At 42.9% G+C, this 144,179-nt stretch overlaps 2 protein-coding genes and 1 long non-coding RNA gene across 6 annotated transcripts; all 3 read left to right on the top strand.

Annotated features, from left to right (window-relative positions):
- Nucleotides 1-38,314: 38,314 nt before the first annotated feature.
- Nucleotides 38,315-87,885, top strand: P4HA2 (prolyl 4-hydroxylase subunit alpha 2). 4 transcript variants are annotated; one of them, XM_039485904.1, is made up of 17 exons: nt 38,315-38,560; nt 38,812-38,868; nt 51,032-51,131; nt 53,654-53,750; nt 56,307-56,458; nt 58,474-58,611; nt 61,944-62,183; nt 65,342-65,541; nt 68,232-68,408; nt 72,574-72,644; nt 76,383-76,482; nt 78,351-78,404; nt 80,739-80,798; nt 80,868-80,933; nt 84,937-85,005; nt 85,905-86,001; nt 87,392-87,885. In XM_039485904.1, the coding sequence occupies exons 3-17, from the start codon at nt 51,050-51,052 to the stop codon at nt 87,460-87,462; spliced, it is 1,674 nt and encodes a 557-aa protein (XP_039341838.1). In that variant the 5' UTR covers nt 38,315-38,560; nt 38,812-38,868; nt 51,032-51,049; the 3' UTR covers nt 87,463-87,885. The 4 variants fall into 4 exon arrangements, with proteins under 4 accessions (XP_039341838.1, XP_039341835.1, XP_039341836.1 ...); XM_039485901.1 differs by lacking the exon at nt 80,739-80,798 and having other exon boundaries at nt 38,316-38,560; XM_039485903.1 differs by lacking the exon at nt 80,868-80,933 and having other exon boundaries at nt 38,317-38,560.
- A 2,891-nt stretch (nt 87,886-90,776) lies between these two features.
- Nucleotides 90,777-101,158, top strand: LOC120370209 (exocyst complex component 1-like). The gene is made up of 4 exons (XM_039484569.1): nt 90,777-90,891; nt 94,232-94,362; nt 97,094-97,270; nt 100,982-101,158. Exons 1-4 carry the CDS (start codon nt 90,777-90,779, stop codon nt 101,156-101,158), a joined length of 600 nt encoding a protein of 199 aa, XP_039340503.1.
- A 13,638-nt stretch (nt 101,159-114,796) lies between these two features.
- On the top strand, nt 114,797-129,782 carry LOC120370788. Its single transcript, XR_005583940.1, has 3 exons — nt 114,797-114,864; nt 125,643-125,721; nt 129,717-129,782. It is a non-coding gene; the product is annotated as an uncharacterized LOC120370788 (long non-coding RNA).
- The last annotated feature ends 14,397 nt before the right edge of the window (nt 129,783-144,179 follow it).

Below are 144,179 nucleotides of genomic sequence, written 5' to 3'. Positions count from 1 at the left end.
AGTCCAGGCAAATCTGAACCCTGTGGCAGATTTAACTACAGATTTGAAAAAGTTTCCATAATGTATAGGCTTTGCAGTGCCTCTCAGGCCTGAGTTATTTTGGCTTTTGAAAGGTCTTTGGAACATCCCACCCTGTTGGAAGTCATCACTGTAAATTTTATTTAATTCATTTCTTTGTCTAAGTAGTGTATGAAATGCTTATCATAAGGCATCCAAGCATGACACAGCAAAAGCCAAGATACAGTACAAAACATTAAATCAATCAAAAAGTGCTAGCTGGCCAATTAGCATTTCTTGCTCTGTAAACAGTCATCTACAGGTGGTAAAACTGGTTACTAAATTTGAGTGCCAAGGAACTTTGTAGTATAATTATTATATTAGTGAAAGCTTTACCTTGTGTTCAGCTTTAGCTTAGATTCCGATATAGACAATGTTGCAGAAACCAGTTAATTCACACTAATGACTAGGAAACTCATTGTGCATTGTGAATGTTGTCAATAAGTGACCAGAACAAGGCTTAAAACAGAACAAGATGAACTTTGTTCATTTTGACTATTATAAATTCTGTTTTAACTTTTTATAATGTCCCAGAAAATGTATTGTAGATTTTTTTTGTAAAAATAAGTAGGTTTTTTTTAATTTTGAAGCCTCCTTTCAGCCCTCTACTATTCAATCTTTGCTGACGTGTGAGGTGCAGCCACAGTCTCCCCATTTCTCTATCCCACCCATCTCGAATTATACAGTGTGTGGATTAGCTGATATAGTTTATTAGCCAAATTCTACTACATGGGATAAAACCTACTTTCCTTACTCAGATGGAAAGATCAATGAATGGATCAAACCCTGCTCTCATTTTATTCCATAGCAAAACTTCCAGTGACTTTAAAGGAACCGGGGTAGAACATGTATTGAAGCCAATAGTCCAGATCCTGGGTTACGATGTGGGCTACTTTGTATTCATCACTGGTGCAAAGCAGGCCAACAGCCAGTATAACCCATCACGAGAGCTCCATCCCAGCAGGAGAGGGATCTTCCAAAGTGTGGATCCAGCCTACCAGCTCCTTCACTACCCCACCATTACAGGTGGTGTTGCCGGGGAAAAGGAGAACAGCCAGAGGGTTCCTGCACTTGAGCAATCCTTGGCTGCTGTAATAGTCCTTAGCAGCCCTCTCTGTATATAGTATCACGAGAGAGAAAGGGAGCTAAAACTTCTAGAATAAAGGGGGGAGGGCCAAATGGTAAATGAGCCAGATGGCACCAAAGCAGCACAAACAGGCATAATGGGAGTCCAAGAATCTGGCGCAAGTAGCCAGAAAGCTAGCCAAAGTGGCCAGCTTGGGATTCCCTTGGTGAAGGAGATTCTCCAGCTACTTTAGAGCCACCATAGCCAGCCCTACATCACTGACCAGCTAGTGCAAGCAAGTAGGTGGCTTTGTCACCTTTGACCTGCCCCACCAGGTTCTGTGTCCAACGTCGCTTGGCCAGATGCAAGGACCAGACCCATTGTATCCGGTGATCGATGACTTTGTACTAAAATCAATTTGAATGGTTCTGGTGTGAAGAGCAACACTAAAATTAGCTATTGCTTTCTTTTTATAGAAAAAATAATTTCCTTGGAATGCACTGTTACAGCTGCCTGTGTGATTGATGAACCATTGCTGGAAAATACCAAGGAGAATATTGGCACAATACTGAAAGCAGAAGATGCGATTATACCAATGATCTGTTTTTTCCTGTAATTCTAATTGTTCTCATTATTGGATTTAAATGTTCAGTTTCCCGTCAAAAGCAGCAGCAGGGAGAACAAAGTAATGTCCCTACCTCCTCGCCCCCGCCTGATATGAGTCATTTGTTTGTAGACTACTGAACTATTAAACTCTGGTCTTGTTTACTGATATTTTTTCCTTTTGAGATCCATGGCTGTTGTCAGTATATTCTGCAAACAAGTGTGTTGCATTTTTTATTATTTAATCCAGGAAGAAGTCAATAGTGTACATACTCCATTTAGAATGTTCTGAGCTGTGCTTTGAGATCTTAATCTTTTTGGCCATATTTTATCATCTTAAATATGGACCCAGTTGATAGCAGTGCTTCCTTTTTGGGGTTCTGTACAAGTACAGAATGCAGACAACTGGAGGAAATTAACCCAAATGTTCCTAATTTATGCAGGTCCAGGAAAGTTTACCTTTTGTCATTCAGAGATAAGTGCAGCAAACTGTTTTTAAAAGGCTGACTTCCACATATGCCATTAGTTAAATCCCAGTAATCTCAAAAGGTCTACTAAGTGTATTTCACAGGATTCATTTCAGAATTTTCATCAGTCTTATTTTGATAGGGTCTTATGTCCCCTAAAGGAGTTCAGTCTCTTGGGCAGCCAAATCACAGCAGTGAAACTCCCCTTCCCAAAATGTAATTTTTCAGGTTGGCAATTTATCTGTAATGTAGTGTATTAATATATCCATGGTTTAACTTTCTGGCATATCTCTGTTAGTCTTCCCTGACTTAATTTTGAACCTGAAGAAATCTTATAAGGCACAAATGGATCCTGAAAACAACTATGTGGTTAACCTAGGCAAGGTGAGAATTGTTGAAATTTGTAGGCATGTTAGAACATATAGTGTTCTCTCCATGTAACTGTAAATGAACAACCTAAGCTTTGGAGATTTGTCTAAGATGTTTATATTATTTCTCATGGGAGGCAACAGAGGAAAAGCTTGGGTTTATTCAGCTGTAGCTCTATTCCCTGGTGTTCTATACAAGTCCTAATATTTTAAGCATTTTATATTTTGCATTTGTGAATGCAGGTTTTCTAAAACTGGAACACCAAATTTAATGTTTTTAGAACAACACTGTAAATCCAGAAACCCTAAAATATAAGTAGTATTTTTTTTGTTGATCACAGCATTATAAAGCCATTAGCTATGCTCATACTTAATACTCTCCCAAGCAACAGATGAGCATAATTTCATAAAGGCTTGTTGGAATTTAATAGATCAACTTCCTTAAACAGACATGTCCTGTTTCTTTTGTTTCCTTTTCTGTCTTTGTGGAGACTGTTGCTACAACACTCCATTGATGGTCTCTGCATTTAGTTATTGGTTTCCATTCTAGCATGGAATGCTTCCCCTCTAGCACCTGATCCTTTACAGTATCGTCCTGTTTGGACTGCATCCCGCCTTTCCCCCTATGTTGTAAAGTGCTAGGCACATTTACGAAGCTATAGAAATATGAACTACATTCCTATTCAGATTAGTTCATATGCATCCATATGCATTCCTATAACACCATCCGGTTCTTATTGCCTACAATAATAATATAATCTACAGACTTTGTCAATGCACAGCATTTGGTCCTCATGTCTTGCTCTGTTTCATTGCTCTACAATGCCCAGTATAACATACCCCTCGAATTAACGTGTTCAGCACAGATATGAAGTCTGTTCTCTCTTTCTCTGGTTCCAAATGTATAGTTGTTAAAACTTGAAAAATTGAACCCGAAACAAAAAGTTTAAATGTGCTTAAAGATTTTTCCATTACTCACAGAAATGTATAGAACGCTTCTTAACACTAGTTTAAAATAGAAATCATTGTACTAGGATGATACTGTACTTGATGACAAGTTTGCTGAAAAGACCCATTTTGAGAAAACACTAACTTGGAAAAGACACTAAAGGGATTTCACTGAAACAAATGCATTTCATATTTCTAAAATATGATATGGTAGCATTTGATTGACAAGGAATATGGTGGTTTTTATGGTGTTTTAGGAATGCAAGGTAAGGTGTTAAAAGATCAAGAAATAATAGTAATTTGGTCTCATAAAACGCCAATTCAGATTTTTAATTCCTGTCTGATGCTTTGAAGATTTAATGTTTTGTCTAGGCTTTAAATATTAACATTGATCTAAAGATTCTCACACTGACATGAATGTTCTTATCACTGGCTTCTCTGACTATTGCCATGTAAGTGTTGCTCGGGTTAATTGACCCTACTATATTACTGTAGTGCCTGTGTTGCACTGCAGCATCAAATTGCTTTGCAATTTCCTGTTTTTTCTGGAGGCCCAGAAGTCTGCTTGCTTTCTTTTTTGTCAACCAAGTAAACTACCTTTCTTTCTCTCAGCAGCTTTAGTTTCATAACTGTTTTCATAGTAATCGGTGTTGCTGCACAGAAAGAGAATGCAAATATTTAGCATGGGTTCATGTTTACTTCTTTGCTTTAATGATTTGCAGGAGATTGTGCCTCTTCAGAATGTCTCGGGAGAAGAATGAATAGCTTAAAAATGTATGTTCAAGGAAGCTTTTTTATTGATCCCAAGATACTTTTCTAAGCTTGCTTTTATAGAACTTTGTAAATAGAAATAATAGTGTTGCTTTAAAAGAGATGGAAAAAATAATCAATACCATATATATCTTTTAGATTGTAATTTGCAAAGAATATGAATCGATGGGAGTTATGCATGTGAATCAAGGGTAGTATAAAGCTCACATGCCAAACCTACCTGGGTTTTTCAGCATAAGAGCGTAAGAAACTCTGCTGCAGAGTTCTTCCTCAATTGTCCCGTAGAAAGGCATAGTTTGGCTCCTAAACCCACTGTTCCATGTGACTGTGGGACACTCTCAAGGGAGAGAAGTTCCATATGGAGGCCTCATCAACTCCATGCTACACAGTCCCCCACTGGCAGGTACACCAAATCCCCCTCCCTAGCATGGATTTTCAGCCATGTAGCAAGTGAGGACTTGCAATAACCTCCTGGTGGATTTATGCTTAGATATTCACCCATGTCTGTGAGTGGCTATTCCCTTCTGCCACTCCTGTTCCCTCTACAACCTGGACTTTGAGGCTTATCTAGACTAGGATTTAAAGGGTTGGTATCATGAGGGCTGATGACCTGCTCACGGGGAGAGGCTAGCCTCCGACCCCACCCCTTGTGCCTGAGGCTCCGCCCCTCCACCTTGCCATCTGTCCTCCCTCCCCCAAAGGAGCCCAGAGTTCTCCTCCCCAATGCCTCCAGCCCCGGCAGCACCCCCAGCTCCAGTGCCAGCCAGTCCCTGCAGGAGGCAGGCAAGCCAGCCCCAGCCAGCCTGGGCCAGGGCAGAGCACCGGGAACAGCAGGAGGGGGCCTGGGAGTGGATCATGTGCGGGGCCACACCAGCCTGTTTGGGGAGGCACAGCCTCCCCCAGCCTATGATACCAGCCACTCATGGTTGGTATTAACATGTTTGCTAATACATTCTAAAAGTCTAGTGTAGACAAAGCAGTATAGACCTAGCACATACGCAGCTGGTGGAGTTCAAGTCTAGTTTCCCTTGCTGCCATGTGCTAGATCTATATTGGTTCGTCTACACTTGACTTTTAGAACATGTTATCAAACAGGCTAACAACACACCTTTAAATCCTAGTCAAGACAGGCTTCAGGGGCAGGGGAAAATGGAGCAGAGCCAGTGCTCTCCAAGCACTGTGGGTTTAAGGGACTCTGTGCCTCTCTGATGACAACATAGGCCACGTCTACACTACAAACTGTGGGTGAGACAAGTTAAGTCGGTGTATGCCATCAAAGTCCGTATATCGCTCAGGCACATGCATACCTGGCTGCTTGCATCAGCACTGTGCATACTCACTAGGAGTACTTGTGTCAACGTTAAGTGCAGTGCACCACGGATGGGTCTCTGGTGTCTGGGCAGTGCCTTTGGGGAAATTTTCACCATGTGTTGTGAGATAGAAATGAGTCACCCAGGGATCTTTGGAAGCTAAGAGTCAAATCCCCAGCATGTGACGTTCTCCATCCCATAATGCCATCCATATCCCATAATTTTTGTGCTTCACAAAAAAAAAATTCCCTTAAACCTTTTCAGCACTTTAGGTCTCTGCCCTCTCTAATGGAAGCAGAGCTCTGACTATTCTCATGAATGTTGCAAATTCAGGGCACATGATTCTTCTGTATTTGCAGACCTGCTGGAAGTTCTGCAACAACGGGGAACATGAGGATTTCTTTGAGGACAGTTTGGTGAGGGACATAGCAAAAAACAATTAAAGGTTGTTTGTGGTGTTCACAGAGCATCTGCAAAGGGTGGAACTCTGCTTTTGGGTATGAGAAAAGTGCGCTGACTGGTGGGGTCCCATCCTAATGCAGGTATGGGGAGGATGAGCAGTGGCTGCAGAACTTTTGAATGTAAAAGGCCACATTCTTGGATCCATGTGCTGAGCTCACTCCAACACAGGGACACCAGAATGAGAGCTGCAGGGATCACACTCTGGAAGCTTGCAATGCTGGATGGCTACCAGGCAGTGGGAAATCATTTTGGAGTTAGAAAATCCATTGGGGAAGGGGGGAGGGCTTTGTGATGCAAGTGTGTAAGGCCATTACTTGTCTCCTTCTACACAGGACACTGAATCTCAGCAATGTACAGGACATAGTGGATAGATTTATAGCAATGGGGTTCCTGAACTGTCGTGGGACAACGGAGAGAGTGCGGGGGCTCTGGGCTGGGGGCGGGGTGGGGAAGAGTCATGTGGGGAGGTCACGTGCTCCCCCCCTTTAGCTGGTGCCACCCATTTGTGTCCCTCCCATCAGTGCAGCATACCAGTAAGAAATGAATTCTACTCACCACTGAACACATCTTACCTCTTCTTCTTTCTCCTCCTCGTTAGGGTCAGGTGTTCGAGTAGTGTGGAGCGGGGGGATCCCTCAGGTCTGCCACTCCAGAAGATGCTGATTAAAAACAGACAGATGTGCCCCTGGACTTACAGTCACAAGGGAAAGATAAGTGTCAAAATTCCCTTCCATTATTCCCATAAACACTTTCCATACGACATGCTTATTGACACTTCAGCTGTGGAGTGCCTCGGCACACCATTGCTCTCTGGCCCCAGCCGTGGTGAGAATGGCCCGCCAGGGACAAGGGGAGAAGTATTTTATATTGCATTAAGCTATAACATTACAGTCCCTGTTCCATGGGTGAGAGGGCAGGGCAATGGCAGTGAGTATTGGCACTATTTTCCACAGGCTGCGGTGATCTTACCTAATACCTCACGCCTGAGAGGCACAGAGAACAGAGCTGCTACTTATGTCCCAAAGCCACCTGGACCTGTAGGCTGCTAGCCTCTTTATACACGATCAATATACGTGCTAAGTTCATCCTTTGCCCTACAGCACAAAGACAACCTGCCAACAGTAGATAAAAAGGAATCGTCTTGGGGGAAAAAAATCTCATGGTCTATGGTACTGTGAAGTAAATTTACAAGGGAAGTGGTAGAAGCCCCACTGCTTAACCATACAGAACTGATGTGGGCAAAGAACTGGAGAATATAATATAGGGGAAAATCCTTCATTGACGGTGGAGTGGGCTAGGTGACTTAAGTCTTTTCTATGACTGTATGAATATAGACCTAAGGAGCGATCAGAACTTCTGGCCTGCTTCCAAGTGAATACTTACAATACGTTCAGGGAGACATATGTTTTTGTAAGGACAATCATGCATGTGGTGGTATTAACCAATGAACACAACTGTCCAGGTTTCTGTCTAGCTCAGGGGTCGGCAACCTTTCAGAAGTGTTGTGCCGAATCTTCATTTATTCACTCTAATTTAAGGTTTCGCGTGCCAGTCATACATCGTAGCGTTTTTAGAAGGTCTCTTTCTATAAGTCCATAATATATAACTAAACTATTATTGTATGTAAAGTAAATAAGGCTTTTAAAATGTTTAAGAAGCTTCATTTAAAATTAAATTAAAATGCAGAGCCCCCTGGACTGGTGGCCAGGACCTGGGCAGCGTGAGTGCCACAGAAAATCAGCTCGCGTGCCACCTTTGGCACCCGTGCCATAGGTTGCCTACCCCTGGTCTAGCTCATCATACTGAGTCACCTTCCCTAATTTGGCATGAAAAAGACATGACTGTGTGTGCAGCACTAGTGGAGTGGGGATGCCAAAGGTCTGGGCACAAGTCCCAAGGAGCGTTGTGGAGAGAGGTGTTCTGCTGCTGAATCACACCCAAGCTCTGAAGCAGTCAGGATACAGAAGCCCAGACAAACTGTCAAAGCCCGATTCTGGTCTATATTGAACCCTGGTTAATTTATCTCCATTTATGGAGTTATTTTCTGTCAGGCTGAATATTGCATTACTTTTTGGCTGCTTCAGTGGAGACAAAATATTTAAGATGATTTAAACAAGTAACAAAATCCATTTTAAACCAAAAATTACCCCCAAGTGGTGAGCTTATTGTTTTTGGTTTTTTTTAAAGCTTTTTATGTAACCTTCCTGCTGGGAGAATAATCAAAGGGCGAGATCCTCAGCTGGCGTAAGTCAATGTAGCTCTGTTGAAGTCTGTGGAGCTCCGCTGGTTTGTGCGAGCTGAGAATCTGGCCCCAAATGTTTTTAATGTTGCACTAGGAAAACTTGAAACATTTTTGTTTTAATGCCGACGTTCACTCCCTTTCTGAAAGCAAAGTTATGAAATTCTTAAGATGATAAAGAAGTGCTTTGATTTCACAGACACACACATTCCTTAGAGGACTGGATGGCTCGGGGTTTTGGCAGTGGGATACAGAGACTGTGGCCAGTTTAACTCTGGTCGAAGTCAGCGGTAACTGGAAAGTCAGTCCCCTCTAAGGCTCTTGAATAACAAAGGAAATTCACACTCCTTGAATTATTAAAACTATGGAAAAACAAAGTTCTGGATCAACACATTCCAGCATTTAGATATATTGTGGTATGGGAGACAGAGATGCCCAGTGGGTAGAGCACTGGCCTGGGACTTGGGAGGCTGGATTCTACTCCTACCTCTGCCGCTGGCCTACTGGATGTCTTTGGGCAAGTCTGTTCCTCTCCTAGTACCTCAGTTTCCCCCACTATAAAGTGGGGATGGTGACACTGACTTCTGTGTAAAGTGCTTTGAAATCTACTGTAAAAAGTGCTATATAGAAGCAGAGGTTGCACTATTATCTTTGATCTAGGTTAAATGAGTTGGTGTTCTTATTTCTTACAGGACCACATCACATCACTGGAATTGACACTCTTGGGGACAATCTCAGCAGGCAGGGTAAGAAATAAAAATAACTGCAGAGTGTAGAGCAGGAGTAGGCAACCTATGGCACATGTGCCGAAGGCGGCACGCAAGCTGATTTTCAGTGGCACTCACGCTGCCTAGGTCCTGGGCACTGGTCCGGGGGGCTCAGCATTTTAATTTAATTTTAAATGAAGCTTCTTAAACATTTTTAAAACCTCATTTACTTTACGTACAACAATAGTTTAGTTATATATTATAGACTTATAGAAAGAGACCGTGTTAAAATGTATTACTGGCACGCGAAACCTTAAATTAGAGTGAATAAATGAAGATTCAGCACATCACTTCTGAAAGGTTGCCGACCCCTGGTGTAGAGGGAGTCAGCGTGGAGGAGCAATCTTCTCTCCTCTGCTCTGGAGATAACCGGCACACAGCCTGTGCTGCTCCCAGAATTTGGCCCTAAAGAAATACGTTCTGTTAGTTAAATCAGTTATAAATATACTCTGCAGTACAATTTTTAAACAGATACTTATTTTCCCTCCTGGTTTTTCTCTCAGAAAAGAGCAAAGGGACATTACCCTGGGACGAGTGCTGGGCAAGAGCTGCTCTACCAGCACTCTGGTCACTGTATCAATTAAATCGCCCTGGAGTAAACTCAGGGGACAAAACTGCTTAGCTGATGGTTAGAATGGTCTGGGGAGAGTTAAAGCACTAATTAGCCTGTTAACTCAGGGAGCAGAAGCAGGTGGGCAGACTGACTGGCTTTGAGAGTCAGACCTAAGGGTCTAAGGGGCTGAAGATTAGTATGTTGTTGTAGCAGTGCTGGACAGGTGATGGGACACTGAAAATAAACCACCCATGATGTTTACAGGCAGAGAGTCTCTAACCAGTCTTGTGCATGGAGGAAGACAGGAGTGGAGGGGACACCCCTTTACATACCCTGAACGTTTTTTATGTAGTAAACTAAAGTGAACCCTCCCCTGTACACGAACTTGTTACTTGTGAGACTTGCAAAGAAATATGAGTCGACGCAATTATTCTTCCCATTTACTTCCTCTAGTGTCTTGAATCTATTTAGTATCCTAAGTGACTTATGTTATGTCTACACAGGGATAAAAACCTGCAGCTGGACCAAGTCAGCTGACTCCAGCTCACAGGGCTTGAGCTATGGGGCTGAAAGATCACTGTGCAGACTAGACCTTAGGTTGGAGCCTGAGCTGTGGAACCCTGCAAGGGTGGAGGGTCCCAGAGCTGGGGATCCAGCCTGAGCCCAAACGTCTACACCAATTTTTAGCTCCACAGCCTGAGCCTCCTGAGCCCAAGTCAGCTAAACCAGGCCAGGTGTGGCTGTGCTGTGGATCTTTTATCCCTGTAGCCTCAGGAGCTTTTGAGACCGTTACCCACAGGGTCCAATCCAAAGCCCATTGAAGTCAATATGAGTCTTCCCACTTGAAGGGCTTTGGGTCAGGCCGACAGAAAGTGAGACTGTTATGTCCTAGATATTTGCATTGCAAACACTGCGGTGAAAAATAGCTGGGTCCCTATTGAAGGTTTTTAAATATAGTGAAAATTAATGTAAATGGTTTTGTTTTGCTAGTACAAGGTATGTGGATTTAATAATAATCCATAACATGACTTACAAAAGCCGTCTCCTGTTGTCACTTGCCTTTAAAAAAAATTCTCTTATGAGACCGCTGCAGGGCAGATATGAACAAGGAATTCAGCCATCCTCATTCCCATATCCTGGGTTCACTGGGCATCTGTCCCAGGCTCACTTGGCCAGCTGGAATGGTTTATATTAAAGCAGTGTGTTACCGTGTGGGTGGCGTGCAGTACTTTTACACACGTTCACTCTGGAACTTTCTCCAGTGTGTAAAGGTAGCCTGGACTTCCTAAACCATAGTATCACCGTATCCCATCACTCTCATCAGAACTTTGCTGTTATGTAACAGGCCCCTTTTGGACTATCCTTGGTTTATTTGTTTCATATTTTTTTAGACAGATCTCATCAGTTCCTCACCTTGAAGTGAGATTAGAGTAATAATACATTTAACACTGCCAGCTTTAAACATGCGCCAAAAGCATTACAAGGTAGATTGTTGTTGTTGTTGTTAGAGAATTTAATACTTCCTTCAAAACCCTGCGGGCAAAATATGATGTTACCACATAAAAGTGGATGTCTATACAATAATGTGGTTTGGCCTTCTTCTGGTGTAAAGAAATACTTAATGGCAATAAGTCACACTTCTATAACACTGTCCATCTGACGATCTGAAAGTGCTTCACAAATGCTAAAGAATTTATCCTTGGAAGGCTGTGAAATAAGTAAATACAACCCCCTTTTTACCGGTACAGAGACATTCAAGTGATTTGACCAAGGTCACTGCAGAACAGGGAGTTTTGAATTCCAGTCCTGTGACTTAACTATGAAACAATCCTTTCTGTGTCCTCCCTAAAATAATATTAAGCTCTGTTCCAATCATTAGGGAATTTGATGCTCTTTTTGAAAGATCTCCAAAGAATGTCTGTAGGAAAATAGCAAAGGACACAGTAGCATAAGCTGTTCTCAGGAAGGACATTAATTATGTATGTATGTATGTAACATTACAATAGTGCCTAGGATTTTCTCTATATTTCATTTAAAGAATCCTCTTTTTGGCAATGCTGGGTTCTCTATAGTTTATTTAAAATATGCTTGGAGACTCAAGCATTATGCTACTGGATCTTTTCCACTTGATGCCTACTTGCCAGAGGTAGGGTAGGGTGCTGAGTCTGTGTTTCCTTTTGTCCTGTGCAATTCATGTTAGTAACACCCGCTTCACTTTCTGGGGTATAAAAAATGTGTGGCTCTATATTTGTGTTGCATTTAATGAAAAATTTATTCCATAAAGATTTCAGTACAATAACCTGGGTGCTTAGAATGCAGTAGTTAACGAGGTGCCAGTATTATTTTTGCAAGCCCCATGTAAGGACCTGATCTGACTCCCACTGAAGTCAGCGGAAAGATGCCCAGGAACTTCAATATAGCTTGATTTCGCACTGTATGTTCATAGTTCCACGGCTGCCCAGAGGATTGAGGGGGCCTGGGGCAAAGCAATTTCGGGGGCCCCTTCCATTAAAAAAAGTTGCAATACTATAGACTACTATATTCCTGTGGGGGCCCCTGTGGGGCCTGGGGCAAATTGCCCTCCTTCCCCCCCCCCCTTCTGGGCGGCCCTGCATAGTTCACTTCAGGATGAAATCTGGGGACCCTGTTTCTTTCTAAAATGTGAAGGAAAACATGTGTTCCTCCTGTTGCTAGATCTAAGAAAGAAATATACAGAGGACCATTATAGCTTCAGGGCCAGCTACTCAGCTGGTGTAAATCACAGCACTTCAGTTAAATCACTGCAGCTATGTTCATTTTATACCAGTTTAGGACCTGGCCCCATATTCTGAAGGCTAGTCCTTAACAAGGACTGGTACATGTTAATATTTGAACAAATGTATGTTCATACAAGGGGAAACCAGTGTTTCAGAAGATATATATGGTCATAGTCTTCCCACAGTTACACTAGTGTAAATCCAGAGTAATTCTAAGATTTACACAAGTGTACCTGAAAGAAGAATTTGATTCCTTTAACAGTTAATGCATTAAAGGCTGTAGAACTTTATCTGAGATTTTTAGTGGGAAGTCAATGGACCTGACACTTAGATTAATTGGAAACACTGAAACAAAGTGCTTTGCTCATTGAGATGTAGGTTTGTTAGTAATGCTCTGCAGAATCTGCATTTCTAATGAATCTAGATTCCAACAAATGCTTCATTAAAATGAATGGTGATGACCTTTCTACGTATTACAACTCCTCTGCGATATAGTGCTTGTCGATTTTTCAATGAAGCTGAAGAAAAATCTGTTTGAAATCCAACATATTTTAGCAATTCATTCCAAGGGGTTATTTCTAACGAGTGTGAGATTACAGTGGAATCATACAAAGCAATCAGTTACAAAGCCTTTCTAATAAATCCAGTCCAGAGGTCAGAATCAGGGATTAGGGATTTCTAATAAATACAAATTTCCTATATACTGTACTTGGAACTGATCCATTACCAATGTAGGGAAAAAATCAAATTCCCCTATCCCTGAATAACATAGGAAACTCTCATTCCTTGAAGTACTAAAACTACAGAAACTCAAAGTTCTGAATCAACCTTCCAGTATCTAGGTAGATTGTGGTATGGGAGGCAGTGTTGTCCAGTGGATAGAGCACTGGCGTGGGACTTGGATTCCATTCCTGGCTTTGTCACTGGCCTACTGTGTGCTCATGCGGGAGGGATAGCTCAGTGGTTTGTGCATTGGCCTGCTAAATCCAGTGTTGTGAGTTCAATCCTTGAGGGGGCCATTTAGGGATGTGGGGAAAAATGTGTCCGGGGATTGGTCCTGCTTTGAGCAGCAGGTTGGACTAGGTGACCTCCTGAGGTCTCTTCCAACCCTGGCATTTTATGATTCTAAGTCATTTCACCTCCCTGCTTCTCAGTTTCCACAGCTGTAAAATGGGGATAAAGATACTTCCTCTGTAAAGTGCTTGCAGATCAAGCTACCATATAATGTTACTATATAACATGATTGCCTGGTGGCATAAACACGCTCTCGGAGATACTGCTTGCTTTCTGAATGTCTTCACCCAAAATATCACTGATATTCAGAATTACTAACTCATTTAGAAACTCTATCTGGTAGCCTAGGTAACAAGGTAAGCTTTGTCCTAGTTTTTACATCTTGAGATTTTTCAGGACCCTTATTTATGATTATTATTATTTATGTATTTACTATTCAAGCACAACTTGCAGTTTTCCACCATTTGTCCGTGTGCATGTGGCTAAGAAAGCCATTACAGATCTTGGATAGCCTCTTTTGTGAGTTAATGTCTGATTTTTATAGCAAAATACGGCATAGAGTTGTTTATATAAAATTGTATTAATCACTGAAGATATGCTTCAGGCATACATCACTTCATTGTTATTAGGCTATATTCACACTGTCTAAACACAGTTTATTTTCAGCTGCTACGCTCTAGTTCTTCCCCAGCTGTTCAGTTGTTCTGGCCTGCTGTCTTGGCTTCCAGGTTAATTTAGCTCTGTCGCAGAACTAAATAAGAATAGGCCTTTCAAATGGAAAATCTGGAGTTCCAGTATGTGCCGTCATGGTCACTGCAGCTGTGAGATCTGGCTTTGGTCCTTTTCTACTGTTATCCAAAGATGTGCCCAGTCCACATAAGGATTAGGGACAGGAATAGCCTCTTAAATGCTTCTTGCTGCATTTGGAAGCTGTCATCCTAATTAGTCACTGCCTCATCTACTGTAAAAGTAAACAGCATGCAGTTCCCTATTCACTATGTGTCAGACCCTCTGCTGGTGTAAACTGGTCTACTATAGAGCTCTATTGACCTAACTGGAGCTGTGCCAATTTACCCAGCCGAATTTTTGGTCCTGTGTACTAATTGTTGTGCAGTATCGATCATCTATTTGTTAGTCCTAACTGGCTTATTTCTAAATGTGGACCTAACTTGTGAAAAACAGTACTGGAATCTAGATTTCTGAGGCATGATGGCCATTTTACCTGGGAACCTGGAATCGGCATATGGAACAGTAGCAGGCAAACACTGCTAAACAGAACGCTCATTTGATAGAAAAAATATCGGTTCCTCAGACTTCCTATGAAACAGAATATTATATTCTATAATAAGCTTAGTCCTTTGGCTCAACCTGTGCAGACTTATGCTTTGAGCTGTGGAGGGTCCAGTTCAATCCCCAGTGCTGACCAAGATACCTGTTCTTGTGACTGGCACATAAGTGCTTGTATATCATTAAGTTAATCTTCTTGTCTATATCTGTTGAGAGCGTACCTTTTTAGCTTAAGCTGTAGCAACTTCTGCCATGGGAGGCACTGTTACCTAGTGGTTATTGGAGCACTGGCAAAGGAGTCAGGAGACTTGGCTTCTGTTCCAAGCTCTGCCCTGGTCTGCTGGATAACCTCAGGCACTTTCCTGTGCATCAGTTTTGCCTTCTGTAAAATGGGAATAATGAGACTGACATCCTTTTAGAGCATGTTGAGATCTACTGAGGAACAGTGCTGTATGACAGCTAGATATTTTTCTTTGTTATTTATTAGCTGGCTAGTGGAATGAGGCCCATTGCCTTGAGCTGGATGTAATTGGAGTTGGACAATTATGGTTTTAGACCCTACATTGCCAGCAGCTGATAGTCTCCTTCAGCTCAAGTGGTAGAGGCCTGTATTTTTGTAGCAGGAGGAACTGAACTATATCCTGTTTGTGGCCACAAAGTTCTGAATGGTCCTGGTGTGCAGATTACAGCTGTGATGTTGTTATGTGGCAATGCATTTATTAAAATATTTTAGATCCATGTATACAAAATTTGAGGCAGGGTAGGCCTCAGAAGGGGTGTGCTCTGGGCTCCATTATTGCTTTGGTGGCCTATGTGGAGTTCTTGTAGCTATTTAAGCTTACACATTAGACCAGTGATCCCCAACCTTTTCATCTGGCAGGTGCCAGACGAAGGACCATGGCAGCGGTTGAGCATCTGCCGAAATGCCGCCGAATTTCAGCAGCATTTCGGCGGCAACACCCCTCGATGACGTCGCTTGTCGGCGTCAAGCGGCATCATCGAGAGGCGTCGCCGCCAAAATGCTGCAGAAATTCGGCAGCATTTTGGCAGATGCTCGACCGCCGGCCAGGATGCGGGCGCATTTAGATACCCCTGTGGGTGCCATGGCGCCCGCAGGCACCGCGTTGGGGACCCCTGCAATAGACTCTCTCATTTAGATTTCCTGCAGGTAGGATGCTCACCCAACCAGTCACCACTGGGCTCCTGTTTCCTGCAATTTCTGTATTGGGCACTATAGTGCATTTCTGACCATTCTACAAGCCAATGTTGATTCATAGCTCAATTGCTCACCTCCTATATTCCCTTAATGACACCATCAGTATGTTCAGGCCCCACTCCCATTTATTAAAGGAAAGAACTACAGGTGAAAAGTTTGACTAGCTATGTTTTGGCAGTGGAGTCCTGAAAAGGAATTGTACAAACAATATCTGTCATGGAACTCTAACCTATACACTATCTTTGTTGGTGAGAAATAATGGAACTTGGACACAAGTAGGGAGTGGAACTTCCCTTCCACTAAGCACAACACATGTTTAGTTAGGAAAAGGTAGATTTAGTAAAAAGAGATGCAAGTCTGAGGAGAGAGCCTACTGTGGCACTATTACTATTATCTGTATTGTAATAGCAGCTAGGAGCCCCAGTCATGACCCAGAACCACATTTTGCTAGGCATTGTATAAACACATTAAAAAGAGATGGTCTCTTCCTCAAGGAGCTTACAGTCTAGCTATAAGACAAGAGACAATAGATTAATAAAGACAGTCAGATGGGGGAGTACAAGGAAGCAATGAGACATTATTGGCCAGCATGATAGGGAGTGGTGTCGGCACACCAGCAGTCAAGCTATGGTCACAGTGTAAGGAACTAGAATCATTATGTGACTGTGTAACTGCCACACAAGCCCAATCCCCAGGAATTTTCATTTTTATCCCTGACTGCCCCTCAAAACTTCCTAAGTATTTGTTCCAGGAACCTGTTTGAACTGTCCACCCCTGCTTCATTTTTCCCTGCTCCTTTAGACATGTGCAGTGTCTTCCCCGTGTCTATTCCATTAGTGTTTGAATATGTTGCAAATGATCAACAATGATGGTCAAATCTACAGGGCCAAATCCTGAGAGAGGGTGAACACCCAGAACTCCCACTGACTCCAAGGTAGGGTGACCAGATATCCTGATTTTATAGGGACAGGCCCAGGGCCGGTGCAAGGATGTTTCGCACCCTAGGCGAAATTTCCACCTTGTGCCCTTCCCCACCCCGCACCCCTGCCCTGAGGTGCCCCCCCCACAGCAGCTCCCCACCCTCCACCCTGAGGCACCCCCCCACCCCAGCTTACACCTGCTCCGCACACGAGCACCCCGAGCACCCCATCACTGCTTCATTTCTTCCGCCTCCCAGGCTTGCGGCACCTAAGCTGATTGGCGCCGCAAGCCTGGGAGGCGGGAGAAGTGAAGCAGCTCACCCCTGGCCCGCCTCCTCCCCGAGCACACCGTGGCTGCTTCACTTCTCCTGGGAGGCGGGAGAAGTGAAGCGGCCACGGCGTGCTCAGGGAGGAGGCGGGGCAGGGGTGAGCTGGGGAGGGGAGTTCCCCTGCCTGCCGCCACCCTCCCCTTACTTGCTGCAGGTGGCCCTCCCTGCACTCCCCTGCCCCAGCTCCCTCCACCTAAATGCCGGTGGCGACCGGGGCGGCCGAAGATCCGGCTGCCGCAGTCGCTGCTGAAGAAAATGCCCCCCCCCCCCAAATCCCAGTGGCCTAGGCGACTGCCTAGGTCGCCTAAATGGTTGCACCGGCCCTGGACAGGCCCGATTTTTGGGTCTTTTTCTTATATAGACTCCTATTACCCCCTACCCCCTGTCCCAATTTTTCACACTTGCTGTCTGGTCACCCTACTCCAAGGAGATAGTCAGGTACTAGGCACCTCTGAGGATTGGCTCACATTTAATAAACAGACAAGTCTTATCAGGAACTCTTCCAACTTTGTTTATGTAAGTATTTGCTCCCTGAGTCTCTATTTACAGAAAATTTATCGCATGGGAAGTACACCTGTAAGTCATCTTTGGACAAGTCTCGTATTACTAAGAAGACCTAATTAAGAAAATGCTAGATAAAGGAGGACAATAGAGATGGATCTGGAATAGGATACACAAATAAGGAACCACAATAGAAATCTGACAGTGCACTGCGAGTAAAAGTTCTGTACCACAGGTTTGAACTGTCCTCATTGCTGACCAAAGGTTATTCTCTCTTGATGTATGTGTATGTAACTCCTATTAGCATACCTGGGAGTTCTGCTTATGCATGAAAACAGAGTAAAATCCACTGTACTTCTTACCAGGAAAATCAGGTTGCTTATAAAGTGGTTCCTTAGTCTTTAAAACAGCTGGAACATGTTTGCAACTGATCATTCTGTCAACACATCTTTTATTTATAGATGCATAGATTCATAGATTGTAGGGCTGGAAGGGACCTTGAGAAGTAATCAAGTCCAGTCCCCTGCCCTCAGGGCAGGACCAAATACTATCTAGACCAGGGGTAGGCAACCTATGGCACGGGTGCTGAAGGTGGCACGTGAGCTGATTTTCAGTGGCACTCACGCTGCCCAGGTCCGAGGGCTCTGCATTTTAATTTGATTTTAAATGAAACGTCTTAAACATTTTAAAAACCTTATTTACTTTACATACAACAATAGTTTAGTTATATATTATAGACTTACAGAAAGAGACCTTCTAAAAACGTTTAAATGTATGACTGGCACGCAAAACCTTAAATTAGAGTGAATAAATGAAGACTCGGCACACCATTTCTGAAAGGTTGCCGACCCCTGATCTAGACCATCCCTGATAAACATTTATCTAACCTACTCATAAATATCTCCAGAGATGGAGATTCCACAACCTCCCTAGGCAGTTTATTCCAGTGTTTAACCACCCTGACAGTTAGGAACTGTTTCCTAATGTCCAACCTAAACCTCCCTTGCTGCAGTTTAAGCCCATTGCTTCTTGTTCTATCCTTAGAGGCTAAGATGAGCAAGTTTTCTCCCTCTTCCTTATGACACCCTTTTAGATACCTGAAAACTTCATGTCCCCTCTTCGTCTTCTCTTTTCTCTTTTCCAAACTAAACAAACCCAATTCTTTCAGCCTTCCTTCATAGGTCATGTTCTCTAGACCTTTAATCATTCTTGTTGCTCTTCTCTGGACCCTCTCCAATTTCTCCACGTCATTTACACTGACTTTCAGACTTAATAGGCTGGTTTACTAACAATTGTCCCAAGTTTAATGTGGACTGAGACATAAGAGAAGGGTGAGTATGTCTTCAAAGTATAGCAAACCTTTTCACTCTCATCTCTCTCTGAGATTACCATTGATTATCTGCCTGGTATTTCTAAAAAGGATAGATAGGGGTCCAGATCCTCAGCTGGTGTAAGTCAGTGCTGCTCTTTTGTATTCAGTTAGCTATGTTGATTTACACCAGCTGGGAGACAGTTTCTTCCCTTTGGAGTGGGTATGCATGTGTTTGAAGGTAAAGAAAACACACACTCATTTTCATCTACAAAACATAGAGGGGAAGCAGTGAATATTCTGGCCTCACACTCCTGGTGATTTAGTAATACTCAGGAATGAAGACAGCACCTTAGAAATTTTATATACAGGCCACATGTAAATGCATGTGTCCACATGAAAAACTAAAACATAGGCCACTGTCACTTTAAAAATCTAGTAAGACCCGGGGCTATCTGGTTAGCACCAGAATTGGAGCAGTGAAATTCCACTGGACAAGCCATTAGCAAAATGTTGATGATGGCTTTTCTATTCAACAGCATGGAGAGAGAGAATATTTTAACATAGTAACTCTCCAATAGAAGGACCTACCCCCACCGCTATAGCACAAGGGCTGGCTCAGTGATTGATTAAGCAGGCCTGGGTCCAGATCAGGACTGTCATGTTGGCATTGTGACACTAAGATACAGGGCTCAATCCTCAGCTGCGCAGAATTTATACTTGATGCAGCTGAGGGGAGAAGCTGGGGAGCAGAAGATGGCTCTAAGCCAATCTTGGGCTGACCTCAGGCCAAAATGGTCTCCAGCATAACTTACAGCAGCTCAAAGGCTGCTCTTAAATTATGCCAACTGTAGTGGGGCCGCACAGGGACTGCTGTGCTAGCTACGAATCAGGCAGATTACTGTGCACAATGCACCCCCCACCTGCCCCATACATGCCCCTCCATACCCCCTATGTGGATGGGTGAAGCAGGTTACTGTCCCAGCTCTACATCCCCCCAATAAATCTGTGCCAGGGGAGTCCTTAGATGCTCCATGAGGGCTGGTTTTCACTGCTGATGCCCAGAGGAGCATGTAGGCGCTTCTTTTCAGAAGGGCTGTTTGTAAATATTCTGATTTTTATTAGCATAGGAAGAAGCCTCTACCCTGCGTGCAGATGCCATGGAACACTTGGAGCACTGCAGATACTTCACTTGCCAGTGCCAGATTTGGGCATAAGCCAAACCCTTCACCATGCCAGATCATCACAACAAATGCTTTCAAACCAATGAAAACATATCAGCATGGAATCCAATCTGATTATGATAAAACAACCATAAAATCCTGTGCTTGTTTATCGCTAACTATTTTGGCTTTTAGTTTATTTAATAGGTTGACAAAATATGGCTTCAGCTGCTCTCAACTATTTGGCACATAGTTAGAGCAGCTTGGAAAAATGTTCACCCTGCAAGTTCTATTCCACAGTTATTTAGAAAGGGAAGAAAAGGGGCAAAAAATCAATGCTGGGTATTTTTCACAATTATGTCCTAATTAGACAAGCATGCAATTTGATATATTTTCTGTGATTTTTTTTTTAATTTCCTGGCTCCAGAAGTGATTTCCATAAAAATCTCTCTACTACATTATCTGCTGACCTCTGAATTACCCCAGCTGTAACCAAAATGATAGATATATAGATACATGTATTAGCGGTACTGAGGTTTAAAGGAAAAATGACTCATCCTGTCTGAAATCCCCGGCAAAAAATAACAAAAACCCCAACATACATCCTTTCTGATTAAAATCGCTGTTAGACCATCAGCTTTATTTTTGTCACCTAGTCCCTTCTCATCTGGCTGCTTTGTACTTTAATACTGCACTACAGTGGCTGGCTTTAGCTAGATGTATGGGCAGAGAAATAGGTGTTCTGAGGGATAGGACAGAGAGAGGACAATGGAGGCTGGCCGTATAATGCAGTAAATGTCCAAAGCAGCTTGTCACACCTTTGGGAAGTGTCACATGTCCTCTACTCTACTGGCCTCCAGGCACCAGTAGCTCAGCTGTGTGAAGGCGGGACAGGCCTTCCTCTTCAAGTCATGCAGCTTCATCCGTCTTCTTCATTCTACTCCGCGCACACAGGGAACAGTATTAGCATGTCCCTTGTGAAAGAGAGGGAAACAGTCCCTCTGCACCCTGTAGTGCCCCCACCCTAGGTAGCAGTGCTTTGACACTGGAATAGCAGCTTCTCCTGCTTTTATCAGTATTTGGAATGTGTTTAAGATTTGCTGACAAGTCCTTTGGGAACTGAGTATTTAGGGTGCTTTTTGCTGTCTCACCCTTATTTGTGGATGGTAGTTATTATTTCTGGGATTTATTTAATTTTTTAAATAGTTTTCTTTCCTTTTTTTTTTAATAAGCAAAAATTAGTGTTTACCATCCCAAATGTGTGTCCCTTCAATGACATTGAACTCTGCCTCCTGCCAAAGCCTGTCCTTCTAGGAAGTCAGGAGAAAGACAATGACTCCAATTTACTCCACTCCAAGACTGTGGATCAGGCCCCTGATCAGACTGTCCCAGTGAATACACTGAATCTTTAGAGCCTCTTTTAGAGCATTCACGTTGCATGTTGTATAAAAATCTATTCCCAAAGTTTGTCAAGGGGAGTTTTCATTCACTGCACAGGAACTCATTAGAGTTAGCACTCCGATCCATTGAAATTGGATTGGAGAGCTAATTCTAATGAGTTCCTGTGCATTTGGAGAATCTCTGATTCTGCTCGTGACCTGGGGTAGAAGAGAGTTGTAAAATTCAAGCACGGCCCTGATCATTTACACCACTTTTACACTGAATTAAGTCCATTGACTTCAGTGCTCTTGCTATTAATTTATGCTGGTGGAAGTAAGAATAGGATCAGGCCCAAGGAATCCAGGTTGAATTTTAGCATTAGAGTATTCGGGCCAGATTTTCAAGTGGTGTAAATTGATGGAACTCGGAGCTCTGCCAATTTACACCAACTCAGTATCTGGCTCATCATCATCATGCTGGATTTGCTAAAACCGAGCCTCTTATTTTTTACTCTATTTGCTCCACCCTTGGATCCCACAACTGGAAATGTTTCCCTGCCCGCATGCTTGGATTTGCTCAGGGATCACGTGGGTTTCTATTCCTGAGCAGAGTGGAAATTGCATGATCATATGGAAAATACCAATAATGCTGCTACGTTTTGTTTCCATAGGAACTATAGTTCACACCAAAAATACTCAGTCACATTGAGAAAGGTTGGCATCTCATGGAGGACACATACTGGGCTTTGTTCTTGAGCAATGGCACAACTAAGGAATTAAATCTGAATGGTAAATGGCTGTGCTGAGTTGGAGGTTTGTCTCGTAATTCTTTCTGACCTTTGAATATAAATTGTCCTTCTCATGATCATCTTGCGTAATGTGGTCTTGTATTGTGTATGCAGCTTCATACATTAATAAATTGGATGATGTATCACTGTTATCTTTCCTCCATTTGGCAAGTTAGTTGTTCTAAGTAAAACATTTTCACCAAAAAAAAAAACAAAAAAAACCTGCTAACAGTCCTTTGGCCTTAAAATTACAAGGATTCTATTCTCCTTCAGTCTACGTACATTACTCCCATTGCTAATATAATGGCAGAAGAGCAGTTTTCTCCTTTCGGACTTTGTATTAAGCCTAGAATTTAGCAAGAGGCAAAGAGGGCTGAACATTTAGATGAACAACCAGAATATCCAGTTATTATAGTTAATGCTAACTAAGCATTAGAAGAGAGAGAAAACTTCATGTTTCTGGGCTTGGGCAAATCTCTTAACTATTAGGGATTAGGGTGAAGCTTTCATGAGAGTCAGATTTCCCCCATCTGCCTTCTGGAATTTCTTATACCTTCCTCCAAGGCATCTGGTGCTAGCCACTGTGGGAGACAGATAGTGGATTTGAGGATCATGGGTCTGCTCCAGTCCAGCAGTTCCTATGTTCTAATGCCGTCCTTGGGAGTCCCGCATGGGAAAGGAGTGCAGGTTCAGGGCCATCTCAATCCGTTGACTTCAAAGTGGTTACTCGTGATCTATACTGGTAGATGTGAGGTCAGAATTAGGCTTGCTCCATCTAAATTATGGCTATAAAACCACATCCTGAAGTCCTTACTCCCAGTTTGCTCAGTTCCAACAGTCCTGCCCCTCCTCTTACATCAGTTTCTAATAGGTGTTAACTTACACTGATGTATAACTGGAGTAAGTGCGATCAAAATCAATGTGCTGATTTATATGGGATTTGGATTGAGTAAAGAGGGCATGGCTGAATCTCCATCACACGCCTGTTGGGTCATATCCACCCATGCAAAGAAAATATAAGGTGAGTCAAGGAGCTCACCATTCTTGTTTGGTAGTGCTTTTTCACGCACTTTACACAGGTGTAAATTATGCCACAGGGAGACCTCAGGATTGGGCCCATGATGAATATTCAAAGCTTAGGATTTTCAAAGATGCCTAGGGAATTTGGACTCCTATGGGAAATGGATATCTAGATCCCTTACGCAGCTTTGAAACTCTCAGCCCAATGTCTTATCAAGCGGAGGGGAGGAATGAAAAGCTCAGGCTGACGTTGAGGAATAATTTTCACAACCTTGGGTGGGGCTGTAGCTCCCTGACTCCCACTGACTTTAAAGAGAGTTTCCTGACTGCAGCCCTGTGCAAGAATTCAAAAATGTGACTCAATCTATATCTGAGGGGGCTGTACAAAAGGAAGGAGAGGCACAATGGCATGGGTTGCAGATGGGCTGTCAGCTCCACCTCTAAATGACCTGGCTTTGTTAATTTATGGCACAGCTTTAGGCTGAGTTGTACAAAACAGCTTTAAAAATGTCCCCCCCGCCCCCTCCCTTTTTTTGGAGAGTTTATCAAACATACTGTGTTTAAGGAAGAAAACGGATTGGCTGGTGTGAATGCATATTGAGGACTGGCAAAATCCACATACCGTGGGGCCATTTTAAAACATGTTAATTGTTTCTGTAAACTGTGCATCTTTCAGGTCATCTGGACTATGCTAATTTTTTTATATAAGGGGAATGACTTTAGGATTAGATCCCGTGGCCTCCTGCCAAACTGTGGAAAGCTCAAAATGCAGTGGAAAGAAAAGAGTGTTGCATTCCCACTGTGCAAAGGCTGGGAGGCCACTTAGGGGACTTACCTGACGATGGTTCTGTCTGTGGGACAGCTGGTGGGGTCAGCAAGCTATGTGACTTCACCTTGTGTATGTATGGAATTGCGGCTGTGCCCGGACTGCACAGGTGCTTAACTCATCCCCACCCTGGGTTTTTGAAGATGATTCCATCACCTCAGTGCTTGCTTATCTCTTTCTCACCTCCCCTCAGAACCCCATACACTAGTTTTGTGTGGGGATTGTGAGCCCTCTAGTGGTGCTTAGTGTGTCCTGTGTTTCGAAATCAGCAGGAGCTGGTTATGGAGATAGTGAAGCCTTGCCTGCCTGTATGCAGTTAGTAAACACAATTTTGTGAAAACCCACTGGACCCATGTAGTTTCTTCATATTATTGAGGCTGAGCAAAAGACACAACAGGGGCCAGGATCTGGCCATAGATTTTGATGTATCCTTTCACAATTCAAAGTGCTCCCACTTCAGCAAAGGCTGTAGTAGCTCAATCTTCATAGTCAATGCGCCTCCACACTTCCCTTGATGGGGCTCCTTTAGGGCCCAGTTTACACACAGAACTGGTGCTGATATAATTAAATCAGTGTTTAAATCAATGTAGTTAAATTGGTGTGTGTGTGTATTGGATTAGGAGTGGATATCAATTTAGTTTAATTTGGTGTTAAAAACTAAATTGCTATTAGCCACTCTTAAATGATTCCGAGGGCCTGTATCTGTAAGTGGATGTATCCATTTAAGTACATCAGTTTAGAAACTGATTTAGTTAAATCAGTGCCATTTCTGCCAGGGGCGGCTCTAGACTTTCGCCGCCCCAAGCACGGCGGCGTGCCACAGGGGGCGCTCTGCCGGTCGCCGGTCCCGCGGCTCCGATGGACCTCCCGCAGGCGTGCCTGCAGAGGGTCCGCTGGTCCTGCAGCTCCACCGAAGCCGCGGGACCAGCGGACCCTCCGCAGGCAGGCCGCTGAAGACTGCCTGCCTGCCGCCCTCCCGGCGACCAGCAGAGCGCCCCCCCGCGGCATGACGCCCCAAGCACGCTCTTGGCGTGCTGGGGCCTGGAGCTGCCCTGATTTCTGCGTGAGGTCAGGGCAGAAGTGCAAAGGGGTAGCTCCTTCTCCCTACCCATTCATTTCTTGGCCTTTCTGCTAGGATTGTAACAAAGGCTCCATTTAGCACTAACTTTGGTGGTAGTTCTTGTAATGGAGACATTTCGCTTCTAATCACCAACATTTCAGAGGCCATCAGATTCTAAGGGCTTGGCTACACTCGAAACTCCAAAGCGCTGCTGTGGGAGCACTCCCGCGGCAGCGCTTTGAAGTGCGAGTATGGCGCCAGCGCTGGGAGATCTCCCAGCACTGCAGGTACTCCACCTCCCCAAGGGGATTAGCTTACAGCGGAGCGCTGGGGCACTGTTTACACTGGCGCTTTACAGTGCTGTAACTAGTTGCGCTCAGGGGGGTGTTTTTTCACACCCCTGAGCGAGAAAGTTGCAGCGCTGTAAAGCGCCAGTGTAGCCAAGGCCTAACTTTCATTTGCAGCCAACCTGAGCTGCGCTTGAACTGACAATCTAGAAGTAAAAGGGACAGATTTCCCTTTGTTACCTGGTGTAAATCCAAAATAATTACACTGAGCTCAGTAGAGTTACCCTGGACTTACCCACACTGGAGTAATCGAAAGCATAATTTGTCCCACTAACTTTGTATTCTGAGCCAGTCAGCAACCTGTGTTTTGGCACATTTGATATTTTAAAAAATCTACTTAAGTATAAACTGTAAATGTTCATGACTCCTATGATTCACAGGATAAATATGGATTTGAGTATTCATACTAATTTTAGGAATGAACATTATTTCCAAGATTAGCCATAATGGCTCCATAGGAGCCACTAAGTCTATCTTTTAACTGTCATGCATTTTTCCATCCTGGATGCTTTATCAGCAATGCATTATTACTCTGATTCTAGTATTAATGGTAATATACTGTAGTTAAATGAAAAGTTCTTAAATGCTAATTTCCATGAATAGTCTGGTACCACGTTAATATTATCCTCCTATGTGAAATATACTACATAGCTATGGTGACACAGTGTGTGAGCAAAATACAAATAAATCTGAATTATGTTTTAGATTTAATGCAACTTAATAATGGCACCTTTTTACTCAACAGTTCTGCTCCCTGTCTCTTCTCTGTACTGACAATAATAACTTTACTCCAACTAGCTGTGCTGAGCCAACACAGCTATTGGGAGAAAAAGATAGATTCATTTCCAGCTCCTGTGTTCTGAATAGAACTGTTAACTAAGTTCAGTTTGTCTTTTTTTACTGGAAGTAATACCCGAGACACACACAAAAATCCAAATTGATTTTCAGATCCTAGGCAGAGTGTGCACTGTTGACATTTAGAAAAGCCATCTTTTTATCTGTAAACTGAGCCAATATGATGTGCAGTCAGAGTACCAGTAAACCAAAACCATCTGCCTTTATAGTACTGAAGTTGGGATTTCCGTCATGAAGTTTTGTGAAATCTCAACTTCAAGCACTGTTTGACAGAGAGAGAGTTCTAGTACACATTTAAAAAGAGAGAGCATGCTACCAATGTGTATGTAGCAGCATACAGCATTTTCACTTGCACAGGGCCTTGCTGAAAGTGTGTCTATGTTTTGAAAGAGATGCAGGCTTTCGGTGGAGCTTGTGACGTGCCTGTCACAGCTGATTTGTGAGATCATTTTCAACAATGGGTACTGCACCATCATTCATTGCTGTGTAATCATAAGACAACATCTCTTGTGCTCCTCTCCTCCAGTGAATAAAAGTGAGAACTTTACATGGCCTACTAAGGATGAACTTGTTATCACACCAAACATTAGATGATCAAAGGACACCCTCTGGTGGCTATGATGCAAACTATTACATCCCAAATTTGCATGGGATTTCTATGGGAGCTGGCTTAAATCTCTGTAGTGGAGAGGATGGCATAGAGGTTTAAACACCCAGCTGGCAATAATAGAATATTCAGATCTAACATCTTCTGTGTTAGATAAACTAAGATGAATGGAATTTACTGCGAGGGAGAAGAGTGTTTTTTGTATGGGGCCTTAACAAGCAAAGACCTGTCGGCTCAGCATGGACAGTAACCATTACATAGCATTCCTATTAAGAGTAGGAGTTTACACTGTTCTGGCCAGAATTTACTTCCCCCATCCCCATTGTGCTGTATATCTAACTACCATTCATCACCTCTGAAGATGGCTGACGGTATAAAGGGGTGATGGACCTTACTCTAAACCTCTCTCCAATCACAGCAGACTGTGTGACATGCAGGGCCGCCCAGAGGATTCAGGGGGCCTGGGGTCTTCGGCGGTGGGGGGCCCCCACTTCAGCGGTAATTCGGCAGCGGGGAGGGTCCTTCCGCTCCGGGACCTGCTGCCGAAGTTCCCCAAAGACCTGCGGCGGGGGCCCCCTGCCGCCGAATTACCACCGAAGACCTGGCACTTCGGCAGCAGCTCCCGCTTCGGCGGTAATTCAGTGGCGGGGGGTCCTTCTGCCCCGGGGCGGAAGGACCCCCTGCCACTGAAGACCCAGAGCGGAAGAAGCTCCGGGGGCCCAGGACCCGTGAGAGTTTTCCGGGACCCCCGGAGCGAGTGAAGGACCCAGCTCCAGGGCCCCCGAAAAACTCTCGTGGGGACCCCTGCAGGGCCCGGGGCAAATTGCCCCACTTGCCCCCCCCCCCGGGCAACCCTGGTGACATGTCTGAGCTGAACCTGACCCCTCTTTCTATAAAGAGCCAAGCCAAAATGCTGGATCCAAACACCCCTTGAACTTTAGGATATTTTGGATCTGGACCTAACTTTGCAGCTCGGGTTGAGAAGATACAAGATGCTATATTAATGTTGTGCAGAGACCATTATTGGTATCAGAAGAAAGAGCACTTTAATTATGACCTCTGTTTTAAAAATGAATGACAGGGCTTGCCCCCATTGTTTGGTGAGAAGAGTATGGGGAATAGTTCCTGGGGGCTGGAAAAGACTGATAATATGCAGTTTTCTTCCAGTCGAAGTGCACTGACAGGGTGGCTGGGGGTATTTGGTGTGTGTCCACTGGAGGAGCATCCTGAATCCCTTCCCCACTGCCCCAGCAGTGCCACACGGAGCCAGCCAGCCAGCAGCCTGGAGACTTAGGGGTTCATTCACAGCTGGGGTTCAGAGGCAGTTCAGGGGGGCAATACCAATTAGGAGCTAATTATGAAACCTATTTAATTCTACACCTTAAAAAGGGGGGAGGCTACTCTCATGAGCGACAGAGGGAGGGTGGGTTGGTTGGTTGCGTTGACCAGAAGGCAAGGCAGAGAGTTGTGGGGAAAGTATAGGCACTATTCTGTGTCGCTTGTCCTCCTTTAGCTCACTGCTTGTATGCCACATGGAAGGAAATGCAGCTAGATGCCTTTCTGACATTGGAGAGTGCCCAGTGGTCATGTAGAGAGCCAGCTCACCCAGCATTGGGTCCCATTTGTGCTGACCTTGATTCAGCCCAGGACAGGCAAAGCCTGTCTTGAGGGGCCTCCGTGCCAAGGAATTTTTGATACTGTATAATAAACAGGCAGCATTGTCATGATAACAGGGGAGCAGCCAAACTTTGCCCAGGCAAATGCCTACTTTGGAACTTGCCAGGCTGCATCTAATGTTCCTAAAATGGAGTAGAGTGCAACCACCTCAACACCAGCATGGAGGCACAGCTGTGGATGCTACAGGTCCAAGCCTGAAGTTTTCTGTCTTGAACTGAGCAGCCACGGCCGTATTCCACAGGCTACCTTTGGCTCTCGGCCAGGGCCGGCTCTACAGTTTTCGCCGCCCCAAGCAGCGCGCCAAATTGCCGCCCTGGGCAGCGGGGGCAGTCCGTGTGCCCTTAGGGTGGCAGGTGCGTTTCCGCGGTGGCGGCAATTCGGCAGCAGCTTCTATGTTTAGCTGAAGCCGCCCCGGACAGCTAATAGAAGCTGCCGCCGAATTGTCGCTGCCGCGGAAATGCGCCTGCCGCCCTAAGGGCACACGGATTGCCCCCCCCCCCCGCCCACGGCAGCAATTCGGCGCGCTGCTTGGGGGCAAAACAAGGGGGACTGCCGCCCCTTGCAGAATGCTTGGAATGCTGGTGCCTGGAGCCGGCCCTGCTCTCGGCATTCTTTGGCAACCTGAGCAATAAAGGGAAAACTCCAGCACTGTTACTAATACTGCACCACTTGCTACATTCACAAAGAAGCTGAAAGTGAACGTTGGCTTTGTCCAGAACAATTAATTGAAGTTATGCATCCTCAACTCTTGTATAAGGATAACATGCCAGACCCCAAAGTATTAGAGTCTGAGCCAAGCACACTGAACTCAATGGGGACACTTACTGTACAGCTAAATGTAGAATCGAGATCCTCTGCTGGTGTAATTCAGTATAGCTTCACTGATGTCAATAAGGTTATGACAGCTTGCCCCTGCTTTTCCATAATGTAGTTTTACTGAAGTCCGAGCCATACATCGAATACAAACCAGACTGAGCTGATTAGGGGAAAAGGGGGGAAATCTTCACAACTTTTGAATGTTTTTAAAAATGTGAAGTATTAAAAAGTGATTTATTTATTTCAACCAGCTCTTTTGGTGGTCAAAAACAGGGGGGAAATTTTACATAAATGTTGTCAGCGTTTTTCTCAATTTGGTTTTACTCCAAAATGTTATCAATCAGAAAAATGTTGCACAGTGCTACTAACACACATACTCAAAACATATTCCTTAAGTGCATTAATCGTGAATGTTTAGTTTTTCTTTTGTCATAATGCATCAGCTCTATATCTTCCAAAAAGAGCTGAAATAAAACTCAGAATATCATTTAACAAACAGGACCACCCGGGGTCGGGGGGCGGGGGGAGACGACAAGTGGGGCAATTTGCCCCAGGCCGTGCAGGGGCCCCCACGAGAATATAGTATTCTATAGTATTGCAACTTTGTTTTTATGGAAGAGGCCCCCGAAATTGCTTTGCCTCAGGCCCCCTGAATCCTCTGGGTGGCCCTGTTAACAAAGCCCAGATCCTGAGAAATGAAATAGCATATCCCATGTCATAATCCCCAGCACATATGTTAGGAAACAACCATAGAACTGATAAATAATCCTCTGGTCCTGTGTCATATAAAACTAACAAATTCTTTACTCTTTTCAAAATATTGAACAAAACGTCTTGCCATTTCAGGTTAAACAGTCTGCCCGTCTCTTTCTCTCTCTCTCCTTGAGGATGTTCTGCTGCCTATTTAAGGAATGGAATCTACCTCCACCCCACTTTAAATTTTTTTAGTTTGCTTTGTAAAGGAGAAGTTGATTGATTTGTTTTCACCACATCTTGCACAGCCAGTTATTATAAGAGGGGACAGACTCAGACTTGGAAGCTGTTACTTCCATTTTGTTACACCAGGAATGAATTTGGCTCATATATCCTATGACAGGCAGACCAAGAAAAAATATTTCTTTGGAAATAATCCCAACAAGTACATAGTGTAAAGGCAAGTGTAAATTTATATATGAAATTCAGATATGGACATACAAAATATGTCCCCTTCTAGCAGTTCAAGTGAAATGCATTCACTACCTTACTTAATAGATCCCTGTATAAATTTGCCCAGCCATTCACTGTTTATTTTATGCTGAATATACAGTGCACACAGTCTTCTACTGCCCAGGAAGGAATTAAAAACTACTGCCTAACTCAGGCAAATATTCTTGAAATCCAGCGACAAACCAGAAAGTGCTCTTGGAACTCCAAAAGTTAAGTCTCCAAAGGAATCTGCTTCCTCATTTTTCTGTGCTGACGGTAGAACTGGTGAGGTGATGGATCAAGGCTCACACTTTAAAACTTGAGATGCTTTCGAAGAATGATCCCTGGTTTTGTATCCAAAATACTGCAAAGGGGATGCTGAAAAGATATCTACCAGTGGCAGGTACTGATTTGGGGGGTGGAATATTAAAAGCGAAAGTTAGTCTAGGGTATCGCTGGCTGGAATACTGCTCAAGGATTGTAAATGAGCTGAAGCAAAAATGAAAAGACATGTGTGCTCAAGAAAAAGCTGAAGGGTTAAATACTGTGTTGATGCAAAAAGCAAACTTTCATGAGCAAACTGTCACTGTAGCTTTCTTCATTCATCCATGGCTGGTCCAGATAGTGTGAACCTTTCTCTGTCAGTAAAGATGTGATATCCACAATCTGCTGGATTTAGGAAGGGCTTAGAATCAGGAATTGGATCCTTTAAACTGAGCACATTTCTGTTTGACTGGTTTTCTATTTGAGGCTGCTGTGAAATATCTTGCACACAAAAAATGGACTTGGCAAAGCAGCATAGGATGATGCATTATGAATAGGAATGTAGACTTAATAATCAGAGCTGTGGCTAGTCAGCAGTAACATAACTGATCCCAGCAGTGTTCCTTAATTGTGATAGTCCCATTAGTATGAAAAAACCTTACAGTACAGTCCCTTGAATACAAAAGTGCCTCTGGATTCCAGCCTTAAAAAATGTTGTCCATATACAGTACCAATGATTGCACATTACCCTTCATGTTGGAGAGAAGAGTTCCCCATTTATCTCCTGAGACAAGTCTGGTTCAAAATGTATCTGCCAAGGCTTGGGGTTTCTTTTCCTCCATCCGTTGGCAATGTAAATAAAACACAGTTTTTAAAATGGCTCTTGTAATGCCATCTAGCCACATCTCTTAACTATATCATTCCCTGCACTTAAAAGGAGTAATCAGACTCACAGGTCTTTCCTATTTCTGGAGCTGATTTATTCTGGAGTCTGTGATGAATGATGCATAGGGCATGTCTTATTATATTAGCTGCACAGTCATGTATGAGATCTGTGTTGAGATGTGGTTCAAATAGGGAGGAAGGATGGTCTGTGACACAGTGATGGGAGTTAAGAACTCTGAGTTCTGTTCTTGGCTCTGCCACAGATTTCCCATGTGACCTGTCAAAAATCACTTCCCTGCTCCATGCCTCAGTTTCCCCATCTATAAAATGGGGGTAACACTACTCCCCTACCTTACAGAGATATTGTGGGTCTAAATACATTGTTCATGATCCTGGGCTGGGAGGTGCTATTGCACAGCCTGTGTAACTCTGGGTCATTTTTGTTTCCTGTTTACTGGGTCACAACAGGCCATAACATTTACAAAAGGATCCTGAGCCCAAAAAGGTTGAGAACCTCTGCTTTAGAAAAGATCAGCCTGTAGGAGTTATCAAATTTCAAAACCGTATTTAAAATACATGAAATAACCCTTTAAATAACTTATAACCATGGAGAAAGAATAGCTCTTTCCTCTCATTCAGGGCAGTCAGACAGCCCCTGTCTGGAAGGGTGCGTTTTAGACACTTTAAATAAACTACACTGGCAATTTCTGGACGTTTCTACATTTCCAGGATTTTAGCTGGCCTGGTAAACGTGCAGTTGGGCACGGTTCAGAGAGCTGCAGGAACCTCCTTGTACCATAATTACATTAAATAGGAAGATGGGCCATCAAAATTCTTCTCTTGGCTTATTTTACTGTTTTTCCTATTAATCCCATGTTTAGTTTCTTAAACCTGTCCCAGAGGCAGCTGGAGTTACTAGACCTTTCCCATTTGATCATTGTCAGATACCTTCTTATTCCGCTAGTCAGCTTCAGAATTTAACTAACGAAATCCCTCCTTCCATTTTACTTTATTGCACTCGGGTTTTTTAGTGTCTTCAGAGGGCCCAATCTTGTGAGATGCTGAACACCTCCTGTGAGGGACTCAGCACCTTCAACGACAATTGGCTGAGCACCTTGCAGGACTGGGCCCTGAAGCCAAAATTTTCCAAAGCCGGTGTAGGCCCAAGTGACTTTTTGCCTGCTCCCACATGGGCTCCATGCATGTGAGACTGCCTGAGTGATTTTCAGGGCACGTGTTTACTTCCAGCCAAGTTCTCAGAGTGGCCCAGATGCTCCAAGAGGGTAGAGCCTTGGTGTAGTTAGCGGGATAGATGATCAATCATTGTTTTCAAAAGCACTCAGAGATTCCTCCCCCATGCTCAGCCAGCTGCTCCTGGTTTAACATATCGTGGTCATAGCAGATACATGACCAATTAAGGAGGCACAAATTAAGCCATTTGGGCATTAGCTAATCAATGGTTGTGCTGCACGCCAGATCTGAGAACATGACTAATTTACTAATAATGCAAACACACAGGAGATGTAGCAAAGACCAAGTAGTTGTTAAAAGGCTTGGGAGACAGGGCACAGCCAAAGGAGGTAACAGGGTAAGTGTAGGTGGGAGTGATGGGGGGAGTAGGATGCATCTTGGGTTTGGCAATTCATATAGGAGCTATGCAGTCACTTGCTGCAGCACAATATATGACCAAAGAGTGGTATACGATGAGTCATCAGAGGAGCCGGAGAGAAAGTCTGGCCCTTGTTCAGAGATGGAGAAGACACGCCATCCACACAGGATCTAGGAACCAAGCAGCAGGAACTTCCTTGATCTCACAGAGATACAGGAAATCCAAAGGCACAGACTGGGCCTGGAATCCATCACTCATCTCACTCTGTGAGGAGCTGAAGGGGGACCTGTCTGACAGGAACTGTGTCAGGCAGAGTCCCTACTGCCATGGTTATATTAGCTGCTGTGTCCTTTCAGAGGACCAAAGGGGACGGCACTTGAATAAGCCAATCTGCTGCCTCCCATTGCCTTGAGGGCTTCCTCAGCACAGCAGAGAGGGCTCAATCTCTCTCTCTGCACATGGACTGAAACAAGCTGTTAGCAATAATGCAGGACCTCAAGGAAAGAGCCCACTTCCCTTCCATGACAGGAATACTGGATGGGACACATGTGACTCTGAGGGCTCCTGGAGCTGACAGAAATAGGAAGTACACAGACTGCATAGACATGATGTGCATTGACCCTACAATGGTATTTGCAGTTGTAGTGGGAGTGTTGAGCAGAGCTCCCTGCAGGTGGCATCCCTACTTGTTGTGGTGCTTTCCTGTGCCTCTGTAACTAGAGGAGAGTGTTCTCACCCACTGCCAGTGTCACAGACAGCATCCCCTGTGTTCCCCCATTTACAGATCACAGAGCTGAACTTCCTGTACTGGGGGTTACCGTGTTCCCTGGGCCAGAGTGGTTTTCAGTCCTCAGGTCTGCTCCAGGAAAATGAACATTCCTGATGTGCCCTACTGGTTTTATAGGTAATATTTCATGTAAGGGTGCATGTATGCTGCAGTAGGTTCTTATCCAGGGTGCGTGCCTTTTATGTAACATTCCTCCTGTGCCTCACCACAGCTGGAATGAGGATGAAATGAGGGTTTGGCCTTACCCTCCAAGAACATTTTTCATTTGATGTCCTATTTTTTCCCCTATGTTTCCTGTGTGTGTGAGAGAGAGTTCTTCCTATTGCTCAGTTGTCATCAGATAGACTCTGCACGGCTTCCTGATGAGCACTCAAGGATCAGAGCAGTGGAGGGATGCTGCATTTGGCAAGAAGGGGCTACAACAGCGGCTGAGTGCCATAGCCTCCAGGGATGTCGAGCTTCTGAAAAACCCCAGTGGCTGAGCACACAGCTAGAGCCGGAGCATCCAGGCTGGCCGTGTGCTTAGAGCAGGAGATTAATTTTTAATGCTCCATCAGCACCCACCCTCACCTCTGGAAATTTCTCAGTTATTCCATTCATTGAGAAATGAATCATATTCCCTGTAGCATAGCCAAATCTCCCCCTTGTAATTCCACCTACAGACCCTAAAGGATTGTGGTACTTTCCTAATATTAATTAGACGTCACCTCAACAGACATCGTCTTCCCAGATGCAGTGCAGTACAATCTTTTAGCTACAGTATTTGTTGTAAAGAACCTGGCCAGGTTTTTGTCTGAGCCTCTGAACTGCACAAAGATTATGTTGGGCATGCCTTGCTTTTTGGCTTCAGTTTCTGATGATCTTCTCAGATGTGTGCGTGTGATTTTTTTTTCCCTTTCCATTCACAAGAAACAAGAGAAGAGCCATAGACATGCAGTTAAACACAGAAATACATTTTGCACAGAAGACACTTTATGAATGTAAATTATAAAGTGGTGTAATCCTGGTTCCATTGAAATCAGTAGGAGTTTTGCTATTGACTTGAATGGGACCAGCATTTCACCCCTGTCTCAGTCACCTACCTATAGTATTGTTTTATGATAAATACTATGATAATATTATGTATTATTGGATTATTTTAATATTTCTTCTGTTAAGCTGCCAGGCAAAAGCCTTGTAATACGATAGAGGCGATCCAAAAATACTTCTCTGTGGAGCTGGCAACGGAGTTATCTCTGTAACGTGTTTTGATGGACAGCTCAGCTCTTAGAGAAAGTAATGGCTTAAATGCTGGCTAACTATGGCTTTACATCCAAAGTGAATAGACTGTGAGGATGCAGGGGGCATGGGAGGGGGGAAACCCCAAACTAAAGAGGGCCAAACTGGCTCTGGGTAAACACATTTGAAGGTTGTGGTCATGCTGGGTCTAGGGTGAGTGGGGTGTAGGTGGCTGGAGACCACCTACCCAGCTATGTAGTGAGCATTCTGAAATGTGCTGATGAGTTCAGTCTAGTTCCCACTGGACATTGTTCCTACAACAAAAACCACCACAATTATACCCTTGGCAGCAGTCTGGCTACGGAAGCTCTGGATTGTACTGGTGTATTATATCAATTTAAAGAACAGAGATATTTGCAAGCCAATCCTTTGATATGATCTTTTAGAGCTTTTGTGATAATATCAGCACCCAGTAATTATGGTAGGAATCAGATCTAATTTACTTTATAAAATTATTTTCCCCTCTCCATTTGAATCTGCTCTCTCTTCTGGGTTTACAAGGAGACATTAGCTCTCTTGGGTACCACAAGCACCAGAAATCTCATGCTTGCCTACAATCCCATTTTCTCTTTACAGTTCACTTTAAACTAGAGGTGGATCCAAAACTAGGACACAGAATCCAAACCTCTCACAACCATGAGGAAGATCAAATCTAGGTCCAGATTTCAACTTCACTCGTCAGGTTTACTTTTATGATGGGCCAGTTCAGAACTCCAAATCCCAATACTCTTGTGAAGAGGGCTTGGGTTTGGATCTGAAGTTTAGGAACTTGGATCAAAGCTTCACGACTGATGCATTTTTTTCTATTAACATTACAAAGTTTAATAGTGTGACTCTCCAGTTCTTAATTATTATTATTTATTATAATATATTCAGACATTAAGGCCTCAATCCAGCAAACTCTTAACCATATGCTTAATTATAAGCATGCGAGTAATCCCATTGAAATAAATGTAACTGCTCAAGTGCTTGGAGTTAATACTCTGCTGGATTAGGGCCTTTAGAAAAAATAAAATAAAATATCATTGTCACTGTTTCAGGGGAACTGTACTTTGATTTCCCCTCTGGAGTCTACTCCCAGAGTGCTCAGTCAGATCTGGGGACACTTGTCTCTGGGTAGAGACTCTTGTCTCACTTCCTTCTGATTGGGTGTTTTAAGGCTGCATAACCCTCTGCTTTACATTGGACTATCCCCTGCAAGCCAGTTATAGGTCAGCCCCTGTGCATTGCTTTCTCTCTGAAGACTACGAATAGTCATTACCACACAGCTATTTCGAAGCACACTTATTCATAGGGCAAAAGCATTATAGAGAAAACATTTTAAAAAAAGTTTCCTCATGCTTGCTAAAAGCTTACCAGAGGTCACTTCTAACACCAACATAGGGCTCTGGTAGGTGTCGGTCTTTCCAACTCTTCAGCAAGAGTTGGGATCCTCCTCAGATCTGCAGTTCTGCCAGTTTGCTGAATCAAAAGGAAAACCACCCCCAGTCTGCTTACACTCAGTTTTTCATACCAAAATCCCGTTCTTTTTGTCTTGTTGGTCTCTGTAAAACCTAGTTTGAACCAGTCTATGTGAACCACCCCAAACAGTGATACCTCTTCAGGGTGGTTTAAAGTTTCTGTGACTTGCCTTAATCATCCCCTACACACACAGTTTTTAATTCCTGGAGGAGCTGTAGTCACCCTTCCCCAGAAGCAGAAAAAAATCAAACATAAATCATTCATAAATTTTAATATAATGGTCCTCAAAGACACTGCATGGGGTTGCAATGTCTGCCACAATAAGGTCAAGATGAACAACTCAGATGTGGACAAATTGAAGAAAGACCAAAGCAGAGCAACAAAAAAGATAAACTGATCAGAAAATATGATCTATGAGGAAAGGTTAAAAAAAAAACAAGTTTGGAAGAGAAAACCCAGTTTTGTGAAAAGAAAAGGGAAGGGGGACCGGATAACAGTCTTCAAATATGTTAAAGGGTGTTACTGAGACCATGGTGATCAATTGTTCTTCAAGTCCCCTGAAGGTAGGACAAGAAATAATCTGTGAAATCTGCAGCAAGGGAGATTTAGGTTAGAAATTAGGAAAAAGGTTCTAACTATAAGTATAGTTAAGCACTGGAACAGGTCACCAAGGGAGGCTGTGGAATCTCCATTGTTGGTGGTTTTAAAGAACGGGTTAGACACCTATCAGGGATGGTGTTGGTACTCCTGGTCCTGCCTCAGTGCAGGGGATGGACTAGATCAGTGGTTCTCAAAGCTGGTCTGCTGCTTGTTCAGGGAAAGCCCCTGGCGGGCCGGACTGCAGCTCCCACTGGCCGCGGTTTGCCGCTTCGGGCCAATGGGGGCTGCGGGAAGCGGTGCGGGCCGAGGGATGTGCTGGCCGCCCTTCCCTCAGCCCCCATTCGCCTGCAGCGATGAACCACAGCCAGTGGGAGCTGCGATCAGCTGAACCTGTGGATGCGGCAGGTAAACAAACTGGCTCAGCCCACCAGGGGCTTTCCCTGAACAAGCGGTGGACCAGCTTTGAGAACCACTGGACTAGATGACCTCTGAAGGTCCCTTCCAGCCCTACGCTTCTATGATGCTATCCACTCCCTGTATGACTCTGAAATCTTCATTTCAGGGCACAACACCAGGAGCAACAAACACATTGGAATTTAAAAGGGAGGAAACCAAGAGTGAGCTAGAAATAGCTTTACACCCCCCCACAGAAATTAATAGTGAATGAGATCCCCGGTAGAGGGGAGTTCAATGATTCCAGGGAAGGGATCTTCGCCTCTTTTAAATTCTGTGGGGATTTCCCCTAAGGGCAGGCTGCAGGCCGAGCAGAGCAGAGCAGCGTTGTTTCATTGAGCTGCTCCTCAAGCCTTGCCGCTAAGAACTCCTCCACCGCCGGCTCGCGTCTCCCCGCGGTTGCGGGGCTGCAGCTACTCCAAGCATTACGGCCCCGTCGGGAGGCTGTGCCGGGAGAGGCGGGGAGCAGCCAGCGGCTGGGCAGGAGGCGGAGCGGGGGCCGCTGCCGGAGCCGCCGCGGCTGTTCTGGGAGGCAGAGCGCGGGCGGCGTGTGGCTGGTGAGCGGGGGGCGCTGGGCACCGGGCGCGCTGCAGGCAGACGGGGAGGCCGGGGCTGTTGCTAACTTTCGGGGTGCGGGGCGCCCTCCCGGGGGGTTCCCGGGCGCTGCCTGTCTGCCCTGCCCGGCCTGGCAGGAGAACCGTGGAGCCACCGGCGGGATCTGGGGGGAAAGCGGCGCAGGGGAGCCCCTAGGGAGCCGGGGTGGGGCGGGGCTGCCCCATGCAAACTCCTCTCTGCCTTGTGCTTATAGGGGCATTGGCCGCGCAGGGACCCGAGAGGAGACACCCCCGCTAGCCGCCTCCGGCAGGTAAATCCGTTCCCACGGTGGGATGGGGGTGGGGACTTGGAGGGGGGAGACCCCTGGCCCCGTAGCCCATCTCGCTGGGTGTTGCCCCTTGCCCAGGAAGAGGTATGGGGGGGAAGGGGGTGTTACAGGGCAGAGTGGGGAGAGGGGACCCCCCTGGGCAGGATCCCCAGGGGCAGGCTGGGTGGGAGACCCCTCTCAGGGTACCTGCCCCATGGAGGTGTCAGGGTGAGGAGCGTAGACCAGAACTGTCTCCTTGTGTCCTTGTACTCCCAGCCTGAACCCCTCTCCTCCCCGAATTAGGCCTGGGTCTTTCCCTCCTCCTAGGGAAAATTCAAGAAAGCAGGCTTGTGCCAGCTCCTGTGGATGGGATCGACACACCAGCGAGCAGTCGGCACGTCTGCACTGCACTTCAGGCGTGTTGGGACATAGGAATGATCACACCAGCTTAGACCCAGGGTCCGTCTAGTCCATTATCCTGTCTCTGACAGTGGCCAGAACCAGATGCTTCTAAAGAAGTAACCCCTAATAATTAGAGATGGAGGTTAAGCCTTGAAGCCTGCGGTTTTGTATTCCTTCCAAAATTTTATTTGCATCAACTGTTCTGTCTCTGGCGATTCTTGTTGTTCTTGTAGATGTTCAGGCCCTCTTTGAATGTTAGTAAGTTCATGGCTTCAGTGACGTCCTGTGGCAGTGAATTCCACAGTCTAATTATGTGTTAAGTGAAGAAGTATTTCCTCTTAGCAAATTCCAAATTGATACCTTTTAATTTTATTGACAGTCCCCTGGCTCTTGTGAGGTAGCAGATAGCTGAACAAGAGGTTTCAGTCTCCCTTCTCTAGACCGTTCATTATTTTGTATACTTAGATCATGTCTCCTCTTATCTGTTGTCTTTCTAAGGTAACCATCCAAATCTCTTCAATTTCTCTTCATAGAAGAGTTTTTATTGCTTTTACTTGCATCTCTTCTCTCTGTAATATCCTTTTTGAGATGGGGTGCCCACTACTGCATGCTGTATTCCAGATGAGGTTGCACTTTGTATATATACATTTCATAATGGCATGATCTAGATAATACTGCCACAAGTGCAGGGGACTGGACTAGATGACCTCCTGAAGTCCCTTCCAGTTCTATGATTCTGTGATCACATTTTTTGTATTCTTCTCCATCCCCGTCCTTATGCCATAGGAGTTTTCTCTGAGGTTGATGGATGGAATTTTCCAGAGCCTGTCCTACAACAGGCAGTTTGGAGCCAGTCTCATGTCTGGGCCCAGGGGGCAGTGGCCTGCAGTTGCTTCCCTGAAGGATTTCTTATGGATGGGGTAGACACAGGTGTCCAAAGAAAAAAGATGGGGAGCCAGCTGCATTGCTGCCAACTTTCCGTAAAAAAAATTAGGGTGACCTGTAAATTCCTCAGTGTGTTGAACAGTCCTGTTGTCTGACATTCAGTCTAGCGAAGGAGATAACGTGAAGGGATGACATGAGGCAATGTCTGGAATTTAAAAAATTTACATCTTTTTTTCCAGTGAGTTATTAATCATTGGAGCAGCTTCCCAAAGGATGTGGTAAATTCTCCATCACTTGGAGTCTTTAAATCATGACTGCCTGTCTTTCTGAAAGGTTCATCTACCAGCTGTTTGTCTCACTAAGGAACTGGTGGGTGAATGGCTGAGTAGTGTTATATAGGATGGTCATAATAGTACCTTCTGGTCTTTAAAGTCTGTCACCCCCGTATGTCCTAAGCCAGGATGATTTTCAGGTTAGCTAGAAACAGACAAACTACTATTCAATCACAGATTCAAAATGTCATTCAAAACAAATATCCTGTAAAACACCCCCACCACCATAAAGTGCGGGGCCTGATTCTCCCATGCTGGGCACTCTATGTCACCGCTTACACCTATGCAAAAGCAGTGGGAGACATTTCCAGATCAGAAGAGTAGCACTTTGCACAAGTATCATTGACACAAAGTGGCAGGCAGTGCCAGTCCGAGATGTCCTTTCATTCTTAGGTTATGTCCACATACAAGCTTGCACTAGCTTAGTTAAACTGGTGCAAGCCCCTGTGTGGGCACTCTTATTTTGGTTTAGCCTAAACCAGTTCCTAGTTATAAGTTAAATAGAAATAAGTGTGGCTTGAACAAAAATAAGTGTCCATACATGGGTTTGCACTTGCTTTAACTAAATCTGTTTAAGTTAAACTGGTTCAAATTGTGTATGTAGACAAGACATCAGATTTGTCCTCTCCCTATCTATGTTATTTTCTTCTACTTTCCTCTCCCTACTCTATTCTCTCTCTCTTTCACTCTCCTTTTCTGTCTCTTCTGAGCCCTCCTGTTTGTGACATCTGCCATTAGTTTCTTCTTCACTTCTCTTTCTCCCTGCCCCCATGGTTCTCCCTGGTTTGGAAGCCAGCCCAAGGGTCCAGTTTACTGTCTTGTCTGTAAGCCTCCATGCTCCCCATGCTGTGCTGCCAGAGTGAGAGATGAGTGGAAGTTTCTGAGCTGGAACTCCACTTGTGTAAGAAAGCAGGGGCAGTTGGCAGAGCCTTCTCTGTGAGGGCCCCTCAGTTGTGGAACCTGCTCTGAAATGGTCCTCTTTTATCAACCTCCGGGGCTGTGAGGCCCATTTGTTTCCCAGACCTGAGAGGGTTCGGGAGGACTCTGGTAGGCGTTGATAAAGGCGTTGAAAAATGTTTATTATATATGTTTGTAATTGGGTGGAGGGAGCCAATAGTTTACTTGTAGTCCTGTATTACTGAAATGTGCTAGGAGGGTCTACACCTAAATTGTATAACTGTGGGTTAGAGTGCATGAGTGAAAGAGGGAAACTGTAGGGGTCACCCTCCAAATGGAAGTTAGTTGCCAGCTCAGCATGTGGCCATAGGGGAAACTGTCCACCCAAATACCCCCACATTCCAAAGAGGGGAGGGGAGAGAGGAGTGGTGTGACAGGAGGCTCTCCTATCACACCCATTCTGAACACTGAACCACGGCAAAGATCTCTGCAACGTGAGTTAAAGGAGTAACTCTGCTAGCTGGTTGCAGTAGTAGGCTATCTTCCGTTTGGAATAGTGTGTAGAAAATGAACAGTGGAAGATGAACAGCTGTCTGCCGTCGAAGCCTAGAAACAATGATGTGCTCCCCCAGCTGCTACTGTGAGCAATGGTATCAGTAAGAGGCAAATCAGATAGCCTGAATGTTTGGATTTCTGTATGCAGTGGATAGTCCGTCAGTTCAGGACACTTTTTACTTGGGTTTCATATCGTTGCCAGTTAATCCCCCACATTATCAGACCTGAAGGTTCAGTATTCCAAATAGACTTTGACACAAAACATTTCCCATAATAAAACTCCTGATTGCTTCACTTTATAAGTGCACTGGGAGGATAGAAGTAAGCTGAAAAGGACCCCACAGGCACCAATTCCTGCAGCTGTGTGGCATTGTGCAACCCAGGAAACAATCCCTCTTGTGTCCACAGTGACTGCTGGCCATAGCTAGTACTTGACAGGCAGAGGTCCTGGACTGCTGTAAATCATCATAGCACGGAAGTTTAATGGATGAGGGTCTGGCCTTTTGCTTACTCCTTAACTTCTTTAACTTTATTTTGCTGCAGCCCTGACTCAAATCCATGCATCATTGAAAATATGGGCCTTTATTTCCCACAAATATTAAAGGAGTTAATAGTCAAGGGTAACATATGGGCTATTAGTCCAAAGAATTTTCCATTTCTACACTTGATTACATAAGACAACTGGTACATTTATATTTGCCATACTCTTTGTGATGGCAGATCTCTAAGGAGTGAAATATAAGCATGTAGATAGGTTTTATTTTCTGTGACTGGTTCTGTGTATAGGGTTTTATATTTGTGGGGAAGTAGGATGCTGCCATGCCAGAGTAGACTCAGACTCCGTGCTGTCCTAAAAGTGTCTGTTTCTTTATCTTGCTTTGTCCTCCTGGTAGCGTAGAAAGAAAAATAAATGCTTCTTGATATGTTTTAAATTAACCTTTTCTGAACACTTAATGCAGTTTCAAATGAGCTTTTATTTTGAACATTCCCAGAGAATTTGTAAGTTTATCTGAGAGATTTTGATCCATTAAAATTAGGGCTGTGTGCAGAAACACAGTTACACTTCAGGATTGAAAAGACTTGGCAAGTTGCAATAGGGGTTAACAACATGTAGGTTGGTCAACAACCTCTCCACTTATGGTACAGCTTGTTTGGGGCATTTAACACTCTACAGATGATAGTGTTGAATATGAGATGAGCTTGCTGTTATCAAAGGGGAAATGATGGGCAGGACTCTTGCTCCTAAGATTTGGCGTGACTTTTCTCTCTCTCTCTCTCTCTCTTTTTTTTTTTACTGCCAAGAACTAAATATTTTTTCAGCTATGATTTAAAGGAGCTATCAGAAGTTAATCCAGATGTTGATATTTCTTAAGGTTACATAACTAGGGATATCACAAGATCTGTTTTACACTGAAGGAAGCTAATGCAAATTTGAATAAAGACACTGTCAATATCAGTGCATGCAAACAAACAGCATTTTTCTTCGGTTTGTTTTGAAAAACAAAGGCAAGCAAGTTACTTTATTGGTTGTTGGGCATGTAGTTTTTAATTATTTGCAGATGCACATTAGAGGCTTTGGCAAGGAAGCTGGTGATGCAGGCATGTGGAGACTAGTGTGATGCCTTTGATGCAAAGGAGGTGTCAGCCAGAAGATGGTTATCTAGGGGATGGGTGGGGGAAGGATCATCAGTGCAGAGGCAGATGACATCAAGAGCCAACAAGACCCTATTTTTGTTAACAAGAACTGCCTGCATGCAGCTGGATGATCTCATGCTATGAACTGCCTCAATAGAGGGTTCTAAAGTACAGTCTGGTGACTAGAGTTCTGCACTGCGGTGTGATAAATCCAGACTCCGTTTCCATTGCTATGGGCAAATTTACAATTGGCCCAGGCAAGTGTAGGTCTCCTGAGTACATCTGAATTACAGCAGTAATGAATTTGTCTTAGGCTCACTTTATAGCCTTAGGGACCACCCCCTGGATGGAGATCATAATAATAATGAGGGTTTCCATGCTATCTAATCTGTTGGCAATTAGTGCATATGATAGCAAAGTTGTAACTTAAAGAAGATGCTTAATATGATTTGCTCTGGTTTGCAAATGCTTTTCAGCTGACCTCATTAAAATCCTGCTAAGTGGAGTATTTTGTGATTGCTTTGCCTTTTGAGTTTTCTAAGCGTAGTATACTCACCTCCCAACATCCTAAAATCCTAACTACGATTCAGCACAGCCCTGGGCATTTGGCTGTGTGGGGGACATTTAGATTTTGTCTGTATCTATTTACAAATCATTAGTCTTGTAGCCGAAGCCACCCAGATTGACAGCAGGTTGGCATTTGGTGGCATCTGCTTTCGAAGCAGAGAAAGTCTGTTGTCTGTAGGTGGAAGAAAAATGAAATAACGTGGTGGGTTTAGTACTTCACTGTTTGTCCTTTCTGCTCCTGTAAGTGAGAGTGCTGATGCATCGGATGCAGTAATGGCATGTGGGGAAAGTGTGCAGAGTTGGCTCAGACAACAGTTCAACCTTAAATTGCTATTTGTACAAGTGTTGGCCTCTCTTCATGGCTTTGTATTTGGGCCACGCCTCTGAAGTAAATACCAGCAGCCAGTCTGTAGCCATGTATGCCTTTGAAACAGCTAGTTCTTTGTTCGTCAGGCTGGTTAGACTGCACCATGATAGTTTAAATTTAGATACACGTTGGAAGCAACATTTATTTTGGCTTTGGTTTTGAGGTAAATGTCAAGTCTGTTGAGTACGTATAGAATAGAGCCCAAACTTCAACCTTAACTCGCTGTTCTGTGCTGGCTTACTTTACCCACCCCACTGCAGTAAGTGGGATATTAATGGGACTTAGGATACGATATAACAAGAAACAATCCATCTTGCAATGCCTTCTACCTTTGTACGTTGCGTACGCTGGGAGTGCAAGATTGGGCCCTAACAGCAAGAGAACTGCAATCTTTTTTGCAGCATAGTTAATTTTATATCATTACAGAAAAAAATCTGTGCTCTAAAATAAATGTGGAAGAAATGACTAGCTCATCTGTTGTGTACGTGATGTGATTTATTATGAAAACTACTTTAACCAAGAATGTGCAGTGACTTAGTTGGGATGCATATGCACTGTAGCCCTTTGCTGGATAGAATTGGAACGACTCAACTCTGTGACTTAGGCTCTGTACTGCTAAGAGCTAACGCAGATTCTCTTCTAGAGAGCTGTGCTTTTTGAAGCAGGAGAATCTGAGTTCTATTCCTGATGAGTGGTGTTGGTGCACAGTTCATGACAGTTGTAAAGTTCCTTATTGGCCATAGATTTGTTACATACGTAGTACTCTCTTGTCCACATCTGTCTGGCTCTTCTATCTATTTTAGATACTTAGACCGCCTTCATTGCCATAGTATCTGAGAGCCTCACAATCTTCAGTATGTATCTTCCCAGCTCTCTGTGAGAGAGGGAAGTGCTATTATCTCTATTTTACAGCTGGCAAACAGAGGCACAGAGATTAAGTGGCTTGTCCAAAGTCACCCAGGAAGTCTGTGGTGGAGCAGGTAATTTAACCCTAGCCTCCCAAATCTGTTGGTAGCCGGCTTTTGAATTCTCGAATGCCCACCTCCCAATTCTTGTGCCATGATTTAAGTAGGACAGTCGGGTTCCTGAGACAAATGGGGTAACTGAAAAAAGCTTTCTGCCACGTTGTCTAGTTGAAGGAATAAAGTTCTGGGGCCTGGTTTTCAAAATGGCTTCACACACTACTCCCAGTCATTCCAGGTGTTGCAGTTCTGAGTGCCCAAAATTGGTGCTGAAAATTGAGCCACAGGTAAAACCAAATGTGTTTTAAATATATATAAAGGGAGGACATATACGGAGTGCATGTGGACATTTGTGTTTCTATAGGTTTCAGCAGATAAGATGAAAAAATGTATGGTCTTTTTAAAGAGTCTTGCTCATGATCAGAGTCAGGGAGCAACACTTGATGTATGCCGGGTGTATTGCTTTCTACTCTCTGCTCACATTAAGAGTCAAAGAATCTTCTGGCCTGTGTGACTATGGGGAGCATTTCAAACTGCAGAAGGTGTCACTCTGGTGTTACCTTTTGGTTTGTGGCATGAAGTGAGATTGTGATTTTAAATTTTACATAAACTGACCTCATTATGACCCAATTTCAATATATCTTTGTGTAATCTGATAAATTGGTTGGCCTCCATGTGAAAGCCACGTAAATTCTGAGGTTGGTTGAAGCAAATTAACATTTGGCTAAGCACTAAGATGGTGCTAGTTTATCAGGAAAGGGGGAGATTTTCTCTGACTTGCATCTTGTTCATCTGTGCACAACAGTCTCTCTGACTGGAAAGAGAAAATTGACACCCAGGAGCCTGAATCATCAGCCAAAAGATAATTAATTTGAAAGTCCAGGATACTAGCGGCACCATAAGTATCCCGTTGCAGCTTGTTTTATAATGCGGTTTCAAAAAGTAAAGTAAATGCAGAGTATAATGCAAACCATCTGAAGATGAATCATTGTAACAACGAAATGAAAGATTGCTGATGTATCAAGGAAAAAAATCATTTTTTTTATTAACTTTCTTGTGTGTCTTACTTCAGATGCACTTGTGAAATTCATTCTAAAGCTATTTAAACTGTTTTAACTCGGTAGCTGAAAGTCTTGCAGTACTCCAAGGAAGAGCGAGGGATATTTGTGCTCTGCGCTGCTGCCCCCTTACTAGGGCGAGGGTCTCTGGTGATTGAGTTTTGGCTTCCCTGTCTGGTTCTACTGCCTGAGAAGATGGGAGAGCATGTTTGAGTTGCAGGCAGGCACAGGCCCCAAAGGAGCAGAATACTTAGCAGCCAGCTGATTTTCTTCAGCCCAGCTGAGCAATGGGAGTTCTTCCATTGAGGTGAATGGGGGTTAGATTGAGCCACTTGTGGTTATTGGCCCTGAAAGTCAGGAAGAATTCAGTGTGCATAGCCCTCCTGGACACCAAAGTCACGTGCCCTTTGCAGGTCAGATCCACATTTCAATTAGGGATGTAAAATATTAAACAGTTAACCGGTAAGCATTAGTCTTACCATTAACCCACCCTAACTGTTAACCCCCAGCCGCCCCGGGCCAATCAACCCCAGCCCTAGCTGTGCTGGTTGGAGCAGCCCCGGGCCACGCAGGCTGGAGCAGCCCCAGCCCGTCTCCCTTTAATCAGTTAATCAGTTAAACGATATAATTTTAATGGTTTAAATGGTTAACTTTTTAAATGATATTTACATCCCTAATTTCAATAGCATTTCAAAGTAACATTATGGGGAGAATTCAGTTCTGTAACTTGGGAAGAGAAATCTATTCCTGCCTCCTCTGCGGCCTTCCTACTCCTGACTGTATAGGAAAGCCTCTTTCCTTCTGCCAGCAGTTTCAGAAGTACAACAGAGCATTCTTCTCAGGGGGAGCAGTGATTCACTGAGATTTAGCAGTTATAGAGAAGCCAAGTGTTTGCACAACATCATTTAGGTTTCACTGTTGAGTGCAGTTATCGAGGGGTGTTTGGGGTGGAAGGAAAAATTCAGGATACTAAGGCCTGACTCTGATTGCCGCTACACTGGTGTTACAGTGGTGCAATTCCATTGACTTCAGTGGAGTTACTTCTGATTCTCACCAGTGTGAGAACAGAACCATTCCTCAAATGAGGTAGGGGAAAAGGCATCAGTTGTTGGGTGAACATGCCTCCCAGAGTCCCTCTGCCAGCGACACTTGCCATGACAGCTTGGCCATTTTCCCAGCTGCCACAAGACCTGTGGCAGCTTGGGTACAATTGCCCTAAACTGCACCCAGGATCAAACTATCATTCAGTAGCCCCAGCACAGGGGAGATACAAGATGCCTCTCCTCTTCTTATTGCACTGGGCTTTGCACGGGCCTATGGATGAACTGGAGCCAATAAAAGTTTTGAAGTCTTTCCCAAGTCTGTTACCGATGAAGGTTAGATGGTTTAAGCAAATAAAAGGAAATCCTAAATATTGCCTCAACGAATGTGACATTTTCTGCTTCAAAGATCATTTTGATACAAAGCCAGCCTAAGAGAAAGGGTGTACATATGGGAAATAGTTGCCCTAAATAGCTTTCTCCTTATTGCTGAATTCTAAGCATTTCTTGAAAACCAGAGTTTTGTGTTTCTCTTTTCAGCTTGAACTAACAGGTTAGTTTTATATCCAAGTGTCTTGGTCTCAGTTACGCTGTTTCTGAATCCCTAAGATGTTCGAACTGTAATGTGTGTGGGTGTACAGTCTTCTCTCCAAAACATATTTGCAAGAATTGTTTTCAGGCTGCAGTGAGGAGGTGTTGGCTCTGGTGTTTGAGATGTAGCAGCTGTGCAAAGAATGCCTGTAAACAATATTTAAACCCCTACAGACAGGTATCTTTCTTTTGTTCAAGCAAGAATTGATTTCTGTGTTTGAGTGTTCCTGTTTACTGATTCTTTCTCTGCGTGTGATGGCAAAGCTGCTAGATTTGGTAAAGTTTATTATTCTTGGCAGATGTCCTGAACTACAAGAGAATGTTGGGAGTAGGGAATGGAGGGTTATACTGTTTTAAGTGGAAAATTCGTTCATAGTCACTTGGCCAAACTGTGTGTGATGAATCCAGAAAACCGCTCTGGGAAACAAGAACAAGCTATGCAGCTGGACAGCCAGGGTTTAATATATCCAAGTGTATGTATCTTCTGAGTGCTCTTGACTCACTGTTCTGTTCTGCTATATCACTTATTGTGGCTTTAGTATTGGCAGACCTCTTCATGGCACTACTCATTCAGCTTTGCCTAGTGCTCAGATTACCTGTGTACTAGCTTTGCAGTAAAACATGTGTCTGAAACATAACAGCTCTAAAACACATGGCATTGAAAAAAATATTCAGCATGACGCATTTGAGACGATGTTCTCACACTTGCACATGTATACACCCGATATACATATTGCAGTAAATATTTCAGATGCTTCCAATAGATTTGCAAAGGGGATGGGGGGACGTTTGTTTTAAAAACTGAACAATAGTTTATGAATATAATATAAACAGCAGAAAACGGAGCTGGCATTTAAATGGTTCTCTGCATGGCAGCTTTATCCCTTACTGTGGTATTAACTCAACCATTTGGCATTGAATCATCTTACTTTGCTGTTTGCTCGTTTCTTAGTGTTAGAGCAGTGCAGTGGCACTTTGTCCTGGGTTTTTTTTGCAGTAAGTGTGCAAACTTAAGTGGCTCTTTGTCGTAGTCATTGTTTTTCTATATCATTGAAGGGGTATTGTATTTTCAAAGCAGGTTGTATTTGCAAACTATTTCATGTCAGATGGGGCACAAAAAGGAACAATTGCAAACAGGATAGTCCGTAGCTTATGATGAGTCTAAAGTAACCCCCTTTTTTAAGGTAATTTTGAGGTTTGTTGAGTCTTTTCAATGAGCGTGCTGGGTGTGATAGGCATTTGTGGTGAGCAACAGTCAGTTCCCAGAAAGATCTTCATGCAGGATGACCTCCAGATTGCACATAGAGTACAGACTTCCACTGTGTTCAGTGCCCGGGATTCAACACCAATTTAATTGCAGTTCCTAGAGTGCCCTCCTGCAGGGTACTTGGTCCTCCTGACTCACTTGCCCGCTGCCATTGGCCATTCGGCCTGCTTTGGTTGCCTCCTGGTCCCCTCCCATGTCCTCTGTCATGCACTCCCTGAAAGACCGTGAGGGTAGGATGGGCTTTTGCCTGCAGCAAGTCGTGCCCTGTTTTCCAACTTTAAATGGTGGCACGCCCTATGCAGCCAGCCTTCCCCCCTACTAGTCCTCCGCCCAGCTCTGCATGGGAGCTCCTGATTATTGGGTGGGGAGAGGCCGGAAAGCGGCCATGCGGCTGGAGCAGGAAGACAAACTGGTAGTAGAGGGGTAGGTGAAGAGGGGCAGAGCTAATTCTCTCCACAAGCCTGTGAGGTGAATGCTTTACATGGGTGGGAAAAACAGACGTGCAGAGGTTAAGAAGTTCACCAGTGAATCAAAGGCAAAACCAATGCTCAAAATCATACACTGACATCAAAGGGGGTTTTGCCATTTACTTTAGTGGGAGAAATATCAGATCCTTAATCTCATGCAGAGGCGTTACACTCATCACTGAATCTAAAGAATTTGCTTTTGCTTTCTTCAGAGCTAAAATTAGCTTCAGGTGCATAAAAATAAAACATTCTGATTTTAAATACTTGACTAGTTTTTTTTTAAATGATGCTTTTGCGGTCTTGAGTCCAGTGCACTGGAGTAGGGGTGAGTGCGACACTTCTTCCCAGGATACCATTCTCCTTGAAATGCACCTCTCCTATTGCTAAGCCCCCACCCTTTTAATCCTGTTCTTGTTTAAAAAAATAAAAACTTCCTCCAGGTCTGGAATCTGTGTGACACTTGATCTCATTTCCCTTCAGAGACAGGTGCATCTCTTCTGTGTCCTGCCTTATCTCTGTCACTATATAGAGCAAACCAGGCCTTGCATGGGGCAGTGCACAACGGTGCTGCTGTAGAGTTTCCAGCAGTGATCACGAGAGGGATGCCAGCTATCATCCTGTTGACTGTATTTTTGAATAACAGAGCCTTTACATTTGAGGAATGGGAGCTGCGGGAAGTATATATAATATAACATATGGAGATATACCTATCTCATAGAGCTGGAAGGGACCCTGAAAGTTCATCGAGTCCAGCCCCCTGCCTTCACTAGTAGGACCGAGTACTGATTTTGCCTCAGATCCCTAAGTGGCCCCCTCAAGGATTGAACTCACAACCCTGGGTTTAGCAGGCCAATCCCTCCCCAAGAGATGTGCTGGCCGCCACTTCCCGCAGCTCCCATTGGCTGGGAATGGTGAACTACGGCCATTGGGAGCTGCGGGAGGCTGTGCCTGCAGATGGTTAATGTAAATATGGTCTCACAGCCCACCAGCAGATTACCCTGACAGGCTGCAGATTGCCCACCACTCACCTAGATCCTGTTTCTATTATAATTGGGATTTTTGACTCATCCTCATTAGGGTATCTGAGAATTATTTGTACACAGGGTATCGAGTTTTTTTTTCCTCTCCTAATATCCTGCAGATCCCAGCTGTATTGAAGATGAAGTCCTGGATACTATCACTGCTCTTGACCTGCATTAGCTGCACATGGCACACGCAAGCTGAATTTTTCACCTCTATCGGTAAGGAAAGAGTCAGTACAAAATGTTGGAGCGCAGTGTATAAAATTCTTTAGTGCACACAAAGAAGGTTCTCTTTGGGTAAGCCTCACACTGTAATCCCATCAGACAAGGTTTACGGTATAGAGTGTTACCCCATTGCAAGCCTAATGCAATAGTGTATAGCAGGATTGGTGCCGGGGCCACTTACTCCCTTTAAGCCACACCAGTAATAAGCAAATTGGTGCAGATTTCTCTCATACAGACAGGGCCCCAGTTTTGAATAAGCAGCAAAGAGTCCTGTGGCACCTTATAGACTAACAGACGTATTGGAGCATGAGCTTTCATGGCATGCATGAGTTTTGAATAAAACGTGCAAAGGGAAAAGATGACTCATTCTTTGCTGTTAAGTGGCATTGCGTACCTGTTCTGGCTTGAGCATGGCACTTAAACCTTACCTGAAGGTTTAATGCTAAATCACTGAGTAGCTAGGAAACCTTTTTAATTAAAAAAAATATATATTTTTACGTGTAAGAACTTCTTAGAATTTGGGAGCCTAATATGGTAGTTTTGAATACACCAAGAGTGATGACTTATATCCTTTTCACACTACTTCACATGAAATTTAACATGTAACAAAGCTTCATGGTAAATTCACTAGCATTTCTTGCCAATATCATTATGACTGTTTCTCTTTCACCTCGGATACAATGACTGGGCCTACACATTGCCCAACGTAAACAGATTGTTTTTGAAAAGTTCCATTTATGGACAGATGAAGATGAACCACAGGCAGGATTGATAATTGCTTCTAGTAAATCTGTATTCCCTGTTTTGAAATGCACACAGATGAAAAGTTACAGAATGTATTTTACTTGTATGATTAAAAGTGGAGTTCGTATACTATGGCTGAATTGTTTCTGCTTCCCTCTCTTCAGTGTGACCTGATTTTAAAAAAACCCAAACAATGTTCTGCAATGAGAATTATTTTAAGCTGTTTTGCAACAGATGTCAGTTACTGCACATGCTGGGTGCAAAAAGAGGGCAAAAATAAAATCATGTGATTTACCCCCCTCCCCCACTTTAAAACAAGTCTTTTCAAGTCTTCCTATAAATTGTACAGTAAATTAATCAAAAATCATGTGATTTACCCCCCTCCCCCACTTTAAAACAAGTCTTTTCAAGTCTTCCTATAAATTGTACAGTAAATTAATCAAAAATGTCACATAGAATAGCTGGAAACTTTGAAAACAATCAGACTAGTGATTCTAGCCCAGGCTTCTTTAGTTTCTTCTGTTTAATAGCACTGTCTCAATATACAGACTGTTGCTTATGCACGTAGATTGTTCAAAAGCACCTCAGAGATTGAGAAGGACAAGGTCCTATTAACTTTCAATGGGATTTATGCTTCTGTATCTATAATGCTGTATTGTGAATACTGCTCAATATTCAATTGTGATTTTAATGGCTTCAGAAAGATTTATGCCCCATTTAAATCACTGGAGTTACACTGGATGGACATCATGCCTTGATTAGACTTCTGCTTTATTTTGTAAAATTCCTCAGTCAGAAGAAAACCGATTGAGTCTCATACAAAACAGCTGCATTTAAGTGTCTGTGATGAAAATAGGTAGAAACTTATTGTTTGGTAGTCTTTTTTTTTCTCTTGGCAGTTAAAGATAGCGTTTGATATGCAGTTGTTGTGAATGACCTTCTCCTTGTCTTATATTTCTCCATTTGCCAGTCTGACCAAGGCTGAACAGAACTCATTTCTGGATTTTACCTAGGACTGCTACTTAATTATGCTTCAGTCATAATTACTTAGTAATACTGAAAAGAAATCTGCAGCTATGTTTGTCAGTCTAATCAAATAATCTGTGTGCATGTTCAGCTGTGGTTGCCAAAAAAATCAAGGGCTTCTCATGTGTAAAACACAGACTGAAGTAAGATTTGTATACTAGCAATCTCCATTAGGAGACTGTCTGCACATCGGTTAGACTGCGAGCATCAGACTGTAAGTCTTCTATATTTGTTGTTTCCACAGTTACCATTTGCAAGTCCCACACCAAGGAACTGCAATTCTAACTAGTGCATGTGGCACTGACTAATAAACTAGCACTCTGACCTAATCTGCGTCCACATGCAGAGCAGATGCCATGGCAATTATTTTGACCTCTGACTGTGTTGCTTATAGCTCTAATTATGTCAAATCTCTTTTGATTGCACACAGGTGCAAGTAACTAATATTAAAATCATTCAAAGGCAATGAAGGGGTCACAGCAAAGTTCCTCCAGAAGACATTAAGGCTGACATTTTCAAAGCCACCTAGAGGATTTGGACACCTGGTTTTAACAGGAATTCAGTGTCCCGGTCTCTAGGCTTTTCTCATTTTAACTTCAAAGCAGTAAATTGCTTGAGCCTGAATATGTTGATTCTTCAAGCAGTTTTACTAGCTGTAGAGTGTTTAGGATGTTCCCCCTCTGTGCCCGTGGGAAAGGGTAGTCCCTTGTTTTACTTGTGTAGTAAAATGTCTCCTTCCATTGTAGGTCAGATGACAGACCTGATTTATGCAGAGAAAGATCTGGTGCAGTCTTTAAAGGAATATATTCAAGCAGAAGAATCTAAACTCTCTAAGATTAAAAGGTAAGGGGAAGGATTGCATAACAAATCTGCACTTCTCCATATTTTATATGTTGAATTTACAATATTGTCTTTTCTCCGTCTCTCTTTTGTTGGCCTGGATAGTAGTGCCGCTGCTTTCCCCAGTGCCTGACCAAGGCAGAGGGATAAATAAGTGCAAGCAGGCTGAGGCTTATTCCAGCAAAAGCAGGGCTGAGAGGGACCTCTGTTGTACTCTCAAGTACTGGCAATGGCCAAGAGTGCATTTTCCATGAGTTGAGATGTTGGAACATTTCCTCTTGCAAGAAGACTTTGCCCTAGTTATCTATGCCCCTCTCAGCTGGACTGTGTCAACATGTTATGGTTGAGCTACCCTCATAGACCACTCAGAAGCAGTAACCTTAAGGCAGAACATGGCAGGCTGCTTGTTTAGCAGGCCCACAATGAGCCCTTTGCACCCCATATGTTCCATGCTGTACTGACCTTATATTTACTTCCAGTGCAGCTCAAGGTGGCTTCGGATTTATAAATTCTTATATATTCTGGGCCCTTGCTGCCTCAGAAGCCACTTGTCTCCTTGTACATGACAGCTGAGATGTTCCTGCTGGTCCTCCCTGTTTAAATGTCCCTGAAAGCAGATCGTATGAATTTGTTACTATTCATCTATTTAAAAAAGAAAAAAGTTAAGGTCACCGAGAGCATTGAGTGTTGGCATGTGTTTTGTGAATAGGGATTACAGCATCACAGATAGAGAAACAACACTCCGATAGTTCTGTAAAAGATTTAAATCCATTTTTTTTGCAGGGCTAGATTTTAGAAGTGCTATTCACCTATAATTGGGGCCAGATTTTTCTAAAGTGCTCAGAGCTTATTCTCAATGGGAACTTCTGGGTGCTGAGAATTTTATGAAAATCTTGCCACTTCATTTAAGTGCTTCAATAGCTATTGAGCTGTCTTGAAAATCTGGCCATCAGGGGAAAAGTAATCTACATCCCTTACATGTTTTGAAATCCAGTCAATATATTTTCCTTTAAAGGGAGATGATCAGGTCAGTTTAGATTTCAAATGTAGGTTTTTGTTACAACAAACTTTTGCATGAATGTCAGCAGAAATGTCTTTTGTGTATATTTTAAAATTTCAGCTGAAATTTAATTTCAATAGAAATAATTAATAAAAAAGAAATCCCCCACAGTGTTTGCAGCCTAAATGTTGCAGCATTCTACTAATATACGAGAACAAGAAACCAGAGCTCATTAGATACTAATTATAGGCAAAAATGAAACTGCCATATTGTGATAAAATAAGGGCCAGATTCTGCCACTTTTATTCACTTAAAGTGTTACTTTACTGTTCAGTTGGTCTCATTGGTTTCACTGGGGCTATTTATGAAGTAAGAGTCTACTCAACGTGATTGAGTATCAAAATTTGGCCCTCCTTTTGTACAGCAAAAACCCCCAAACAATGTAAATAGTGAAAATTAAATTACTAAAATTGAAAGAATATGAAAAATCTAAAGAATGTTACTAGGAACCTGGGTAAAGTAATCTGCTTTGATGGGTACATGGGTTTTAATCTGACAGGATCTCTGTAAAGTATCTCTGAAAAATTAGTAGTTTTGGATTCCATTTTGAGCTGGAACATTATAATACACGGAAAATACATGAGCAACTTGGGGATAATTGCGTAAGTTTGTACTACATTATCTCTACTTTGGTTGGAACCATTATTACATTGGTGCCCCACTGATTATGAAACTGCAAGCTTGCAAGTGGAAGCTTATGAACTATGCTCAAGGATCTTGCTTAGAGCAAAGCTCTTTTATTGTTCACTTGTTAGTTTTGCCTCAGTAGTGTGCTCAGTTCCCACTGCATATTGGAGAGAGAAATTTGAAGCTCTGTTGCATGCGCAATGGTTCAGCTAAGAGATCAAATAAAGAGAGGGATGAGGGCACGACTGTATCATTAGTAAAGTACTATATATTGGACTAAAATAAGAGTTCATCTATGACACTCAAAAGAATATTAGGACTCATCACTATCATTTTTGAATTTGCCAACTTACTTCTGCATGAGCATATGATGGAAGTATGTTCATTAACCTATTGTTAGAAGAAAAGAATCCTAATAACTTGAAAAATTAAGGGTCTGTCTTCCCATCGGTGTGCATGGATGACTCCCATAAGAGCCTAAACAGCTTTTGGAAAAGCAAACAGATTTTGTAGTGTTAGTGAGATGTAAATGAGAGTGACCTTTTAAGAATTACAGTATAGTTCATCTTGCACTACGTATCTTTTTCAAAATTCAACATGATATAAATTGTTGGTTGAGACATTAATGCAAATAAGATTTGTGCCCAGTAGCCTTAAAGGTAGGAAATATTTATATTTTATTTTATATTTTAAAAAAATCAGTTGTGCCATGATTCACCCTTACAGAGTTAAAAGTAAGTGGCTGGCTATATATAGCAAAGAAAGCTGACTATATATAGCAAAAGGAGCAATTCGTTTTTAGATGTGATGATAGTAGGAAGACATGCATTCATAAAATGATCTCAGATTGAGACATGCTATTCTTTTTCCAGCTGGGCTGAAAAAATGGATGCACTGACTATGAAATCAGCTTCCGACCCAGAAGGTTATCTTGCACACCCAGTAAATGCATATAAATTGGTGAAGCGTTTAAACACTGATTGGCTGGAATTAGAAAATCTAGTTCTTCAGGACTCAACAAGTGGTAAGGTGTTAAAGGGAAGAAAATAGTTTCTGTAACTTTGCTGCAAGTCTGCTTTTTCCTTCCCCTGCTCATATACTGGAAATCTGCAAATTTAATTGTTGCAATTTCAAATACTGTTGCCTGAGTTGTGTGAAACTTACAAACTAAGAAATAACTTGTTTACTGGCTACCATTCACCACGTCCCAGCTACCATTAGACATTTTCCTTTTGTCAATGCCCTGATCTGTCCCAGAAGCAGTGCCATTAGTCTGATTATGGCAGAAGCCCTTCATGCTGTTTTAGAACATCAAGCAGAGGGAAGAAGAATATGATATACCAAAAGGTCCAACTATTAGGACAATTTTTATTTAAAGTGTGTTTTGCCTTGAGACTTCAGCTTTATAAGAAAGGTCTTATCCCACTCGGTCTTCCCAATCGGTTTTTATTCTTTTTTCTCTCCCTAGCAATAGTGCCTCTAGTCTTTGGCCTTTCTTGGCCTTTGGATCAGAAGATAGAAAAACTTAAGAATCAAACTCTGCTGCCCAGACTGGATCTCCAGGGGCTTCTGATCTGCTCCAACATAAACAGCTGGCAAACATTATAGAGTTAATGTCTATATATTCCTCTATTATTCATGAGTTTATCCTTCTAAAAATGTTCCATAGCTAACCCTGCCTCTTACTGCATATTCTTCACAGAGAACCTGTCTTAATCTTGCTTCCTTAAACTTAAACATTTTTAATGTCAGTTTATTTTTATTGGACTTTCTGAAAGTGAAAGAAGAAAAGGAGGAAATATTTTTCTTTGAACTCCATTCCATGTTTTCTCTTTCCATTCTGCTTATGCTAAAAGTTTAGATGCTTTGAAGTCTGTCTGTTCAGCCAAGAGTTTTATAGCTGTCCTGGAAGAAATAAAATTGTGAAGTTTTCTAACAACTAGATCACTGATTCCACTGAGCACTTATCCCTGTCTTTAATTTTGCTCTTGAAGATTTCTCTGTAATATTTTGTAAAATCAATACTGTTGTGATTGACGTAACACTTAAAATGGAAGTCAGAACTTTCGTCTTCTTCCCTTATTATTATTATTTTATTATTTCTTTACAACCTTTCATATAATTTTGGATAGCTCAACACTTAAATTTATTTGCATAATGCTCTTGAAGTTCTTCCTTTATGCAACCTGTTTAGTTAATTACTGTGTTGAAAGAAGAACAGAGAGACTGTTGAGAATATCCCTTTTAAAATGAATGCACAGTGGCTCTGCTTTTACCACCTTGTATGATATTGGTCCAGCCCTCTCTGTTTCATTTTTTGCTATTAAGAAGACCCCAAATGAACACTTAACTTGACTTAAGTTTCTTTACTTTCTGACACTCTTTGTTAGAGATGGGTTGAAGCAGTTTGAAAATATATAATCAGGCCTGAACCTCAGCCCACGTACCAAACTAAAGTGAGATAAGTACTCAGTCTCTCCCGAAACACCCCCTTTGAAATGTCATCAGTGGGATCTGGGAAGGTCTGGGAGCCTCTCTTGGGTCAGCTGAGGTCTTCACATCTCACAGAGCTCCTATGGATTAGAAGATGCTTGAAGTTCACAAAGTCTGGAGGTCTGCAAAGGTTCAGCAGATAATGTTGAGATCCTGCGTCATGTTGGAATGTTGCCAAAGGAGACATGAGGGAGGATATTGTGGGAGCGGGAAGGGTGTTAGGAAAAGGCATTAAGGGAAAATGAAAATGATTAGGTTGAGGCTATAATATCCATCACCCTACTTTGTTAATGGCACATCACATGAGAACTGAGCATCTTCTGTTAATGCCTCTGATTTGAGCTCATAAGCTTTGCCTTTAAGCCAAGATATGCATATAACTGAAGAGTCTGACAAGAGGGCTGTTTATGTTTAAATCTCCACTGTTTGATTCCCATTGAGGATGTGTTGTAAAACAAAACACATGTTCCCAATCCTGGGCCAGTCTAGTATTGATTATATGCATCTGAGTTGTGGCGTTAACTGTTTTCTTCTTTTAACTGCAAGGTTTTATCGCGAACCTCACAGTTCAACGCCAGTTCTTCCCAACTGAGGAAGATGAGACAGGCGCTGCTAAGGCTCTAATGCGTCTACAGGACACATACAGACTGGACCCTGAGACCATGTCTAAGGGAAAACTACCAGGTAATGGTACAGCAGCCTCCTCTGCTTGAAGATTCAGCTTGTATTAAAGACGTGATTTTACTGACATGTTCATGATGGCAGCGTTTCAGGAGACTGGGCAAAAATTTCAAAAGCAACCGAGAAGTCCCTTTTCAAAAGTCACTTAGAAGCACTTGCAAGCCTGAATCTCTTTGAAAGTCAGTGGGATTTAGGCTCTTAAGTTATTTACTGCTCTTGAAAATTTTCCTCATTAGCTTGTCCCCTGTTCAGAAAAGGATGGGTGGTGTTATGAAACCTTGTGTTGTATTTGTCTCCAATGGAATAAAATTCTGCACCAGTTAGCACATTCTGAACAAACTAAACAAATAATAAAGTGGTTTAAATGGAGTTTTCATTGAGCAGCTCATCAGCAGACATTACAGGAATCCCTCCAGAAAATGGCTAAACCATCTCATATCTCTTCTGTTTATAGTTCTTATTATCATCAGTCAGTCATCAAGTGACAGGCTCTGAGAATAAAATGAAAACTTTAGGAATCAGGGCTTCTTACTGCCTTTCCACTTTTAAAAGATCTTTCGTTATTAATTCTAACCTTTTTCAGGCCCAGGCCTAGCTCTGCTCTGCTGTGAGTTTTGCTGTTGACTGCAGTGGGAGCACAGTCTGGCTATCTCTGAGCGCTATTGATAATCCCTCCTTTCATCTAATATAATTTCTGTATTAACACATCAGATAGTGAGCATAGTGTTTTAAGGTATGTCTCCTTCTGACAATGTCAGAAGTCCCCAGTTTAAATTTTCTGGGGGCGCTGGAGACAGAAGTGCAAATTATACACACAAGCTTAGAAGAGCAGTGGAAAGTGTCATGCATTGTGTACTACAGGTTGCAAGTTGAAATTGGGCCTAATCTGCTGCAGACTTTAATCTGTAGCTGGCCGTAACATCTGTGAACACAGACACGTGCATTGAAATGACAAGTTTGTGAGTAATGGCGTATACTGGCCCTTTAAGACCGGGCTACCTCATTCCAGAAATTCTGGAGCAAACAAGGGCCTGGAAATGGAGGAGGGCAGGTGTTGGGAGACAGGAAGTGGCCCTGAGAAGGGGTAGTTAGTATCTGGGGAAAAACAAGGTTACTGTTTCTTTATAGGCCCAGGACCGGGAGCCTTGTGGTATACGGTGAAGGTAGGCTCCCCCCTTGTCCACTCAGTCAGTCAGTCACCAAACCAACCCTGACACCCTGGGGAGAAACAAAAGGGTCCCTGTTCTCACTGGGAAGAAATAGAGACAGTCTGTTTGCCAGTGCACTCTCGAGCCCCAGAAGGGCAAGGGATGACCCAGCATCTCCTTTCCAGGCAGTACAAGGGGAATGGAACCCCACCACCCAGGAGACACAGGGCGGAAGGACTTTGGCTGTCAAAGTTATTTTGTTTTGAGAGCTCTATTTCTTTAAAGACTTTTATGGTCAGCCCTGCTGAAGCTGGACCAGTGGAACTTAAAGGGCTTGCTGAGAGAGAAAGGGAGAGGGCCTTTAAGGCCATCACCCAGTTCAAAATGGAGGTTTCCCAAATTTCTGAGCACTTGCTCCTTCGTGTATCCAGCTGCTAAATCAAACTAAGAGCAGTTAAAATTATCCTATATGATTTCCTAATACTACCTTTCCCTGTAAGCAGCTACTGCCATAGGGATATTATCTGCTTGGCAGTGGGAGGAGATGACACTCTCACAATTAAGATAAGGTCCATACTGTGAAAATGATTGAGAAATCCTGGTGGAAGGGCATGAAATTTGTTGCCGTGAAAGCCTCAGGCCGCCATCTAGTCACATCCATAACATTTTGCAAAGAAATTCTTTTCACTAAGCCTAGGAGTGCAAGTGTAGCCACTGTCCCTAGTTTCTGTATGCGTTCCCAGAGCAGGCATCTCCACCAAAGCCAAGTAATCTTTTCCAGCTGATTTTGAGAGCATAGTATATTACAGCAGTATCATAAATATGCCTTCTTGTGCCGACTACACACATGTGGGGCTGAGAATGTGAGCGACACTTATCGTGGTGTCAGATTTGCGCATACGTGGGTCACGCAAGATGGCTTGTGTGTTATGTCTTTTAACTAATGTCTTCAGTGACTAGTAGAAATAGATTTTTGCGGGCACAAACTCTTGCTTTACTTTCAAAAGAAAATGCTAATTACAGTAATTGAAGCCCCATCCTGCCATAATTATTATTATAGTAGCTAAGGTTAGGTTCTCATTGATATTGTAGTTGCTGTACAAGCAAATACACAGAGATAGCCTTTGCCCCAGAGAGTTCACAAGAAGAGGAAGGATGGCTTGGTGGGCAGGGTGTTAGGCTGGGACTTGGGAAACCTGAGTTAAATTCCCTTCTGTGCTACAGACTTCCTGTGTGACAACGAGCAGGGTGTTTTAAAACCCACAACAGCAAGTCTCAGCAAGAGCCCAGGTCTGCAGCCTTGTCCTGTAGCACTAAAAATAAACGTGTAGACATTGCAGCTGGGGCTGGAGCGCAGACCCTGAAGCCCACTCCTCATCCTGGGGTTCAGAGCCCAAGCTCCAGCCCAGGCCCAAACATCTACACAGCTGTTTTTAGTGCTGTAGCACCAGTCCAAGTCTCTCAGCTCTGAGCCTCACAGCTGCTTGCTGTGTAGTCGTATCCTTGGGCCTTGTCTACACTACGGGGCGGGGGTGGGCGGTGGGAAAGGAAGGGGAATCGATCTAAGTTACGCAACTTCAGCTATGTACTTAGATCTACTTAGTGTGGGGTCCACACTACGCAGTGTCAACTGGAGACACTCTCCCACTGACTCCCCTTTCGCTTCTTGTTCAGGTGGAGGACAGGAGTTGACGGGAGAGTGAACGGAGGTTGATTTAGTGGATCTTCACCCACTAAATCGGCCGCTGATACTGTGTTGAACCCCCGTTAAGTGCAGACAAGCCCATAGTCTCTCTGTGCTGCGGTTCCCCAGCTGTGAAATGGGAATAATAGCACTTCCCTACCTTACAGGGGTGTGGTGAGGAGAAACACGTTCATGATTATGAAGTGCTCAGATATGCTATTTGGGAGTCAGGGAAGTATCATAGATGGAATGTAGGCTAGAGCTCACAATCCCATTGACTTCCACAGGAAATAATCACATGGAGCTATGTCAGGATATGGCTTTTAACTCTTTAAGGTAAATGTATTTTGGTCAGTGGTAGAGGATCTGAAATCTTGGCAGGGTGTCCCCTTTTTAAAAAACTTTTCAAATGAGATCAGTATTTACAAATATCTCCCAGCCAAAAATATTTTCACTCGGGATTTGCAAAAAGCACTTATAGTTTGTTTTATTGATAAATTTAGGAACAAAATACAGATCTTCTTTGACAGTGGACGACTGCTTTGGCATGGGGAAGACTGCTTACAATGAAGGAGATTACTATCATACGGTGCTGTGGATGCAGCAGGCATTGAAGCAGCATGATGAAGGGGAAGATGCAACCATCACCAAAGCGGAGATCCTGGACTATCTCAGCTATGCTGTCTTCCAGCTCGGTGACTTACACAGGTCCGTGGAGCTCACCAGGCGCCTGATTTCTCTCGGTGAGAAGTATAAATGATTCATTTTTCTAAAGCCAGGGAGGAATGGGATGTACCGTAGGTGGCAGTGCCAAGAACACCCATGCTCCAGTCAGCAAAATAAGATTTACGGAGAAATGTTCTACCCTGTGACACACAATAACATTAATATTGGGCACTACAGCCTGTTTGTATAGAAAGGCCTCTTCAGTTCACACAAAGCTGATCCCAAAAGAAACACGTCTGACATGGTGCAGCGTCAATCGTGTGTACTGTCTGTCATGGAAGGAGGCTTTCTGTTATTAGTGGCGGAAGTTTTATTGTCTGAGGCCTTGCTCTCCATATTCGACTGACTCTCTCACGATGCTGTTTTCTCTACTAAATCCTACCAACTTCTCTGCTTCATTACTAGGTTCCTTCATGTCTTTTAATGCTTCTTTATGCCAAAAGAAAAGACTTTTGCCCACAGGTTTTTAAGGGACTGGATTTTTCAAATTCTTAAATGAACTTGGTGTAATTAGGCTTTTAAAAAACACTGTCTTTAGCTCATAGCAGATCAACTTTCATTTCTTCCTTCTTAGTAAGAGAGTGAGCTACAGGTTAAGTCATATGGGAAGGAATGATTGTACCTGGTTGTGTGACCTAGTCAATCTGAAATGCAAGGTATGTATTCTTCTCCAGGTCATGCCCTAATCAGCTGTGTTATGCGGCTATACACCTGTAAGCAGTTGCTGTCTTTTATCCCAATGTTGGCTGCACCCCAATAGGGGGTAAAGTGATCTTTACCTACACCCCACACCCCCATCCCCAGTTTAACTTTGGAAAGATCTTGAGAATCAAAATCCCCATATAAATGTGAATGTGTATTACTGTTAAATACAATCTTCTGTGCCAGGGCCTGGGCAGTGTCTGTAAAGTACAAATAAATCGTCCTTATCACCATCATACAATGGGACAGATTTGGCAGTGGCTGCTCAGAGAAGCTCGGTGGTGTTATCAGTATAAGGAGGTTTGGCCAATACTTGCCTGCACTCTTGATGCTATCCAGTGTGGTTAAATAAGAGAGCCCTGCAAATCTGCAGATATCTGCAGATGCAGATCCAAATTTTATATCTAGAGCCCTGCAAATTTTGGACATTCGCTTGATATGCACGAATATCTGCAGCCATGAATATCCGCATCTGCAGCCCATGTTTGTATCCGAGCAGAACTCTACAAATAAGTGCCCCCAGGAAAGCTCAGAATTATTCACATTATAAAATAAAAACTGGGCAGAGGGGGAATTGTTCTTCGTGTCTGTCTCAAAACCGCCTTAAGCTATTAATGAGGACCAGGGAATTATTTCTTTCTTGGTTCAGACAGTTAAAATCTATTGATGATGCCTGTAGACACATCAAAATTGATTTAACCTAAATCCTCACAAGATGGAAGAGGTCTAATGCTGTTAGTATTGCAAGATAACTCCTTTAATAAACCTACTACATGGCACAATCCTGAAATTTTTGCTAGAGATTGGCTCTTACCAAAACCCCGTTGTTGACCATCCGCAAACTTTCTGGAGATATTCCTGTCCAGATTTGAACTTTGCAGCTCTGATCCATCTTTAGCCTTCACTCAAGGCAAGATTGTGCCTTGCACATGGAGCATGGGAGGGGCGGGAGAAGGGGGCTGTGCGGTAACTGGACTAACTCAGCCAGACCTCCTCGTTCCTTCAGCATGCGCCCACCTTAGAGGGAACTCTGCTGTCTGTGGAGAGGATGCTGCATATTGCCAACTTGGCTTGGCTGGAGCAAAGTGGGAGTGAAGGTCAGGGCTCGGACCTTACCCCAAACATTCCCACTCTCTTTGAAACTTGCAGTGCCTGTGTGGGTGTTCTGCAACAGGATAACAGCCAGTTCTCACAGTTCCTTCTTTCAGTGGCTGTGCGCAAGGATTCATGTCAGGATAGGGGACAATCAGTCTGTTTCAACTCTCACCTCTAGAAGACCATGTTAAGAAATATGTAAGCAAAAGTCACTTTGTAGGAATCACTTTTAGGTGGCTTAATACTTTGCAGTACCTTCATAATCTCAGTCTCAAATTGAAATGAGAAAAAGAATTTAGCCTTTCTATTTCAACAGAAACCTAGGAGGATATCTGGCTTAATGTGAAAGATACTTCAGGTTCTTCTTCCTTGTGATTCATCCAGAACAGGTACAACTGGACTCCAGAACGTTAGTTTAAAGCTGGATTGCAATGTACAGCACGCATTGGAGATTCAAACAGCCACATGCCAACCTTTCTTATATCCTATACCTGTCAAACAATGCATGTGGTCTGGAACACCACGTTCTGTGCTCTTTCAAAAACTTTAATGCCACTATCTTTCCTTCCCCCTAGCTTATGTATTTTATGGGTGCTGGATGAGTTGGTATTACCAGTTAACGTTAAGAAATGGATTGCAGTAACTATTCTACTGGCCAAAAGAGTTATTTTAAGAAAATGGTAAACTGCAATTCCTCCCTCATACATAGACAGGCTTAGTGAGCTCTCTACTACTGCATTAATGGAAAAAATGAGTCTGTTGAATAGAAATGTTTGGAAAAAAAAATATGAGCTGGCCTCGTCACACATGAAACTTTTGCATCCTTTTGCAGTTTAGTTGATTTTAGTCCCTAATATTTAGAGGTCATAGTCTCACTTATTTATCTATTTAATTATTTTAATAATTGATGCCTTGAATGACTTCTTATGGGTTCAGGGTTTTGGGGGTGTGTGGTTCTTCAGGTTCTGCAAGTAATGAACGATGGATTCTTTTATTTATAGGTTACTTCCATATTGTGCGTATACTTGTATATATTTTGGTTTTGTTGTGTTTATATTTTATATAAAAACATACAAATAAAATTAAAAGGATTATGGCCACCTCTGCAGGAGGACAAAAAAGGTGAAGAAACGTCTTGAGCTCTCCCTCCGATTTATGCAGCCAATCTGGCTTTCAGTTCTCATGGATTTCAGAGATGGGAGCCCACTGTGTATGTTTGCGCCTCTGTTCTAAAACAGTCTATATCTGGGGGAGGCTGGCATGGGCAGGATTTCTGGTGCAGTGTTGATGGGCTCAAGGCTTTCTCTGGCTAGGTTACTGAGTTAGGATGAATGAATTCCATTATTATTTTTTTTCTTTTCATTCCCCCGCAACCAAGATTCTGCTCACGAGAGGGCAGGCAACAACCTGCGATATTTTGAGAAGTTGCTGGAGAAAGAGAGAGTGGCAAAGCTACTAAATAAGACATCAGCTATAACAGAATCGGCAGTACAAGGTGGGGTTTATGAGAGACCTGCTGACTACCTGCCGGAGCGTGATACCTATGAGGCTCTCTGCAGAGGCGAAGGTGTGAAAATGGTGAGAGAAGTACAACGTGCTGACTTGGGACGTTCTTCCTACAGTACATGTTGCTGTGTAGACTGCCAAGGGCTGTATCCTGGTAGTTCCTATGGCTTATAGTAAAGTTTGCAGTTTGATTTGTAATGTTCCCTTCCGAAGCTACTTTCCAGAACACATGCTCCCTGCCAGATGCCACTGCCCCAGCAAGTATGTAACTGTGCCATCAGCAAGGGGTCTGTTTTCAACAGGTATCCCTTTCTATTCAGAAATATTCTGGGGGAAAATTAATAAAGGAATAGAAAATGTCTGCCTGTGAGGGGAAAGTCACAGTCGGTAAATTGAATCAACCACAGTGGTTGTGGTAGAATTTAGGTGACTCACTGGAATCTCTTTACCATGATATTATTGGAGTTTCTATAACTCCGCATTGGGGATTCAGAATAGTGGGAACTCTGTGATTATTCCTAAGTGTTATCTGCTGGTGAATGTTGACCTCTTAATGGTGGCCTCTGTATAGAAACAGAATCCATTAACTTTCTAGCTATTCCATCTCATGTTGGCCCCTGAGTAAATGGAAGTCATTGTTCTTTTTAAAATTATTATTTAAGCAATCTGCATAGTATCAGTTTTTAAAAAATTCTCCCCTTTCCCTATCCCCATCATTCTCCTATAGACTAGCCCAGATGTTTACTGTTCTCTGCCGGTAGATGGTGAAAGGAACATAGTTTTGATGACTCTGCTTCTGCTGTACATAGGAAGCCTCTAGGCTGTGGTTTCTTGTCCCCCTTAAGTAGCAACAGCCTTTCTGACTGAGCTGGGTTTCTGTATGTATAAGTAGGCTCACTGGTGCAGGGCTTAGGTTCTTCCTAATGCAGAGTCATTTAGATATTGCACTTGGAAGAGTTGAGAGCATGTTTCTTAATTAAGTCCACACTGGAACTTCCAGCTGTTTAACAACTAAATGTTCGGAAGTCATAATATAAACCTACATAGAAAAAAGTGCTCTCCGCTGCTCATTCACAGGGTGTTGCAGATGATTGTCCTTCCAGTGTGTCCGGTCAGCCATTCTGAACACTCATTGTAGCTGGGTGTGCTAGAAGCTTTTTTCTATCAAGGGTCTATCATGCTTTAACTACTGTTGAAATCAGTTGTCTCTATGGGGCAACCATTTTAATCACCATTATAGAGGGCAGAAAGGTGAGCAGTCTCTGATCCCTGTCTTCAAACGTGGCTGTAATTCCTAGATTAGACACTGCTTTGGGGTCTTCTGGGCTTTTCTTTTCTTTAGCAAGAACAGGAGTACTTGTGGCACTTTAGACACTAACAAATTCATTTGAGCCTAAGCTTTTGTGGGCTTTTGATGATGCGCTGGAGAGGTTAATACAGAACGCCACTAGCTGTCACCTTCAGCCCCCAACTAAAACCTCTCCAGCACATCGTCAAAGATCTACAACCTATCCTGAAAGATGATCCCTCACTCCCACAGATCTTGGGAGGCAGACCTGTCCTCGCTTACAGACAGCCCCCCAACCTGAAGCAAATACTCACCAGCAACACCACAGAACACAAACACTATCCCAGGAACCTATCCTTGCAACAAAGCCTGATGCCAACTCTGTCCACATATCTATGCAAAGGACACCATCATAGGACGTAATCACATCAGCCACGCTATCAGGGTTCGTTCACCTGCACATCTACCAATGTGATATATGCCATCATGTGCCAGCAGCGCTCCTCTGCCATGTACATTGGCCAAACCGGACAATCTCTACGCAAAAGAATAAATGGACTCAAATCAGACATCAAGAATCATAACATTGAAAAAACCAGTAGGAGAACACTTCAACCTCTCTGGTCACTGAGTAATAGGCTTAAAGGTGACAATTTTGCAACAGAAAAGCTTCAAAAACAGACTCCAACGAGAAACTGCTCAACTTGAATTAATATGCAAACTAGATACCATCAGTTTAGGCTTAAATAGAGACTGGGAATGGCTGAACCATTACACACATTGAATCTGTTTCCCCATGTTAAGTATCCTCACACCTTCTTGTCAAACTGTCTGAAATTGGCTATCTTGAGTATCACTACAAAAGTTTTTTTTCTCCTGCTGATAACAGCTCATCTTAATTAATTAGCCTCTTAGAGTTGGTAGGGTAACTCCCACCTTTTCATGTTCTCTGTATGTGTATATATCTCCTCACTATATGTTCCATTCTGTGCATCCGATAAAGTGGGCTGTAGCCCACAAAAGCTTATGCTTAAATAAATTTGTTAGTCTCTGAGGTGCCACAAGTACTCCTGTTCTTTTTGTGGATACACACTAACATGGCTGCTACTCTGAAACCTTTCTTTTCTTTGTTTCAGCAGTCTTGCTGCAAAGCCTTACATATAAAATAGAGAACTCTAGCCAGTTGGCTACTTGCTTTGTCATTTGGTTTCCATAACCTGTAATTTATTATGATTGATAGAGGGTAGAATGTCACAGCTGTTACTTGGTAACATGGGGAGAAAAGACTATTCGCAACTCTTTACTCACAGAAGATTGTAAAGTAACAATCTGGGCCTTTAAATTTTCTAGGCCAGATAGTGTGGACATTCAGTTTCCCAATATCTTGGGAAACACGGTATAGAGGACACTTTGGTTTTGGTCTTAAACATTTAAAGAAAACAAATGTGTGTGTGTTTGGGGACTTATATTTCAGACACCTCGGCGACAGAAGAGGCTGTTCTGCAGGTACCATGATGGAAACAGAAATCCCCATCTGCTCATAGCTCCCTTTAAGGAAGAAGATGAATGGGACAGTCCCCATATCGTCCGGTACTATGATGTCCTGTCTGATGAAGAAATAGAGAAAATTAAGGAGCTGGCTAAACCAAAAGTAGGTGTCCCCTCTTCTACTGTTTCCATCTCACCAGTGCTTGCTGTTTCAGCACTTTATCTCTAACAAGGAAGACTGAGCAAGTGAATTCAAAATGTCTAATTTCACATCCTGGACTATACAGTGCAACTCAACTACGTGCGATGAACTTAAGGGTAAAACTTTCAAAAGCAACCTAAGTGACTTAGGGGCCTAAGGCTTTGCTCAGTGTTGCGGGGCCTAAGTTTCTTTTTCAAAAGTGACTCATAAGGAGCCTAAGTCCCATTAATTTTCAATGGAGACTTAGGTTCCTAAATCACTTTTGAATATGATGCTTTTGAAGATTTTACTCTAGGGCGGATCAAACAAGAATCGGAGAAATACCGTTGCTTCGGTTGTTAAACGCTTCCTCTTTTGTTTCTTTGGAGGTATATTTTTATTGGGTTTATTTGATTGTTGTTGTAAAAGCAATGTATTCCACCCTAAAACAAAGTATGTTAACCAGGATCTCAGTCTGATCTAGGTTGTTTTTCCATTGATGAATGGAGCTGCAGTGTTTTTCTGTAGTCATTGGTATAGAATTATTGCATTGCATAAAATATAACAAATAGAGCATGCTTTTGTGTGCTCAACAACAGCTTACAGTCCTGAATGCTGGAACCTGTTATGAAAGAGGAGTATTGGTCAAGGTGAGGGCTTGACCTGCTTCATTTCCAAAGGTGCTTTAGGATCTCTAATTTCTACCTGGACAGCTGGGAAGAGGAGGGCTTGGTTCTTCAGCACCCCCTGCTCTGCCCTTAGGTGCATATCAAATGCAGTGCCAGGGGCTCAAGCCTTGGTGTGACACCTTTTTACCCAGACTCTTTTAAGTTGTAGTGACACCATATATCATAAACGATGATATACTGTGTTGTACAGCTAATATGCACCTAGCATTTCTTTAGCCTTCTGGTGCTGCAATTGTCTTCCTTTACTTGCTAAACTGCAAAAGGGAAAATAAGGGCAGCTCAATACCAATTATAGATGTTAAACTTGGTTCATTCTGCTTTGCAAAGTCTGGCAAGACACTAAAATTAAAAGCATTTATATTGATATATAATAATTCACGTTAATCGTTTCTTCTAGCTATTGCTATAAACTATGTGATTAAAATACCAGTCAGTATAACCTTTCTGCATGTATTTCTGAATGAAATATTTTAAGATATAATTGGAAATGGAGTGAGAAATCGATACCTTTTAGGAACATGAATTATATTTAGTAAGTTTCTGAAGCTAGATTTCTGTGTTTATCAGCCAAGTGTCTTGGCAGAAAATGTTATTTCTTTTTGAAGACTCGCACCTCCATTAACTTAAATCTTTTTCCTGATGCTTCACCATGACATCGTGCTGTAAACTGTCCTTGGGATTCAAAAGCTTCAGATAAAACAAAAATTCAAGCTAGCCTCTATCACTAGAAGCTTTTTCTAGTCTGGCAAAGCAAATGGGCTATAAATATAAGAAGACAATAATTAACAATTGAGTTAATTTAGTGTGCTTGCTGTTCAGGATTTCATTTATGAAATCACCTCCGGGTCTTTCACCAATTTTACATCAGTGTAGCTCCATTAACTTCAATGAAATTACTCCCGATTCCTCACCAGTATATGTGAGATCGGGATCAGGCTCAGTGCTTGTAGGTAAATGTAATCGTTTTAGATGAATTTATAAATATTCCTGCATAGTTGTTCACAAACTTAATTTGTCAGCATCTGTCTCAGACCTAACTGCTGGACTTACTTTGAAACCCAGGGTGTTATGCCCAGAAGGGTGGAAAATATAACATTATGATGGGATAATTCCTAAATAAAATAAAAGTAATTTCAGCCAGGAAACTTTATTCAGTAATCATTAAAGTTTTACAGGCAGAGCTCTGTGAGGTAGTGTGTTACTGTCTTGGACTTGGAAAGGTTGTGGGAGCTCCCATGTTATCCCTAATATTCTAGAATATCTCCTCAAGAAATCTCTCCTCCCAGTTCCAAACATTATCTGCAGGTTTAAATGTTCCAAGACTGTCTTTGAAGAAAAGCAGCATGCGTGTTTGAGAGGGGATAGCTGTTCAGAGTGACCAGGTGTTTTTCATGCTCAGTTTGCAAAATACAGTCTTTTTTTTAGTCAAATGTTAAAATTGCCTTCTAAACTAAATGAATCTGTTCCTATCATCTGCGAACTGCTGGAAGCATCAATAAAACTGTTAATTTTACAGGCCTGGATTGCACTGGGACAGTGTAGCATGGAAGCTTATAGAATGTAATCATAAATTTTAATAATGGCTTCTTCATAATACAGATGTACCAGATTAGACAAAGGTGCATCATAAAGAGGAATGTATAGAGCCTTACTGAACTCAGACTTATAATGCACAGTCATCCTGGGTTCTAGGAAAAGCTGTGCTGTTGAAATACTGAAGAAGCAGCCTGGGGCAGGGCTGGAGAGAGAGAAAATTGAAAGTGAACTGAGACTTCTCCATGAAAAGAAAAGCTGTTGTGCTGTTAAGTAGGAAAGAATTTTAATAAAGGTGCTATAAAGCCCAGAAACCATATATTGTTTGTGTATTGGTTTAGGAATGAAATCTAGGGTGTTTTTGTTTTGTTTTTAATCCGCTATTATTAATTATATGTTGTAGTCAGGTCTACTATGAGCTGAATACATAGTTAAAGTCAAGAAGACAAGCTTTTACAGAGAAATGGAGTATTCTAGCACCACACAAATGAGATACCAATTAATACGTTTGTAACCAGGCATGTTTTAGCTTCTCTTCTTGTTCAAGTCAACTGGTCACCATAGAAAGAAACCATATGGGGAACCCAAAGGAAATAGAGGGTAATGAGGAGTTTGGCAAGCTAAATTATACTACAGAAAGCAACACTTCATTGTCCAAATAAAGAAAAACATTGTCAGCCCGACTTTCCTGCTGTGAATTATGGAGCAGGATTCTGGAACAAAATACCAAATTAGTCAGAATTATGGGGGAAGTTGTGCCAAGAGCTGCGGGTAGAGACAAGAATCCTAACAAGCAGATTGGAAGGGAAACAGGAGAATGACACGTTTGGGGAAATATGAAGGAAAATGTGATTATGCATTGGAAAAAGATACAAACGTGTAGAAAGATTGTGATTGAATGTGGGGGTGACATGTAAGTAAGTGGGTTTGGCACTCTTCATCTTCAAAGTGATGTAACTTGTTCATCCCAACAGCATCCTTGTAGCGTAGGCAAAAATTATGCATCTTACAGATGGAGAAACTGTGGCACAGTGAAGTGAAGTGACTTGCCCAAGGTCACACAATAAGACCATGTTAGAGCTGTGATTAGAACTCAGGAGTTCAATGTTCATTCTGTTAGGCCACAGCGCTGAACATTCTCACCTGATCCAACAGCAGATACATCCCCAGCCCAATAATCTTGTTCCCAGCACTTGTGCCTGGTAATCCCAACACTAAGAGAAATAAGAGCTGGAAATGAGCCTGTGCACTTCCATTGAGGCAATATCCATCAAGTACACAGGTTGAGGACTTTCTTGCTCAGATGAGCATGCTCCCTTGTGATGTCAGTGAGCTGGATCTCGTGAATTCCTCAGTTGCCTGCACTGTAATGCCTAACCTACTCCATAACAAAGTCATTGTTTTTCTCACCTGCTCCTTGAGAATACTCAATGCAATTCTTATGATCTTCCTCAGCCCACCTTTCAAATAGTCAGGCTGAATCCATAGAATATCCGAGAGTTAACGTTCTTTCTTCTCTGTCAGTAAGGAAGCAAACTTCATGGGTCATTAATTTTCTGTTGTTCCTTCTTGCTGATATTGACCCAAGCCATACTCCAGACAACACTACTTTCCAAACCTATTCGTCAAGCAACGTCAAATTATAGCTTTAACGGATACCATGGTTTATGCAGCCCCTTAGCCAGATTGTAATCAGGAGGACGACCGCTATATGCCATACACATTGCATCATAGACTGTACTAGAGTGAAATCAGAATAAGCGCCAGATTGGAGCTAAGAATTTCACCCAGAAATACATCTAACCCAGGAATTCAGAGTCTGGCAATTGGGGAGGGAAGAAGACAATTGGTACAATTTTGAAACGGGTTTTTTAAAAACGATTTATTCTTTGATAATTTTGTCCCTGGCATTTCTTTTGACACAGTTGGCACGAGCCACGGTACGTGACCCCAAAACAGGTGTCCTCACAGTGGCCAACTACAGGGTGTCAAAAAGGTAAGATGACTGTGAAAGACCTTGCATCCTACTGTTTTGTCTTCCAGCTCCACTCAACCTGAAGGCAGCGCTGTAGCTGTCACTAGTCCACATGCTCTTCTTAACATTCTTCCCTTCTCTGCCTGCTTTCATGGACACTGTAGAATGAAGACTGCTATCTATCTGATTAGATTGCATGTATTGTGTTTTATACTACATCTAAGATTAGGCAATGAGTTTTACGGCCTTTAATTGATGCTTTTTATTTTTGTATTCTGGAGGTTGAATGTGTGCAAATTCTGGTGCCTTAGGTGCTTTACGAGACTTATATAGACAAGAGCCTCTATTACTTTAAATAGCAATAACACTAATATTAACTCTAATGATACTTTACTTTAATTCTGAACTTAAGGATTTATGAATCCTTATGTTAATGTACAGTTTAGAATAATATAACAGAAATTGAATAGGCAGGATTTTTGTGTGTGGAGCGTCTGACCAGTTTTACTTATCTAAAAACGGTCTGGATAGCTACATGGCTCAGGGGTGTAGATTTTTCACACCCCTGAGCAAGGTAGTCATACTGAAGTAAGTGTGTAGTGTAGACCTGGCCTTAATACCTTCGCCAGGTTCAAGGTGGGGCTGTAATCCTCTGTCATCTGTTTCTAAAGGGAAGCATATTATATTTCCTTTTGGCGACAAGAAGACCTGTACCAAATGGTTTTCAAACAAAACTCAAAATATACAGTTTGGAATATCGAGCAGTATTCTCATACTTTACACACAAAGTCTCTCACCACCTTGCTGATGATGAAAATTGTTATAACAGTTATGTCTCTAGAGAGGTTAAACCTTCATAGATTAATATCGTTTTTAAGGTCAAAAGGGTCCATGTGATCATCTGGGCTGATATTTTGCATAAGCCAGGCATTCCCTGAATGAATTACTGCTTTAAGTCCAATACCTGTAGTTGAACTAGAGCAGCTGTTCTCAAACTGTGGGTCACGACCCCATTATAATGCGGTCGCCAGGGCTGGCTTAGACTTGCTGGGGCCCAGGGCCAAAGCCGAAGGCAAAGCCCGAGATCCGCCAAAGCCCAAGGACTTCAATCCTGGGCGACAGGGCTCAAGTTATAGGTCCCCTGCCTGGGGCTGAAGCGCTTGGGCTTTAACCCCACCCCCACCCCCTCCCCCTCCCCACCTAGGGCAGAGGGGCTTGGGCAGGCACAGGCTTCGGTTCCCCCTTCTGGGGTCATGTAGTAATTTTTGTTGTCAGAAGGGGGTGGCGTTGCAATGAAGTTTGAGAACCCCTGAACTAGAGCATATCTTTTTAGAAAAACTTCTAATGGTGAATAGAGAGGTTTAGAGACTATACAATGTAACTACGTCAACACCCTTTTTAAAACCCTCCATCGCCTTCACTCTACTGCATCAAGTCTGAGGGCCTACACTTAGGGTGACCAGATGTCCCGATTTTATAGGAACAGTCATGATTTTGGGGTCTTTTTCTTATATAGGCTCCTATTATCCCCCACTCCCTGTCCAATTTTTCACATTTGATGTCTGGTCACCCTGTCTACACTACAAACTTGCATCGGTGCAGCTGTGCTGCTGTAGCACTTCTGGTGAAGACGCTCTAAGCCAACAGGAGAGCTTAATAACTCCACCTCCATAAGCGGCGGTAGCTATGTCGACAGGAGAAGCTCTGTCACCGACATAGCACTGCCTACACAGAGACTTGCAGTCTGGATAGCTATGTCGCTCAGGGGTGTGGATTTTTCACACCCCTGAGCAATGTAGTCATACTGAAGTAAGTGTGTAGTGTAGACCTGGCCTTAATACCTTCTCCAGGTTCAGGATGGGGCTGTAATCCTCTGTTATCTGTTTCTAAAGGGAAGCATATTATATTTCCTTTTTAAGGTCTTATCTCCTGCCCCTCTCTCGTCAAGCTCCTGCAGAGCATTTACTCAGTTTCTGGATGAGTGCTAGGCACTAATCTGTGCTACACTAAGGCTGGTTGCTGCCAGAGTAAGTCAGTAGATTGTAAACATGATGGGGAAGGGCAGGAAAATCTTCCAGCATTTCAAGGCAAGATTTCCATTGACTTCAGTGGGCTTTATGTCAGGTCCTGCGAGCCCAGTTGCTTCTCTCTATTGCATCAGTTCACATGTTAAGTTCATCTTCTCAAAGAAAAGGACGTTTGTTATTTCCCTTTGCCTTCCCCCAATATCAGGAGGGCCAGGACTGTGGGTTTCCTCAGGCTTAAAGGCTGGTTGTGTTACGTTTCATTCAGGAAAATCAGACCTATATAGAGAGTATCCAGCATCATGCAACACTGTCACACAGCATCTTCTGAGGGGAAAGTCTTTTTTGAAATCCAAAAATCAATCTGATTTTGCACCTAGACAACCAGAAACGTGCACCTAGATTTCCAATGCTAAATTTCAAGGTGGAAATGTTCCCTGGAAGTTTTGCTTAAAGGCCGGGATCAAAAACTGAGTCATGCTAAAAACAGAATATAGTGATTTGGTAAGGGGAGGAGGGAGTCACAGTGATGTCTCCATCTTGTGTTATCTTGGGCAGGGATATCTGATGGACAGGGCAGTCTGTGGTTGCAGGACAGGTTTTAACAGAAGGCACTTTTTTTTTTTTTAACTAGTGAGTAGAATGGGTTCCTGTTATCTAGCGGTTGGCAGAATAACTGCACATTTCAGGAACAGCAGACATGTTTATGTGCTTAAAACAACAAAGGTTTGCATAGCAGGCAGGTCAGTACAGCTTCAGCTGATGGTGATGGGTTGCACTGGCCCAAAAAAATCCATATACTTGTCTTTATTGTCTGTACCCCATAGTTGCAGTCTCTTTGGTCCTTTTTGCCAGTGCATATGAGAGTAACATTTTTCAAAACAAACCAACTTCATCAGCATCACAAGCCTGCAAAACTGCATTCTCCCAAGTTTGTGGGGTTTTTTTTGTTTTTGTTTTTTAGATGAACACAAGAGCTGTAGCTGGTTCCTCCGTACAGTTAACTCCATAACTGCCCCGGTGGTTCTGGATGCACCATAAATACCTATCAGAATCTTTGAAATCAGTATAGATCTTGAAAAGCTGCAAATCACTCAGCTTTTTCGCCTATCAAGATTTTATATAAGGGAGCACTTTTGCCGTTGATTTGCTTAAGCCACATAAGCTGGCGTTGCTCCAGCTTTTCAAAAGTTATTGCCTTTGACTGTTTTTGCTTATATGCTCTGTCACACTTTTCAACAAATAAATAGTGCCAGCAAGCGGCCAGCACCTCAGACACTGAAGCCTAAAATGAGAAAGTTTTGGCTTAAGTGGGTGGATAAAAATGTCGATGGCCCTTTGCTATGCCTAGAAGTTCTTTGCTGTGTTCTCACCTTCTAGTTTCGAGCGCGAACACCCACTTTTTGCAGTTTTTATTAGTAAAAGTCTCGCACAACTGTGCAAAAACCAAAACCAAAGCTTTCACGCCTGCCTCTGCTGTCTGTGAACGAAACTAAATTTGAAGTACTTCGCAGGTGGCAAAACCTTTCAGAAACCACCAAAGGTTCTGGTTTAGAGTCACATGTGGTAAAGCTGTGTCTGGCAGAGTGATGGAGTATGCAGTGTAGTGGGAGCCAGGTTGGTCCCAGGATATTAGAGAGACAAGTTGGGTGAGATAAAATAATGAAGTAGGGCTGTTCTGAGTATTGGATTTCTCATTTATTTTTTGCTCTTTTCCCCACACCTCCGTACCCAGTTCATGGTTGGAGGAACACGATGACCCTGTTGTTGCCAGAGTGAATCACCGAATGCAGCATATCACGGGATTAACAGTAAAAACAGCTGAACTCTTGCAGGTTGGTTCTGATATTTCTTACCTGGGTTAACACCGCAATGTTCTGTAAGCAGCTTCCACGCGCACCAGTCAGTCGGGTGGGTCAGGATTTGGCCTTACGTGGAAGTGAGTGTAGGAAGGGGGTATTTTCCCAACCATCTCACTTAACAGGTATCAGAAGACCTAAGCAACGCAGAACCAGCACATTCCCATGGTGTGGGTGGGCAGTGACCCCATGAAGAGTGTCAGCGTAGACATTCCACTTCCTGCTACAGAGCTGTGCAATGCAGCAGTTTGTTCTCCCTGTGGATAGCAAACGTGGAAGGATAGAGGGCAGCCAAGGAATAACACGTGGAGCCAGAGAATCTGCATTACTGGCAGTCCATTAGCCAGTACTGCCATTTAGAGGGAGGTGCAACAGCCCCACCCCAAGGGAGGATTCTTTTTCTTAGTTTGGCAGCCATGTAGGTCCATTTAAAGCAGTGGTTCCCAAACTAGGGGCGCGGCTTGTTCAGGTAAGCCCCTGGTGGGCCAGGCCAGTTTGTTTACCTGTTGCATCCGCAGGTTCGGCCGATCGCAGCTCCCACTGGCCGCGGTTCGCCGCTCCAGGTCAATGGGGGCTGCAGGAAGCGGCGGCCAGCACATCCCTCGGCCCGCGCCGCTTCCAGCAGCTCCCATTGGCCGAGAACGGCAAACCGCGGCCACTGGGAGCTGCCGAACCTGCGGAAGTGGCAGGTAAAGAAACCGGCCTGGCCCACCAGGGGCTTACCCTGAACAAGCTGCGCCCCTAGTTTGGGAACCAATGATTTAAAGAGTTCTCTGTACTTGCGCGTTGGGCGGGGATCCAAGATTTGGCAAAAATAAGAAGTCTTTAAATGAAGATTCCTAGCTGGGAGGAAAATAACGTCCTTATTGCTGTTGCGTTTAAGACCCTCTAGAGAAGGCTATGAAGTCTGAGAGCCCTGCTCCAGCCCTTTTTCACTATTCTGATGATTGTCTGCATCTTGTTCCTAGGGAATAGCCCTGCAGTCAGGGGTTCCATAAGTGGCACAGAGCTGCCAGAACAGCTCTACATCCCCATTGTAGACTGCCGTTTTGGAGGAGTGTCAGAGCATGGCTGGAGCACTGCTGCTCTCTGGCTATTCTCAGGTGCCAGATGGCTGCTGAGTAGAGTATAGAACAGCCCTGAGGCTGCACTAAATCGTGTCAGGAGGCAAAGGGTGGTTTAAATCCACCTTTGGCTACTCCCTGTCCCTCTACAGGTCCATGCGTGAAACTGGCCATGTGTGTGTAATGCACCCTCTAAAGCCAGGCTCTCTAGCTGGAGCTTTAACAGACTCACAATCTCTGTGGATCAGGCACATGGAGGAGCACATAATACACCCTGGTCAGTGGATTATATGTGTTATATCGAAGTGGAACGAGGTGATGGACAAGCATGTGAAAAATCATTGTTTCTGTTCTTTCATTTGTTAGCCTCTTGCTATAATAGTCAAACATTCTAACAGAACATTGCCAAAGGACCAGCACTTCCAGCTTTATTTAAAAAAAAATAGTTTCTGCTTAATATTTTAAAATAGTTTCCGAATTATCCAGCAAGAGAAGACGGTTATAGTGACCACATTCAATTAATTAAACATCCCTTCAATGTAATAAAACATTTTCCCTCTTTCTTTGTATTTATTTATGTATTCATGTGTTTATTTTGGCATAGAAAAAGGGTGGACTAACCGTAACGTGACAACATAAGAGTGCAATGCATTCCTGTCAAGACCCACTTCCTCTCCATGTGTGGATATGGTTTGGGTCTTTTGCCTTCAAGCAGAAAATATTTGTCCTCCCAACTATCTAATTTGCAATTAAATGTGTTTGTTTCCCCCCACGCCCTAGGTTGCTAATTATGGAATGGGAGGACAGTATGAACCACATTTTGATTTCTCAAGGGTAAGATCACAGTGTCAAATTCATTCTACATTAATGCTGAATGCAAATAGTACTTTAAAATAAGGCTCATTTTGAGAGATGATGTAATGTTTGTTTTCATGAAAAACTATTTTAATATTAACCTAGGGCCTGACCATGCGAGGTGGCTAGTGACCTCTGCTCCTGTTCGCTTGGGTATTTAACAGCTTGCAAGGGGTACTTGGAACCTTGCAGGATTGGGTCTCTGAGTACCAGGCAGAAAGAGACAGTAGGAGTCCACAAATGCCACCTAAACACAGTCAGTGACCATGCCAACCCTACTGGGGAGCTATGGGTCGCTGTCCTTTGAGGATATATTCCATTTATAACTGCTTGGTTTAAACCAATGTTTTGTCAGCTTGTTACGGTTAAATCCGAATTCAGATTCTGGTCCTACGTTTGGACCCACTATCATGGACTCCCTGCACCCATCAGGGTCCCACTGATTTTATGAGCACATAGTTCCACGTTAATGTTTCTGAATACAGGATCGGGGCCTTCGTCAGCATTAAAACAAAACTTCAACACTGACAGCTCATGTTCATTACCAGACTTTTACTGCTCATAAAAAAGTTTTGGCTTGTTAGCTTTACTGAACATCACTTTCCTGTTAACTTGGAGTCCGTGTAATCTCTTGATGCAAATATGTTCTCTTTAAAGACTTTGAACTAAAGGAGGTTGATAGACTCTCAATAAAGAATGCAAATTAGCCATCAAATTGGTCAGCATAAGCTTTATTCTTGGATTAGGCACTTAGGAAGGAGCTGCACTTGGAATTTAGCTAGTAATTGCTGCCAAAGTTAAGGCAAGGCAACAGTTAGACTCAGTATGGGTTTGGACTGGTCCTCTCCACTCCATGTGCGTTGCAGATTCCCATATTTTGCAATCTCCACGCAAGTTTGCAGCTCTTTGTTTCCTCACAGAACTTTGTACAGTGATTTTTTAATATAAAATATGTCCCACATTGAGCACTAATCTCAATCACTCAAAACTTTCAGACCTGTTTTTAGGAACCCAAACTCCAAAATCTTCACATAGGCTGCATTTGGCAGAAACGCTACAAGCCTGTGATGGTCCAAATTTTAAACATTTTCTTATGAATTGTTGGTTTCAAGTTGATTGTGTATGTTTTAAATCACAGTGCCTTTTGTGAACCCATTTCAGGACAGACACGTATTCTTGCATCCAAAATTGATTTGAAATAGTTTATATTTTTGAGTGGGTTGTTTTTTTTAATCCTGATTTCCTCCATTACCTGTCTAATCTTCAGGATTTTCTTGTTTGTTCCTTCATAACAATGCATCTTAACATCTCCTGGCTGAAGTTCTTTATTGCTTTTGGCACTTGAGACGTTAAAATAAATTGTAACTTGTATCGGTGATGGGAGGTGATTGATGCCACTCCTAAACTGACTTTAGTATTTGATCCTAAACAATAATGAATGAGGCCCCCAAGCATTTTCTGAGGATTAATGATAAATTGGGATTCTTGTTCCATTTATTAATCCCAGACAGTTGGTGGTGTCTTGCTGCTGTCATTATTGCTATTACAACCTGTTACAGCTAGCTAAAAATACTCGGCTCCGTTTCTCAGAGAGAGAGTATGTGATATGCAGGGGTGGCTCTAGGCATTTTGCCGCCCCAAGCATGGCAGGCAGGCTGCCTTCGGCGGCTTGCCTGCGGATGGTCCGCTGGTCCTGCGGCTTTGACGGACCCTCCGCAGGCAAGCCGCCGAAGGCAGCCTGCCTGCCGCCCTCATGGCGACTGGCAGAGCACCCCCTGCGGCTTGCCGCCCCGAGCACACGCTTGGTGTGCTGGTGCCTGGAGCCACCCCTGGTTATATGTGGGAACAATTGGTTAGACCTGCACTGTTGCTGCTGCATCCAACATTTCGGAGAACTAGGGGTCTGATACAAAGCCTGCCGAAGTGAATGGGGATCTTTCCATTGACCTCAGTGGGCTTTGGATCAGGCCCAGTAATACCAATACAGCTGCCATCCACACTGAAAATTTCATAAGGGTTATAATACTTATTTGCAGAATGTTTGTGCTCTATGCCCTAATATTTCCATTCAGATGCTTCTGATTGCTGAAGATCTGCATTGATTCAATTCTACGTATACTTTCCCAACGTGCACATTGCATGCTATTGCAAAATGTAATTTGGCTGCAAGACGTAATGCCTTTATATGCCACTCCATATAAAGTGTCCACATTTTGTGTCAAACTACTGGAATTGTTTCTGCAGAGAGCTACACGCATGTAACATTAGTGTGAGCCTGTTTGGAACTTGGGTTAAAGTTGTTATCTATTACAGCGACCCTTTGACAGCACACTCAAAGCGGAAGGAAATAGGCTAGCAACGTTTCTTAACTATGTAAGTACCTCTGTGTCCTTGTTGTTTGTGCTCTTGAAGTTTGCAGTTGATTCTCATTTAATTTTATAGAAAGATGAACCTGATGCTTTCAAGCGTTTAGGGACTGGAAATCGTGTGGCCACTTTTTTAAACTACGTAAGTATGATAATCCTGTACGTGTCGAGTGATGCTTTCTTAAGCATCACTTTTACAAATAACCAGTTGCACAAGCTGTAGTACCTTCTCACTAAAAAGCTATAGCATCTGAAAATGGGTATTTCCTTGTTCTCACACCATCTGCTGCTATCACTGTTCAGTATCGCTTAACCCCAATGTGCAAAACATAATTTGAATAGAGACTAAATGTTTCTCTTGTTTACACTGGAACAAATCGATTTGCTTCACTGGATTCACATAGGTGCGAGAGGAGAATTTGACTCAGAAGTTTCAAAGTGAAACTTTGAAAGAGGCTGAGTGACTTCAAAGATAACCTTTCACTCAGCATCCTTGCCATCGGATGGTTGTCAAGGGGACTTCCATCTTTTTCACCGGTGTCTGATAGCACTTGATGTTGTGGATCTTCTGGCAGTCTCCCCTTTGTAACTCTCCGCTCAAAGCTAGTATACTGTAGTGTAGTTATCGCCTTTGCAAATGGAGACACAACTAACAAAATGCTACTTCAGTTAAGAAACTCTGCTACAAGTGCAAGTACTGAAAATGTTACTATGGGGCATTTCCAGCATGGAACCTAAGGGCCACATACACAAGATTTCCCTGACTCATCCCCACTGAAATGAATGGGAGTTCTGGAAGCAGATTCCAAGCTGTATATTGCCCTGGCTGTGTTTTCCTGGCTGTTTTATTCTGACAGTGACATAGAGGTTATCTGATCATTATCTCAATAGTTTGGGTCTTCAGTCCTGTTATATAGTATAGTTTGTGGGTGATACAGGGTAGGTGTCACCCCATTTGCAAAATGTTTTGAATTAGCTGATATTTCAAATGTCAAGTGCAGCTTATAAAAACAACCAGACACAACTTGACTGAAACAATGAAAGAGTTGTCTGAAACCGTGGTCCCAAATGAGTCTGTTAGTTAGGATGAAATTTCAGTGGCCATGGCTCATATTGGCTTTTCACATTTTCTGACCAGCCTTGACTGAGATTTCAAATAATAATAATGAAATACATCGTCAGTTCTACATGTACAACAGCAAATTTCCCTTATTATAGGACATGTACAGCATGGCACTATGTCCTAGGTGCCTATTATAAAAGATTGTTTTGTTGCTGAAATGTAGGTTTTTAATTTGCAAAGCTGCATGAACTATGCTTTCTAGATTGGGGAGAGAGGGAATTGGCCCCTAATGCCAATGGCATCCTGTGCCCTTTTATTGTAGGTACCAAGCTGGACACTAAAGTAATAATAATGACCAAATCAAAATGAGAAAGTGTGATGGTATTTGGGGTGGTAATATTTACAAAACACAAGATCCAATCTTGCTCCCATTGATGGCAATAGGGGTTTGGCTGTTGATTCTGCTCTCTTTGAAGTCAAACCCAGTTTTATACCTCTTCACTGGGGGCCTGATCTAAAGCCCACTGAAATCAATGGAAATACATAGAGACGTTTCTGACATATCAGTCTTCATCCTCAAAGGAAACCCTCACAACCTTTCAAAAGATGAGCCTGAACAGATGGACTGAATAGAAACACTGAGTTTATGGTTTATTACAACAACCTGAAATGCACTAATGCCCTCTTTTTGTCCTATGATTGCAGAGGTGTTAACAGGCCACTCTATCTTGAATGGTCCCTTACAACACGTGTTAGCTAACAACTTATGCTAAACTATCTGTTCCACCTTGGGTTTAACTGTGACGCTCACAGTACCTTTCCTAGACCTGAAGAAGAGCTCTGTGTGGCTCAAAAACTTGTCTCTCTCACCAACAGCAGTTGGTCCAATAAAATATATTACCTCACCTACCTCATCTCTCTGTATAACATATACACGTGAAGTGAACAAAAATCTTTGGCTACTTTAAGAGCCTTAAAGGATGTCTAAGCTGAGACATTCCGAGGATCACCCAGACCAGTAAGGGGTTGTCTCACTTTCCTGCCTTATAATTTCAGGTGCCTTACTGCTATGCTGCTGTAGCTGAAAGCCCTGACACCAATAGCAAGCCTACAAGCATAACGGTCTCACCCTGCCTACCACCAGCCTACTCACTCTCAGCAACCTTTCCCATTCTGAGTCCCCAAATCCATCCACTCCAAGTTCTTAACTACCAGACACTAAGGGCAGGTCTTCACTACCCACCAGATCGGCAGGTAGAGATTGATCTATCGGGGATCGATTTATCACATCTCGTCTAGACTCGGATAAATCGATCCCTGAACGTGCTCCCTATCGACTGTGGAACTCCGGCTCGCGAGAGGCGGAAGTGGAGTCTAAGGGGGAGTGGCAGCGGTCAACTCGCTGCAGTCCTCACAGCCAGGTAAGTCGACCTAAGATACACCAACTTCAGCTACGCTATTCACGTAGCTGCAGTTGCGTATCTTAGGTCGATCCTCTCCTCCCCCACTCCCAGTATAGACCAGCGCTAAGACTCTTCCCCTGTGGTTCGTCACACCTGAAGGAGTGAAACCTGCTCCCCCGTTACCAGCTAACTTTCGGAGACACGCCCCACGCAGTTTGCACAACCTGTTTGGGGGGAAAAATAAAAGGTTTATTTAATAGAAAAACCACAGATTCAAAGATGAAATAGTAAGGAAGATAAACACATACAAGTTACACAGAAAATAAACATAAAGACCCAGCCTCAGGTCTTTATATTTATTCATCTGACAAAATCCCTTTTCTAATACAACTGCCTATTGCCTTTGCTCAGTTTCCCAGCATGCCCCCTAGCCCTGAGGGGGGAATCCAGCGTTCACAAACAGCCCCAGGCCTTCAAGACTGTCCCTCAGTTCTGGATCCTTTCACTTCAAACCCTTTTCCTTTTAACAGGGTTTGCGGGGGTAGGGGTTCTTTCTCTCAGATCTGGTCTACACTACAGACCTATACTGGGAGAACTGCGTTGCTCAGGGATGTGAACAATCCACATGCCTGAGCGCCATAGTTATATCGACCTAACCCCTGTGTAGATGGCACCATGTTGGAGAACCTCTCCCACCGGGGAGGTGGATTAACTACGCCGACAGGAGAGCTCTTTCCATTGAGATAAAGTATCATCATTAAAATGCTACAGTGGTGCAAGCTGTAGCGTTTTTAAGTGTAGATGTGTCCTCAGATTGTGTTCATTTATGGTGAGGGAAATTCCCTCCTTTTTCAGTTTGGCAAGACGGGGGGTTTCTTTTCAGTTTCAAGTTGTTTCAGTGTTTTCCCATTAATTCTAATGGTCCACCCTTATCTTTGCCGGGCTGGACAATGGATGGGTACTTGAAGTTAGTTTTGTGTAAACAACTAGCTTGAGAGGTATACATGAAATTGTAGTACTAGTTATGAGCAAGGATATGATTTGGTCATGGAGGTCACAGATTCCATGACTTTAACACATCTCCATGACTTTTGGCTTCAGCTTCGGCGTCAGCTCCAGATGGCGGGGCTCAGGCTGTCAGCCCCTGACTTTGGCTTCAGCTCTGCCGTGACCATACACTGACTTTGGCCTTTCTACCAAGACTGTTCTGTGAATTTTGCTTAATTTTACCATAGCAAAATCATATCCATAGTCAGGGGCATATTATTGTACATACATGAATACATAGATTCATAACCATACCCTGTATACATATCTCATAATGACCATCAAGTTCAGAACATTATAAGCTTTCATAAAAACCTTAATTGGCATATTTTTATACACAATAACATTGTATACAACAACTGCTCATTCTTTGGGGTTCAGACTCGCTCGTCTCCCTTTGGGGTGTCTGGACCCTGATTGTCACACAAGTTTTATGTGTTCTGTTCACACTTCAAATTCAGCATCCTCCGTGTAATTAATTGTCTGTTTATACAGTGTATGGTTTATAACTTTTGTGTTACCACTGGTGCTTTGGGGACTTTAATACCGGTTCAGTGGTTGTGATTTGCATGCTCTGACATTGCATCATACAATATTCATGTTATGGTGACTTTATTAACTTATTTTCCCAGATGAGTGATGTAGAAGCTGGAGGTGCTACAGTTTTCCCAGACTTTGGGGCTGCAATTTGGCCCCAAAAGGTAACAACTGCTTTATTTCTACATACTCCCTCCCCTCTTTCCCCACATGCACACTAAAGTTAGAGAAAACGTTGTTGCTGTCATACACTTATATGGTACGAGTGGTAGTGACTTACTTAGGGCTGCACTAGATGATGGGCCTGCGTATTGCCATTATAGAAAGCAACGAAACCTGGTTCTGGGGGGCTGTAGAATGGCAGTCTGTACACAATCTGAACAATTTCTACAAAGGGTAGCTTTTAATAGGGAAGGAATTGCATGCAGGTAAGATTACTACCTGCTCCAGACACAGTACACCCATACTAGATATTAAACACATCATCTGCCCGTTCCTTAGGGTTTTCCTTTGTTAGCTTAAATAAGAACAAAAAGCAACCTCATCTTGAGCTTCCTTTTTAGCGTGGCAGTACCTAGGTTTTCTCCTGTCCCTGTCCCTAGTTTCCTCAGACTGCAAAAAAGTCCCAGCCGATTTATATGCATGAGTTTGAGCTAAGAACTTGGCTGCCCAAGTGAATGAGCACAGCAGCTGTGGCTCTCCTATGCAGAGTTGTAGCTCCTGACATCCTGTCATAGGAATAAAACAGGGAACCCTTGGATCAATTTAAATGAAGATATAGACAGTCCCATAAACCCAGAGTGCACTATGGCAGGGATGGAATGAGAGGCTTTTTATTGAACAGATGTGAAGCTCAGTAGAGCAAAGAGAAAGGTGAGATAAATGAATGGTTGGAGTTTAAATTATTTCATTTTGATATACTGTCAGCAGTGAGCCACAAGCTTGAAGTTCCTAAGAGCCAGGTATTTGGTGTTTTTACTTTCTCTCTCGCATACCCTCTCTCACATATGCACATTCTGGATAGTTGCGTTGAACTTTGTTTAATCCAGACTTTTGTTTTCAGGGGACAGCAGTGTTTTGGTACAATCTTTTCAGAAGTGGCGAGGGTGATTATCGAACAAGGCATGCAGCTTGCCCAGTATTAGTAGGGTGCAAATGGGGTAAGTCATTGTCCTCTACTTGCCTTTAGTAACAAAAATTGCAAGCTGACTAATACATTCTCCTTTCAGTGAAAAGATAATATTATTTGAACTTCCTTCAAAAGGATTCTGTAGCTTTGACATTGCCATTTTCACTTTTGCCATTTTCAGTCATAAATATACATCACTCCACCAGTGTTGCATCAAATAAAAATCACACATGACACCCAGTTATTGCATTCTCTGCTCTATGTTGTGAATGTCCTTTTTTTTTTTTTTCATGTTGAGAACACTTATAAGGCTGCTGCTTCAATATGGTACATCTCTAGATCCAGATGCCATGAAAATCAAGGATGATTGGGGTTCAAGGCACTGATCCTACGAAAACATATAGATGGACTTAACTTTAAATGTGCAGGTAGTCCCACTGAGGTCGGTGTGACTACTTACCTGCTTAAAAGTTAAACGTGTATAAGTGTTTGCAGGATAGGGACCTAAGTAATTACAGAGGTCCCTTTCTTGTCATATCCCCAGGTGACATACTCTGCCTGGAATATAGAAGGTGGATTCATTAGGTGAACTGGTGACCTGGAAAGTGACAATGTACTTTTGACTAAATAGTATCTGAACAACTTCTACTGCACGACACTTCCAGAGCACTTATGAGAAATACCACAATTAAGAAAAGATCAAATGGAACCCAAAGAGAAGAACTTTTTCTGCAATGTACTTAGGAACTGGTTACTTTCAGATCACCCTAAGTAAAGCAATTGGCATGTGTGTGTCCCCCAACTAATTCTAACCTTGCACTGGAATATCTTTTTCATCATCACCTATTCAAAATAGACTGTTTTACAACAGGTTCTGGAAGTAAATAGATTCTGATGTTATCAGGCCAATGGAAAGTGAATTCTGCCTTTGGGCCTCAGATGTTCACCTCCACAGCCTGTGAACAAAAGTCCACATCCTCAATCCTCTATCCAGCTGCTTTGTGCTGGAATATAGAAGGTGGATTCATTAGCTGAGAATATTTATGGGAATACACTGGGTGGTGTAGACCTCTCTGCAGCCCGTTCTCCCACTCCAGCATAAAGGGCATTGCAGAGGGAGAATTACCAGAGCACCCCGCACTGTGGGGTGATCCCAAATTGGCAGAATAATGCAAAGGGGAATATTGCTATCATTGCTGTAAGTTAAGACTGGCCCCAGAATTGGGGAATTGGAAAGATACCTTGCACCCCCTCCCCTGAGTCTCTTTAGCTCTTATGTGGGAGAAGGAGGAACACAACCATTCAGTTCAACCACCTCATTTTGTTAATCCAAACAAAATTTCATCCCTAGAAACCAAGCTTTGAAGGTTACATGCAGGCTCTATGTGCAGTTCTAACTAATTTATCTCTTTGTTCCACAGTTTCAAACAAATGGTTCCACGAAAGAGGGAATGAGTTCTTAAGACCTTGTGGGTCAACAGAGGTTGACTGAAATCCAACCTGCTACCAGCTCTTCCTTGTGTCCCTTTCCTTCTCTTTCAGTTCATTTCTAAGAAATGATCCACCGTCTATTATGAAAGAGCTCTGGCACTTTTTAAAAAGAATGTCACATCTAGAAGTGAAAGAAGCAAAAGCCTGTAATGACTTGGCAGTACTTGGTAACTATTATTTTCCCCCATCCCTCCAGTTTCACCTTCTCACCACACCCTCCCAATTTCTCTCTTCCATCATAGCAGTGCAAACAGCACTTTTGGTGATTCAGTGCATTTGAGCGCCTGGTCCTGTGCCTTTCATTCCTCAGATGTTTTAGATGTTAAATATGTCATTGAACCAAAGTTTTGTGTACATGTTAAATTTATTGTATTTCTATGGATTGCAAGTTTTAACAAATAAATGCCGTTTCAAAAAATAATAATTATGTCCTCTACTGTCAACTTGTGTCTAATGCTGTATCATGGCTTATCGATGGGTCTGGACCATTTGCTTCATTTAGAAATGTTTATGATCAGATTTGGTGTAGAACTTCAGAGCTCGATCACAAAGGTGCTGAGCACCCACACCTCCTAGTGAAACCAGACTGAGTTCAGGGTGCTCAGTGCCTTGCAGGACTGAGCCCATCGTGTAAATTGGTGTAGCTGTGTTGAAATCTTACAACATGCTTATAATGTTGTGTCTTGGCCTGGATTTTACCTTTGTCTGAATTGACTTCAGTGGATGTGTTGCTTGAGTCAGAACCACCGGATTTGGGCCCAAGCTTGCCCCAGTTAATGTAGACTTGTCACTTTCATTTTTAAAATAAGAAATACAAAAGAATGTACAACACAATAAGCTCCTATGCTTCCATTATCTTAGGAAATAATTGTATATGGGAAAGCTAAAATCTTTGAAAAATACATAGGTAGATTTATGACCGTCTCTAGTTACGATTTTAAACATTTTCATTATTTTTGTGTGGAGCCTTTGAATTTTTGAGACTTTTTCATCCCAAAAGTAGACGTTTCCATTGCATAGTACTGTGCTTTTTTGCTGCAGGAAGCCCCTGATCTAATAAAGCACTTGAACAAATGCTTAACTTGAAGTCAATGGGACAACTCACTAGCAAAGTTTAAGCAGGTGCTTAAGCGCCTGGATAGATTGGGGCATGTGTTCTTGTGCTCAGGTCATTATTATCATTTTCTTCTGTACCAGACACACAAGGAGCCGGATTCCCACCTGTCTTGCATCTTGTGTTGGTCACTGAACACATGTGAAGGGAGTGTAAAGTGCTTCCAAATCACAATGGTTTCATAAAGGGGCAAGGGCTAGAGGATAAGACTACACAAAGCTCAAGACAGTAGAAATTGGGGCCTAATATCTGTATTTAGGTGCTTTACAATTCAGTTTAAAAAGGTAGGAGATGATTAATTATGGGGAGTTAATAGCACAAAAGATCTAGCAGAATTGAGAAGAAATGTTTTGAGGAAAAAATTAAGAAATACAGAGCCAGATTGTGGCTGACTCTTGTGCAGATGTGCCGGGAGGTTGACTTCAATGGGAGTTCTTTTGGCCAGTACTGGTATGAGGGTGAATATGGAGTATTAGGGATTTCAAGTGAACTCCTTAGAGTGAACCGTAAAACCCTACATTACTGCTTAAAGAATACATTGGACTAACGGGAATGGCCTTGACATTCAGGACAGACTTCAGAGACAGAAAATTCAGTTAACTCACAATGCCTAATTGCCCCCATAATGTTATCATAAGATGAACATTGATTTCTTCTCCATTGTACATTTGTAAAGTAACTGTTGAATGAACTAATATTTAAAACAATTATCTATCAACATCCTCTTGAGGGCTGGAAGCACTACACCTACTAGATTGTGTTCTTAGGGAAAGAGCAATTTAGAGCATATTGGATTTCATATAGCAGGTATAATGGACATCACCATCCTTGGTACGATGGTAGGCTAGTGTGGCTCTGATTCAGCAGTAAGCTTCAGCACGTGCCTACATTTTAGCATGTAAATATTTCCATTGAATTCAGTGGAATTACATGCTTAAAGTCTGGCACATGCTTAGGCCTGATTCTATAAAGTACTCATCATAAGTTTTCATTTCACCAGGAGAGGCAAATACACCCTTGAAGAGAAGGCTGGAAGGTTAGATAAACTAATAGAGCTGATTGAATCATTCATTGTGAACGATGTGGATGGGAAGGGTTGTTCACTGAATAATTATTTGTGAAGAAATCTCTTTATCCTACAAACAGCTGCAGTAAGTAATGTGAAATCGTAAGCACTTTCACAAAACCTATGGTAATAAATGCAATACGCCACACTCTCCACTTGAAAATCTGAGTGTTTCTCAAAGCTGGGTAAGTGTTGTCCCAATTTTATAAATGGAAACTGAGGCATAGAATGGCTCTGTGACTTGTCCAAGTCCCATAGTGAGTTCAGTAGCAGTCAGGAACAGAACCCCTGTTTATTTGACCCTGAGGGCAATCCCCTTTAATCTGCGGTGTCCTTTACACAGAACTATTGACTACAATTAGGTAGTTTTCCTGTAATCTTTCACAGCTCTTGTCCACAAGAGTTGCTAAGAATTCTTGTGGTTTCTGGCTGTTTCTTCAGAAAACTCCACTGATGAGCTGTAGCTGTGTTGGCAAAATCTCTTAAGCACAACAAAAACACAAGAAATGATGTGCTTTATTTTATACCAATGTGTGCAGCATATAGCAAACCCACAAACATTTGGATGAAACAGAGATGGGCCAAAACCTAAGATTTGTTTAACTCATTTGAATTTTAGGGGGTGGGAGAAGAATCTATTGTAGCTATAGATTTCTAGAATGACCATTACCATGTATATAGGCTCCAACAGACCAGATCAGAACTCTAGTCAAAAACTGCAAGTCACACCATCTTCACCAAGAGGGCTGGGCTAGACAAATGAGTAATTCACACACCAGACTGACTTCTGTTCACTCGCTCCTGTTTTTCCAGGTAAATGCGTATAATACATAACGGATACGCTCACCTAGCCTCCGGCCTCTCCTGCAGAGAAAGAGGTGGAATGAGTGTGTATGAAAGTGTTTGAACCCTCAGGGCATGGCCCTTCATTATACTGTATACTCTTATAGCTAATCTGATTTGTAAAGTATTGATCTATTAGGTCTGGAGAGTCTGGGCTTTTGTGCAAAACAATGTCTCAAACTCCTGGGTGTCCAGTACACTTGGAGATGTGTGCACAGCTTGTCGGATTGCATCCACCATTCTGCTCCCTGGCTTTATAGAAGATAGACTAGCTATGTCAGCAAGCCTAAAAATGAGCCTCCAAGACATTGTTTTCAGACCTAAAAGAGAGAAGCTTGTGCATCTCTTGGAGTTATCAATGCCTTCCACTATGCAGGGAGAGGAGCGATTTTATCTGTGCGTTACAGGTATGGTGATTTCTTCACACAATTATTTTAACCTGATAGAATTCTGTCTCATAAACACGCTGCTCATGCTTCTATATTTCACAGGGTGTAACACATAACAGCAGCTATTTTTATCTAGTAATCTGAATGGGATTTTTTTTTTTTTTTTTACATTTTCAATTTACCATAATTATTGTAATTTGGGGATGTTAGTACATCAGGTTTAAACAAGAGGGCATTTTTTTAGAGCCAAGTTTGTCTAGAAATGTAAAGAACATTTGACAAGAAGCTGTTAACAATATTAAAGTAATACATTTGACACTTAACTGCTTTTTAATAGATGGCATTTCCCCTTGAAATTAACTGCACATTTAGATGGATAGACAGTATTTATTTTGTCTCTCTTAGTCTGTAGAAGCACTATGGAGATTTGCAGTGTTCTATAAATGATTCATAATGATATAATTTTGCAATGGAATTGATACCACAAACCGGTGACACTTCATGGAGAATATTTGGGATCTGAGCCACACAATTCCAATTACTTGCTTCACCTCTGCGAGAATATATTTTCATTCTGGAGTGAATAAGAAAAGCATCATGTTTAAGCTGGCAAATACCTTTTGACTCTCCATATTGTTACTGATAAATTCTTCATAATGAGAAGACTCTGATGGCAATTCTTATGAAAGTGGTCTTTTATTTAAATAATTCCTTGGCCACTACTCAAAGCCGATTTAGAGTGACAATATCAAAGCTCTCTGCATCCACCATTCTGCTCCCTGGTCTTTTTAAACATAACTAATTATTTTCAGGGTTCTCAATAACCTCACTATTGGCAATGTTCCAGGCAAACATACTCCACCTTTAGAAGATAATGAAAAAAGTTAGTGTTAAAAGTCGTATCTCATGTATTCATCAACCCAAAGAGAGTGAAGATTTGCTAGAAGATAATGGGAGGAGGGGAAAAAACTTAACTCAAAAGTCTAGTGACAGAGAACAGAATTCAATGAAATCTATGTGCATTTACTTAAAGCTCCCAACTATCTTCAATGTCAGCCAGGTTTTGACTTTAATTGAAAAATGCAATATTTGATGCTGGGGGTGGGCTTTTTGGATGGGGTGGGTTGTTTTTTTAATACTTAAAAGGTTGAAATTAAAGCAATAATTTCATCCTTAAATGTTCTTTCCTCAGCTATTTTATATTCATGATTAGTAAAACACACTGATATGTAATGCACATGAATTATCACACGATAATGGTTTTAAAGGTGTATAAATTTGAGGCACAGCCTATTTCTAATCGGGCTAATGTTACCAGTTATTGGTTGCTAAATCCCAAATCATGCTAATACAATACAAGTCACACTTGTCTGTTGTGAGCATTAGTGACATATTGCAAATGTAGCATGGTATAGAATCATTTTCCAGTCTATTATGGCCTGTGTACTTTGAACAAAGAGGGTTTTTTCCCTACAAGGCTGCAGAATATCTCCATCCCACAAGTAAATGCTTTTACTTTATCAATATAAAACAGCAATATGTCCTGCAAGATGATATAAAAAACATGCATGAAAATGCAAAAAGCAAAATTACACTAAAGGGTCTGAGAAAAGCAAACCAGCAAGACAGTTCCCCCTAAGGCAGCCTTTGATACTTGCCTCTTACCTAGCTCTACAAAGTTATTTGTGGACTATGCCTGTCCCAGGGAGGGGCTGGTTTCAGTGATACAACTGAATAGCTTTTTTCCCTCTGTCATTCAGTGTGATCTTCCTGTGATCCCGACAGTCCCATCACATTGTCAGATGTTACAGCGATGTACACAATATTTATCTCTATCCACGAACAGTGCTCATCTGTTCATTTGAAAGGGCCCAATTATGCGAGTTAGTCACAGTTTTCCCCACTTAGAAGAGTGTCATTCTTGCTGCATACTTCCTGGTCCTGTCCAGCTCCTATTAACCATGATGGAAGTTACACCCCTGAAGGGAGGTGGATCAAACGCCATATTCATACCCAAACATCTCAAGCATGTAAAAATAGACTCGGTATGGTTTGCATTAACATGACTATGATCTTGTGACAGTTTAATAACCTTGATGTTTCCAACAGCTGATGTAAACAGCAATTTATGGCTGGGTTATTTTTGTTAATACTAGGCAGCATTAATTGAATGTGTTTAATTGCTTAAAATCCACTAGAACTGTGGATGGTGTCAGTCTTTTGAGGACTGGACTGCTTTACTCCTCTCATAACCTTCACTACATGCAACGCACACTTTATCACCTAGCTGAACTTGTTTTCTAGCACTACCAATAGCCCAGCATACGAGAAGCTATGGGGACAGGAAGGAGAGAGATGGTTGAACACCAAAATGCTGGTATTGGAAGCCACAGATAGTAGCATCATTCGATTGATTTCCATGACCTTTGTTGGGAAGGATGTAGCTGAGACTTCAAAAGACCGAAGTCTTGTCTGTTGTGGATGGAATTCAGTGTTCCCATGGCATTCTTTGTAACAGCAGCAGTTGTCCTTCACCTTTAGCCAGCAGTTCCTGGCTGTGCACCGGTTCCCAGATGTGGCTGTATTTCAGTGGTGAAGTGTTTCCTACAGGGTAGGATTGTGGCTGGCTGTTACTCAGGTGACCTCATGCAGAAGCCAAGCACACTGTAGTCCTTGCACTCAGCAGAGCATAGGGACCACTCCATCCTTGAAACCCCAGGCTACTAGGCAACTCAAAGGAAGAGGCGCAGAGGGGCATTGTCTGCCCTCGTCCCTACTCTGTGCCGGAACTAGCTAGTCAGAGGGTACATGCTGTATCCTCCAAGGGAATGTGCACACTATGCCACTTAACATGGGGTGGTGTGACTCCACACTGACCCTGGGCTGTGCAAGTGTCCGTCTGGCTCCATACATATAGGGCTAGAGGGTGCGTGTAAAGGACTTAGGGGAGCTTTGTAAAAATGCTTTCAGATTGTACAGGAGCTGTTATGTCAGCAAGGAAGTTTTCTCACTGTGTTTGAACAGCCAACTCCTGTGCATGACAGATGCTGATGCCATGTGGATTATGTCTACTCCGGAAAGGCATCCTCTTATTTTACAGTGTGTAGGCAGAAGATGAACCACCCCATTTCCCTCCATGCTAGTAATGGAAAGCAAGTTCAGACACCTGGTTTGTTAAACCCTGGCTTGACTGTAATGTGTGGAGACACATTTCATTAACCACTATGCAGCCAACGCATCCCTCCAGTTGAAAGGGGAAACCACCTAAAAATCCAGATTCCCCATGTTCACTAAATGAAATATTTGTACTTTTCTTTGTTCTACATTTAATGTTGTTTGTTATTATTTCCTGTCCCAGTTACCAGAGAAAAAGATGTGAAAATCACTTATTTGATCACTGTAGAGGAGAAGACAAGCATTCAGTACAAAATCGATTGTATGTGGCTGCTGAAAGATCTAACCTTGATAGATGGAAAAGAGGCCATGCAAGTAAGTCGAATTGCTCTGTGATGGTTACCTCACAGGTAATTTGTGGGGATACTGTGAAGGTTCTTGGAAGGCACCTCACCACCACCTGCCCTTAGCAGGAAGTGATCTTGTCTGTGTTGTGGATCAGCTCCCAGAAACCACCAGTCTGTGGCAGCAGGCCTCGCTCTTTCCATACAGGTAGTGCTAGGCACACACCAACTCCAGCATTTCCCTGCAGCGTTCAGCCCTTTTCCCATTGAACTCTCACAGAATCACCAGGCCTGCTATTCCCAAAGGAACAGGACACACCAGCTTGTACGATACTCTGGGGACCAGCACGTCGCTGAACACGCAGTACTTGAACTTATTCTTTTTTTCACTACAAATATATCATCAAAGGACAGAGATTCTAGCGATAGTGAGTAAGAGTGTTGGAAACAAATGGTTACATATAAAGCAAAATCCTAACATGCTTTCTAGAGATTACATTTAACGAACAAGTTAACTTCCTGACTGCAGAAGTCTCTCTCACCTGAATTTCTCTCCAGCAATTTTTCCAGCCAAGCCTGGTTGAGACCCCTTTGTCATGAAGCAAAATCACTGTCCTTTTGCTTCCTCCCTGAAGGGTGAAGGTGTGTATCCTTTGTCCACCAAGTACAGTAGAGCAAGTCTTTGATGGGGACCTCCAGATAAGATTCTCTTCCCTCCCTTCCTGTTTTTCTCTTCCTGTTAGTTCCTGTCTGAAATCCACACATTCAGTTCAGCCTACACAATACTTGATTTATATGTAAACAGCCAGCTAGATACACATTTCTTGTCTGACAGGAAACCTGATTTCCCCTTTCCAGGTGACCAGCCTCTAAACACAGACCTCACAATTTTCGGTGTATGTACATAAGTCTTTACACAACATTCGTGCTGGCCTTTCGCAACAATAACCAGGGTGACACCAGCTTTTATCTGAGACTTCACATGACACTCTTTGGTGAACTGGAATGCATGTGTCAGACGCCAGAGATGGCCGTAACCCCTATGGACCCCCGCTCTGCCCCCTGCCGGTTGGCACTAAGAGGTTTCTGGGTCACAGATGCTTAACTGTGGTTTTCTATCAAGGAGTGGCCTGGCATTAAAAAAAGGTCTGTCAGTTGTTACCTACTTCAGCTGCATTGATTTGGGTAAAATCAGTGTCTAGCAATGGTGAGAGTCGGGCCTTTTCAGATATTTTTTTGTCTGAATATTTGTCTTGGCATATGAAATCTCAGTGTGTGCTGCCTCTCACCCCCACTCCAGTTCTTTCCATGCCAAGGTGCCAGGTAAAACGTTCGAAAGCACTTAGGTTACATTGGCTTCTAAATGCCACTTTCCAGAGGCACCTTAGTCACTTAACCCCACAGTCGTTTTCCTCAGGGGTAGCTTGTATTCCTCTTATGGAACAGAATTTGTAGCCTACAGGTGAACAGATGGTGGGATGGCCACATTAGTGCTGACTGTCCTATGAAACTAAGTCCTGGGCTTTATCCCAGATACCAAAGGAGATTGGTTTTTCTGGCATGAATAAAGTAGTCTGATTGGGGAAACAGCCAACGTAGCACATGCTCTTCCCGCAGGTGTTCACATGTGAAATCTACTCCAGCTCGAAAGATCTGAAAAGCCCAAACCCTGGTCAGCAGCTGGCCTGTGAAGAGATACTTTGGCTGTTTGGTTGCTTTGGTGGGGGGAAGAAGACAAGATAAGAAACAGTTGAACATTTAATGCACCACTCTGCCCATTTGGGTGGAGGAAGGAAACCTACAAGAAAAAATACACTATGAGTGTACAACAGATGTAAATATTCAGAATACAATCAACCATATGGTTACTGTCCACTATCTGCAGTAGCCCAAATCAGTGGACTACACGTCTAAGACTTTCTGCCCATCTCTTCATGTCACTCTGTCCTTACATCTAAATCCTCAGCTGGAGCGGGGCAGGCAAAGATGGTTCTACGTGACTCAAACCAGCCTCCAGCGCAAGTTAGAGTGGGCTCAGATTCAATTACATGCTGTGCTCTGGTCCCACCTTCCCTGGCTCCCATTTTGCCCCAACCTGCTTTCATCATCCCCGTTAAACCAAGAGGAGCAGGTACGTGGAGCCAGCTATGCCAGCTTCACAGCATGAGAATTCCCCTACAGCAAGGGAACCCCAGCTTTCCAGGTGGGTTGCATTGCCTTAGATGGAATGGGGGCCGAGGATCTCGCTCTCTGAAATGGTAAATTCTTCAGGGCAGAGACTATATCTTTGGCCTGGTCTACACTGGGAGGGATCGATCTAAGTGACGCAACACGTAGCTGAAGGTGACATACTTAGATCTATTTACCGCGGTGTCTTCACTGTGGTAAGTCAATAGCCGACGCTCTCCTGTCGACTCCGCCTGCGCCTCTCGCCCTGATGTAGTACCGGAGTCGACGGGAGAGCACTCGGCGGTCGATTTATCACGTCTAGACCAGATGCGATAAATCGACCCCCGTTGGATCAGTCGCTGCCTGTCGATCCAGCTGGTAATGTAGACAATCCCTTTGTCTGTGTTTCATATATCATCTAGTACAATGTGACCCTAATTTGACTGGGGCCTCTGGTTGCTACAGTAATATAAATATGAAATACTACTCAGCATGTGTCTTGCATATTGGCTATATACTTCTTATATAGCTATACTTCTCATAGCTGGCTGACAGCTCTTGGATTACATAATGCTTGTTGTTTTAATTTGTAGGATTACCCGAAATTTGACATGCATTTTGAACATGTTTATAGCTGGGAAGCCTTCAGCACTGCAGCCAAATATGCGTTTACACGGTGCATACGGAAAATGAGTAAAATTCACTACAGAAGGGACATCGAGTTTGTGAATTTTGACGACGATTATTTGAGCGACACTGGACTCTTCCAAGTATCTGAAGATACGATGCTTACCTTGAAACTTTGTATGCAGGTTTTGAACTGTGCGTGCCTTCTGGGCTGCTTATAGGAATACAACTGGGTGCAATGCTCTGAGCTTGAGCCTTATTAAAAATGACCTAATTTATGTTATACCTAACGACCTCTATTCTGAATACTTTAGGTCTGATTCTGAGCTCACTTACACCAATACCAATCTGAAGTCATTGCATCACAGGGAGTGGAGTTACACCTGGTGCAGAGTGAGACTAGAATCTGGGCCATTGTGTACACTGCATGTTCAATGCTAAACTTTCAACAAAGTAATTAAATCTAAGTCTAATAAACTGCCCACGTGGTACCATTCTGCATATGGAATTGTCATGGAGCAAGTCTTTATTGTCGCATGAGAAAGCAGGGGTTTGTTTTGTTTTGTTTTGTTTTTTGTTGAAATTTAAATAGTTCCTAGAGCAGGGGCGGGCAAACTTTTTGGCCTGAGGACGACATCTGGCTTTAGAAATTGTATGGTGGCCCAGCCCCCACCCCCATCTGCCTCCCCTGATTCTCGCCTCCTGATGGCCCACCCCCAGGACTCCTGTCCCATCCAACTCCCCACCGTTCCCTGACAGCCCCCCCGGGAGCCCGCCCCATCCACATTCCCCCCCCCACTCCCTGTCCTCTGACTGCCCCCGGAACCCCCGCCCCTGACTGCCCCTCACTGCCCCATCCAACCCCCCCTTCTTCGTGACCTCCTCCCCCCCAGATCCCTGCCCCATCCATGGGGCCCCGGGCAGTTGCCCTGCTTGCTGCCCCCTAACACTGTCTCTGGCTTTTATATGCAGAAAAACAGTTGTTGTGGCACAGGTGGGCCATGGAAATTTTATAATATGGGGAGGGGGAAGGGCCTCAGAAAGAAAAAGGTTGAGAACCCTGTTTTGAAACTTATCCATCTGAAGTTCTTTGCTTGTTAAACCAGAAAATAAATGTCAATTGTTTTGCAGAGTGTTTGTGCTAAGAAATATTATTTCCAAATGTTCTGAAACAAAACATGGATCAAAAACAGATATCCTGGACACGCCCTCATTGTAATCCCAGGCATTTCACATGCTCCGCCGTCTATCCCACAGTGCAGACTGAATGTCTTTTATTAAAGGATCATTTCAGACTCTCGTACATGTAGCTTGTTGTCTTCTTTCTTGTCCCCTGTGTGGACTGGAAAAATTAGACCATTCAACTTTTCAATCTGTAGCAAGGAATTCTTTCAAGCAGGGTTGTAGTTCCTGCTGTGCTGAAATGACAACCCTTGTTCCAAGTGATAATACTCCCGCTCCTTTTGCTAATGCGAAATGAGGAGGTAACAAGAGGACTGGGATTAGCATTTGGTGTGTTGTTATTGCAAATGGAAAAAAACTAGGACTGTTGATTAATTGCAGTTTACTCAAGCGATTAACTAAAAAAAATTGCGATTAAAAAAATTAATCGCAATTAATCGCCGTTTTAATCACACTGTTAAACAATAGGATACCAAGTGAAATTTATTACATATTTTGGATGTTCTTCTACATTTTCATAGATATTGTATTCTGTGTTGTAATTGAAATCAGTGAATATTATTTTTGCTTACAAATATTTGCACTGTAAAAATGATAAACAAAAGAAATAGTATTTTTTAATTCACCTCATACAAGTACTGTAGTGCAATCTCTTTGTTGTAAAAGTCCAACTTACAAATGTAGATTTTATTTTGTTACATAACTGCATTCAAAAACAAAACAATGTAAAATTTAGAGTCTACAAGTCCACTCAGTCCTACTTCTTGTTCAGCCAATCGCTAAGACAAACAAGTTTGTTTATATTTAAAGGAGATAATGCTGCCCTCTTCTTATTTACAATGTCACCTGAAAATGAGAACAGGCATTTGCATGGCATTTTTGTAGCCTGCATTGCAAGGTATTTATGTGCCAGATATGCTAATCATTCTTATGCCCCTTCATGCTTCAGCCACCATTCCAGAGGACATGGTTCCATGCTGATGATGCTCATTAAATGCTTCAATTAAATATGTGACTGAACTCCTTGGGGGAGAATTGTATGTCCCCTGTTCTGTTTTACCCACATTCTGTCATATATTTCATGTTATAGCAGTCTCGGATGATGACCCAGCACATGTTCATTTTAAGAACAGTTTCAATGCAGATTTGACAAAACACAAAGAAGGTACCAATGTGAGATTTCTAAAGCTAGCACCGCTCTCGATCCAAGGTTTAAGAATCTGAAGTGCCTTCCAAAGTCTGAGAGGGACAAGGTGTGGCGCATGCTTTCGGAAGTCTTAAAAGAGCAACACACTGATGCAGAAACTACAGAACCCAAACCACCAAAAAAGAAAATAAACTTTCTGCTGGCGGCATCTGACTAAGGCCTGGGCTACACTAGCGGGGGGGTTCAACTAAGATACGCAACTTCAGCTATGCTATTCGCGTAGCTGAAGTCAAAGTATCTTAGTTCGACTTACCTGGCTATCCTGACGATGGCGAGTCGACTGCCGTGGCTCCCCCGTCAACTCCGCTTACTCCTCCTGCCAAGGTGGAGTACGGGCATCAATTTCAGGATCAATTTATTGTGTCCGGATGAGACACAATAAATCGATCTCCGATACATCAAACACTACCCGCCGATCCGGCAAGTAGTATAGACGTACCCTTAGATAATGAAAATGAACATGCATCAGTCCGCTCTGCTTTGGATTGTTATCAAGCAGAACCCATCATCAGCATGAATGACTGTCCCCTGGAATGGTGGTTGAAGCCTGAAAGGACATATGAATCTTCAGTAAATCTGACACGTAAATATCTTGAGATGCTAGCTACAATAGTGCCATGAGAATGCCTGTTCTCACTTTCAGGTGATATTGTAAATAAGAAGCAGGCAGCATTATCTCGTGCAAATGTAAACACACTTGTTTGTCTGAGGGATTGGCTGAACAAGAAGTAGGACTGAGTGGACTTGCAGGCGCTAAAGTTTTACATTGTTTTATTTTTGAATGCAGTTATTTTTGTACATAATTCTACATTTGTAAGTTCAACTTTCATGATAAAGAGGTTGCACTACAGTGCTTGAATTAAGTGAATTGAAAAATACTATTTCTTTTGTTTTTTTACACTGCAAATACTTATTACCAAAAATAAATATAAAGTGAGCAATGTATACTTTGTAGTCTGTGTTATAATTAAAATCAATATATATGAAAATGTAGAAAACCTCAAAAATATTTAAATAAATGGTATTGCTATTATTAACACTGCACTTAATCTCAATTAATTTTTTAATTGTGTGATTAATCACAATTAATTCTTTTAATCGCTTGACAGCCCTAAAAAAAACAACAGGAGAAGTCTTATCCAAGCCAAGGGCCAGGTCCTGCTTACCTTCCTCATAAGAGTAGCCCCAATTACTTCCCCAACTTATGTGTAGGCCTCTCCACTCCCATGTACAGTAAAAGCACAAGATGGGTCTTGAGTTTGTTTTTAGCCTTTTATGTATGTGTGTAACATTCCATGGCTGGGTCTGAGCCTCGTCAGTCACTGGCTGTCAGTCAGAAACAAAGCTCCACTTCAGTCTCAAGTGTCATGGAAATGAGAAAATCTCGGAGGAGAGTGAATGGCGACGGCCACCATCATAGTCACGAATTCTTCAGGGACTACAGGTTCTGTAACATCACTCACAGCGACAGAAGCTGGACCTTTTCTATGCCTGCGGCTTTTGTCAGCGGATGGCTGTCCTGCAAATGAATGCCTCTGAAGTTCAGCCATCGCCAGTGCAAGGGGCCAACCTGAGAGAAACAGAGCTAGAGAGAGCTAAAGAACATGCAAAAGCTTTCCCAGCTATCTGGCTTAAGGGGTAACTTGCTGAGTCATCTGTGGTCTTTCTATTTCCAGCCATACCATTTCTCTTCCTGCCCATGTAAGAAATGTGGAGAAGGGTAGAGAATCTCAAAATGACTCATCACTTTGGAGTAGGAGAAGTCAGCGTAGTTATTCTGATTCAAGCATTAGCTTATTGGGGATGATAATTAGTCCCAGTGGGACTACTTGTTCCTTTGGCAGTGTGGCAGCTGTGCGTGATTTCCCTTCCAAGTCGTGCAGCCGCTGCCTAGCTGGCAAGGACAGAATCAAACGCCTGTGCTCCAGATGGACAACTGTACATGTGGCATTGCTGATCCCTCCATAGGACACGCCACAACGTCTTAACCTCAGGTGGTTTGACAGTGGAAGCCATTATAATAATCTTCCAAAGTGCAATTAACATACAATGTAGTATTTCTTCTTGTTTCTGGTTTGATTCTCTTCTCTTTCCCCTATTTCTTACATGGGTGGGAGTAAATGAAACACTACCAACTCAGCCACAAGTATGTAAGGGCTTTCATTATCTCCATTAAACATAATACCTGGTTTGTTAGGGTGTGTTTACACTGCACGCACAGCCTGGGCCCTGCCTCAGGTTTTCATAGATTCCAAGGCCAGAAGGGACCATTGTGATCAATCAGATATTTGGGGAATGCACAGCTGTCCGTGAAGAAGGAGGCTCTCAAATCGCCACATCAGCCTGGGCCTAGTTCACATTACACAGCCAGAAATCCTTCATCCATATTACAGTTCTGACTTTTATCAGTGCTGCTTCTAAAAGAAGGCAGAAAAAAATACAGGCCTGGAATGTATGTTGCTTTATCACAAGCAGATCTGAGTTGAACCCACCCATGTCTCCTTCCCACCCATGCTCCTCTGTTTCTGGACTACAAGGGAGTGAGCTGTTTCTAATCAGCAGACAAAGGAAATGATGTCATAGGACTCTGGCTTATAGAGAGTTTCTATTGTTGCCAAAGTAAACAATGAAACTCTGTTAGTGATCCCATTACCCCAGCAGTGACCTTGTTCATTGGCAACCTCATGTACAAACTCTGGTTTTAAAAAGTACAGGGAAGACTCCAATGCACAGGGCCTCCTGTGGGGCTTGGTTCTGCAGCCCTTACTCATGTGGGTCGTCCCAGTGAATTTAATGGCGCTACTCACAGCAGGCTAGATTGGCATAGCCCTTGCTTGGCTATGCAGGGGAAAAGGGCCCCCCCTTTAGTCTCTTGGGCCCCCGGACAGAGAGAAAGGACCAGTAGAACCTACTTGGATGATAGTTCTCCCTGTGAGCAAATGGGATGGGGCAGATGGGACACAGCACTGTGCCTAGGAGGGCGGAAGAATTGTGATTCTACATCTCATTCTCTGCACTGCAGCTGGCATGAAGCAGCTACGTGCCATCCCTCAGTCCGGGCAGAGAGGAGAGTTACAATCTATTCTGGCACATAAGCACTACTCAGCGTGTGTAAGGGTGGGAGGGCAGGCTCTCAGTACATAGATATTAATGGGACTGTTTCTCTGTTAACATAGCAATGCTGTTTCCATAGCTGTGCAGAGCAGCATGTGGCCTGAATTAAATCTGTCAGAGAAAGCGTGATGGAGCAGGTTCTCGGAACTGCTTTGCCTGTTATTTAGGGTTGCCAATGTTGCATTTTTAAAAAGGGGGCTGTTTTCTTAGCACTCCCACCCCAGCCCTCCTCCCATTATTACTATTACCATTATTGTTATTATTGTCATCATTATTAATAATAAGCAGTACTCACCTACATTCACCAGCGGTATTTCTTGGTGCTTTTTGCAGCATTCAGCAACTCCCGACCTTGTTGTACAGAGATGGAAAAACTAAGGGACATCCCTTGTAATAGGGAACGGTTGGTAACCCTATGCCACACTTTGAGGCATGCCATGTGTTTCCTGAAATTCCCTACCAATACTTCAGAGACTCGAGAGGGGATATGAAATTATCCCCATCTCTCCATGCCATTAGGGGCAAAGCATTTACAGACACTCTAGCCCTGCATCTCTGCACCTTGTGATCACCACATACCCTGAGCAAGGTGAGCACCGAAGTTGGTGTAAAATGCTGTCATTCTCATATGCTAACATTTTACACTTGGCACAGGTGCAAATGATGACACAGGCTGCAGGACAGAGGGACTCAGGTGTAGGTCTGCTGCAAAAGAGCTAGTGTGGGATGGCCCATCCCTGGACACCGGTGAAATGCCAGTGCAATTTCCTGCATTTTAGATATTTTTGATGTGCACCGTGGCCTGACTTGGACAAGTGCTGAGTACCCAGCACTGAAATGCCTAAACATGTCCTTAGCAGCCTCACTTTAGACCCCTGTTTTTTCAAAATCTTGGTTTGATGATGAGGGTTCTGGTTTCGGTGGTAATTAGAGCTAGTCAAGAAAATCCCATTTTTTCCTGTTAAATTTCAACTAGCTTTAATGGTGACTCCTTAAGAACCTAGCTCCAGCTACATCAGCCCTACTGAGCTGGATTTCTGCTATGGATCTGACTGGTGGTTTGAGCGAAGTCATTTTGGAATAATGCAGTGTCTGAAGCTACTGTGGGCATTGGGCAGCAATTCACATTGTCGTCATCTGTGGGCTGCATGCTATAATTGTGGACTGAGGTTCTGCTTGGAGGCCAGTTATTTTGTCCTCTCCAAAGCTGGCTTGCAGTGTGATTGGGATTCAGTAAATGGTGGTAAATAAGAGAATTGCAAGAGGGAGGAAATCCTGATGAAAACTCTATATGAAATCATACAGTTTGATCCTGCATTCTCCACTCATCAGAGCAATCCTGACCTACATGCCAGGGCCAGATCCTCAAAGAGTATAAACTGGTGTAACTCCACTGAAGTCAATGGTGTTCCTCCAATTTATACCAGCAAGTCTGGGGCCTGTACATGAAGATTGAAAGCCCTAAATGTCTGGGACTCCTGCTTGAGAGGTCATTTCTCTCCCTGGGTGCTCCTACCACAGCCATGGTCAACGGAAGTGCTTAAGCTGAATCCAGGTTGATGTAAACAAGAGAGAGCTGACAGCAAGGTGTGCTCCCTGATGGTGGCCTTTGGAACTAGCTTCCTCCTTTGATCTGTCACTGTCCAGATTTTTTTAATCTTCCCTGGTATGTTGCAATGCCAAAAATGTTTCCTCCAGCTTCTGAGAAGGTGGTGGGTGACCTGAGGGTCTCAGGGATTCAGTAGATGCTCCCTTATATATGGCAGTCCTGTATAGTATAGCATAGTATTGTTATGCTGAAAGTTGCTAATGACTGCCAGTACGTGAGTCATGGAGCCAAAGACAATCCTGGGCCTTGTTGAATGAATGGGTGTCCCAAGCACTCTTTCAGGCTCAACAGAAGGAGCAATCAAGCCCCTTTGTGTAGTACAAACAGCTGGAGAACATGGGGATGACCGCCCAAGGCAATAGGCACATGGCAGGTCAGAGCTAAGCTGTGTGGACTGAGCAGTTTCCCTGGTTGCAAACACAGGGATGTCACTAGGATATTGATTGCAGGCGGGATGTCCGGAGGCGGAAAGCCAGGAGACAGTTATGATGAGTGTGAACCTGACAGGAAGCAAAGAGCCACGGCTCCTCAGGCACTGAACTGGCTGGAGTAGCAGACATGGGGATTTCTGAACTCTTTGCTGTTGGTTGTTTCTCCAGTTGTCAGGGAAATAGGACTGGCACACCAACGATATACCTGACATGCATCATCGATTTCTCCTCCAGACGGAAACAACCCTGCAAGGCCCTGAACTCTGACTAACTGCCGGGGCCAAAGAGAGCAGTGCTGCGTATTTTAATTCGGGGGATGGACACTTGCAGATACTTTTTCTTTTCTTCAGATTTAAGTTAATAAATTAGTAATTCCCTTGAAGCCAGGGGGACTGCTCCTGTGAACGGGGGTTCAAGGGTAGGGAAAGTATCCGCATATTTTATTTGACACTGAGACAATTTTTGTTTGATAAATTCAGAATGAATAAATCTCCCAATTTTACATACTGCATTAGTATCTCTTTAACTCATGTGTAATGAGTAGGTCTGTCATTGGCATAGACTTAAATATATTCAAACAGCCTGAACTGGCTAAATATTTAATAAAATGCATTGTCATGTAATAGCTATTTGCACCCTGATTAACTGAACTTCCCACCCCTTTGAGTCATCTCCAAACAAAGGATGTGTGGTGTATCATGCAAATCAATAAAAAGAGAGAAAATATCCCTAATAAAATACTGCAGATAATAATCAGTTTTTGCTGATTGGGAAGTGCAAGTAGGAAAGACTTGTAACATTATCTGATCTAGTAAATACATTTTCATAAAGTAGTCCTAGCATTACCTCCTTATAATTGCATTGCTCATGATGAAAAACAGCAGCCTTTCAGCTCTTCTTAGTAAGAAGCTTTACAGAGAATATATCATTGTGGTTTATCATGTGTTTGTTTTGCTCTGAGTAAATGATAACTTGGATTTTCTAGATAACCAGCATGGTTTTACTAACAGGAAATAGGAAATAAGGGTTAGCGTGTAAAGTGGCAGATGAGAAACATTTTTAAAAGCTCAGGTGAATTTCAACATTGGGAATAGCAGCAATATTGAATGGGTCCAGAGGCGATTGCGGATGGTGAGCTTTTTTATCCTTTAACCACCAAACTGAGACTGCTCATACTATCTGAGAGTTCTGTGATCTATTGGAAGTTGTCATTTCAATCACTGTCAGTTCTGTTTGTGGCCAAAGCAGTCTGCACATACTTAACGCAAGTGACATGAAATATCTGACCAGTGCATTGCACTGATCTGTAGCTGTGAAGACACGGATGGTGCTAAACCAATGCACATGATGGATTTCTTAATCCACTGATCATTAGATATCATTGTTAATATGTCCCATCAATACATGGCGTGAAATCTGCTAATTCATTAACTGTTGATGTAGTACTCAGCACAGAGCTGTTAAAATGCATGAGCTTGAATCTAATTCCTACATTGTCAGTTTGCCAGGTGGATTTGTATTTTGGATCATTGTGTCACAGCAGCATACCACAGCAAAAGGGACAATGCATTGCGTCGTGCCAATGTGGAATATGGGAATGTTTTCATATTGCTCTACACATAAGAAACGTGTGTGAAAACAGTTGGTAGCTGATTCTCAGCAATGAACAGAAGTATTGGTTTAAAGTGGTTTGTTTTGGTTTCAAGTCTCTGAGGAATTTACCTATAACCACATTATAAAAAGGCATTCGTTTTCCCTGATATGTCAATTTGAAAACATTTACAACCCAGGAGACAATTCATGCTGCTCACAAGCTAAGATTTGTAGTATTTCTTCTTCTGGGTGGCTCTGATCCTGCAAAAACTTACACATGAGTCGTAACTGTTTGCAAGATTGAGTTCTAAATCCGTAACCTTATTTTAATCGATGCTGTATTTGTATTACTGTAGTGTTAGGGTGACCAGATAGCAAGTGTGAAAAATCAGGACATGGGGTGGGGGGTAGTAGGAGTCTATATAAGAAAAAGACCCAAAAATCGGGACTGTCCCTATAAAATCAGGACGTCTGGTCACCCTATGTAGTGTACAGGAGCACCAGTCAAGGATCAGGACCCATTATACCAGGAGCTGTACACATACACAAAAAAACAGTCCCTGATGCAAGGAGCTTACAATTTAAATGTGAAACAACAGAAGGTTCTAGAAAGACTAGGGAGTACAAGGAAACAATGAGACAATATTGGTCTGTATGACAAGCAGTGCGCTCTGCACAGCAGCAGCCTAACCATTGTCACATTTTTTTGTAGGCATCACAGCTCAGGAGTGCTTTTTGAGGAGGGTGTGATGGGGTTTTTACCCCACGCTTGCCCAGTAGGGGTTAATGCAGACTGAGCAGGGGACTAATGAACCCAACAAGACACAGCTGAGGGGAATGAGGTGGTTAAACAATCCCCTGTTTGAATGAGGGAGCCCCTCTGAGGAGGAAGGCACTAGGCTGGGATAATAAAGGCAGGAAATTGATAGTAGACAGGGCTGCTAGGAAAGTCTACAGTCGCTCCCTGGGAGAAGGGAGGTGTGTTTGGGCTGACAAACGTGGGGGGAGCCAGGAAGGTAGGACAGGGCTCAGGGAAAGGCAGCAAAATCTACAAGGAAACACAACTTGACTGCAGGCTAGAGGGTCGCAGAGCCTGGAGTAGAGGGTGGGCCTGGGTTCCTTTGCCAGCCACTGAGCGGGGGCACTATGAGGCAGTGAATAGGAAGACTGCCTGAGCCTGGTTGTGGGATGAGACTTTCCAATCCCAGAAGGGGACAGTGCGGAGAGTGATCTGGCTGGAGGGCTGAGTCATGAAGAGGCAGCAGCGGCCTGTGGAGTGAGAGAGGTACTCTAGACCTGCAGAGAGGGACTGCATGCAACCGTGGGAAGGTACATTGATCTGGCAAGTTATTCCCCAGGACGGCCAGGAGGAGGCGCCATCCTAGTGGTGAGTGGTGTACCCTGTGACACAGCGATTTGAAGATGGCTAATGAGGTAGCCTTGTGGGTATTTACTGTGAGCGCCTCACGAAAGTGTGAGGCAGCATGGGAGAAAGCACAAAGGTGCTCATTTGAAATTTTAACATGTAGGAAATGGACGCTGCCTGGGCGGATTGGAATGAGCATTGGCAGCTTGATATTAAAGGAGCGCTGCCAGTGTTTTTTCCGACCTTTGATAACCTTTGAATCCATCCTTTTACATAACCCTTTGGAAGCCTTAAAATGAATCTCCTTATCAGATTGTTCTTCCCTCCATTGTTTGTGCACAAATGAGTTTGTTGCTTTAGGGCTGCCTACACGTTTGCTGCTGTATGAATTCCAGGTGGCTGGTGCTGGCCTTTTTCTTTTTTTAGAAAGAGAAACACTTCAACATTTGTGTTTAAGGGAAAAAAAACCACTTAAATAATTACATGGACTCTGCAAACAAAATTAAGAAATAATTGTAACAGGTGGAGTCTGATAACCTTGACTGTTTCCAAGTCACATTCCCTCTGCTCTACTGCTGTCTGGTCTTGTATATCTGATGGTGTATTTTTAAGGCTTATGTCAACAGCACCGTTTACCTGTTTAATAAACAAAATTAGTAAATAAAGGGCATCTGGCACTTAACACGAAGGGTCAGTTTTTAAGGTCCCTCTTTTTACTGGCTGATGATTGACTAACTATTTCAGCACTCAAATTATTTCCTATTTTAACAGCCGAATTATTTTTAACGACTTCAGGTGTAAGGACTCTCATTACAGTATTTGTATTCCAAAGTGCCCTCCTTTGGGCCAGTTTCGTCCCTTTCTTTGGAGTCCCATCCCCAGGGATACAGCAGAGAAAGGTTGGAAGATGCATTCTTTGCGTGCGAAAAACAATTTCAATGTTCTTCCTTTTAAAAAAAATATACTTAACTTTGTATGGAAATATAGACCGAAACCTGCAAGGTTGAGCTCTGCCAACCCCCTCTCAAGTCAATGGAAATTGACAGCACTTAGAATTTTTCAGAATTAGGTTTGATCTGGCCAATTGCCATGAATTAGGCCCCCAAATTAAAAAAAAAAAAGTCCCTGTACTGGGACATGCAACATGGCAGTGTTATTCCTAAAATTATGGGATTTCCTTTTCTGGCAATTTCATATATTTTGTTTTCCTAATTTGGGCCCAGCTCCTGCAAACACTTACATGTGCTTAATCTTAAACATATGAGCAGAACCACTGATCTCAATGGCACTACCTGCATGAGCAAAATTAAGCCTTTGCAAGATAAGAGCTGTACTTTTGCTCTGAAATGTGGGTCAAATGCTATAAAATGTCTGGGCTTTGGGCATTGGTTAACAGGAAATGAGCTAGATGGTTAAGGCTTTTTTTTTTTTTTTTAGATTGCACCTTGAAAACTACTAGTTCATAGCAGTTTATGGCCTGTGTGCCTCTTACTAACACATGACCGAGTATCTCTCTTTCTGCACTTGCCACCATGCCCTGCCCCTGAATGTTTGTTTCTCAGTCTGTGGTTACGCTGAATGTTTTATGTAGTTTCATAAGCATCAGCACTAAGTTCAAAAAGTTAAAGACTTTCTACAAGTTACCAGGCAGTGGAGATTTCCATCAAAACAACTGTTCTGTCAATAGCAAAGACCCTGGTATTATACTCCTGGGGGAATTCTACGCCACTGTGCATGCACAGAATTTATGTCCCCCACAGATTTCTTTGCTTCCCTGCAGAAAAAGGACTGCTTTGGGATGCCCAACCTGACACACCTTGGGCTTGATTTTTCAGAGATGTAGAGCACCATTATTCCCATTGGTCTCAGCTGAAGCTGTGAATGCTCAGCACTTCGGAACATCAAAACATAGATGTTTAATGGTGGTTGCTCAAACTGAAGCATGAATGATTTTTGAACTTGACAAAATTATAACCAAGCAACATGGGAGGGAGGGGGTAACGTTGAAATGCCTAGATAGAAGAAATCTCTTGCTACTCTTGATTACCGGGCAATTCTGAAACAAGTTTTGGGCCCAATCCTGCAAATGCTTAGAAGTATGAGTTACCCTAGTTATGTGAAGTTTCATTAACTTCATTGCTTTTTTTTTAATAAGTGTTTCCTATGCAAGAAACAAAGTTTAAAAAGAGCAGATTCATCAGTTCTTCAGAAAGAGGGCCCTAGCTTGGACCCATTAGGCCAAATCCTGCGATAATACACAGCATGAATCCAAAGTAGCTCCATGGAAATGAATGCAGTTATTCCTGATTTAGACCAATGTGAATGAGTAGAATTTGGCCCATTCTTATAGTATTCTGCACAGCAGATTCAACGAATGCTATGAGAGGAATAAGCACTGGAAGAAACTGCTCAGCTCTTAGTTAAAAAATAAATAAACAAAAGAAAAGTGAAGTGTTGCTGGGATATCTTGCAACAGACCAAATAGGTGAGGAATCTGCCTGTGTGAAAATAAGGAAGTTATAATAATGAAAAAAACAACCAACTGTACCCTGCAAAACTAAAATACTAACATGTAAAGCTGATACCCAAAAGAGATCACTTGGAACAGATAGGGCTTAAAACATGGCATGATCACAATTTTTCAGCTTCTTTAGAAGACACATGCTTTGACCTATTTTACATATATGCTTTTAAAGCAAAGATTCATCTGAACCTTGAGGAATTTTTTGACACATAACTTATCATGTTCGCTTCCTTTAGACTTATGTTTTCTGTGTTGCGATTTTGTATTATTATTATTATGCCAGTGCTCACTCTTTTTAATAAGAGCCATATTATAAATTACTAGGCAGTGGCATAGGAACTTAGTTAAATGACACAACTGAACAACCAGACCAAAGAAAAGGGGGAAAGAATCTATACTGCACAGCTTTCAATGGCCACAACATTTTAAGAGTGTGTATTCAGCAAAGTCCCCTTTCGAACATCTGTGCTAGCAAACATGTCCCAAAAATGTGTACACTGCCAATTGCTGAGTCTTCTCAGCAGAGAGGCTATGGATTGAATAACTATGGAGACTGATTTTCCATTTCAGCTATGGAGGTGACTCTGCCTGGCAGGGCTGTACCTGCTTTATGACTAAGTCCAACATTTCATCTTCCACTGCCACCTATATCAAGCACTAAAGTTACTTTGAGACACATTTGCAAAAGTGGCCTTAATTCTGGGAGCCCAACTTGAAATGTCATGGTCCTGATTTTCAGAGGTGCTGAGCATGAGCACCCAGAGCTCCCCTTGACTTCAATTGGTGTTGGAGGCGCTCAGCACCTCTGACAAACAGGGCCCAAGTGTCTCAACTTGGGCACCCCAAAACCAATTTTGAACCGTTTTTAAGGTAATCTCTACCTTTTCTGGACCAGCAAAACCAAAGAGCAGTGAGAGACTAAAACCATGTTGGCAAACATCTGGAATAGTCATGCTGTCGTCAATGATAGTTGTCATTGTGCAGTCTCTACTTAAGAGTCTCTGTTCAGTCATGGCTAGTGACATCTAAATGTAGGCAGGTGAAGATGTCACAAAGCTGTACACTCAGCCAATTTACAGTAGTAGGTACAAGACATCATGTTTCAAAAGCCCCCACCCTGCCTGTCCTCAGGAGCCTTCACTGCTCTTACGTCATTCTGTGGCTGTCAATTCTCTATTCCCTTTGAGAAATTCCTCTGCTTCGGTTCCAGACCACCAACTACCATGTCTGGGACATGCGCAATAAAAGGAAACGATCCAGCCAGTTACTCTAAAACAGTTCCCATCTCCAAGTTGCTCTCAGAGCTGATTTCAGTGGACTTGAAGTATTATAGCAAAGAAGAAAGTACAGCTTTCTGAAGCTTGTGAATCATATGCTGGCAGAGCAGAACATTCCCCGCAGAAGACATATCTCAAGCAAAAGTATCATTGAAATATGTGATATTTTCCCCTGCAAACTAAAAACATCATTAGAAGACACAATGGAAAGTGGTTTTTCTGATCACACACATCGGGACTAGCTGTGAGCCAAAATTTTATATGCACTCATGCATCTGGCATAGTTCAAAAGAAAAATTCTGTAATTGGAGGGAAGCAATTATTTCCTGGAAACTGACTTCTCTCAAAATACAGAATTTATCTTTTGAGCAAAGCTCTTGAAAGAGCCCTGATGAGCTTTAAAAAACCTAGTTACTGAAATACTGATTTATGTGGTTGCTTTTCTTCTATCTGTTCCAGCATAAACAGGGCATTGTTACAGAGTGGTGGCTATTGGCAAATCTACCATGTTGCCCATTATTTTAACGTAAGTGGCCATTATTTTATTTTTGGAGATGATGAAATAAAGGCTGTGACTTACACAATAGGAAGAATCATTTTAGATATTCTCAGATGGCAGGAGAACACCAGCTGAAAACTAAATGATTGCTTTACTGTACAGCGCCAGTTCATCCAAGATCTCTTCACAAGGTGGAGCTGTAATGTGCAAACACAATAAATGGCTTTGAAAAGCAGTAATTTATCTGCTGGGCAAGATGTTTGTAGGACATACATTACTTCTCCAAAATGAGACCTTTGGGAAATCTGTACCCCTTCCCTGTAGCCAGGGCTTTAATTCAGCTGGACCTGTCCAGAACGGAGCTCCTGTAAATACTTTCAAACCCTTGGGGGGCTGCAAGCCAGTTTCTGGGGGGGGGCCTACAGGGCCCCATGGCTGACCTTGGACATCTCCCGTGGGGCTGGAGCCCTGAGCCTATTGAGATCTTTAAAATGTTAGTGTCTCTCCCCCTCGCCTCTCACCAAATGAAAGAGCATATAAAGGTGCTCAGTTCCAGCCTACACAGGATGTATTTTGGCATGAGCCTTGCTTCAGGGGTGCTGCTTCCCAATTCACTCTTCATCACTTCCCTGGCATGGCTCAGCTCCCAGCAGTTAGCAGTGCCAGAGATTCCTGACCTCCCAACAGCAGGGTGGTGCTGTGGCCAAGCAGCAGAAGATGGCGGGGGGGAGAACCCAAAGAGACCCCCCCCCAGCAAAAGAGATCAGGGAGGAAAACATGCGGAGTCCCACCCTTGGGGTAGACAACACACCTTGAAAGCAGGAACCAAAGTGGGACCAGGGAGGACGAAGGAACTGGAGATCTGGTGTAGAGAGACTTCTATGGAGGGAAGGAGCGATTCCCAATGGGGAGCAGGGCAGCCAAAGAGATTCCCTTGCACAAAAGAGACACCCTGCCCCACACACAAAGGGAAGTGCAGCAAGATGGAGACCCAAGAAGAGGAAGAGGGGTCGTCAGAGGGAAGGGGAGAGCCACTGCAAAGAAAGAGAGTGATCTCCAGAGAGAGTGGAGAGATCCGGAAGTGGGACAGAGGAGAGGAGAACTATAGGATAAATCTACCCCTAGAGGCAGTGAGACTGGAGAGCAACAAGGGACTTGGCGTGAACCCCCGAACTCTGTGGGAGATTCAAGGGGGTGTGTCTAGTGGAGGGAAGAGAATTGGGAAGCAAGAGGTGGTGACATGGCAGAAAAACTAACTGGAAAACAAATGCTGAACAAAAGTGAGAGTCACAAAGACAGAGCTAGAAAGTGAGAAATGGGGAGTGAAAGCTGACAAAAGACAGAAGAGAAGCCAAGAGCGACAGAAAGTTACTATTCCTCTTTGCAGACTGGCATCAGTACCAGGTGCCTGCCTTGCAGCGCTTACAAACTGAAGAGAGACGGACACAAGGATGGGGCTGGAGAGCAATGAAAAACCAGTGCAGTTCAATGGTGAAACGGAATGTAGGACATTTGGTTTGTATTTTAATCAAGGTTTTAAATTTTTATAGACTGTTTTGGGCCAAAAATCTGACCCAAACAGTGCATGCACACTAATTCTCTATAGCAGGGACCCTCAGGTGAAAGGATTGTGTAGGGGGATTTGAGTGACCTGGTTATGATAGAAGGTGGGTATGGGAGCTCCATAGTCCTGTGTCTGAGAGAAGATACCATGCTCTGGTTTAGGGTATTTCTTTTGTCTATTATAATGTTGCTGGCTTTTTGGACATTGGCTGGTGTCACGGAGTCACCAGGCGATGCTCTGGAACTACTCCCTATGAAGCCAGTCAGGTCTCTGGGAGATCCTCCTCTCTGTGAGCATACTGGCTCCAGGGCAAGAAGCTGACACAGCTTCAACCTTCCTGGGTCTGCCCTTGGAGCATTCAACATCCCCTTTTCTCACTGTGCACTTCCCACAGTGAGTCCACACAGGCAGGGCTCCTGGGGAAGCCAGAGGGCCCTGCACCCCAACTCCACAGTCAGTCCTGACTCTCAGCCAGCCACTAAAACAGAAGGTTTATTAGACAACAGGAACACGGTCTAAAACAGAGCTTGTAGGTACAGAAACAGGACCCTTGATCAGGCCCGTCTTGGGGCATGGAGGCCAGAGCCCCATCTAGGCCTCCCTACGTTTCCCCAGCCAGCTCCGAACTCAAACTCTCCAGCCCCTCCTCTGACCTTTCTCTTTTTCCCCGAGCCAGGAGGCCACCTGATCTCTTTGTTCTCCAACAGCTTCAGGCCATCAGTTGCCAGGAGACAGAGTGTTGGCCATTCTCTATGCAGACAGCATCACATTGGCCTTCTAGGGCTCTGCAACAATCACACACCCTTATCCCACCACCTAGATACTTAAGAAATGCATAGGGGAAACTGAGGCACCCACACAGTATTCAGAGAAAACATTAAGAACATTCCCACTTCGTCACAGCTGGATGTTTCTGGGTGCAGTTAATGGGAAATGTGGCAGTCTGTTAAGGGGCCTGTGTTTTGGGGGCCTGTTTATTAGCATTTCCACAACAAAAATGGCAAGATGCAACTTAGTCAAATGCAGATATGTCTTAAAAATTCAGGAAGTTGTACCATCATCTTCAGAATTTTTCAAGGGATGATTCCTCTCTCTCTCCCACTGCACCCCCACTGTTTCTGTTGACTTGTTACAGGTCTGTGTTTGGGTTCTTAAGCTTGGCTATGTTTGATGTATTGGAACAGACTGGCAGTAGTTAACTGAAACACCCAATTCTGTTAGTAGTTGTTAATCCTGCTGGGCAATGATATATGGGTTCTGCTGATTCAAAGGCAGATGGCTGATTACTCTACCTGGATATAGGGGAAGAGAGGATCTAGACTATGGGCTGACCAGGCCTGAGGGAGTAACCATAAGGAGCAGCTAAGCCTGGTGAGAATGTTTGAACAGAACATTTTACATTGCGTTTGATGTGATGTGTGTACTCCTGGGTACGGAATATATCTATTGATAGTGCTAGCACTGACTCACAACTTGCAGTGCTGCTGCTGTATGACTTCTACATGAATTTAAAAGCTGTCTTTAAATTTAAATATTAGCTTCTGTAGACACTTTGTGAATATAGGTAATATACAACAAAGCTGTCATGAACCTGATCTTTTTTTTTTTAAATAGACTTACTCACTGCTATCATTTCTGAAGGTGTAGATTGGTTTCTACAAATAATTGTGCTCACAGTTTTTCACTCACTATTAATGGCACAAATTCAGCCATGTAAGTACTTGATATGTAATAATCACACAGATTTCTAGGTGGTATTATTTGCACTTGCAAAAACAGGTTGCTTTTAAAATGAATGCTGTTTGGTGCACATGGGGAGTAGCTAGTGTTGGGGTTTTAATGGGTATTTTCTGCAAAGAGAGAGGTATAACCTCTTAATTGGAATGCAGCAAAAAGGAACAGCTGGTATTTAAGAGATATTTTGGGGAACTGTCTGGGTCAGGTGGTTAACAGCTGGATCCAGAGCCTTTCTTGTGACTGTTTTGAATCCATGCTACGTTTGTAGGTACCAGAAACCCTTTTCATTTGAAGGTCTATGGGGTTTGTTTGTCTGGGGCTTTTGCACAACTTTCACACGCCATTGGCTACTCAAGTAATGCCAGTTCACCTATTTGGCAGCCTGAGCGGAGAGGCTAAGTGGTGAATGAGACTTAGACAGAACTCCCTTTCCCTCCTAGAGATGACTGTTCCAAGTGGAGGCACACTAGTGAGAGCATCCTGGGGAAAGCTACCTTGTAGTGGCCTTTTGCTAACTACAGGACTTCACTCTCCAAGATGACCAACGCTTCACTTTTCAACAGTGCTAAGTTCACCTGCAGAAATGAGTGTGTTTCACCAAACCTTCCTAGCAGAAAAGCTGGGCCACACAGGAAATGATGAAGCAAAGCGATGACCATTGTTGACATTGCTCTTTGTCTCTTGCTTCCTTTCTCGACCACAGTTTTATCTGAAACTTGTATCTGAGGAAGGTCTACATCAGTTTGTCGTAACTTTCCTGTTTTATTTTCTGTTTAATACACAGTCAAACTTCACTTACATCTGCTCAATTAAGGAACTCAAATATAATTTTTAAAGACCTCATTCAGTACAGAGCATGTTGACATGCAAGTATGCATGGATTTTTATTTATTTTGCTTTAAGTATAAAGTCACTAAAGGGATGTAGTTTTCCGTAACACCTCGTGGTTGAAAACAAAGTAAAGAGGTAGGTTTGTTTCTATATCTAATTAGGGAGTCTGCTGGTTATATTGAAATAGCATTATTAAAAATGAAAACCAGTTTGAATTCTATGGTTCCAGTTATTTATTCAAAAAAAAACTAGTTTAATGTGTGCTTTTTTGCAAAAGGCAATATTTAAGTAAAGCAAGAGTGACCATTACGTAGAAGCTTGTGCAGTGATATATAAACATATCCTGGTGGGATTGTGACTATGGGAGAGGAACCCACCTGGGCTGCAAATTGTTAACTCCTGTATCTACTTCAGGGCTATATCCAGGCCCAGCAGTCATGGAGAAGCTGTGTGAGCTTCACAAGTAACCCCGCCTATGAACTTACAGGAGGGATATAATTTGGTGCCCTTTTCTGGGGAAAGGGGGTGGATGGTGGCAAAGATAGGTCAGAGAGACCACAGAAAGATGCTTGTGCAAATAGCTGGGGATGTTTGGGGGATTTTTGTCAGTGTTTTTGACTATTAATTTTGGTGGCAGTTAAAAGAGCACTCGGTCTTGAGACTCTAACCGAAGAGGTCATTGAGTTTTGTATGGGAGAAAATCTGGGCCCTGTCACAAGGACATACAAAAAGTACGAAAAAAGCCACAATTTAGTAATCTTTGAGTGAGCTTGTCTGAGAGAGAACACATCATAGGACTTGTAGAAGTTGCTAGAACTAGGATTGGGCGTCAGCTGTAGAGGCTGGATCCAGAGCTGAATTTTTCTAGTTTTTAAGGGTATTCAGACCACTGTACAAAGAGACCACTTCAAAATCTGTATCCCACTGTTTGCAAAGTTGGGTGTTGAGAACTTGGGTATGGTTCAGACTTACTTCTAACCAAAACTAAACTGGGATCCAATAAACCTCAAGCCCTTATGAACGAGGATCAGTTTCCTTTTTAGAAAGTGTTACTGGGTACACTTTGTTTTTTCTAGGGATTGCTGATTTGCTACCAGATTGACTCAGACTTTAAAGCCAGAAGGGACTAACGTGATCATCTAGTCTGATCTGCTAGCGCGTGCGCACGCACAAACCTGCAGGGTCTCTGCCAATCTGATCTGGGGGAAAATTCCTTTCCTAGCCAAATATGGCAGTCAGTTGGACCCTGAGCATTTTGGCAAGACCCCACAGCCAGATACCAGGAAAGAATTCTCTGTAATAACTCAAATGATTTATTACACTCAAACAGGGGAAATTTTCTTTCTTTCTCTCATTTCATCTTATTACTTTGCATGGTGGTTTTCATACTGTGTCCTTAAAAGAAACTTAAAAATCCATTCACTGATTAAAACATATACCCTGCTTTTTCTTTGTGAGAAAATGAAGGGAGCTGTGATTGAAACCTTAATATAAATGGCATTTCTCCCTGGATAATTAAATGAATTTAAGTCTTTACTAATTAATAATATGATTGTTATTAGAGACTCCAAATTGGAATAAGACCTTAGCAGAGTGTGGCACATGATGTTTGTGTTTTCAGCAAGCGGGCCAGTTCTTGGAGGTAGAGATGGAACAGACTTGCATATCTCCAAAAATGATATTTAAAAACTTAGATGAATAGATACAGTAACCTCAGTTTCTGCAGGGTTTCCTCTTGCTTCTCTATGGTCCTGGGAAGAGATAACTAGAATAGTGCAAAAACCGAGATTCTCTAACGGTGTGTACTTTGAGCCCAATTCTGTGGTCCAGACTCTCTCAAAAATCCCAGTGAAGATAAATAATCTTAAACAATTATTAAGTTAAATACCACCACTGTCTAAGATTGGGCTTTTTTTTCATTCTTTTACAGAATTAACTTCTTTAAAGGTGACCTGCATAGGCATTTTTTTAAATTTAAAAAAGGCATTGTGTCCAGTGTTAGTGCTTTATGATATACTTCTGAAGGCCTGAAAGGTATTGGTGTGCAGCTGGCTGGTTGACTTGTTTGTTTGTTTTTCCAGTTCTGTTTTTACACCTTTAGAAACATCAGAAATGTCAAATCTGGTCTTCCTGGGTGTTGCTGGAGGACCTTTTGGATATCTTGAACATGTGTATTGTGAGCTCTGACACCCTACTTGAAAGGATGTGATGACAAATGTTCAACAAAGATTTCCTTTCTCTAAAATGTCTAGACACTGGAATTAAATTACTGTTAAACAAAGCAGAGTTCTAAGCAGTCTCAATAAAAATCTTTCCCCCTTGATTGATCATCATTTTAGTCTGACTTCTGTGACGTCATAAACAAGCAGAATTTTTCACACCTCAAAAAGAAGCAAAGAAGGGCCAGCCCAATTTCCCCTCCTTTGCAAGTCACCTTTACCTATAAAGTTCACTTTATATCTACAGAGATTCTTGTATACCCTGATCCAGCAAACCACCTTAACCATATAAGTAGCCTTCTTACCTCAGTAGCACTAAAGTTCTTAAAGTCAAGCTCCTTAAGTGCTTTTTTCTGACTTGGGGCCATAGGTAAAGGATGATCCCTGGAAATTATTGAACCCTGTGAATATTAGACAAATGTTTTGTGGTATTCATTCAGCTATTTAAACCAATTCACTTCAATTATGTGTGTTCTGCTGTTAGCTTTCCATATAGATAGATATATGCTAATGAATTAACTTACTACCCAGAATGTTCATGGGAACATCAACTTTTCAGTAAATTATTGGAGATATGTGCTGAAAGTAGACTTCTGAATTCCTAATATACACCAGAAGCCTGACTCATCCACTCAGAACAGAAACTTAACATGTAAATGATTTAAAGTCAAAATTTTGCAACAAAGGATGTGGGAGCTGCCTGTAATATTTTTATGAATATTATGTTTCCATCTACTGGCCTGTCCTAGCGGTGGTTGCAAATTTACAAGGGATTAGCAGTGAGCGAGACAATGATCTGCTATGCCCATCTCCACAAATACATGGTGGACAATGCTGGAGCCATCTGCTGTGGAGCAGCTACTCGACCTGAGAGACCCCTGACTGGACTTGCTAATCAGGTTCCTTCAGAAAGATCTCCGCCTTGTGGAATGGTGGGAGGAGACCAAAGCCTCAGGCTTTGCTTACACTTAAAAGGCTGCAGCACAGTCACAGACTCAAGCACCTCTTCAAATGTCTGTAGATGTAAGCTAGTTGATGGCACCCATTAACAAACACCTTCCACCACAACGACACCCCCTGTCATTTCTGCTCATCCTCCCAGTAGTGTCTAATACAGAGGTTCTCAAATTGGGGGTTGTAACCCCTCAGGGAGTTGCAAGGTGGTTACAGGGGGGGTTGCAAGCTGTCAGCTCAGTGAAGCTGACAGCCCTGAGCTCCCATTAAATTAAATACACCCCCCCTCAATTTTTAATTTATAAAAATTTAATTTAATTTATAAAACAGAGGCTTGCTGTGTGAAAGGGGTCACCAATAGAAAAAGTTTGAATCTCTCTGGTCTAATATACTGGACACACCCCCCCCCGAATGACTTCTCTCCCAGACAGAATAAGGGGGGGGAGGGGAAATGGGGGCATGCATAGCCTCTAGTATGGAGCAAAAGAGGAAATGAAGATAGACCACCTTAGGAGAAATGGGTTTAAGGAGGTTCGGTCAGAGCTCTGTCATGTGGGGAGAATGAGGGCCCCTGGAATGGGGAAATGGGAGATCACATGGCACTCCTGACGGGGGATGGGGCACACAAACCCCTGGTTCTGAGGGGAAGATTGGGGGACCCTGGGATGGGGAGGTAGATTGGAGACACCTGGTGTGGGGGAGGAGGAAATGGGAGGTGGGGTCACACAGAGCTGCTGCTGTTGGGTAAGGGGAGTGGGAGACAGTGGTATGGGAGGAATGGGGTCACAGAACCCCTGGTGGGGGGTTGATTGGGGGGAGTTGCAGAGAGTCCCTGAAAAAGAGGGGGATGGGGCAAATGGAGGGATGCAAGGAGCCTTTGGCGTGTGCAACAAGATCAGCTGACAAACTATTAAATGTGTGACCTTCTAGTCTATGCCCCTTTGGGAATTTAGGCTACCAAATAATATGGAGTCCTACTGGTTAAACAGAGTATCACAGTGGTGGGATCATATTACACCTGTGCTGCATAATCTAGATTAGCAGTTTATTAATTTTCAGGTGGAGTTTAAGATGCTGGTTTTGATCTGTAGAGCCCTAAATGATCTAGGACTTGGCTGCTTCCTCTCTTCCCATATGAAAGTGTGGCAGTTTTGATCAGCAGAGATGTTCAAGGTGAAGCTATTTTGATTTAGGCTCTTGGTGTTTTTCCGTGCAAGTCTCCATTTAAAAGGTCACTCTCCTTCAGAGACAATGCAGAGCCCATTTGTTTAACTCAGCTGGTCAGATACATTTTTCTAATTATACTTACACACAGAATTTAATTATCTTGCACTGAAGGGTGAGATGATTCTCATCTTTCCTGTTCCTTTGAAGAATCTGTTAACTGGGTTTTTAAAATATAGTGTAAAGAGGGTACAATTCGATGCTCTTGTACAAACTCAAATAAATAAAACTTGCTTTCCAAGTACCCAGACTGGTTGCCTATACATTGAATTATCCATTTTTATTTATTTGTCTATATGTGGAAAACACAACTTGAGGATATGTAGTTGTCAGTCTTACTGCACAGTAAATATCTGCAATTGCATTGAATAGTTTGCAACAAGCATTAAATATCATGGGCCAAATTCTTCCTCTGAACTTGTTGACCTTAGCTCATGTCGCTGATTTCAATGGGAATCTGTCTTTGAAATATGAAAGGCATTCTCTGTTAAGTCTACATGTGAGAAACATAACCAATTTATAATTAAAAGTAGAAATCTGTGTAATGATTGATGTGTAAGACCCAATATGAACCCTTTAAAAACAAGGAAAATTAGAATAAAGCTTCACTCATCTGTGTTTCATCTGTTTATTGCAGGTGCCTGAAATTAATGTGGTGTAAATGCATGTAGGCACCGTAGGCAGTAAATTAGCCAAGCTCAAGTTGGGTAGAGTGGAGGCTGTGTGTCCTTTAACTCTGAATTTTTTTCCATTGTGGGCTTAAAGAAAGAAACATGTGAGCAATACCACTGACATGGAAAATGGGCCATTCTGACTAAGGTCAATAACTTCACAGCTAGAAAAGATGAACATACACACAAATGATAACATCTGGGAATTTTCATTTGTTTAATTTTAGTAGGTTTGACGATTTTGCTAGCGTAGATTGAAGATAGGGTTCTGTTTTCCTATTGCACATTCATTTTGAATCATTCCACAATAGGTAATGGAAATACAGCCATGCTTCATCATTGCGCGGCGCTGCTATTTATGCAAAGTTCACACACTCTCTGCCGGACTACATATAATCTTTGATAATACCTCTTTACAAACTAGCACTTGTAATTTTCCCAATACAAATAATCAATTCTATACCTGACCTAGAGGTTTTGGGTGGGGTTGTTTTGTGTGTGTGATAGCATAAACTTGGCTTGATGTGATCTATACAGAACACTTGAAAGAAAAAGAGATCCTTTTTATAACAGCACCCACCACAAGATTGGAGGAAAGTGAAAACATATCAACTGAAATAAATTTAAAAACTTGGTTTAAAATTTCTGTAGGTCACTCAGAGTAGAGATAATGCATGCATGTATGTTTCTGCTCGGAAAGATACTCCTGAACCTTTCTTGAACTCCCTCCCAAGTTGACAGAAAACCATTGATAACTATTCTTTGAGTATGGTCTGCCAACCAGACCTTTATAGTAATTTCATCTACACCATATTTCCCTACTTTGTTTATGAGACTGTCATGTGGAACAGTGTCAAAAGCCTTAATAAAATCAATGTATATGGAGGGGGACTGTTATCCCCTTACTAATATTCAGGGAGGGTGTTTTGGTCGGCTAGGTCTCAGTACCAAAAGGGGAAGGGTCATTGGGAAATCAGGAGCCTGAGACTGACAGTCTCCAGGGGCAAGGGGGAGAGGCCAACGCTACAGGTCAGCCTGATTTGACAGGACGGGCAGGCTAATCAGGGAGTCAGGAGGCCAGCGGGGTCCCCTTCTCCATGTGAGCTGGAATTGCCAGGGTCAGATGGAGTGGGGCCCAGCTAAGGAGAGAGCAGGGGACCAAGCTGACCTGCTGGGAGCAGAGCTGCAGCCCCAAAGCCAGAGGCACAGCCCAGAGAGAGCAGAGCTGCAGCAACCAGAGCTAGAGGGGCCAGAGAAGCAGCCCAGGGAGCTGGAGGCAGAGCAGCAGCAGCAGCCGTGCTGAGGCAGAGTGGGGCAGTCCGGAGTTGGGTGCGGTGAGCAGCTGGGGAGAGCGAGGGGGACCCTGGGCAGTGGGCTCAGCACATGGAGACACCTCAGTCAAGAGGCCTTTCAGGCAAGACTTAGGGGGGGATTGTAACCCTGACAGGGCGAGGGCGACGCTGGGAAGAGGGGTCCTGCCACCTAGAGCCTGAGAGCATGTGGCCACCACCAGAGCAAGTGTCCAACCCGCAGCGTCCCTGCAGCACAGCCAGGGCCTGGGCAGGAGGCCTGGGACCTACAAGGAACAGACTGTGAACTGCCCTGACATCCCAGAGACACTGTCTGTGATGTTCCCTGCCACAGAGCGGGCTGATGTGTTTCCTTCAGCCTTTCCCATTTTTAAACTAATTGTTACATAAACTGTATTGCTTTAAATGGTACGTAATGACCAGTGGGTCAGGAATGTATCCAGTGCAGAGAGAGCATCCCAGAGTGGGGACCCCTAGCCCCTGACCTAGGTGACCAGAGCAGGGCTGGGGGTTGAGCCCCCCCCAGGAATCCTGGGCCCAGCCTTGTTGGGGTTATGAGGACTCTGCCAGACAGGGGAGTGCAAGGGGAGCCCTTGAGGGCAGGGAGGCCTCTGGGTAAGGGAAGTGGGAGTGAGGACTCAGATCCGTCTGCTATCCCATTTCACTGGGGTCGTGCAGAAGCCAGGAAAGTTCCCCACAATAGCAGGACCTATAACAGAAGTGGCCAGACTTACTGGCCCTCCTAGCTGCATATGACAATCTTCAGAAGTTTGAGAGCCAGAGCACCGCTGCCAGGAGCCGGGGCTCAGGGCTTCAGTCCCGCTCCTGCTGAAGCCCCAAGCCCTGGCAGGTGTGCCCTGCAGGTCTGAAGCCCCAAGATCCTCTTTCCCCCCACCCTCCGGTCAGAAACTCCTACTTCACCATCCCATTGCAAGGCAGAGGTCCCGAGCTCCCCCTGTCCCCTCAGTCTGGTAGGCAGAGAATAGGGTGGCAGAGGGGGCTCGCGAGTCACACTTTAATGGTAAAAGAGCCGCGTGTGGCTCGTGAGCCACAGTTTGGCCACCCTGGTATATAATGTCTATTTCTTCCCCCGTATCAATGGGTGGCGCATATCGTAGGCTGGGGGAGGCTGTGCCTCCCCAAGCAGCCCGGAGTGGCCCTGCCCTCACTCCATCCTGGGCCCCCTCCTGCTTGACCTTGGCCTCAGCCCAGACAGGCTGCTCATCTTCTGGCCAGGAAGCATGTTGGGGCTGGGGCTAGGGTGGCTGCCGCAGGCCTGCAGCCAGGACTTGGGGTGGCTGGGGCCATGCCACCCGGTGCTCCAGAGCTGGGGAGGGAGGGGAGCTGGGCTCCATCAGGGCTGGCCAGGGGCTAGCCTCCCTGAGCTGGCAGTTCACCCGCCACCCATGCCCTGATCCACTAAGTCAGTAATCCTATCAAAGAAGAAAAGTCCATTGGTTTGGCATTATTTGTTCTTGAAAAATCCATGCTGACTATTCCTTTAATCTATTATTCTCCAGGTGTTTACAAATTGTTTAATAATTTGTTCCAGTATCTTTCCATATATTCAAGTTAGGCTGACTGGTCTATAATTCCTTGGGTCCTGCTTGTTCTCCTTTTTAAAGATAAGTACTGTGTTCGCCCTTTTCCAGTTTTCTGGGACTTCTTCCATTGTCCAGGAGTTCTCAAAGATAATTACTAAAGGCTCCAAGATTGCTTCAGCTACTTCCTTAATCATAAATCTCCACTGACTTGAATTCATCTAACGTATCTAAATATTCTTAAACCTGTTTTTTCTGTATTTTTGCCTTCCATTCCTTCCTCGAGGTTGTAAATATTAGTTGTGTTGAGATCCAGTCATCATTAACCTTTCTAGTGAAGACTGAAGTAAAATTGGCAATAAGCATCTTAGCTTTCTAGATGTCATCAGTTGTTAGCTCTCCTTCCCTGCTAAGTAGAGGACCTACACTCTCCTTCATCTTTCCGTTGCTCCTAATGTATTTAAAGAACCTCTTATTGCCTTTTATGTCCCTATCACTTTGTGCCTTAGCCTTTGTGACTTTGTCCTTACATACTTGTGCTCTTCTTTTGTACTCCTCCTTATCAAGTTGACCGTGTCTCCACTATTTGTAGGATTCCTTCTTTGAATTTTTATGATTAGTCTTTAACATCTGTGAAAAGAATAGGCAAGGTATTATCTATTTTTATATCTATTTGTTAATGTTTCTTATGATTGGCAGGCATGCAGCTGAAGCTCTCTAACAGCCCTCTTCACTTGCCAGTGAAGGGAAATAAAATCCTCTTCATTCTAACTGGCTTCTCTTTAAGCTAAACTACTATTCAATGATTCAGCCTCCTAAGCATTTGAAAGGTTTAAGGCACAGCGCTGAGATCAAGATAAAATCACAGGCTGCTAACATGAAACAGTGGCTGTCAGTGAAAAAACCACAATGAAAAAGTATCTTTGCTAAAAGTGGTTTGTTTCCTGGCACATGGTTTTTTAATGCCTTTTAGAAGGTGAGGTGGCTCAAAATATATGCAGAAATTTAGCTATGGCTGAAATGACCTCAATGTGGTGTTAATTGACTGCATTTACTGTATGCGCTGTGAATAGTTCAGTTACAGGACACTAGCAAGTATATTTGTCTGTATGTGTAGGCCCCACTCTTGCAATCAGATCCATGTGAGCAGCTGGCCAAGCCCATCAAGAGAAATTTGGGGTCCAGTACCTGTTTTCTGGGACTCATCCCCTCCAATTTCACCCCAGTTGCATGCCCCTTCCCCCTCCCAAACTTAGGGCTCCACCTTGCCCCTCACTCCCCAGTCAGCCATGTAGACCATTGTGCCTGGATTGAGCCCCGTGGACTTCAGTGAGCTCTGGGTACAGCTGCATTGTGATTTAAAAAACCCACAGCATTGAGTCGCAGAGCCTGGGTCAGCTGACGCAGGCTCACAGACCTCCAGCTGCAGGGCAGTACAATTGCAGTGTGGAGCCTGAGCCGCTACACTGCAATTTATTAACCCAGCAGCCCAAGTCAGCTGCCTTGAGCCCGCTGCAGCCATGCCCGCGGGTCTTTTGTCGCAGTGTACACGCACCCTCAGTGTAAAATTATGAGGCTCCAGCTGAGCAGAGATGATATCCCTACACTACAATGTCACTACAATTGAGATATCAACATTTGCAATATAAATATCGTTCACAGGCTTGAAACTTTGCTAAATGACCATTCAGAGGGCAGATGCTAAAATTCCAGTTAGTCCAGGGCAAGTTTTAAAATGTAGGTAAGTTATTTTTTTTCTTTTTCTTTTAAATTCTCACTTATACAAGTGTGCTGGAGAAAGTGGTCATCTTGGCTGTTCCTCCTGCGGGCAGGGAGTATTCCTTGGGAGCAGTGGTGCAAGACAGTGTGTATATTCACAAAACATCTGCTTAGACTGAGTGCCTAATTTTCAATAACATCATAACTTTTACCTCCATTTCTAAATGGGTTGACTGCGGCACAAGGAGTGTTAATGGCTTGCCCAGAGGTCACATACCACCATGAGTCGTGTGCTTAAGCCTGGATTGGGACCTTCTAACTACTGTTGCATTACCTGAACTCCAACCTTAAGGCTTTGTTGCTGAGTTTTATTGAGTAAACAGTCCGCTTTCTTCATGGTTTTAGAACATTCTGCTTGACATTGCTGGGCATGTCGGTAGCTGTAGCTTTTCCAGTCTCTCCTTGTATTCTTGATAAATGCTGTGTCTTCCTCCTCCTCCTCACCTTTTAATAAGCTGTAAAAAGCATGCTTTGATATACAGCTGTTAGCTTGAATAATGAATAGTCTAAGATATAAAAGGAAACAGTTTGAGCTAAACTAGTGGGAGTTTTTGTATCTGTTTGATGGATCTTCTTTGTGTAACAGTATTTGCATATTTTCCTTTACTGTCATCACTGTCAAGGGACCCCTTTTTTTTTTTTTGGCCTGTAAATTCATGGCTGTCATGTATACGTAAGTTCAAGAGTGGTGAATTATATTTAGAAGTAGCAGAGGTTACAGCAGTGAGATTAGATCTTAGCTGTAACTTAGTATTCTTCTGCTAGATTGCTGAATTGTGTAGAAGATCAGTTAATATGATTTTATGACAGTAGATCTAAATTCTTGTCTTAGTCCTTCGTTATGCTGAAAATAACCACAAATTTTGCTTTACCATACAAGACTGTCACATCTTTCTCTGTATTTCAAGATGTTTTCTATATGGAAGACAAACCCACAATGGTGAGTCACAGCTCCTTAAACCCCTGCAAAAACCCAGCTTTGGAAAACCAGCCATAATCTAGGCTTTGTGGTCTGGATGTTTTACTTTCATCCACACACACAGAAAAAGTGGTATCAAGCAATCAGTCTTTGGAACAAACATATCGATCCCTAGATATAGCTGTTAGCATTGTTGGCCAGTTAAGTTTAACTGTTAACGTAGCATCTGCAGTACCTGGGAAGGCCTTTTGTTTCCCCAAACTTAGAGGTCAAAGGAATAGCACTTATTCCAGAATGTGAATATTCTTCAAGCCAAAGTGTGCTTGGTCAACCACTTCAGCCAACATCTATCTCCGCTACGAAGAACAAATTAGATATTTCATGGGAAGATTTTTTGGGGGGGAGTCAGGCCCAGCACCATTGTTGGTTTCATGTTCCACAAATGCTGCTTAGTTGTACAGAAGATGCCACTGTTCTGTTGGATGATCCTCTGCAGACCCTCTTGAATATAATAACCATTCAAAGACACTGCTATGACTGATGTCTCTTTTCAGTGCTTTCCTACACTCAAAATCACTATTTGTGAGCATGGGCAGTGTGTGAACCCCCACTTTGGCGAGGCTAGTCCTCCAGCCCCGCCCCTGCCCCACCCCCTACCCGCCGAAGCCTGAGACCTCCCCACCACCAACCAACCTGCCCCAGCTGCCCCGACCTCTGGGCCCGCCCAACTCCCTGGCCAGCCCAAGTTGAGTCCCCACTGGTTTCGGGGAAGAGCATGGGTGGGGCCACCGCCTAGGTTAAGGGAGGCTTAGCCTTCCCTGGCCTAGTATACCCACCACCGATGCTTGTGAGAGCTGCCCTGTTCCCTAGTGGAAGAGATGGGTCTGAATGGGGAAAACCTGACAGTTGCGCTAAGAGTTTGGGCATTCCTGAGGATTTTCCCTGTTGGCATAGATGATTGATGCCTAATGCATCAGACAGGGTATTTGTCCTATCTCCTAACCACTGTGGCACTGGGAGACCCAACGGCCCCCTCAGTAATTCTAATCCCACCAAGATGAACCGCCACACTTCACTACAGTGGCTGAGGAAGAGACGTGCTTCTGTCCGTCGCTGCCAAATCACCTGATAACTGATTCCTATGCCACTAAGAGATACTGAGACTCTCCCATAGAAACACTGGGAACAGGAGAGGCTGCAAGCAGATGGCAGGCAATGCAGCACTGCCACAGTGGTAGGCTTCTCCTTCTGTTCCCTCCCTACGCTCCAGTACCAGTTGTCAAGGCTGTGGCACCTTACCATTGGTATCTTTCTATTGTAATTACGTACTGTAAATATAATGGTTGCAGTGCCCAAAGATGTCCTGTACCACTAGTTCGTGGCCAAATTATCTGTTTGGTTTTTTTTTAAGCTGTTCCACTGTATGCTGTGGCCTGGTTCCCCATTGCTTTGCAAAGCAGCTGTAAAATGCTGTTGTATCAGAATGGTAGTGTCTGACATCCATCTGGCATTTGCTATGCACAGGCATGACTATACAAGATTTAAAGCATGGAGAATCAGGCCTAGTATCTTGAGGATCTTTGTCCTTAACATCTTGCTGGATTTGGCCCCAAGTCAGGAAAGGACTGTCTACCTAAATAAAAAATTATAAAACTTTGCAGCTCAATCTTCTGCAAGATTGTACTGACAGAGATAGTAGTCAGGATCACATCATAAGATTTACTGGATCAAATTACTGTTGATTTCCAGATGTGTCAAGTATTTTAATTTAAAAGCTTCTGTTAAAAGTAATGGTTGCAATGCAGTGTGATTTATAACAGACCACCTGATTAATGGATCAGGCCAAGACTCATGCCAGTGTGTCATGCCGCATCCCTGAAACTCAGCCCAATACCCGCTCCTTTTACAACAGAAATAACCACTATCTCCTTCTCACTCCTCCCACCCACCCAGTGTTGTGGTCCTGTGAGGTGCTGAGCCCCCTTCAACTCCCACTGACTTCATCCTTCATTGGCTTCATGGGGGTTGAATGTACTTCATAGCAAGACCAGGCTGCAGGGAAACTAAACCACAGCAGGAGGAAACAGTTGACTCTGTTAATAACTACAGCCTCAATTCAGCAAAGCGTCTGAATTGTCCTGTTGACGACTTGTATGCGTACAGTTCAAAATGTACTTAAACGCTTTCCTGAACTGAGGCTGTATTTCTTATTACAGCCCCCCTCATCCACCCACCTAGACCTGGAGCCCAAAGTTACATTTTCTTTCTGCCTTATCTGCAAAACATCACAGCCACCGTATCTTGGTTGTACGTATATATCTTTATTACAAATAATTCAATTTCATTTTCAATAACTACTGTAATTTGTCATCCACACTTAGCCTCAAATCTCCTTTCTTCTATAACATTTTGATTGCTACATATGGAATGTCTATTTTCTTGTTTTCCTTTCAGTGCTTAATGCTCAGTGCAGACTCCAATTAAAAATAACTTTTTTTTCTCTTCCCTGGCAATACACTGAGTACAAAGTGATTCTTTTCTTAAAAAGTGATGAGTTCAATAGTTCTTCAAGTCAGCACAGTAATATTTTGGAGACATGTGTCTACTTCGTCCATTTGCTGGGCTTCGTTGCATATGTTTCTCTCATTGATCCAAGACACAAACTTCTTTAAATCTTCTTTAAACGAATAAAAATCTGTTTTTGTAGACTCACAAGGCAAATGCTTGTGTGGGGATTTCTAAGGGGGGAAATGCATTTTTTTAGGAGAAAATGTATAGTTAATTTCCCTCCAAATTACATATCACTCAGCCCAAATGACCAGTATCACGTATGAAACCAGGATAACTGTCCTCCCTCGCCCCACACTCACAGCAAATGGCTCCACATTAATCCTACAAAGCAGTAATATGAACCCATGTTCTGATCATTCTTGACAACATGCACAGTACCCCATCCCCTCTGTAGCTACTGGATGATTAATATCTGGCAGGTGAGAGTGTGAGCAACCAGATCAAAATATATGTTCTCTAACTCACAGAATACAGACCATGGACCGTTAGAGCCCGTTCTGGAACACCATGACATTATCCCAGCCATAGAGGACCAGCATAACATTATCAACATTGTTTTTGGAAGAGAGCCATTAGTGTGGCAGACAATTTCTGTCTTACGGATCTCCTCTCAGTTGTCTTTTTTGGGTTTGCTTCTGCACCAGGTCAGTTAGGCCTCATTATTGCAATAAAACCAATCAGTAAGAAAAAGTGTAGGTGCATTTTTTTCATCTCAGCAGATTGCCAATTGCGCCAAGGTGTGCAATTTCTTTGTGGTCATTATTTTTTTTTCCTAAGGACTACAAAGAAACCATCAAGCTCATTAAAAGTCTGAGTGGACTAATGTCACTAGTGGACTGTATAGGCATGAGTCTGTGCACTACCGTCAAATCTTGAAATCCTCAAGATATAGCATATAGGAGAGAGGAAGGTATTGCAAAGATGGTTTTGGTTTTCTATTTTGAATTAAAAACAGAGATTTGAAAAATTTCGAACAGCTCTATAGTTGGTTGAAAAGCTGAGAAGCAATTTTGTGAAAGGACCAATTTGCTGGGAACCTTCCACAAGTCTCTTCCCACTTCCTGCATAGAGCAGGGGCTCAGCTGCCTTCTCCTGGGCCATATGGAGAGCTTGCTGAGTGTCCAGGGAGATGAGTGGGTTGACAATCAACTGAGGAGATATGTAACACAGGGACTTGCCCCTTAATGGCTGGAGGGCTAGCCAACTTTGTTTACTAAAGGAGGTCCACCTCAGTGAGAGAAGCTGATTCCCTATGAAGAGCAGCAGGTGGCTGCAGGATGGGAAGAAAAACGCTCAGGACACAGAAGCCTGGGGAGCTGTAGCTGGTCTGGCTCTTGCAGAGACAGTGAACTGTGACCCAGCTCTGAGGGAGAGGGCTGGAAACCCCCCAGCTAAGGGAAGAGAGACACTGAACTGGTGTTGGGGCCTGGAAGGCCAGTGTGTACTTGAGGACTGAATAACCTGGATCCCAGATGGGGAATGAGTTAAAGGGAAATTAAAAGTGTTGGGGTAAAGGAGCCCTGAAGAAGGGGGAAAAAAGAGGCAAGGGGGCCATAGAGTGACTTCTGGCCATGCGGGGATGCATCGGAGGTGGCAACTCCATTTTCCTCCACCACACACAAACACTGCCCCTTTAAGGTGGAGGTCCTGTCCTGGGGCATCCTCTGGTTGTGAAACCTAGCAGTGGGACTGCCCTGCCTGGGAGTGATTTGGTGCCACTAGAGACCAAGAGCTGATGCAGTGGCATTAGGCCTCCATTTGCCCTAGGCTCTCACTGATTTCCAGCCCACCTTCCCCTCTCCTCAGGACCTCTGCTCCTGACGTAAATCAATTCACTGACCTAGCAATGGGAGAGAAAGCTCTGCTAGAGAACCTTGAACAGATTTCCTGCCGTTTAGATATTTTTATGAATGGACAACTTGGCCATCAGTTTTCACTCATTCCTTAATCAGACACAGCTTTCACTGACTTTTTCTCATTAGTCAAGATTTCGGGGTCCCAGCTGTAGTAAGATGAGGCCCTGAAACATAACCTCTTTGTCAGAGGCCCAGTCTGAGGCCTGAAGCCTGAACTAAAATACTTCCAGGCATTACTAAGCAAAAGCTGGGCTGTGAGCCAGAGGCAGGCCTCACTCACAGAAGCTGTCGAGAAGAGGAACTTGTGCCAAGATGCCATCAGGAAACTCCACAGACATAACAAGGAACAGGCAGGTGCATCTTAAAGACAGGGTCAAAAAGACACCATGATGGATAGATCTATCTGTTGGAAACAACATGATCAAAGGAGGAGACAGCACCCTAATGAGCCAAGGGGCTGTACTTCAATACATCAGTAGGGATGAGCAATCTGTCCTGTAACTGTATAAAAGGAGGTACCAGAGTGTGCATCTTTGTCTGGCCTAGGGGGCAGTGGAATGTCCCGTCACTGACTGAGCTGGTCCATTGCCAGGGGGCACAAATTCGTAGTATGTCTTGTAGAGTCTATGGGAAACTATTACTGTTCTTCGTTTGACAATAAACCCGGCTCGGGTTCCTTCGTACCTTACTAGAGTCTGTGGTCATTGGGGATTCTCATGGGGTTTGCTGTGTCAGCGATCTGCGCAGAGCCGGGGCAGCACACAGAGGGAACGCGCACGCAGCTGACTGTTATCATCATCGAACAAGAGCAGAGCACCACACCAGTAGCTACTAACACCACCAGTCATTCCATCAGTTGCAGTCAATGGGAACTACATGAAATGATAGGTTCCCAGGGCTGAGCCTGATGTGTTTTCAAAAAGGATTAGTGCCTTTTTTGAAAGGTATTTACTGAATAAACACCGCAATAAGGAGAGAGAGAGCTGAGTAAATTGATGCCTGTGTGGGAAAACACTTGAGAGTAAAGCAAAATAAATAATAAAAAGCCTACCTTTAGAAATGGGCAGTCTTTTTTCAGTTCTTCCATATCTAGTTCAACTCTGATAACATGCTGGTCGTGCTTTATTTTGTGCAGTCCCTGAATAAATTCATTTGTGTACTTATGTGAACATGTTGGACACTGAGATCAATAGAAGAAAAGTTAACTGTAGCTGTATCATATACCTTTTATATTTTTTTCTTGAAATAAGTCAGTCATATAATATATTGAATCTCAGTAGTCAAATTATTATTTTTTTAACACAAACATAGCCCCCCTTCCTCCCACCCAGTTGTCCTTCTATAACTTTTGAAAAGTCAGCATTTGTCTGAAACTTTCATATGCACAATAGCTACAAATCACACCTAAAGACTTATCAGTGAAAACATTTTCCTTATTATTATTATTATTATTATTTATTTTTAGTTTATTTTATGCATTTGACAGTCTTTTGGCCCTCATTGAGTTCTACTGAAGTCTTTCCATTGATTTGAATGGACTCTGGAGACGATCCTTATATACAGTCAGTTTCACTGTTTTCCCATACCGTAAGCTTTAGGCCAATTCCGCCAACTCCTCCAAATTGGGCCCTGCGCCTAAGAGGGCCCTGCGCCCAGTGAGAATCTCTTCCCTGGCTAGAGGCACCTTTTTAATTTTTACTCACCTGGCAGCACTCCGGGTCTTCGGCGGCACTTCGGCGGCGGGTCCTTTAGTGCCGCCGAAGACCTGGAGCCAGGGGCGGCTCTACAAAGTAGGCTGCCCCAAGCAGCGCGGAGCGCTGCGCCGCCCTTCCCCAGTCCCGCGGCGGGTCTCCTGTTCCCCGCTGCCGCAGGCCCTGGGAGGCATTTGGTTTCGGGTTGAGCTCCCCGGCATGCAGCCCGCGCAGGCCCGGGGGGCCCGAGCGGAGCCGGACTGCGCGGAGTGCGCCGCGGCTCAACCGGCCGCCGCCGGGGACCGCCGCCCGCCCGCAGGCAGGCATGCAGGCGCGCTGCCGCTCTCCGCGGTGCGCGGCGGCGGGGCCCGGCGGAGCCCGGGCCGGGCCACCCCCTCCCCCCCAGATGCCGCCTCCCGCTGGCGCCGCTGGTGCCTGCCGCCGCCCCCTGCCTGGAGCGAGTGAAGGACCCACCGCTGAAGACTCGGAGCAATGCACGGTGAGTACAAGCCCCCATGTGTTTTTTTTTTACATTTTTTTTTAATAGTCATCCCTGCCGGGGCCCCGTTGAAACTATTTGAATTGGGCCCCCCACTTCCTAAAGCCGGCCCTGACCGTAAGTCACTTCCTGCCTGGATGAAAAAAATAGTATGCACTTCAACTTCAGAACAGAAAACTCATTATAAAAATGTATTAAAAGAACTTAATTTTTTTTTAAATCAGGGCATACTATTTATGTCCACCAGCAACTGCAATGTTTTGATTTTAGTCCAATTCTTAAACTTTAAAGTGACAGTATCCATTCGAAAGAAAATATGGTACATCGTCCTTAACTGCAGAAAAAGATCATGATCTATTGCATTGGTACTTTAGAGAGTCATCACATAAATGTCATACGTTACTAAGTAAAAACCCCTTTCTCCAAGTCATTCTTTGATTTCCTCACTAACAACGCCTTAGCTGTTTGATTTCCTCCTTCCCATGCCTTAGCTGTTATCTCAGATGCTGTAATAGTGTGTTGGACTGTTATCTCTTTGGGAACCCTGCATTTTCACTTGTCTTGTATACATTTACCAAAACGGTATAAAAATAATTATAGTAATGAACAACAGCTACTTACTGTGATATTTGTTGGTGTAGTAAAATTTTCCTAAAAATGAAAGCAATCAGTCAGTTTCAAGTTTAAAATTATCACAAAGAAATTGTTCAGAAAAAAAACGCTGAAATTGACTTACCCTGGAATTCTCCTGGGTCTGATTAAGTAAAGAAATGATTTCGCTCACTACTGTAGAGATATTGCGTGGTGAATGTGATGTTGTTATCTTCAGAGGAACAAAATGACTGTGTATCCCAAGACTAAGAAATATCAGAAGCATGTATTTGTACATTTTAAATGAAGTCTCTGTAGGTTTGGAATTTTTTGTAATGTACTATAACTTATTTTGTGTTCAAGCTCCTCTCTCTTTATATATAGCTATTGAGCTTGCTTATACAGGAAATCAGGCTACGATTACTATCTTATCCGACTTGCATATCTTTGAAATAGGAAGTAAACTACAACCTAAGCAGCATAATTAGCTGCTTATCTGATTTTAAATGTGCTTGTTATTAATATTATGTCTGTTAGTATTTTAAATTTAAATACTTGAAATTAAAAAATACATATCAATTTCTAACTTTTAATTAGATGTTTTTTCTGCACAAGCACTAATGATGTACAAATGCATATCCCAGTAAACATATCCCAATCACATGGGGCAAAATCCTCAGCTGGTGTAAATCAGCATAGCTTCACTTGTCTTAAATGGAGCTACATCGATGTGTAACAGCTGAAGATCTGGCCTGTAGTATTTTAATTAGTAGATTTCCCTAGTGTGGTAAAAGTGGTTTGTTTGGGTTTTTTGGGTACACAGTTAAACTTTTTGTTATGTAGACAACACTTGCAGATTTGTATTGGTTAAATTCTTTGGGGCAAGTCACTTTCTTGTGATAGGCAAGTAAAATCTCATGTTTTTTTCTTTATCATAAGTAGTTAGTGTGGGGAATATAGACTTTATCCCTGGCCTAGTAAACTTCATGACAACGTGACAAGCCTGAACTCTAGACTTGAGTGTGTAATTGTTTGTGAAGTCCTGTGTAAGAATGTGATCCTACAAACCCCTGCACATGTGCAAACATGCTCGTGATCTCAAAGGAAATAGATGTGAATAAAGTTGCATTACTGTGTAAGTATTTGCAGGATCAGGGCCTAAGAAGTTAGCTACAAGACATCCAGCAATAATACCTTAAGGGCCAGATTCTTCTCTCGTTATTCTAGTGAATATTTCAATTGACTTAAATAGGGCTACTCACAAGAGGAATGCAAGTAGGGTCGACTACAAAATGAGTCGCAATGAATGTTACCATTAATTTATAGAACAAAACAAGCAAAATTTCCGGGAACTCTGGGTCAAATGTAAGAATCATGTCTAACTACCAAGGATGCAGCATGAATAGGGAAATCACAAAAAGTCAACATTGGGTATAATCTGCCATAAGGTGCAGTTGTGTTAATTATTCTCCACCTGCTCCTTGCCTTCTTTCTGTGTTTGATATGAGCTCTGACTTATGCAGAGGGCAGAAAGGAAGGACAGGCTGCTGATTCACCAATGTGCACCTGCACCAGCCACTGTGGTGGTGTAAGACATAGGCCACTGGCACCTGGGCAGGGTGCCGGCCACTGAGGGGCCAGGGCACAGGAACTGCCATAGGAATGGCAGTAGGAACTATTGAGATGTTCCTTCCCAGCCTGGACAGGCTGATTCCCCTTGGCCCCTTCCCCCACCTTGGCCTCCACTTGTCTCTCAGTAGGTCCCCTTCCTATCCCTCACCCCCAACTTCACAAGGAGCTTCAGCCTTCCATCCCCTCCCCTCTGAACTCTGTACACCAGAGTATTTGCTTTTTGTTGTTTTTTTTTAACGTTTGTCCTCCAGTCAGGGAACAGGAACATTGCCATGTGACTTGTGTCCCATCCACACCATAATAATGGCTAGAGAAGTTTGCAAACAGCAGGTAGGCTGAGACTTATTGATATAAACTGCTAGGTCAATACTTGCACACAAGAAATAACCTTGTGGGAATGTGAATCATTTCACAGTGAATATTATCTGGATCAAATACTTTTTCAAGCTTTAATACTTAGGTACCTCATGGTAGATGCACAAGGCTTAATTCATTAATGTATGTCCAGTGCTTTGAAGTCACTGGGGAGAAGTAGCAAAATATTATCAATACTCTTAAACTTCAGAAGGCAGCTTCATAGACTTAGCACTGGATGATTTCTTTAGCAGTGCTTCCAGGACTGGAAGTAGGTACTACATCACTGTGTATGTGTAATTCATTCTGTTCACATCCACGTTTATAATAGTAGTGTGGGAGGTTCTGATCGGCTACTTTAGACATAGTATGATGTCAGAAGTCCAGTTTGTTTTTACATGTTTCACAAACAGGAGGCATAAACCAACTTTAGTGTCTTGCTGAATCCTTGGTTTGTGTTATTTTGGTGTAAGATTGTAGATGTTTTGTGTAATGGCATTTTGAAACAGAGGAAGGCTTTTTGGTGTTCAACTTCATGCTGTATATGTAAATACTAACCTATTAATAAGAGTTGGTCAGAAAACTTGGATGGAAAATGTGGGGATGGAAGGAACTCTTGCGTTCTCTTCCCATTTTTTGACTAGCTATACTTAGTGCATCACTCCAGAGTAAATTATATCTATGGTATTCAGTAGTAAAGGAGTGCCACCTAGAGAGTACCAAGTGCTAATTTCACACAGTATTTTGTTTTCCAGTTTTAAGTAAAAAGATGCATGCCAAACTTCAGAACATTGCCACATATGTCAGCCCCTGTCTGTTAAACAAGGTGGGACAGTGAGTGAGAGATATAAATAAGAATTTGGAGGGCACAAATCTCTATAGCCAATTCATTACGCTATATTTAAAAAAGGCACCATGGAGTAGTACTACCGTCTTCTGGTTAGAATGAAAGCTGTACATTTGTTTTATAAGCCCAGTACTGCCAACAGTTAAAGAACGGTCTATTTTCCCTCAAGTGCTGGAGGGCTGTGTATTTGGAAACCCTGAGTTCTAGCTTTGCTATTGCCTTGAGGCTTCAAGAGGTCATGACTCGCAGCTCAATGAAGACCTCAGTAGCTGCAGATTTGTGGCAACCGATATTCATTACTTTAGTGAATAGGAATGAGTGCGTGTGGGGAATATTTTGGTGAAGTTGTGTCTTACCAGAGTCCAGAAGGGTGCTTGGTGCACTGGAGATAAAAGCAAAGTAAAAATATTAAATGGCAAGGCTGATTCTTGTACTGAAAGGGTTCTACAGAAAAATGGATTTTATCTTTGACTGAGACTATGACCTTACAGTGAAACTCTAATAAAAATCACAGAAGAGGTGGCTGCTGCTGTTTTGGAGGCTTAGAAAGGTGGCTGCAGAATATAGTCCAATTTATAAGGCCCCTCGGGGCTTGAGATTGTTAGCAAAAACTGCATTGTGCTTGATACTGAAGTTGTTTACATACGGCATGGCTTGCAGAATCATTGCCCCAGTCTGTAGCAACTAACAAGTGAGAGCTGCTGCATGTTGGCAATAGAGAAGTATCACCCAAAACATACCAGTTACAACCCAAAAAGTGTCACATGTCTGCAGACATGTATAGCAGTTCATCCTATATCAGGATTAAGTTACCCCTCTGCAGTCCTGGAGGGAGTGAGCATTTAGCATCTGGAGCATTACTAGAGCAAAGGTTTGTGTAAGTGCAAAAATACATCTCATCTCCAGGGGAGATTTTAGATTTGTTAGGGTGTTTGTAATTAGGGGGTTAAAACTGTTTTGCAACATGTATTCTAATCAGTCTGTCCAATGCTTGAAATGAAGTCTGCCATACTGAACTACAGTCTCCCCATAGAGTAATGGGGAAGGGGGAAACACACAACCCATCAGTGTCAGCCTTGCTCAGTAATAAATATCTTACAAACAAACAAACAAAAAAACCTATATAGGACAATATTCAGATCATGCAACCTGGCATGGAGACTCCATTTGCATTGCAGGTATCATAGGAGAGCAGATCAGAAGAGAGGCTGGATCCAGTAACCCTAACAATCCATGCACGTTGTTGGGGTAAAGGGGTTTGCTACAGGGATAGGTAAAGGGTGACAGGGAAGCATTACAGCCTCCCATCCTGACCCCAAATCAGAATTCATCCTAGTGAAGTAAATTTCTGCCTGAGTTTGGTATTAATTGAAAAATCCTAAAGCTCCAGAGCCTTACTTCATAAATTGCAGTGGTTAAAAAGTAAATCTAACTTGGATTTTTTGGAGTTATTTGCCTTCTTCAGTAGAGAAATGGCATTGCCAGAATCAGAACATAAAACTAGATGGAAAAGGATAGATGGACCAATGGTCTCTTGTCGCTCTGCAGTATGTATGGTCTTATGGTTGAAATTAACTCCTATGCAGAGGGCCAGCACAAAGGCTGGTGCCCCACTGAAATCCCACCTAAGCCCTGTTGTGAAGATTTAAGTGATATGTAGGTCTTGTGGTGGTTCTTTAGTCAGGGTGAATTTCACGCATATTGAGTAACATCAATTGACATTTGTTCAATCAACCTATTTCTGAATATATAATCTTCTGAAATAGTCAAATCCTTATAATTAGGTGACCCCACTTAAATCATTCTATTAACTTTTATTTAAAAATGGGAGTGTTCTTAAAATCACTCTAGCATTTCTTCCAGAAAAAACGACAATGACAAAGTTATATATTTGTGTAAGGAGACTGATTTCATTTTGCATAGATTTCATTAGTTGTCATGGAAAAACAGTCTACAGATAGTCACTCATTGCTTCTATACAAATAACTCATTAATAATACCAATTGCTAACATTTGTTTACATTTTATTTGAATTTTACTAAATTTTTACTTTTAAAACTCAAGATGTGATTTGTAAAAATATAGAAATATTCTATATATTTCACAGTAATTAACACAATTTTTGAAGTAACAGTTACATGCCTCAATCTAATCTTTTCTAAGTATCTTATCAAGAATTCACTTCACATTAGGGAAAGACAGATATACAGAGATTCCCAGTGGAGTACCCATGTTTCTGGCCCTACATCTGCCTTAACCAGAGTTTGGCAACATCAGAGCTAATGTAAAATGGGTTTGTTTGGTCAAGTTTTGCTTAACCTCTAGTAGTAATAGAGCCTTGAGTGGTTAGTCATCAGTTCTTTAACTTTTTTTGTAATTGACAGGTTTTTTTTATGGATACAAAGCCCCATAAGCCTCAATAACAGGCATAGATATACATTTCTAAAATAAATAAGGTATAAACCAGGTAGCCAATATTAACTCATCAGTACTTAAGAAATCACTATTTTCATCTACTAAAATAAATATGTAAATACATTTTGATCATAAATTAAATATTTTAAATAATTTACTGTATAAATAAATAAATAGAATAAATTAAAACACTTCTTATGGTTCATAAGAATAGCAAAACTACAACCCTACTTCAGCAATTAGGTTTCAGATCAGCTGGATGTTTTCTAAACAAGTTTAAAACATTTCAGCTAGTTACATTGTTTTATATAAATACAAGGTTCTGTAGTCATATTTATCAAAGAATAAGAACACAATAAGATCAAGTCTTCTGATAGGCCAAAACTTTGGTGTTTCATCTTTTTTTTTTCTTTCTTTTCAGAATTCTTCCTTTTAATATAAACTTCAAAACTTTTCTTTCATGGAGCATAAAAAACGTTTGAATTTATCTTTGAAGTCTTCAAAACTCTCTTCTGCATGTTCACAGTCTGTCTGAAGTTCCTTTAAAAATAACATTTGAATTATTTATTCAGCACAAAAGCTGTAAATCATTCTTTACTCAATATTATTTGGTCTCAGTGTTTACAACGGGGTCGGCAACCTTTCAGAAGTGGTGTGCCGAGTCTTCATTTATTCACTCTAATTTAAGGTTTCGCATGCCAGTCATACATTTTAATGTTTTTAGAAGGTCTCTTTCTATAAGTCTATAATATATAAGTAAACTATTGTTGTATGTAAAGTAAATAAGGTTTTTTAAATGTTTAAGAAGCTTCATTTAAAATTAAATTAAAATGCAGAGCACCCCAGACCGGTGGCCAGGACCCAGGCAGTGTGAATGCCACTGAAAATCAGTTCGTGTGCCGCCTTTGGCACGCTTGTCATAGGTTGCCTACCCCTGGTTTACAAAATACTAAAAATATCCCCTGTATTAAACACTTGCATAGGTCAATGTAGTTATGATGATATAAATCCCAAAGGGGGCAGTAAACAATCACAGGCTGAACTGTTCTGCTACACCAGTGTAAACCCAGAGTAACTCCGCTGATGTCAGTAAAGTAACTTGGCTTTCCGCTAGCCTGGCTGAGATTGGAGTCCGTCCCAGTGTCTTTCTAGATCTGTTCATTTTACATATTTCTATACCTCTTGGTTTTAAGACCACAAGAATCTTTGCATCTTTGATTAAGAGTCTGATTCCAGCTGGCCTTCAGGAAGGTGCGTACTCAGGGAAGAAAGCATAAGGAGCTTTTTGTCTCCTACATACGCAGCCGCTTGTGAACTAAACAGCTTTCTAGTCCCTGAGTTTAGTGGAGTATGTGTGTGTGTGGGGGGGCTGTTCCTCTTTATTCCTTACATGTTCATGATGCCTCAAAATAGTTGTAGAGACCTGAGCAGGAGACAGGGGGAGTCAGCGGAACCCCACACATGAATCATGTAGCCTCTGCTCAACAGGGAGCTCTGGGAGGAATTCTGTCCCCATAGTTTCCTCCTAAGACAGTGCATCTCCACACTGCACCTTACTATAGACCATGGCTAACTGGCATTATCTGACCCTTAACAAACCAGGTATTTTGGAGAAGTGATGGAATAATCTACCGTTAATTTGTAGTTTTAGTTTATTCACATCCATCCATTCTGCTTTCAGTGTGCACACGTTTTCATATATATTCGGGTATTTCTCTAACTTCAAATAACCAACACATAGTAGCAAAAAAAAATAAGCAAACAAAACTTACTTTCAGACTGGGCTTGAGCTTTTCTACCTGTGTCTGGATAGATTTCAAGTTGACGAGTAACAGATCTTTTATAGTCGTATTAGCGTTGCTTGACTTCACTGATTCAAGAAATGTATTCAGAGTTTTAAGTATGCATCCATCATCCTGGAATAATAATAATTATTATTTTCAACATATTTGTCTTCAAAATGGCTCTTTGTAAATCTATCACTGGCACGTGCCTGATATACCACAGTATAATTAAGGCCAACATTTTCAAAAGTGACCTGTAATTTTGGGTCCCTCAGTTATTGGGTGCCCAATTAAAACCTAATGGTCTCTTTTTTTCAAAGGTACTGAACACACACAGTCCTATGGCCTTGAACTGAAATTGTAGGTGCTGAGCACCTCTGACCATTGGGATCTACATGTGTAAAGATGGGCACCCCAAAAAGATGGACGCATCCAAAATCAGAGGCCATTTTTTTTTAAAATTTGGGTCTGATTGTCTTCAAGGGGAGATGAAGGCAGAATTTGTCCCTCTGTTAGGAATATCTTGGACCATATTGTCTGCTAGCAGAACTCCACTGAAGTCAGCTCAGAACTGTACTTGTTGGAGTAGCTTTGTAGCATGGGAGTTTATTTTATGTGAATTTTGTACTTTCAAGGAGAGATTTTCAATGGCATAAAGTGGAGTGAGGTGTTCAACTCCTATTGACTTTCAATGGGAGTTTGGTGTCTATATCTGTCTTCTGCTTTTAATGATCTCCCCCATAAAATAGAAAAAATAATAATATTGGCCTGGGGAAAGCTCTGTGCAAGCTCCCCCACTCAGCTCTGCTCCCTACATACCTCTTAGCATCATCTCTGGCTACACTGGTGTAATTGACTATCTAAACCTGTTTAACAGAGGAGAATTTGGTCCATTGAAATGAATGGGGTGTGAAATGAAATTGGCCCCTTATGATTTCACCCTTGCAGCCCAGTTTTGCCACTTTTTTTGGATAGTACCCTACTCTACAAGAAGTTTTATTGGAATTAATAGGAGTACTTACAGAGTGAGGTCCTGATTCTGCAAAGACGTATGTGTGTAGTTAGCTTTATGTACTGTGAGTACCCCCAGTTAAGTCAATGGGCCTTCTCACAGTGCATAAGTGGATACATTTTTGCACAATAGGTGCCTGTGGTTCAGTGTGGGTAAGAGTGGCAGGATCAGGCCCTTAAATCATAAAGCATCTCCATCACAAAAAGCATCTTAACTATATTTGAAATCATAATGCAAACATAAAATCTGGCACTTTAACCAAAAATAAATTTCAATTTCTTACCATTATGTTGTCTGGTGTTTTTAAAGACCCCTGAAACTAGCAAATAAAAATGAAGTTAGCTACTGTAAATGTAAAGTTACAATAAAAGTTAGACAAATGAAACTGACTTTAAAAAAAACCCACACTAGAACTAAGTTACCTCTGACTTCTGAATTGTGTCCACTTTGTCCAGTATTTCGTCAATCGGTCCTCTTAGCTCACTTGTTGTTGGTGCTGAGCTGCAATATGATCCAAAACTAAGCACAACCAAAAACAAAGGCAGCATTGTGGAGAGAGTTCTGTACTTCAGCTTCTTAAACTGTACATGGATGTGTTGTTAGTACTCTTATATACATGATGCTAAAGGAAATGATTAATATCTAACCACAAACATTGAACGGGGGAGGGGGAAGGAATTACCTGAAGAATGGAATCTCCTAGCTGTTTATCTGACTTTGAATCTACAGATTTTTTTTTAAATGAAGAAATCTATAGGTTTTGAAGGATATAGTTTACCCTGTTTTTATTATAGATCCGTTAACTAACTAAGCATTTTTTTTTCTTTTGTTTTTAAATATTAGCTGAGATAGCAGGTAAAGAAAAGGTACAAAGATACAAGGAAAAGAAAACTAGGGTCATAGCATATACTACTGGAATCTTTACAATTTTATCTTTTTTCCTAATTAATACTCCTACAGCATTCCCTGTCCTTGGCCTAGGGAATGCCGCGAATACTGCAATGTTATTATTACTTACATGCAAATAACAATTCTAAGAGGTTGGCTCCCATCTAGTACTGCCTTTCATGAGCCCCCACTGCCAGCCAATCTTGGCACTCATTAGAGGCACAAGTATTGACCAATAACAACCATGTTCTTGAGCAACTTCCACCATTAACTGACTATCTTGAGGGTGTATGGACTCAAGAGAAGGCCGCCTTTTGCTGAAGGGTGGCACAATATCCCCTACAGACTGTGTCACCCCAGTCCAGTTGAGAAGATGTACCTTAGTTACAGGCAAATAGCAATTGCAACTGGATTTTTGCCTTGTACAGTGGTCAGTATTAAATGTCTCAGATTCCTCATATTTTCAACACAGACTGCCATGGCAGGAGCACGTTTCTCCTTGAACTACACTGTAGTCACTAATTACCAGTTACAATGTGATCAACATGGTATAATCACCAAAAGAGTGGACAATACAATTAAAAATATTTAAACTGAGAATGTTAGAAAAGAGAGGTCCAGAAACGTGTCCATGCATGGAGCAATAAAAATAGAGAAATCAGCCTTTTAAAAAAATAACTGCCCTGTTGGTGGAAATACACCGAAGAGCGGGTGTTGAACGCAACAGAATCCACGACAAAGGGCTGTTAAATCAGTGTTTTCCCCATGTACTAAAACTGCAACATCTTGTACAATGTCTTATGACAAATAGGACCTCAGATACCACTCAGGAAAATGGTGACCGTGGCAGGTTCTTAGACCTTTACGGCTGCTGTGGATGTTGTTCATCCGAAGGGCCGGCTAAGAGGGGAATTGCCTTTTAAAAGGTTGAAATCATTTAGTCGATCAGTTTCTGCTGTACACAGGACCTGCTTCAATTTCTTCTGGCCTGGCTATTCTTAGAACGCTATATTTTAACAGTGAATTGTAAGCAGAATTCCCCATGGAAGTCAGAACAATCTTTAACTCCTTGTGAGGATACTGAGGGCCAGATTGTAAGGTGACCCTGTGCAGTTGAAGGGGCTAGAAGTTCCCCCCTCTCCTCTTCTCTTCCTGGGCTTCTGTGCAGGACGTACCTGAATCATGAGCCCAAATGCAGCCGAGCAAACTCTGTGTTGGGGTAAACCACACACCTCCTGGGTGTGGTGTTCTGTCCCAGCTAGTGGCACCGAGACCACTTAAAGAGAGAGATAAAATGAATCTGCTCTACAGCCTTAGCTAACAGCCAGTGGGCTTTTAGCTCGTGCGATAGAGGCTCATGC

This window comes from Mauremys reevesii, linkage group 8 (assembly GCF_016161935.1).
Source record: "Mauremys reevesii isolate NIE-2019 linkage group 8, ASM1616193v1, whole genome shotgun sequence".
NCBI lineage: Eukaryota > Metazoa > Chordata > Testudines > Geoemydidae > Mauremys > Mauremys reevesii.
The sequence above is the reverse complement of the archived record's forward strand: the minus strand, read 5'-3'. Positions and strand labels throughout refer to the sequence as shown.

Excerpts from the sequence above, each read along its gene's own strand:
- P4HA2 (XM_039485904.1), top strand. The coding sequence starts at position 51,050 with ATGAAGTCCTGGATACTATCACTGCTCTTGACCTGCATTAGCTGCACA. Across the intron at positions 62,184-65,341 it reads CAGGCGCCTGATTTCTCTCG|ATTCTGCTCACGAGAGGGCA; the intron begins GTGAGAAGTATA and ends CCCGCAACCAAG. Across the intron at positions 86,002-87,391 it reads ATTAGTAGGGTGCAAATGGG|TTTCAAACAAATGGTTCCAC; the intron begins GTAAGTCATTGT and ends TTTGTTCCACAG.
- LOC120370209 (XM_039484569.1), top strand. The coding sequence starts at position 90,777 with ATGAGCCTCCAAGACATTGTTTTCAGACCTAAAAGAGAGAAGCTTGTG. Across the intron at positions 90,892-94,231 it reads ATTTTATCTGTGCGTTACAG|TTACCAGAGAAAAAGATGTG; the intron begins GTATGGTGATTT and ends TTCCTGTCCCAG. Across the intron at positions 94,363-97,093 it reads ATGGAAAAGAGGCCATGCAA|GATTACCCGAAATTTGACAT; the intron begins GTAAGTCGAATT and ends TTTAATTTGTAG.